This window comes from Amblyomma americanum, chromosome 3 (assembly GCF_052857255.1).
Source record: "Amblyomma americanum isolate KBUSLIRL-KWMA chromosome 3, ASM5285725v1, whole genome shotgun sequence".
Classification (NCBI taxonomy): domain Eukaryota; kingdom Metazoa; phylum Arthropoda; class Arachnida; order Ixodida; family Ixodidae; genus Amblyomma; species Amblyomma americanum.
In genome coordinates, this window is record NC_135499.1 from 80490338 (window position 1) to 80634516 (window position 144179).

The 144179-nt window shown below is 47.1% G+C and overlaps 2 protein-coding genes across 2 annotated transcripts; one reads left to right on the forward strand and one right to left on the reverse strand.

Annotated features, from left to right (window-relative positions):
• Positions 1-20195: 20195 nt before the first annotated feature.
• Positions 20196-21607, reverse strand: LOC144123104 (uncharacterized). Its single transcript, XM_077656010.1, has one exon. It carries the CDS (start codon positions 21605-21607, stop codon positions 20330-20332), a length of 1278 nt encoding a protein of 425 aa, XP_077512136.1. The 3' UTR covers positions 20196-20329.
• A 23105-nt stretch (positions 21608-44712) lies between these two features.
• Positions 44713-111487, forward strand: LOC144123105 (uncharacterized). The gene is made up of 10 exons (XM_077656011.1): positions 44713-44893; positions 52087-52209; positions 56657-56858; positions 68082-68185; positions 71317-71516; positions 77179-77341; positions 83784-84056; positions 92264-92408; positions 93560-93820; positions 111157-111487. Exons 1-10 carry the CDS (start codon positions 44810-44812, stop codon positions 111303-111305), a joined length of 1704 nt encoding a protein of 567 aa, XP_077512137.1. The 5' UTR covers positions 44713-44809; the 3' UTR covers positions 111306-111487.
• Positions 111488-144179: the final 32692 nt, after the last annotated feature.

Consider the following 144179-nt stretch of genomic DNA (forward strand, 5'->3'; position numbering starts at 1 on the left):
ACGAAGATATCATTACGAGATACCGTAGTGAAGCTTTCGCTTCAAAAAATCGCGGGCGATTAGCTTGGGCTTAACCACGAATTATCGTGCGCTAGCACCATCAGTACTGGTTTTGCGTAGTTTGTCATGACTTTCTATGCTTTTGCTTGACCTGAACGGGCTTACTTTCGTTAGTGTATCATATGATGTAAGATTGCGTAATATTTGATCATTTTAAACTGGTACTGCGGTAGAATTGGTCATTCTGTACATTCACAGATCCCTGGGAGTTCTGATTCCGCTCCTGACGATGAGGTGCAGCGGTTAAGCTAAGCACCATTGCCCTGCGATGGCAGGTGCTGCCATCTGTGAGGCTTGTGAGACCCATGTTGTTCTTCAGGAATCTGTCACAACTAATCATTATTCTAACTGCCACGGTGGGCAGCTTGCTCGCAAACCGATAGGCAGGTTGTGATGATGTCACAACGTAACGTGACAAAGGTGGCCCACGTGCTAGAAGCAGTCTTCGGACAGACAGACCTATTTTGCTTTCATTTAGGGGTGTTTAACTTCCCAAAGCGACTGAGGCTACGAGGGACGCCGTAGTGAAGGGCTCCGGAAATTTCAGCCACCTGGGGTTCTTTAACGTGCACTAACATCGCACAGTACACGGGCCTCTAGAATTTCGCCTCCATTGAAATTCGACCGCCGCGGCCGGGATCGAACCCGCGTCTTTCGGGCCAGCAACCGAGCGCCATAACCACTGAGCCACCGCGGCGGCTGTTTGACCTCTTTTCGGTGGAGTGGAAGCGCTAGGGCACTAAAATGGCAACCACAGCAATCGATCATGCCAGACTCTTGAGTTAGTGATTACCTTTATTCAGCCCAAATGCTGCATTTTAGCGACCCGTTTGATTCTGAAGCGGCCTGAACATTGTTTTATTTTAAACAACAGCATAACAACCTGACTGCAGTGGAAAGCTGGCATCGCATTAGGGGAAGACGTCATCATCATCATCAGCCTGACGACGCCTTCTCCAGGGCGAAGGCTTCTCCCATGGGTCCCCTGTTAATTCCGTTCTTTGCAATCTGCGGCCGCCGTATCCCCGCAAACTTCTTGATCTCATACGCTCAGCCAACTTCCTGCCACCCGGTGCTGCACTTGGCTCCTCTTGGAATTCACAGCCTTGCCCTTAAGGAAAAGTGGTTAACTTGCCTTTACATTACGTGCCCTGCCCAAGCCCATTTCTTGCTCTTGATTTTTACTCGGATGTCAGTAAAGAAGCTAAATACACTAAAGAAATAAAAATTTTTACAGCTGGAGGAGACGAATCCCAACGCGTGGCGGCGCCAAAAATTTGTTCCGCTGGCCGCTTCTTCAGACCGCTACGCTATCGCCACAACTTTTTTAAAACATGACAATTTAGGCAGTCTAAATTATTTGCAATGCTTGTAGGAAACGCCACGAAACAAACCGCAAGAGATACAGCGCAACAGAGCTCTGGACGCGAGGTAAGGCTGACCACGTCACCAAGAGGGAGTGCACTGTGGTTTAAAGTCGACCGGTTTATATATTTCCCTAATTTGAACAATCAGTTGGGAGAAATCTGAACATCCTCCCTGTACGAACTGCCAAGCTCTCGTGCTGCGCTTCCAAAGTCATCGTCTTCGTCACGTAGCCGCATTCACGAGAGTTGTTGTTGAAAGTTCCAGTCTTTTACACTGTAGTTTGAAAGCGTGGCCTTCATTATCTTCCATCCGTGCGCGTGGTAGCGTCAACAGACGAGCAGGCAACAAACCGCGCAAAATGCGGGAGATTAGAAGCAGTGACATTCACAAAACCGAGTGCTACTGCAGTGTAATTTGGTAATGGTAATTAAGCTTTCCTTATTCGGAGTCTATTCTGTGCTTAACAATTATTGTAATTGTTGTGGTAAATGCTACTCCATTGTTTCCAAAATATTCTTGGCGTACTTTAGTTTTTGTACACAGACACAGTAATGCGCTGACTCATTTTAGCAATGCATATGAAATGTTATAAGCGCAGGGCGCATGTATGCATGCAGCGCTTGCCAGTAAATGCAGAGTGATATTTTGGAGCTCGACACGCAACAGTCTCGGTTTTTTATGACGTATTAGCCCAAACGTATACACACGTGCACACAACAATGTAACCATCTAGCATGTTGCACAATTGTACTTTGAGGGCATGTCCTATACGTTTATTTCTCAGTAATATCGAAGGAATTTGCTGAATTAAAAAAATGACTCAGGTTTTAAAACGACTGTTAGTGAGGGTGAAGGTGAGGGAGGGCCGACAATGTGAGGGCGAGGGAAGGCCAGGGGATTTTTCGAAGTGAGGGTAAGCGTGAGGGAGGGCAGGATAAATTATCAAATTGAGGGCGAGAGTGAGGAAGGAAAAGCCAAAATGAGAGCATTTCCACAGCTCTCGCTATGAATAATGCGAATCAAGCATTTTTCTGGAAAGGTGGCGGTGAGTGCAAGTGGTGCGAAAGCTACTTTGGTTGCTTTGCGATTTGGCAGGCCAATCTACTCCAGAAAAGGCCTGAAACGGCTTGTCGACAGCTCCAATGAAATTCACCTCATTCGGTGTAATTGAATTTGGATGCTTCGTTGCCAGGTAGATGGTTTTTAGGACACAGCGATAGACCTACAGAGTCACAAGCAGTGGACCTAAAATATTCACTGTGCCAGTGGACCTACAATGTTGAGAGCTACCTAAATTTATCCTCTGATATTCCGACTCTTTAACATGCTTAAAACAACCAGACAAATAGAGGTTGGGTTGATCGTTCTTGTTAATCACAAAGCGAACAAGCCGTGACGATAGAGCAATGTGCCCCCGAATGAAGAACCAGCAGAGGGCAGAATAAAAGAAAGGAGTTTAGAAGTGACCTATTTCACTCAGAAAAAGCCGGAGGCAAATGTTCCTAAATGCCCAACCGCAGGATTGAACGATATTATAATAAAGATAGTTAATGAACTTTATCCAGAGCGGCAAAAAAACGTTGTTAAAACTATTGGAAACAGTCATGTAACAAACAATTCCAGACAGTTGGTTACAGAGTAGAATAAGTTTAGTTTAAAAAGGTAAAGGACATATACATGTTTTTAGCGCAACCACGACAGGGACACAGAGAACAGAAACAAACACGAGCGCTAACTTGCAACTGATTTATTGAGGGAACCACGATGGCATATATAAAACCACTGGCCTGCGCAGGCGCAGCCTATCAAGACACTTGGAAACTGCAAAGAAAAAAGCCATCGTACTAGGCGAGATAGCAAATTGACCTTAGCGGTATAGAAGGTAAATGAAGTGTCACTAACGCAATCTGATCCAGATTTCCTTATAAAAAATGCCTCCAAGGTTTCACGAGCGGTTTTTTGCTTACTTCTGCCTAAGACTGACACGCGACGGAAACGTGGTTCACAAGCCCTGCAAACAATGCAGTGGTCAACAAGATTCGTGCTCTCCCTATTAGCCAGGTCTGCTTTATGCTCCCTGAGTCGGTCGTTAACGCATCGCCCCGTCTGGCCGATGTACACTTTGCCACAAGACAGGGGAATCTTATAAACAACGTTCATGGCGCACTTAACAAAACGTTTCTTGTGGTTCTTTTGACAGCCGCCTTTTTTGTCTTCGCATGTGATGCGGCCGCAAAGTTGAGCGGGTTTCCTGAGTGCTGAAAAAACCACCGGTACGTCAAACCAATTTGTCACCTTTTTTAAGTTGTGGGTTATCTCGTGGATGTAGGGAACCACTTCCGGTTCCTGTTGACTGTTCAGGGGCTTCGTGCGCGCTCCGGGCTTCATTTTCTTCAGCAGCGTTTCCGCCACCGACGCCACTTCCGACCCAGGGTAGCCAGCTGAAAACAGCCTACCCAATTGATGATCGAAACTTGCTTGCATCTCATGAACACACGATCTCCGCAGCGCGGATTCCAGGCAGAGAGTTACAATGCCTCTCTTAACTAATTTAGAATGGGCAGAACTGTATGGTACGAGCTCTTTTTGTGGCCGAGGGGAATACGCCCAGCAAACATGCCCCTCCTTTAGTATTAACCGCTGGTCTATCTATGAACTGAAGAATGCCTTCCTGCGGAAGCTCATAAGTAGAAGTTACTCCTTTTCCCAGAAGTTTAAAATCATCGAGAACAGACATCTGTGTTTGCTCATTTGAAATGGAACATTGTTTAATACAATTAAAACGTCGTCCATATAACGAAAAACTTTATGGACTTTGTCACTGTTAAAATGATTAAAAAGATCGTGTAAAGAGCGATCAATGTATGATAAAAAGATGTTGCACCAAGGTGTGTGTTCATGAGATGCAAGCAAATTTCGATCATCAATTGGGTAGGCTGTTTACAGCTGGCTGCCCTGGGTCGGTCGTGGCGTCGGTGTCGGAAACGCTGCTGAAGAAAATGAAGCCCGGAGAGCGCACGAAGCCCCTGAACAGTCAACAGGAACCGGAAGTGGTTCCCTACATGCACAAGATCACCCACAACTTAAAAAAGGTGGAAAATCGATTTGACGTGCCGGTGATTTTTTCAGCACCCAGGAAACTCGCTCTACTTTGCGGCCGCATCACATGCGAAGACAAAAAAGGGGGCTGTCAAAAGAACCACGAAAAACGTTTTGTTAAGTGCGTCGTGAACGTTGTTTATAAGATGCCCCTGTCTTGTGGCAAAATGTACATCGGCCAGACGGGGCAATGCGTTAACGACCGACTCAGAGAGCATAAAAGAGACCTGGCTAATAGGGAGCGCACAAATCTTGTTGACCACTGCATTGCTTGCAGAGGTTGTGAACCACGTTTCCGTCGCGTCTCAGCCCTAGGCAGAAGTAAGCAAAAAACCGCTCCTGAAACCTTGGAGGCATTATTTATAACGACATATGGATCAGATTGCGTGAGTGACACTTCTGTTGCCTTGTATAACGCTGAGTTCAATTTCCTATCTCGCTTAGTGCTGTGACTTTTTTCTTGGCAGTTTCCAAGTGTCTTGTTAGGCTGCGCCTGCGCAGGCCTGTGGTTTTATATATGCCGTCGTTGTTCCCTCAAAAAATCAGCTGCAAGTTAGTGCTCGTGTTTGTCTCTGTTCTCTGTGTTCCTGTCGTGGCTGCGCTAAAAATATGTATAATTTGTCACAAAACCAACTAGCCCAACATCTAACTCTTTTAAATGACATAAGAAGAACACAAAATCCTTCACACTGATTAGAATATCCTCTGTTACATTAAGTGTGGCAGTGCAGGCGGTGAAATTAAAAATGCTGGCACAGACAGAACGTAATAAGTCACGGGTAGAACATCAAGACGGGTTTGAAGCGGCAGGCGCTTAGATGACGGCCTGTTCGTGCTTATCCAGCTGGTAGAAAAACTAAGGCGGAAAACAAGCCTCCCAATTTAGGCTTCCTCTATATAAGCAGAGCGCACGAGAATGCAAACAGGGAATTCCTGTGAACTATCTCTAAGCTGGAAGGTAAGCTACAAGCAAGTAATATAAATTACGAGGAACGTTCCTAGAGCAGTGGCCACCGGTTTAATGTATGCGGAAAGTATTCCGCTATTAGGTGATAGCCAGTAAGGTTTAAATACTACGGTTAATTCGTGCGGAGTCGAAGTAAGCGCACTTGGCTTCACTGTAAGTGTAATTACCTCTGGTCTGATAATTTTTAATGATTCAGCAGATCAGAGGCTGAAGATTCAAGGCCATGAGACACCCAGAATGGCAGAAAGCAAATATCTCGGTGTATAGATAAATGGAGAACAGATATAAATGGTAAAGCACGAACAGAACTTTAGTGCCGAAGGGCAAAGAAAGGCAGCGGTAATCAACCACAGGACATTGGGGGGGGGGGGGGGGGGGGGGGGAAGGGGTAAAACAAGTATCAAGTACGTGCAAGTATTCTGAAAGGAATAATGGCGCAGGGCTTATTTTTGGGAATGCTGTTTTTTGTCTAAGTGCAAAAGTTCTGTCGCTAAAATAATTCAGTTCGAGCTGTTCGAAGGTCAGCACTGGACCACTACTGCGAAACCACAAATGTGACAGTAAAGAGAGATATGTGCTGGGCATCGTTCGAAGCATGGGAAGCTCAGTATAAAATATTGTACTAATACTGCGTGAGGAAATTTGACGATGATAGGTGGGCAAGGTAGCGTATGCAAATACTTGTGCAAAGAGAGCGTGGACTCGCACGGGTGGAAAAGAAGTAGAAAACTATCCGGTACGTATCCTGCAAAAAAGGGATAGAAGAATAAAGAGCTTTAAACAACAGTTAAAAACACACAACTGGAATTAATCAATGGAAAAGATGCACAGTTGAAGAATATAGAAATTACAAAACGAAATCAGGGAGGAATCGATATATGAGAATTCAAGAGGCAGCGCCCTACATTTTCAAGGTTGACCAAGGTGCTTAGAAAGGCGAGGCTAAAAAAGAAAATTAACCAAGAACATGACACAATTGCAGGTTGAGTAGGTGTCTATATAGAGTTAAATTTTTTATAGAGTATCTATCGTAATGTAAATGCAGGCAGAGTCACATTCCCTGAAGCCCTAAGGTTTAAAGATAACGAAGTTAATGTAATGATATGAGGTAGAAGTTAGCAAAGAGCGCTTAGAATATTGCTAGCTCAGAAGCAGGGTAGAAACGTAAAATTGCGAAATGGGAAGATTGTTGGGCAATTGGTTCATGGTTATAACCAAGGTTAGGCGCGAAAAACGGGACAGTAAGAGAAGAGTCGACACTGTAGGTGCTCTGTCTGCTGCCTTGTGTCTTCCTTGAATAACACGATCTGCCGGGCTGGTTGGTTGCCATCCATATATATCAGCAGCGCGAACATAATCAGGAAGATGCAGATAAGCCACAGCGTTAAACTTCCAACTTTATTTGAAGGAGCTGAAACCCACACTTATATACACACATCAAGAAAATTCCCACCAGGGGGAATTATCAAAGTTACGTGATAGTTAGGGCGCGTGAACGAACTGAGAATTACACATTGTCCAGGACATCAAAAGGTAACAAGAGGAGTAGGATTGCTATAATCCACGCTATGCAATATTTTTTTAATGAAAAGCACAATTGACAGGAGAAAAAAGGAAAAAAATATAAAAACAGGGTTGTGGGCACGCCAACGACGAATGAAAAATGTAAAATATGGAAAAACAAAGTTGAGGGCGCGATTTTGCTAAAAACATGGGAAGGCGAGAAAACGGTAAAAAGATTAGAGACACTAAGGATGAGCGCCGACCATTAACACGGCTAGAACAAAAAAGCCACATCCTAAGTGCGCCTCTGAAATCCAGGTAAAATCATATAAAACAAGAGAGAACACTGATAGAATGGTTTTCGTGATGCCATCGATAGACATGGTTTGGTGGCCTTCCAAAATGAGTGTGGCGTATTTACGGTCTTTATTGAGTTGCTATGCGCTTACCTAAAAGCAATAGTAACTGAGTGGAACCGATCGAGATTCATTAAAAAGCAAGGTACATATATAGGCTCATGCATTGCCCTCATTTTGAGCGTTCTTTTTCTGGCTATGCACGACAGATCTCTGAAGGACAAGCTCGAGAGTTCAAGCGTTCTCAAAATTTTCCACTACGTTCTTGACTTCTTGGTTCTCTTAAATTGCGACGCTGAAGCATTTAAAACATACCAACTCAATTTCTCCACATTTTCTCGAATGCTACGTCACCTCTTGAAGTTACCCATGTATTCCCAGAACAAAATGCTATTTGGTTTCTAAAGTTACTGGCTTTTTTCGGAGAGAACCATGTGTGCTGGTTATTTGAACCAACAGCCGATAATCAAATCCTACACTACGAGTCAGCCCACTTAAAGCGGGTAAAAAGCAACATCGTGGAGTCAACGTTTATGACCGCACGCAAAAAATCTTGTGAACGCCAGCTTCAAGACACTTTTTCAAACCAAGTGTTGAGGTTGACGCAATCAGGGTACCCGCAATCTCTCCTTTCGTCTGTAGCAGAAAAAGTCCTGAATGGTATGAAGCATGAAAGTGAAGCCCCAGGTGATACGCGACAGTGGAATAAAAGGGTGCTGTTCTGTCGCACCTTCGCAAATATCACATAATCTAAAGAAAATTAATAGAAAACCAGGCGTTCACGTAGCTTTTCAGCCCCACTGCACCTGCCAAGCCTGTCTAACAAAGTTAACAACAAGGAAAAGAACAATGGCTGTACAACCAGGCACCGAGACACTTTTGGGCCTTGTGAGGAGGGCGTTGTATATTCTATTTCTTGAACTTGCGGTAAAGCTTACACAGGCCAGACAGGAGGATATTTAAATGTAAGTTTAATGGAACTAAGAAATATGCCGTGAATGTGACAGCAGAAAGGAATCCATCCATCGTTTTAGGAAAACAGACCTCCTGGAGAAACAAAAATCAACTCACGCGCCAAATCGTTGAAGCCGCCTACATTTCATGGCTTAGGGCAGGTTGCGTAAGCACCCCATCTATCTCATTATCCGAAAAACAAATTAGTTTTCTCTCTGGTTTTATCTGATTTTACCTGCATTTTAGAGGCACAGTTCACATGCTGCTTTTTCTTTGTAACCGCGTTAATTGTTGGCGCTCATCCTTCGTGCCGCTAATCCTTTTACCTTTTTCTCGCCATGCCATGTTTTTAGCAAAATCGCGTCCTCAAGTTTGTATTTCCATTCCTGCGTTTTTTTTTGTCATTCGAGTGCCCTCAAACCTGTTTGTCATTTCTTTTCCCAAAGGTCATTCGTGCTTTATATCATGGAAGTCATTGTCTAGAATGGTTTTTAGAAATGTTAGTTCTCTTGTTGTCTTTTGATGTCCAGGACGTATGATTCTCAGTTCGTTCCCGCCCCCGATTGTCACGTAACCTTGATAATCCCCCCCTCCCCCCCCCCTGGCGGGCGTTTCCCTGGTGTATATAACAGTGGGTTTCAGGTTCTTCAAATAAAGTTGGACGTTCAGTGCTCTGTGTTACCTGCATCTTCATCCTGATTGTGTTCCCGCTACTGATACATATGGATGTTGTGTTCCTGTCCCGGTTCTCGCACCGTTTCCTTGCGATAATATTGCGAGTTACGAACCCATTCTATAGTTCCCAGAACACCCCCTCGTTCTCCACCCAAGCCTGATGTCTATCCTTTATAATCTGCATCACCACACTGTAAACCACAGATGTCACTGTTATGAGACGATAGTTACTTACGTCTGCTTTGTCCCCCTTTCTCTTATATATCCTGTTCATTCTACTAAATCGCCATTCATAGGGGACTTTCTCATCCACTATCATTTTGTTCACTACTGTGGTGTCTTGTCTCGCTTCGTCCCCGTCTTTATTCGCGCTGTATCGCATTATGGAAAATTACCAACTAGCCCGATCTGCCACTCTTACTTGTATTAATGTTTGCTTAGATTTTGGTCCTAACTTCTTTATCAAATTACATACACTGTTTACATCTGCCAGCGCGCCCTCATGGCAACAAAAGTTACCCATGAAAGCAGTTATTTGCAAAAGTAAATGTTCTTGTTTTGCTTCATGGCAGTGAGAGTGAAATACACTTTTATGAAAGAATAAAACAATGTTTATTTTATTCACTGCGTGTTCTTATAAAAAAATTAGCATACGGCCCCTTGCCGTGCAAATAGGCCTCCTGTCGTGCAAATAAACTCTTCCGGGGCGGCACCCTACTAGCCATTGGTTGATTCCGCTTTCCGTCACGCGTTGACGTCTCGCCTTGTCGTCATTTTGACGTACCGCTCTACAACTTTAGAGCGAGTTCCGTAATTCGGGCCCTGATATCTTGCGCAGGCTGTCACACCGTCACAGTATCTCGCGCTCGAGTTCGGATCCATAAGTAAGGGAACATCACTGATCAGTGTTCCCTTCTGCGCCGTCGACGTGACGATGAAGCATCGCTGGGTCAGCTGGGCGTTCACACGGTTGTTGTAACCATGCAAACAGCGCTGCCAACCTTGGCATGAACGAGTTACAGAGAACAGGCAACCATGGAGTGCAAACGTCCGCCACGTGCTAAGATACGCTGTTTTGATTGGTCGCCCTCGGTGTCGTCATTCGTAGAGTGAAATGGGAATGGGAAGCTGCGCGAAAATAGAGTTGAGGGCAGCATTTTGTTTGCTTGTATTTTGAAATTTCTTCATTGAATAACTCCAGTTCCTATGCATCGATTTTCGTAATCCTTTTTGAGTCAGCATCTGTGTGACATAAAGAATCCATCTGAAGTGTAACCGGCATCCGTTCAAGCGGTGTTTCGCAGCCCCTTTAAGAGACGCCGCCATATTGAATCGCAACTGGCCTCTCTCAAGTACCGCGAAATGCTCGACTGGTAGCCCAGTGTAGCTCTCGCTGCAAATGGCCGTTCAAGTTAAAGCACTTTGAAGCGCGCCCAGGGCATGAGCGGCGCCGTTACAAAAGCTAGCGCCGCTGATCCCGTGTGATTCAATATGGCGGCGCCGCTGAAGTCTCCACCCCGGCGGCGCTGGCATCGAGGCACCCAACACGATCGCTAGCTGCCCTGGCTCAGTGTGTGCCTGCTTACTTGCCAGTCGGAATTTAACACGACACACCCTTTTTAATGTTTTCTGTGGTAATTCAGAACTGATTAAGCGGTTAACCTGTCACGAACTTTTCATGCAGGTGCACCTTCAACTCTGCCACACGTAGATACCCGGCTTCCTGCAATAATTAAAGCCTCCACATTGTATCGCTTTCGGTGATCAATTTGGGTGTAAACAAAAATAGTTGAGCATCTCTATTTAAGAGTTCAAAATTGACTCTTTGACTTCATTTAACGTTTGTTTTTAGAGTCGCTTTCTGCTCTTTATTGCAGATAATTCGGAACAGCGTTGTTCTACGCTGCCCAGCACTGTATGCATACAGTGCTGGGCATGAATTTCAATATTCATGAAGTTCAATGTAAATATGCCCCTCGCAACACGTTGCGGAATTGTCCTATTCACTTAGCCCGCTTTGGGCTAATTCAGCCTTTGAGCCGACGCGGTGGCTGAGTGGTTATGGAGCTCGGCTGCTGGCCCGAAAGACGCGGGTTCGATCCCGGCCGCAGCGGTCGAATTTCGATGGAGGCGAAATTCTAGAGGCCCGTGCACTGTGCGATGTCAGTGCACATTAAAGAACCCCAGGTGGTCGAAATTTCCGGAGCCCTTGAATACGGCGTCCATCATAGCCTGAGTCGCTTTTTGACGTTGAACCCCTATAAACAATAAACCATAATTCAGCCTTTGCATTTAGGTGTGGCAACAACAGCATTGTTCAGCTTCAGCAGCAAATTGTCTGCTACAACAAATTATTCAGTCATCACACTGCTTTTAGAAAGCGATCTTCTCAAAGAAGATGAAAGGCAGGATTGCAAGGGCTTTAGATAATAGACGTCTGTACAAAGTGTCTTGCATATGCATGACTTCTCTCTGTTAGGAAAATAAAAGAAAAGACTGCCCTTATTTAGTACCACTGAGCAGGACATGCAGAATACAGCTTTGCACGTAGAGTATCGTTGACATGCCCTTCGAAGGGCAAAAAAATCAGAGCAGTTTTGGGTGTCCACCAAAGCCTCTGCCCACGCCTTCGCTGTTCTTGCATCACATATAAACACTATATGCACAGGGCAAGCACAAAGACCAAAACACAAATCACTACGGCTCCATCAAAGTTCCACTCATCATAAATTAAATGAATATAAAGTGCACTTACAAAATGGTAAGCAGGGTGCTAACTAGCATTTGAAAGCATACTGCTGCAGTAGATGCATGTTGCATTTTTTTTCAGCATCGTTGCTTTGTTGCACACTATTCACCACGAAAGGTATACTAGGGGGCATTCATTACAGCCCAGAAACTGGAGTGCTGGGTCTCGAGACTCTGTTCATCACTTTGTATGCATATTTAGGTGCATTCCTTCAAAGGGAAAAGTGCTCTCAGTAAGGTTATTTGTACTTTTTTGCATTAATTGTGGCTAGCGGTGAGGATTACATCTTCACACTGATCGGTATACTGCCGCTCAGCCAAGCATGGCTGTGTGCTCATCTCCCGTTATCCAGGATGCCTAGCTCTAAAGCAAGTTATGTCAGCATGACTTGTCTAATGCAGCTAAAATGCCATTAAAGATGTCGCTGGTAGCAATCAACGCGGCAGCTGATGAGCTGTGAGGTGCTTTCTGCTATATTTTAGGAACACAAAATAACTTCAATGCACGACTGAATGGCTAGAGGATGCTAGCTATTCGCATAATTTAGAACCTACTTAATATTAATGTTTATTTCAGTATATTTTGCAGATATCATTCAATAATTTTTCTTACTTTGGTAAGTCCGTAGCTGCCTTATGGAGTAACTCCTTTCAAATGAATAAAGATCCACAAAACTAGCCTTGTATCAGTGTTCTCTATAAATGCTTGTATAAAGGAAGTCTGTGCAGTGTGTGTGGGGAAGTACTGTGATGTCACTATTTTGTAACTTGATTTTGTTGTCTGTTTCATGCGCTACAGTGCCCTTGTCAATTTTTTTATCTTTGTGGGAATAATTAAGGAAGTTCCAAATACTCTCTTAGTGCCAATGGTACACATTTCAAGTTTGAGGTGGCAATAATTGTCCAGTGCAGTGTGCTCAATTTCAGAAAATATTAGGTTTCCTTTATTATTAATGGTCGCGCAAAATACGTTCTTTGAGCTTTGACACAAAGCATACAAATGATGTATTCCAAGCTGTGCTGTGGACCGACATCAGAGCAAGTAGAATGGAAGTCCATGACTTTCATCCTTTTGGCACAATTTAAGAGCATGGTTGTAACTAGAAAGTGTGAAACGAGTTCCTGAATCAGGATTTTCTGTCAGCCAAATGGAACGTTTCGTTACTGCTCCATGCTTTTGTCTTGATAATCTGGCAGATATTGCTTCATAGCGCATAGAACGCTGCATAGGATAGAATTGAGACATCGTACCAGCGTACAAAAACGCACAGACGAAGGAAGTACACACCACGGATGCCGGGTTATGGCGTGCGTGGAACAATGGCAGAGGGTAATATTTTCAGGTCATTTTCTTTTATGGCCGCTGTATTTGTGTTCTCTGAGTGTCTTCTGGGTTTCTGTGGAGTTTTTGTTTATTTTTGTTTATTTCAGTCGCCCATTTATATCTATGCTATTTTGCAGTCAAAAACCCAACCACCAAAATGGGACTTTCTTGGTTTTGGAGCAAAATGGACATTAAGGCTAATTTGACTCTTACTAGTACGATGGTGACCCCCAAATTTGACACTGGTCATTTCCAAATGTGGGCCACCCTATCCCTCCAATATTCCTGGTTTGTATTCGAACCAAAATCTATGTCCACTAATTTGACTATGGCCAACACGTGTTGATGACGATCCGCCAAATTTAGCCCGGCTCATTTCCAAAAATTTGGCCAGGCCAATCTAGTAATTTTAACTTCGCTGATACGCACCAAAAGCGATGTTCAACCATAGTTGAGCGTTTCCGACACAATGGCAACCTCCAAATTTGGCCCGGGCCATTGCCAAAATGCTATTGCTCGACTGTAGTGTACAACCGTTTTTGAAGCCCCTGCCTACTTTTTTGTGAACCCTGCTTGCTTCTTGTATTTTATTTATTAAAATCAGCACAGGCTACTTGGTTCAGCATAATATAAAATGGGTAGACGTTGAATGCACTGCGTACTTTATGCAATTCTTCACTTCCTGGAAAAGAATGTCATCGTGAGCAGGAGCTTTCTTCTCTTTTTTTTTTTCACGCAGCGTGAGAATATAGTTTTTGGTCTCCTTGTTTTATGTTGAATGAATAATGATAAAAAAATTACACGTTGAGTTTTCAAGCATGCTAGCAAATGTTTCAGAGCCTTTTAAGATGTTAAGACAACCAAGAATCATTGCATCAGACAGGACAAGTACAGCGTTGGTGGCCGCAACACAAAAATACTGAACAAAGAATGGAACAGTAAACAAGAACAAGTGCCGAACTGCCAATAGTATTTTATTTTCGGTGGTTCACAGGCATGTATATGCTGCTGAAGGAAACGATATATTATCGATGCTTGGGTAAAAACGGCAGCTTTTTATCAGACGGCAGTGAACACCGAGCTCATGCAGCCTAGGTAAAACTAGGCTATTGATTCTGATTTAGCAAAACCATATGCGTGACACTGTCCTTTCAGGATCTTCTTCAGGATCGAAACATTCAAGGAAGATCTTGGCTGCTTCGAAATTGCGAAATTATACGCCTTGCATTTTGCTTAGATTTTTGCCTTGCTCTCCCTGCATACTCATAGTCCTCGCATGTTTTATAGAAAGGTATCCAGGCAGTAGAACAAAAAAAGAACTTGATTATGACGACAGAATCCTTCAACACTAAGTCCATTGCAGACATCATGCCACACAGTGGCAGAATTCTCTCATTATTTTTGTGCCTCACTTTGTGCGTTCTCTTTTTTGCGGTTCTAGATGACAAGCGCTGTAGTCGCATCCGTAGGCAGTAACCAAAGCAACGCGTCGTCTCCAAATTCATCATAGGCCGCCGCGATGGCTCAGTGGTGATGGCACCTGCTGCTGACCAGAAGGACGCGGGCTCTATCCCGGCCGCTGCTGTCGAATTGCGATGAAGGCGAAATTCCAGAGGCCCGTGTACTGTGCGATGTCAGCACGTTAAAGAACCCAAGGTGGTCGAGATTTCCAGAGCCTGTGCCTTAACCACGGCGTCCCTCATATAGAATGAGTCTCTTTGGGACGTTAAACCACGATAAACTAAGCTAAATTATTTTTTCGTACCTGACTCGAGATGATTAGAAAAAATTTTATTTTCATATGTACACATGCCAAGGTTACCGGATACATTTGACATTCACAAGTTGACATGACGCTCAGCATGTAAGGCGAGCCAATTAGAGTGCCAAAACATCTTTGAATAACTAACAGGAATTTGTTGTGTGCGATTTAAAGCGGCGTGGCATGATTATTAACAGTGAGTGATACCGGAAAAATCTGACACGGAAAAAAAGGGGGGGGGGAATAAAGAAGAAGACCCTAGCGGCAGTTTGGTCTAAAGACCAGAACAAGACGTTCATTGTTAACAGAAATGAGTGGGCATGACCACTGCCGGAGAAACTCTTCCTCTCCCAAGAAAAAGAGTTCCTCTGACAAGAAACTGATCAGCTCCCTTCTAAGACGGCCAAGTATTGGCCACACAGCTCGGCGTCGAAACCCACCAGCGACCGCGGTGCATCGATTGCGCCATAAACTAAAAAGACCTGCAACAATTAACAGGCGAGCAAAACGGCCGCTGGGGAAGCGGCCGCGGGAGACAAAGCTCGAAATGCCCTGCCCACGGAATCCCGCATGAACGGCGCGCCAAAAGACACGTGCTACCATGCAGGTGACTGTAGCATGGCGATTAGATTCCGGAAGCGGGCAATTCGGACAGGTACTGGAGCGTAAAACGCCCCACCGCTCCAGCCGATCACAAGTAGGCAGCACTGCCCAACCAAGTTTCCACACAAAGTCACGTAGATGGTCTGGGAGAGGCGTCGATGTTATGCGCGCCCATTGAACGCGGCGCATCGGTGAGCGGCGAGCCGCCGGCACAACAGGCAACAACAGCGAGCCCATAATATTCACGACACGGTCTGTAAGGATGTTGACGTCAGGTGCTACTGCGCTTGCATGCCTGAAAAAGGCCACTGCCGTAGTATATATAGCGGTAGGCTTCTCTGATTGAGGACCATGATTAACTGGGGCCGAGGGATCCAAAAAGCGCAAGGAAGGGCCCAAAAAGTACCGCGCCAGGGTTCGCGCCGGAGACGCGTCCCCCAGCAGGATACGCAACATGCACTTCAATGCTAACAGTGAGGACGTGATGGTCAACGTTGGGAAGGCAAAACCACCTCTCTCACGTGGTTGTCCAAGAACAGCACGAGCCACAAGCTCGGTTCCGCCTGACCAAAAAAAAGAAAAAACTGTAGTCTGCACCCGCCTTATGACGCGCAGGGGTGGTTTAACAATGTGGCAAAGGTACCAAAAGGCACCCAGCACGACCGACTGAACCAGGTAGCGCCTCTCAAGCAGAGGAAGGTCAAAGGTCTGTGCCCTCTGCACACGAGCTGTAATACCCTCTACGACCGAAGACCACATACCATCCCATACTCCAGCACAGTCGTAGGTCACTCCTAAAATGCGCATCTGCTCACACCACTGCAAAGGTATTGTACTCGTTATACGTCTCTGAGGTGACCCTACAAAAAAGTAATGACTCTTGGAATAATTAAGAGCAGCCCCCGACAAGGAGGCGTACTCACGAAAAACTTTTAAAACTTCGAGCAGGCTGCGTTCATCAGCTAAGTATAGCGTGATGTCATCTGCATAAGCAGTGACGCGTACACTCTCACTGCCTGGCAATGCCAGACCGCTAATGAGAGAATGGTGATTGACTGCCAAAAGGAAAGGCTCTAATGCTAAGACAAACAAAAGAGGGGAGAGCGGACAACCTTGACGGACGCCGCGGCCAACATCAAATGCGGTACTTTCCCAGCCATCGAGGAACAGAGTGCTTGAAATATCTCTGTACATCTCTTTAATAAGTAGCACTAAAGAAGGTGGGAAACCGAAAGCATCCAGTGTACCGTAAATATACTCATGCTCTAGAAAGTCGAATGCCTTCTCTTGATCTAGAGAAACAAGAAGACCCTGTGCGCGCCGCCGTATAGTATACTCTAGGATATCTCTCGTTACAGAAGATAAACTATGTATTTCACGGCCCGGAATGGAGCAAACCTGGTGGCAGGAAATGAGGGACGGGAGAAGAGCCCGTAAACGGCGGACGAGTAATTTTGCTAATACTTTATAATCTGTATTTAGTAAGGTGATAGGGCGCCAATCTGCCGGACATGTCGAGAAAGAAGACTTTTTAGGGATCAGAACGATGCGGCCTCTTTTAAATGAATTAGGAAGGACATTCCGAGTGAAACAGATTTTTAACACTTCCGTGAAAATGGGGCCTACTATATGCCAGAATTGTAAATAGAACTCCACAGGAAGACCATCTGGCCCAGGCGTTGAGCCTCGTTTCATGGAATCTAACGCCTCCTTGATTTCATCTGTTGTTGGCGGAGCCATAAGGCCATCATGAAGTTCAGCCGCAACCTGCGGCAAGCCTGCAAAAAAAGGGTGTGCGGAAACGTCATCGCGATGAACCAAAAAGTGCGACTGAGCAATATCCCTGAAATGGACGAAAAACGCACTGAAATTCCTGCCAACTGGCTGGGCCACAGCACCGACGGAAGAGGTAAAAGCAGGGGCACCTTGAGCGCACAACAGCTCCTGGCGTGCAAACCGAAGCACCTCTGGATGAGAAGTTGGATTGCGCCGACAACGCCATGCGGCCGCTGTCAGAGAGGATGATCGTAAAAGACGCTGGAGACGCTCTGAAAGTTCCTCTTTCCATGCACACATAAGCGCCGATGGCGACGGGGTGCGCTGAGCTATACGGAGCTTCGCCGTCATAACACGAACCTCAGCTGAGACGCGAGCTCTAAGGGCTCGACCAGAAGCGGCGCAATGGTGACGCCACTGCTCCTTCAGACGATCCCAGTCACCAGGCACGGCCCCAACAACCGAAAACCGCAAGGCCCGCGTTAGTCTTTCTCTCGTGCTGGCATCGTGAAGGATGCGTACATCCAAACGCCATGGTCTGAAAGGAGACACTGCAGCCGCCGGAACCGTGAGCGACAGAAGAAAGGGGCGATGGTCTGATATGTGTACTGGTGAGGATGGCAGCGTAATTACATTAGCAGCACCCACTGTCCTCGAAAGGCCCGTCGGTACGTACGCCCTGTCTAGCCTGCTTGACGACAATCCGCGACGCCAAGTCCACACAAAGACGCCGCCATGCAGGAGCTCATAAGCATCTGTTAACAGAAACTGGTTGACTAGGCGGCGCAACTCGCGCGCATTCCAGCTTGGTCTACCTCTGCCAGGGCCCTGCACATCAGCGACCGTATCGAGCACGCAGTTGAAATCGCCCAACATCACAACGTTTCGTCCTCCAAGAAAATACACATCAAGATTTTTATAAAATGAGTTTACCAAATTAGAATGCGCAGGTGCGTAGATGCAAAGAAGTCTCAGACGAAGTGAGTTAAACGTGCAGTCGAACGCCAGCACGCGTCCAAGCGCATCGTAGGTAACATGATGGTCTCGCAGAAGCATTCGGTTCAGAACAAGAACGCCAACTCCGCTAGAACGCGTGATAGCGTACGAAAAGAAAGCATCGATACCAAACCTACGCTTAAATTCCAACACGTCACTGAGGCGAAAAAAATTAGTTTCTTGCAGGCAGAGGATATCGCAGCCCGATGAACGAGCGAAAGCGACCACCTCGGTCTGCTTCATAACATTGCGAAACCCTTGCACGTTAAGCGTGATGATGTTAAGTGTAGCCATTTTGGTAATGAAAAAAAAACAAAAAACAGCGAGTTGTGATGTCTAAGCAATACAATGCGCGCTACGAACGGCGCCAAACCATCTCACTTTTTCCGTAGAGTCGGACCAGAGGAGGCACGAGGCCTCCTTGCCCGACCAGAAGAGTTGTCCGAGTCCGTAGTCGACGTATGTGGACGCTTTAAGCTGGAGCTCAAAGCGACCATCTCAACATCCGAAGAGAGAGTACTAGAAGTGCTGGCGCTAATCCTCGATGCAGAAGAGGACGGCGACTGCACAGATTCCACGTCAGGAGATGGCCTTGGCTCCTGCCCAGGCGAAATATTTGTGCCGACACTAAACTGCGATGACGAAGGAGATGACGACGGCGGCCTCGGCTCCTGCCCAAGCACGATGATAGTCTCGTCGATGACGAGGTTGACTGAAGAAGCTGAGGACGACAAGCTGCTCTCGTCACCATCGGCCTCAGATACGCTGGCGTTGTCGCTCAAAACCGCAACGCTGGCTGCGGGCTGCCGCGCAGGCTGCGAGAGCGGCCTGTCCCCAGCATCAGAGACCTGCAGGGGCGCAATGGGCTCGGCCTCCGTAGCGGCAGGTACACTTGGAGAGACTGAGGCTGACATAGCAGGCACATTTAATGCCGGCTTGCGAGGTGCATCACTGGACGCATCAGCCGTAGGCACCGCTTCCTCCACCGATACATTCAGAGACGCCGAGGAACCACTCACAAAGCCGTTGGTGTCGGAAACGCCGCGTTCCTTGATGGCTTCATCGGCTGCCTGTGCAGCCGGTGGAGGTGCAGGTCGGGCCGCAGCCTCAGAGTACGAGGGCTTGATCGCGCATGCCACGGTAGCGTGTGGATCACCACAACGTCGACACGGCAGCACACAACCTTGGCCTTGGTGCCCAAAGACGCCGCAGCGGGCGCAGAACGGAGCCGTGCACTGTGCTCTGAAGTGTGATGTCGACCCACAACGTCGACAAACACGCTGCATGCCTTTGTAATCGCATGTCACGCGGTGGCCAGCGACCTTGATGTAGTTAGGCACGGGCGACTCGGGCTTCATTTCAATTCGGACATACCGCGTCCCGGTGGTGACAGTGGGACGCGACCCCATGATGCCGCGACTTATGTGCAGCACCTTGCCATAAGGAGAAAGAGCCTTGGCAAGGGCATCACTTGGTACTCGGGCGGGCAGAAAAAGAACAGTCACCTGAGTCACCTGGGGGCTCAGGGGAACGATGGGGACGCGTTCGTTGCTGATGATGAGGCAAGACGCATCAACGATTGCAGCCATGGCGGCTTCACTCTTTACGGTAACTTGGTAGTTGCGTCCACCGAAGTGCTGGACACATTAAACTTCTTCCAAACGAACTACGGAGGCTGTCGCATCGACGACATCCTCCGGACTAGCCCCCTCAGGGACGACGACATCAAAGGCAAGGGCCTTTGTAGGTGGCTGGCTCACCATGTTGAGGCGCCCGCCAGCCGAAGGGCACCGGAACAAAAGATCACTCTTGGTGGTCGAACACCGGCTACCGACGCAAGCCGGCGGCCGGAACGCACGCAGGAACACAGCAGGCCGAGCAGTCCGAGCAGGCCGAGAAGCGAGTAACTGCTTTCACCGCATAAACAGCGGCGAATAGAGCCATGTACCCTAACAGAGGGTTTTTTCAGAAATGTTTCGGGACATTTCCTATTTCTCATCGGCATATCTGATTATTGTTCGTTCCTTTTTATCGGAAGTCTCGTCTGTAAGTTTTATCCGTGTGGTGTGAGTGTGCAGTTGTGCGTGTTTGAAGTCTTCCAACTCGAGGCTGCTGAGGTCCACCGAAGTGCGAGCCCCTCACTTTGCAGCCACGTGTCTGGAGTAGACTTCGCGTGAAGCAGCGATGGTGTCGCTCACCGCCAGCTTCTTGAAGAGGCGCAAGTAGCGTCTGCTACAGAGCCTCTTCATTACTTTATCGTTGTTGGGGTCCCAAGAGCCGAGCGCTCCAACAACGATTGCCTCGACGCTGACCCGCTGGAACTTTCGCAGCAGGTATTGGCGCACGGGTTCGTACTTGGCGACCTTACTCTCCCGTGCCGCATCGAAGGCGGTTCTGCGATTGTCAAAGGGGCAAGTGACGTCGATGACGATCGCCGACTCCCCTCGCGCCAGAACGAGGTCTGGCCTGAGGTTAGTCGTTCCCACGGGACGGTTCTCGTGGGTGACTGTGAATCGCTTCCCAGCGGCCGCTTTCAGCCGGTTCACGATTTTATTGTGCCGGTCCGTGTAGGCAGCACTCTGACGCATGCAGTGGCAGAGCACGTGGGGTAGGGTTTCCTGGTTGTGCCCGCACGCTCTGCACCGCTGGTCGCTTGCACGTGCCCACGGCCTGGCCCCGTTGAGTGGCAGGAGGTTCAACCTTGCCCTGTGAAGGAAACGCCAGTCACAGAAACGGGTGAAAAGACCTGAACGCATGAAGTGAGAGCTGCTGGGATCGGCGGCGACGCACTCCATCACTTTCCCCTGGTTGGGTTTCTGTTGGAGAGAGTGATTTCGTGCGGCCGTGGCGATCGAGCGCAGCTTCTTCACGACCTTCGTTCGGTGCTTCGGCGCCAGAGTCACGTCGGCGCAGGTGATGTGGGGCCCATCTTCCCGCATTTCCCACGTGACCTCGAGACGCCGGGACGCCTTTCGCGCCTCCGTCCATACGGACTTGAGCTGCGAGGCCCGCGCCCTGAAGTCTCCCTCCGTCTCCCCGCTGAGGTAGGCTGCGACGTCCGCCTCGTTCACTTCTCGGCCCAGTCTCTTGGTGGTGATCTCGGTGACGGCTCGCTTCGCCAGGTCTCGAACCTCTGCGCCTGGAGAGGAAAGGAGTTTAAAAGCGCTGTCGATGCGGCAGATGTCGCTCAGCTCCGCTGCCAGGGGAATTCCCGCCGTGCCCGCTGCTGCGCTGCCGTAGATGTAGTCGTTGCTGGCGTTTGCTGGAAGGTAAAGAGTGCGTTTGATTAGCGGTCGCAGGGCTTCGTCGAGGCGCTCCCACTCTGCCTTCCCCAACAACCCGCACCGCATGGAGAAGTTGAGCGCTGGATATACGAATGTTTTGACAGCGTCCAACCTCTGGCACGGGGCGAGCATCGAGGTCAGCAGGCGGCGGCCTACGCCGATGGCGTCGTCGACGGTTGCGGTGTCCGGGAACACGCTGAATCTGACGGCGCGTCCTAGAAAAGATTGGGATTCAAAGTCGTTGATCGTCGGTATGGCCGTCCCGTTGATTTCGAAGACTGTCGGCCTGGTTCCGACGGGCGTCCGGCCGCTGAGGTGCAGGGTCTTGCATGTCCCGGGGTTGAGTTGAAGTCCCAACCTGGAAGAGAGGGCTGTTACTTTGTCGATCCGGGCTTGAAGTTCTTCCGGGCTGTTGGCCAGCGGGGTCAGGTCGTCGGCGTAGGCCAGGATGTTGTGTTGTCGCTCGTCTCCTTGAACTTCTCGTAGCACTGAATCGATGACCAGGTTGAAGAGTAGTCCGCTGAGTGGGCAGCCTTGGCGAATTCCGGCAGAGATGTCGATGGACTGCGTTGCTCCGTCCTTTGCCACGATGCGGGTGGTGTTGTTGCGGTACAGGTCGGCTACGATGGCGCAGAAGTCGTCTCCGGCGCCGGCTCCTCGCAGGGCGTCGACGATGGCGTTGTGGGCGACGGAGCCGAAGGCGTTGGCGAAGTCCAGGAACGCCACGCAGAACTCCCCACGGCCGGCCCGCGCTGCGTCAAGGCGCTCCTGCAGCACGAAGTTGTGCTCGAACACCCCGTCGTGCGGCAGGAACCCCTTTTGGCAGCGCGAGAGGGTCTCGTGCTCTACGAACCAACGCTGCAGCCTGGACGCTAGGCAGCCGGCGTACAGCTTCGCGATCGTCGAGCCGAGGGCGATGGGGCGCCAGTTGCCGATGTCTTGCTCCTCTCCCTTCTTGTGGATCAGTATCGTCCGGGACTCCTTCCATTCTTGGGGCACTCTCTTAAACTTGATGCAGGTGTTGAATACGGCGGTCAAGAACTTGGCTTTCGGGTCGGTGGCTTTCCAGTGTTGGTAGGTGATGCGGTCGTTCCCGGGGGCGCTGTTCTCACACTTGCGGAGCTTCCTGAGGACTTCTTCTTCTGTGAATGCTTCGAGGGGGAATTCCGCCGGTTCGATGCAGCTGGTCTTGTCTCGCAGGATGGTCGTGTCTACTTCCTTGGGTCCCCACGTGGCCGTGAAATGGTCTTGGATGTCTTGCAGCGGGACCGGGCAGAGCGAAGATTCGCCTTCCACGATCAGGCGTACCGCTCGGTGGCGATTCCTGCGGTAGAGTCTCTGAATCTGTTGAGCGTTTTCGGGGTTGACCGGTTGGCGCGGCTTACCTCCGGCCGGAGCCGTCGGCAGCTTTACCTCCCTCGCAACCTCCGCGATGGCCTCCTGCAAAACGGAAAGGAAGTCATCCCAACCCTTATCAGAAACAGGCTCCCGCAGCGAATGCCGGAGGCGCCTGGCGTGCTCGGCGAGAACTCCGTTGTCCTCGGTCAGGTTTGCCAGGGGGTCGGTGGTTGCTTCGTCCCCGGTGCCGTCGTTGTCGTCGTCAGTCCGTCTTGCCGCAGGGTCGGTGGCTTCCTCGTCTTCGTGGCCGCCGTCTTCCTCTTCTAGTTGCTGCGTCGGGCTCTCCTCTTCGTCTGCGGGAGTTGGGATCGGCGACTCTTCCCGGGCGAGTGCTTCGCTTTGCGTTGAGATGATGACGTCGGGCTCTATCGGTGACGGGGCGATGTCCGTTGCTGGTGCGGGGCTCGGTGGCTCGTCGGCTGCTTCGAAGATACCTAGAGAAAGAGAGTGCGTTAGTAACGGTGACGGTGTTCTTGGTGGAGGCGAGTCTGTGGGCTCCGTTTCCGGGAGGGAGTCTTCAGATGGCGTCGGCGAGCGGCGTGTCCTCGGGCGAGTTGCTGTTGACGGCCCGGGACGGGGCGGCAGAGCCTCGGAAGCCGCTTTCTTGCGGTGCCACATGTGGCGATTGTTCAATCCCTTTTTTGTGGTAAAAGACATTGCACACTCAGAGCACTTGTGGCGATGGTCCACAGGAGCGGTCTCCTCGAACCTCCCTCCAGCGAGGCATCCGTGCAGAGTCGGACGAAGGCCAATATCCTTCTCGCACAAGGTGCAGAAGTATATGACCCGGTCGACGCGCACGCCATGGTCGCTTTCCAGGTGTCGAAGGAGGGACTGCCGCCTGGACGTCCACGTGACCGGGGCATACGCGGTAGGGCATCCCTTCTCGGTGCATCGGAACGTGCGCGCTAGCGGAAAACACACCGTGAGCGTGCTTCCCTCGAGGCGCGGCTGCGATCCGGGTCGACTTGGGCTGGAGGTGGTGCTTGATGCTGGCGATGCCATCCTGTGGAAGCAAGAATGATAGAAGCCGTTCGGGCGTTTAGCTGCAAAGAGGGATGTCCCTCAGAGCGGCGACGCCGGTCCCGAACACGTGGCTTCCTTCCCCCCTAGTAGCAGGCAGTCCCCGGCGGCAGAGTAAGGAGGAGAGAAACAAGGGTGGTGGTTATAGATAGAAAGGGTTAGCAATCAAGCTGAGTGTTAGGCCAAGCTTGTCAGAACGTGCCTGCAGCGAGCGAGAGAGAAAGACGGGCAAATGGCGACACAAATTTGCAGAAAAGTGAGAGCCCCGCAGGCGAGCAAGCCACAAGAGAGAAAAAAAAAGTAGCCTGGGGGCACGCCACGAGAGGAAGAGAACAGAACTAGTGGGAGAGAGACTGCTAAATTACGTGCACACTTCTCGTCGCTACGACGAGCAAAAAGAGAAAACCTTAGAGGTAAAAAATAGAGAGATTTATCGTGCACACTTGCTCATGCAACAATTGGGCATGCAAGATGATCCGGCCAGACAGCAGGAACCGAGTCGCCAGGTGAGGGCCAAAGCTCGAAGAGAACCAACGTGCAGCGGGTCACCAGCAACCAAGTTAGGCCTAAGCCACCAGCAGCGTCTGAAAACAGAATCACAAAAAACACACAAAAACAGTAAAACAGGTCGCAGCACGAAAGACGGAATCGCAAGATGCAGCAAGGCGTGCCCCCAGCACTACACTTTGATCTTAGCCAAAAGGCCGAGAAGCGATGAAGGCGAAATTCCAGAGGCCCGATTACTGTGCGATGTCAGCACGTTAAAGAACCCAAGGTGGTCGAGATTTCCAGAGCCTGTGCCTTAACCACGGCGTCCCTCATATAGAATGAGTCTCTTTGGGACGTGAAACCACGATAAACTAAGCTAAATTAATCTTTTCGTATCTGACTCGAGATACGGAGACCCGGCAACTGTAAGTGGTAGTATCATGAGTTTGACCTCCACTGCTCGTTCGTAGTCTGTGCGCGCGTGCTCTTGCAGTTGCAGTTTACACCCAGCAGCTTTCGATTCGGTGCGGTTACCGATCACACAATTGCTTTTCTGACCCAGCGCAGAGCGATTGCTTCTATAGACACTCGACGTAGCTCGTCGCAATTCAGACCAACACAAAGCTTGCTGCTGCAATGCAGATGCAACGACGTCGCCTGTGACTCTTCCAGTAGCTGTCAACATGCTCGGAATAATCGTCCCATCCGTGTAAAAATTGGCCAAACCCCAACAGCTGCAGCGATTTGTGGCGAGTATGGCGTGCTTTGTGCATGGCCGTGCTCATGTTGCAGCAGAACTCAGAATTTTGTATGCACAATGCAGTCGCAGGCAGTACCATTCAGCATTACTGTTTTGATCACCATCACCTGCCCAACACCATCTACTGTGCCCAGCAGTCAGCAAGCCTCCCAACATCGAAGCCATTATCGCCGCTATGGGTTGCCCTATGCCCAGTACAGTTTGTTCAGTGCCCAACGTACCTCCCAACATTTTCTGCTCCCAGCATCAAATGCTGTCACGTGGACACCATCGTGTCCGACATCCATGGTAAAACAGCGCGGAAAAAACGCAAGGACGGAACAAACACGACGACACAAGCGCTGACTTTCAACTGGTGATTTATTACGCACGTGTGTACATATACTATTCCCGCCAAACACTACAATGAACAAAAAATATTCAAGAAACACTGCGTCATCACTGAACACATTAAATCTACCTTGCTGCAAATGCATGCTCCAAACATGTGATTTCTTGGTTAGCCAATGATAATGAGGGCTTGCTAATGCATGCTGCACCTCCCTTGTCAATATGATATGCCTCTACTAGTTCCCTTACTATCTGATCTTTATGTTTGAAGATGACGGATGTCTGATGAAGCAATGGGGCGCACGTGTGCTTAGGTTGCCTGCAGTGCAGCGCCAAATTCGAACTGGCTGCCCTGTCCAAAGAATTGTAATGCTCCCTCAGCCGTTCGTTAAGACATCGCCCAGTCTGGCCAACATACCACCCACCGCATGAAAGAGGGATCTTGTATACTACACCTTCGACGCACTCATCCCTCCTCTCTGTGTGTGCTGTGGTACAACCACCACCAATCGTCCTTTCTAGTAGGGACTCTCGCTTCCGCTGCACAGCTCGGCAAATGTTGCTTAATTTTCTGCGAGACGAAAATACATCAACTAGAAATATTCGCCCCACTTTCTTCAGACGGTGTGATAATGCATGGACATAAGGGATGACAGCAATCTTCCGGCGATTCGTGACCTCATCTTCCTGAGGAGCACGCTTATGCTCCGATTTGATTTTGGCCAACAGCCTTTCGCATAACCTGCCGATAGTTGCCTCAGGAAAACCAGCGTTCTTAAGCCTAGAAATCTGGCCTTGCACACCTTCCTCAATGATATGGACACACGACTTGTTGAGGGCGGCGCGAACACAAGACAGGGCGATGCCATCCTTTACCAGCTTAGAGTGCCCAGACTGGAAGCTGAGTAGGGGCTTGACGGAACGAGGCGAATACAGCCAGCAAATATGTCCGGGCTCAAGTCTCAGCTCCACATCCAAGAATTGTATCCTACGTTGGTTAACGGTCTCCGTGGTGAAAGCAAGCCCTTGACCATTTCTGACAAATGTGTTCACGACATCTTGCGTGCATCCTTCGTTTTCAACAAAAAGCACACGTGCGCCCCATTGCTTCATCAGACATCCGTCATCTTCAAACATAGAGATCAGATAGTAAGGGAACTAGTAGAGGCATATCGTATTGACAAGGGGGGTGCAGCATGCATTAGCAAGCCCTCATTATCATTGGCTAACCAAGAAATCACGTTTGGAGCATGCATTTGCAGCAAGGTAGATTTAATGTGTTCAGTGATGACGCAGTGTTTCTTGAATATTTTTTGTTCTTTCTAGTGTTTGGCGGGAATAGTATATGTACACACGTGCGTGATAAATCACCAGTTGAAAGTCAGCGCTTGTGTCGTCGTGTTTGTTCCGTCCTTGTGTTTTTTCCGCGCTGTTTTACCATGAATAACAGTAACCAACTTGTCAGCTTTCCGTACTTCTAAATGTCCGACATGCCCGGTAAGCCTCCCAACAGATGTCCGGTATTGCCAGCACGTTCCAGTATGATATTCTTTCTTCCCGCATGCCCGGTACTATCGCCATTTTCATTATGAATGCCAGCATAAATCATCCGGGTTTTTCCAGTAGGGACGACCAACGCGAGGAGAACAGCTGTTTAATGGCGCGCTACAATGTTTTATACAGTCAAGCCGGATGAATACCTGCGGTCGCGTTCCTTTTCCTCTTTGCCGTGGCTTATAATTGAGCACCAGCTTGCACTACGAGTGTGCAACGCAAGTTGAACCAAGTCACTGTAGTCACGCGCTCAATTTACTGTCGCTGTTCTGCATATCAGTGAGTACGAGTGAGCAAATGTCTATCGAAACGAGCGCGAAGTATTGCGTGAGCGAAGGTTTATGCAGCGATGAACAAAGCTTTACCGTTAAGAAGACAGCGGTAAGTGCATGTGCGGCAATTCTGTCTCGAAGTAAATTGCAGGGTTTAATGTCTCCAAGCAGTATGACCTCTTCTTCTTAAGGTCACGATCTACCTTCTGTCCTCTTAGACCTATAGCACCACATCAGTTCTCGCCGCACCGCCTGTGATGGGTTTTCTTATTGATCATCAGCCACGATAGACTAAAAGACGGCAGCATGATGGATATATGAACCGAACAGGGCAGGTAAAGTGGCGGAAAACACGTTTTTCAAGGTAGTTTCTCCAATATCGTGTTTCTGCCAGACAGAGAGACGGTTTATTGATAGGAAAAGCAGAGAGGTTGGCCTGAAAAATAAATATCTGGCCTGCTACTCAGCTCTGGGGGACGGGAAGAGGAGATAAAAGAAGGTCACGACGGGGGACGATGATGATGGGAGGAGGCAGATGAAAAACTAGTTTAAAAAAAAGGCACACTTTCTGACAATACAAACGCGAGACAAGGTCCGTGTCGCTCAAAACGCGTGAGAGCACTCGCGTTGCCTTTACAGTTCTAAAACTATCTGGCCAAGCGCCGAGGATCAAATCCTCAGAGAGGAGCGATGTGTCCATAGGCTTCAGAGCAGATGCGAGTATGAGTCTTTCACGTGCATACGCTGGACACGCCCCTAAAACATGACCTGTAGTCTCTAGCACGCCACATGTGGTACATTCCGGGGAATCCGCTTGTCCTATTAAGTGCAAGTATTTGCGCGTGAATGCCACGTTTCAACGTAGTCTATGGATAACGCATGCAATAGGGCGAGGTATTCCGCGAGGAACTGAAAAGGTCATCGTCGGATCTAGCCGTTTAAGGCGGATGTGGCGGGTGTCTGGCAGGGCCCGGTACCTAGCCGTCGCCCTCCTCATCAATTCCGAAAGGAGACAAGCTGTGTCCACTATAGAGAACGGTACAGCTGTACGCAGGCCACTGCTGAAGGCGCTCCTTGCTTCAGCGTCGGCGGTCTCATTTCCATCGAGTCAGCAGTGTCCGGGGATCCACTGAAACTCTATACGGTGGCCGTTTCCCTGAGCAAATGATACGAGACTAATGATATCAAGAGCCAGAGCTTGGTAGGCTGTGTGGCGTAGGAAGCATCCTAAAATGTGTAGCGCAGGTTTACAGTCGGTCAAAATGCACCACTCCTGAGGCGGTTCTCCGCAGATGTGGCGAATCGATTCCCGAAGGCCCACCAGCTCTGCAGCGGTTGAAGTAGACTTGTGTCCCAAAATGAATCTGCGGGTCGTCTGTTGTGCAGAGATTGCGAAAGCTGCTGTTGATGCATTTGGAGACGCAGATCCATCCGTGTAGACGTGCACACATTTGTGGTATTCTGACCAGATGTAGGCAAGTGCGAGTTGCTTCAGGCCGCTAACCGGCATCGCAGACTTCTTGATTATGCCAAGGACATGCAGGCAGACTGAATGCTGAGCCATTACCCATGGGGGCTGCAAGGAATGATGCGGCAGGGCGGTGTCTGATGGCAATTCGGAGCGATGGAAGCGCAGTGCGCGTGCAAAACTGCTGTCCGGTCGCTCATCAAAAATCTTCTTCAGCGGGTGACAGCGGTGCCCTGTAAGCGCACGTAAATATACACGAAGTGGTTCGTGTGACAGGTAGACCGATATTGGGCACGCACGAGATTCCTCAATCGTGCATTTGTTCGAGGCACAACGTGGTAATCCGAGGGATATCTTGAGCGCCTGTGCTTGGACACTCTCTAATGTCCGCAAGCAGGAAATACTCATGTTAGAGAGTACAGGAAGGCTGTAACGAATGTAGCCAATAAAGAGGGTATAGTAAAGTCGACGCAAGGAGCGCTCCGTTGGGCCCCATTTAATGCCCGCCACAAAGCGAAGCACATGAAAAAAAAGAGTGAGTCTTTTTCTTTAGCATGTTTATATGCCTCGACCATGACAGATCGCGGTCAATGATAATGCCAAAAAATCTGTGGTGAGAGGCGTATGGTATAGTAACCGTGAAGAGTTGCCGGGTAGTGGCAGACAGACTTGCGCCTGAATGCGACCACAGCACATTTTTCAGCTGCCAAGTGCAAACCTTGACGCCGTAGGTACCTTGAAGTAGATGACACGGCACGTTGTAATCTCGCACGCATTTGCGGACGTGTCGAACCCGACGCCCAGATGCAGATATCATCAGCATAGGCACTGATTTTCTGCCAGTTTCTTCGTTCAAGTATGCCTGCGCAGCTGATGTTTGAATTGATTTTGTTGAAGTTAATTTTCCTACCCACGCACCAAGAATCTGCAGCGCAATGAAGCAGCCGTAGCTTAAGGAATAGCATAACAATTTCATTTTAATTCTATTCCATTCGCCTTCCATCCTTGTACCTACAAATGCCGCAATAAACCCTACGCCGATCGTTCCACATGTGTCATTGGTTCAAGCCCGGCGATGGTGAAGGTATAGAGCGACGTTAATTAATGAAAAGAGCAAAACAAAAAAATAAACGGATTTCGATGGAAATGGTTGCGTAGTTATGGCCTTTTCGTCCTTATGGGTCTCGTGCGTTGCTGGTGGCGATGAGAAGGGCGGATGCGTGCATACGTTGGTAAGGCGGCCGGAGTGGGTATATCAACTTTACCCGCGGATAAAGCATTTCCGTGCCCATGCGCTGATATATTTAGGACGCCTCTGGGAAGAATTGGGCCTCGAATAGCGTGCATTTCTAGTGGGCAAGCTTTTCAAAAATGCAAAAAGAAAACTCCATCAGCTAAGCTACTGCTTAACACAACTAGAGTGAACTAGAAGAGTGAACTAGAGTGTACCAAACAAAAGCCTAAAAGTGAGGCAAATGAAGGGTAATTTCCGCTAGGATTACTGCGAAAGTTATCCTTCCCTAGGCGCCTTTTTAGAGGCGTCAGAACCCGCGCGCTGCGTAGCGTACTGGTTAGTGAACTCGCTTCAGATGCAGAAGACCATAGCTCCCCGCTGGACGAAGAATTTGTTTTTATTTTAATTTTAAATCACAGTTTGTTTTCATGCAAACAAGCCATGGCAGCAAAAAAAAAGCCAACCGAAAATGAATTTCGTGCAGCCTCGCCTTGCTGCTGCCGTAATAATAATAATAATTGGTTTTGGGGAAATTCAATGGCGCAGTATCTGTCTCATGTATCGTTGGACACCTGAACCGCGCCGTAAGGTAAGGGATAAAGGAGGGAGTGAAAGAAGAAAGGAACAAAGAGGTGCCGTAGTGGAGGGCTCCGGAATAATTTCGACCACCTGGGGATCTTTAACGTGCACTGACATCGCACAGCACACGGGCGCCTTAGCGTTTTGCCTCCATAAAAACGCAGCCACCATGGTCGGGTTCGAACCCGGGAACTCCGGATCAGTAGTCGAGCGCCCTAACCACTGAGCCACCACTGCTGTCAAAATATATAACTGCCGGAATGTCCGTGCCACGCATCGCCAATTTTGAATGCGCGTTTATAGCACACCCGACGTTATTCTCCAAGCTCCGATCTGTGCTTTTAGGAGATGAGTCAGACAAACTCTCTCTTCAAACAGTGCTGAAAATTGTTTCGCTCAACTTGACGTCTGCAAGCTGAACAAAGCGCGTCACGCAGACGTGCGCTGTCCCTGAACGAATTTTTTTATAATAAAAACAGGCAACAAAGAAAAATAACACCTCACAGCAGTTTCGTAGCGGCCTTATCATCGAGTGTCTTTGGTCTTGACTTAGCAGCAGGTTTGAAGTAACTAGCTTGCTGACTGCTGTTCTTGTATGTGTGGGTATTCTGAAATTCAGCATGACAAGCAAGTGCCAAAAATAGTAGACACCAGAAACTAGCAGCTGCGTTTTTATGGAGGAAAAACGCTAAGGCGCCCGTGTGCTGTGCGATGTCAGTGCACGTTAAAGATCCCCAGGTGGTCGAAAATATTCCGGAGCCCTCCACTACGGCACCTCCTTCTTCCCTTCTTCATTCACTCCCTCCCTTGTCCCGTCCCTTACGGCGCGGTTCGGGTGTCGAACGATAAATGAGACAGATACTGCGCCATTTCCTTTCCCCAAAAATCAATTATTATATTATTTATATTTTATTATTATTATTATTATTATTATTATTATTATTATTATTATTATTATTATTATTATTATTATTATTATTATTATTATTATTATTATTATTATTATTATTATTATGTCAGCGAAGTGAGAGTACTGTTTTCTTTCAGCTTGTGAAAGAGGGAAAGTAAAGCACAACTGGGCACAGCTCAGACTTGGCGGCAGCGCACTGCACATAATGCAGCGAACGTTGCGTTGACAAAGGTCCTACAGCCACCGGTTAGACATATGTCAGCCGGTGGATGCGCGAGCTGCATGAATGCGAAGCATGGACGGCTAGGCCATTGACAAAGTGGGCACACTTCGTTCTAGTAACTGTGGTAGTATGAGTGAACTCAGAAGTGCAATCAAGCCGTCTTACCTAACAGCAGTGCAGCGTATGCAAAAAGGATAGCTTTATTCAAAAACATGGGCGCAGTTATACACTAAAAAGCATGAAAAAAAAATGCAGAAATGAAGACATAAGAGCACCTTCGCACATCAGGCTATAATGAGAGTGTATACATGTGTGCAGTAGAAATGGAACAAAACGCGGCTAAATTAGATATTATTCATTATTTTGAACACGAAAATGTCAATAGGAGGCAAGGAAAAGGCTACTTTAAATCGGCTTGAACCCCGAAAACTCCAAAACTGCACCTTAAGAGGGGGAAGGAACCAAATTGTTGCGTTTCGCATGTTAATTTTCATATACTGGTTTGGTTTGCGAGGGTTTAACGTCGCGAAGCGACTCAGGCTATCAGGACATCATATATTGGCAAATATAGATAACTACGTGGTAATCAACTAGGTACCGGGTAAACAGACCATGGTTGTGGTCACGAAGAAATACAGAAACTGCAATAGCTGTTTGTTCAGTCGCTCGCATTCCGGCTCATCGGGAAGGCTAGTATGGTTAAGAGGCACAGGTTAATAAAACCGCAAAAAAGTCATTGCAGCTCTTTGTACATGTCACGTGAGCACTAAATTTACTTGATTACATATTACTTTGTTACTTGTTTACTTGTTAGTAAATTAAATTTACTAAATTCAAAGCTATTCCGCTTTAATTTTCTCGTTTCAAAAGCTCCAAGAAAGCAGATCACAATCACCTTGCCAGTGACTGTGCCAAGGGTAGGGGAAGTTTGGCGGCCGCCACACCCCAAATTTGCCTACCGTTTCAGGACAAATGTAATTTTAAGAAAAGGGGCACATGTACAACCCTCACCTACCATGTGACACTAGTTTTATGATTATGATGTGGCCTTTATATAAAAAGAAGGGGATCACATGCATTAGTGATATAGCTGTAGCTCTGCGACATAATGAATTTGTTGTCTTGAAACGTTTTAATGAATACCTCTGCCACCAAGAATTCTTTCTTCCTTTCCGGCGACCGACTCCCAATCATGGGGGGGGGGGGGGGGGCTGTTGTTGTGGCCTTTATTGCAATGTTTGTTTTTGTTATTTTGTTCTTGTTTTGCTTTTACGTTTAAAGTTTTCACTGCTTTTGCTTTGAACGCATGACACTGCTTTTGCTACGATTGAGTGACACTGCTATTGCTATATTTTTTGGGTTGTCTTTCTATTATAAGCTAGTACTTAGTGCAATCTTAACATAAGCTAGTGCTTTAAGCGCATTGTGGATAAGCCTTCTGCGTTTTGTTTTTAATCTTGCAATTAGACTTGTTACTGGGTTGTGAGCAATAGAGCGGTGGCACATGGTAAATGAGGGTTATAAATGGGTCCTTTTTCTTCCAATAAGCGGTTGGTTGTGTGAGCATGTGTTGTCTTTTTCTTTCTTGTGTTGTCTTCATTGCGACGCAGTTTTTTCAGTAATGCACCAACTCGCCCCACAGGCCGTCATTCTAATGTGGCAGCGCACGTCTGTGTGACGCACTCTGTGCAGCTCGCAGACGTCAAGCTGAATGAAACAATTCGCAGCACTGTTTGAAGGGCGTTTTAGTCTTACTCATTTGCTAAAAGCACAGATCGGAGTTTTGAGAGTAACATCGGGTGTGCTTGAAACAGCTTGCTTGCGTGCTGTGATCCTAGTCTTGAATGTGTGCTACGAAAGAAATAGATTACGTTGGTTTTTTTCTGTAATTCATGTTCAGATATTCTGGACAAGTGCATGTTTCAGCGGGAAGTGGTTTATGAACGCGATTTTTGGCAGATTATGACATTCCAGCAATAACACTCAACATATCCGCGGTGCCATGCTCGGGGCGGCTGTAATGTTTTTGCTAATATTGAAATGCACCCCATTAGTGTTCTGTGGCAGTCTGAACTACTCCGTGCCAGCGAAGGACAAAGTTTAAAGCTAGATTTTGGTACGCATAAGAATATTAACAGGGTCAGTCGTGATGTCATATCAATCTTCTGAAGCGACTGTCTTGAGAGCCTCCTTTGAAGAACGTTTGCATCTGTCCTTTGAGGCTGGGTTGTAATCTTTTTAAGCAATAAATTTTTCTATTTCACCAGCATAATAAAGTAGTTGCGTTATCGCAAGCAGCTTGCTTTTAAGATTCATCTTTTTCACAAGGCTATGAAAACGTGTAATAAATTGACCGCAAATAGCAAGATCAAAGGATGTCAAGGGGTATAAATTAGAGGGGGCATAAAAATAAAATAAATGACTCTCTCGGCGGAGTGGTACATCAGTTGCTTCTGGCAGTAAGGTGAGGCAGCAGTTGCTGGGTGTGGACGAATGGTGTTCAGCATCTCGATGGTACTGTATTTATAGTACGCCAGCGAACAACCTAGCTTAAAAACGGCGTCAAGGATTCGGGATCACGTGCAAGGCTCACGTGCTTTCCCTTTTGTCCCAAGACGCCTCCCGGAAACTCAACATCGCGAAAGAATTCCTTTTTTTTTGGAATTTTGCTTTACCTTCCGACGAAACCGGTTGTGCAAACCAAAGCATTGTCACTTTCTTTACAGCGGGGAGAGACCTATCCCTGGGGTAAACAGCGTGACGTCAAGGGGGAAAGGCCCGATGAGCAGAATCGTCAAGTTTTTCTTCTAAACTGGCTTTGAACGGGACGAGCACCTGCTACCCATCGATGTCAAAACGCGCATTCCAGCCGCCTGAGTCGAAGCGACAAATTCGGCTACGGGAAAAGCCAAATACCTATGTGTCCCCCTCATTCCCAGCCCATGTTCCTTCAGCTGGTTGCCGACGCCATTTATTATTCGCCATTTTTTTCTACTTTATTGCCGTGCTCCCTGTTTTCCTCTTTTTTTATTTTGGTGCGTCTCTGTCAGGAACTCTGTCACGCGCGTCAGTCCTATACTAGTACTGTCGAATGTGGGCGAGTAATTCTCACTATCCAAGCGGCTTTGCCTCCCCAAATCTCTCGCGGCGCACAGAAGATGGCAGCTGGTCGGCCCGACGATTAAGTATCGCTGTTTAGTTATTGCAGCGATAAACTCATCCCCATGGCATAAAGTGGAGATGTGCTGCTACCGGCGCATTTCGCGAGTGACTTTGGGAATTGGATCCTTTTAAAGACTTTGTATTTATTAACTTCGTTAACTTTCGATGTTTACAGCCTTCATTTTATAGTTCATTAATAGTGTTTTAAATAAACTTTATCACGGACATAATGTCCGCCTTGGCGCACAATCCACCTGCACGGACCACGACGATGCATCTTTTACGGCTTTTAAAAGAAAAATCTGTATAGATTAGAAAAAGAAAGCACGCGCTATTTGCTGCAGCCAACACGATATTAATGAACGTCCGTCACGTCTGCAGCTTGGCAGCGTTCATAACAAGGCACAAAACAAAGATAAAATTCAATATTCAAGCAAGAAATTTTGATAAGAGTATGATACAAGCAAGAACGCGAATTCAGCTTCTCATAACGATATGAAGGGTGAATGCTTACCCATGTATTCTCTCTAGTGAGGCTATATGTTTAGTTATTTTTTTGTTAAAATATTTCAGGAGTGAGATAATAACGAATTCTTCTCACAAGCGAGACACTATCGTAAATCGGATCGCAAACACTCACTGATAGCAGTGCATTGACAAGGAATCACCGTTCGAAGTCTTTACTTTATTGTTATGGTGTCGCCGCCGGCAACTAATACAGCAAACGGTTTCTTCACTTTTGCAGGAGCATAATAGTATGAATGCAAGCATGCAAATACTCAGAGAGTAGTCCTACCATCCTTCCGTTCCGCAACCAAGTGTGCTAACAACTACGCTACTTCCTGCCAACGCATATGTAGTTCTGCTTCTCTAGGACGCTGGAGAGTGCTTGCAGAAGGGCGTCGAATCAGATGGATGCCTCCCAAATGTCCTGCAGTATCTCCAGCCTTTAAGATTCACAAGCAATTGTGTATTTAATTAACATCTTAACCCCACATCAGTGACACAAGCAGCAACACCGCGCTAAAGGCTTTCGCCTCACCGCACTGTAGTTCAACAAAGTGCCCCTGAATTTTTTTTTTCTGGTTATAACGTAATAATTGTTTGCAGCCTGAGACTGTGATGCAGATGTTACATTTGCGCAGGTAAGAAGCGTATTACACTCCACGTATTCTGTATAGCAGCGTTGTGTCCATTTTCGGGAGGTTACGTTGCTGCATGTCCCAATTTTATCCACAGATTCCCTTGTGAAACTATGCTGCAAATGTACAAACTGCATGCAGTGGGAAAGCGAGACAGGCAACCATAGAGAGATATAAAGTCAGAACCCGACGCATGGCGTTGCAGCGCTTCTAATATTGTCGCAACACTGAAGTCAGTGTTGTGAATAACTGTCCGGCCCGATTACGATGTACAAGAGCTGTAGTACACAAAACATGGTGAGGACGGTTAGTTTTTTTTTTTATTTTGCTTCGGTCTAGTCTGGTTTGGTTTATTGGGTTTTAACGTCCCAAAGCGACTCAGGCTATAAGGGACGCCGTAGTGAAGGTCTCCGGAAATTTCGACCACCTGGGGTTCATGAACGTGCACTGACATCGCACATTACAAGGGCCTTTAGAATTTCGCCTCAATCGAAATTCGACCTCCGTGGCCGGGATCGAACCAGCGTCTTTCGGGCCAGCAGCCGAGCACCATAACCACTTAGCCACCGCGGCGACCCTTCGGGCTAGGATAATTTAACAAACAAGCGCAAACAATGGTACATGGATTTGTTTGATAACTACGTAACAGAACCAAGAAACAATCCTACTCATGCTCTGTGCAGTTTGTTGGGAGAGCAGTGGTGGTGGTTTCAATGTACAAGCGGGATTACCCTTACTGTGGTCTGTCGGCAATTGCTCCATCTGAGCCCCTTAATTTAAACAATGTGTTTCTAACCACTGTCCCGCAAAGCCATTGATGGCCGCTCAGTTCATGAACGCTGAGGGTACACGATGAGAGAGACGATGTCCAAGAGAACGTTCAGTCTCCTCAGATTGCACAGGAGTGTCTCACTACGGTCACAAAAAAAACCTGCAGTGCGCCGCTATTCGTGGTTTCACCAGTTGATGTTAGATACGCTAAGTTCTGGACACGAATTCCTGTATTTATTTATTTATATACTTATTTACCCAATACTGCAGACCTCTTGCTTGGGTGCAAGCAGGAAGGGCACTAAGATATAACATACAAGGGCAATAAGTCAGTAATAAAAGCATGCACGACAAATAAAACTGAAGAATATCTCTATGCAGTAACTAAAATACATCATCAAAGGCCTTCAGAAAGTCAACAGCGGATATCACTCTCTCAGGGAGAGCATTGCAGTCAGTAACCTTCTCGGAAAAAAAAAGAAAGAAAATTTATAACCGTTACTTTTCGCGAAATATAGCGCTGAACTATAGTCGTGCTGATGAGGAATTCGACGTGTTTCTGAAAACTGTACATGGCATTACGCCGATAAAAGAGCTGGTTCACTGATCCGCCACAAAGATAGGCGGCAGCAATTACACAACCAAGACGGCATCTTGCAACTAACTCCCCAAATGTTTGTTGAGATTGGCCTTTTGGACGCTTCCATAGCGTTCGCCCAAAAAATTCTTCTACAAGCATCTGACATCCCTGCATTCGGCGTCTTTTTTTTTATTTTTATACATATTAATTTGGCTTCTAATCACGAGCCTAAATCCAGGAGTTCACTAGGGTGGCACTTTGGGCTTTTTGTAATGCAGCGAAAAGATACGGAGCCGGTGAGACATGGCACACTGTATCACTGCGTCCTGCTTCTGCTGGGATGTATCACTTCTCTACCTTACAACTCGTCAAAACGAACCACGCGTTTTCACTCCACACAGCATCCCTATCGAACGGCCTCAACAAGCCCTTCAGCCATCTTGCCTTTTCCGTCCCCTCTTTCTCTTCTAACTGGGCGCCTTTCTCAATATCCTGCTACTGAACATGCGTTCCTCAGGCGCAGCGAAGGCTTCACGCCGCATTGATAGTTTTTTTCTCTCCCACAAAGCCCTACTTGCTCCTTCCTCCTCCTACAGTGTGTAATCCGAACAACGGTTAACCGCCCAACCCAACCCCGCAGCTGTGCGCCCTCCCGTCTGCCTGCGTGCGGCTATGCTAGGCAGGAAAGGGGAAAAGAAAAGAGAAAGAAGGAGTTCAGGGTGAAGGGGCCCGGGGTGGCAGTTTGCCGAACTAGACGGCCATGTCCCTGAAAGCTGGGCTTGGGAACTCATTCTATAGTTCCCCTAACACCCCCTCGTTCTCTACCCAAGCCTGCAGTCTATCCTTTATAATCTGCATCACCACCCTGTAAACCACAGATGTCACTGTTATGGGACGATAGTTACTTCCGTCTGCTTTGTCCCCCTTTCCCTTATATATCTTGTTCATTCTACTATATCGCCATTCATCGAGGACTTTCTCATCCACTATCATTTTGTTCACTACTTGTATTAATGTTTGCTTGGATTTTGGTCATAACTTCTTTATCAAATAACATACACTGTTTACATCTGCCAGCGCGCACTCATGGCAACCAAAGTTACCCACGAGAGCAGTTATTTGCAAAAGTGAATGTTCTTGTTTTGCTTCATGGCAGTGAGAGTGAAATACACTTTTATGAAAGAATAAAACAATGTTTATTTTATTCACTGCGTGTTCTTATAAAAAAATTAGCATACGGCCCCTTGCCGTGCAAATAGGCCTCCTGTCGTACAAATAAACTCTTCCGGGGCGGCACCCTACTAGCCATTGGTTGATTCCGCTTTCCGTCACGCGTTGACGTCTCGCCTTGTCGTCATTTTGACGTAACGCTCTACAACTTTAGAGCGAGTTCCGTAATTCGGGCCCTGATATCTCGCGCAGGCTGTCACACCGTCACAGTATCTCGTGCTCGAGTTCGGATCCATAAGTAAGGGAACATCACTGATCAGTGTTCCCTTCTGCGCCGTCGACGTGACGATGAAGCATCGCTGGGTCAGCTGGGCGTTCACATGGTTGTTGTAACCATGCAAGCAGCGCTGCCAACCTTGGCATGAACGAGTTACAGAGAACAGGCAACCATGGAGTGCAAACTTCCGCCACGTGCTAAGATACGCTGTTTTGATTGGTCGCCCTCGGTGTCGTTATTCGGAGAGTGAAATGGGAATGGGAAGCTGCGCGAAAATAGAGTTGAGGGCAGCATTTTGTTTGCTTGTATTTTGAAATTTCTTCATTGAATAAATCCCGTTCCTATGCATCGATTCTCGTAATTCTTTTTGAGTCAGCATCTGTGTGACATAAAGAATCCATCTGAAGTGTAACCGGCATCCGTTCAAGCGGTGTTTCGCGGCCCCTTTAAGCGACGCCGCCATATTGAATCGCAACTGGCCTCTCTCAAGTACCGCGAAATGCTCGACTGGTAGCCCAGTGTAGCTCTCGCTGCAAATGGCCGTTCAAGTTAAAGCACTTTGAAGCGCGCCCAGGGCATGAGCGGCGCCGTTACAAAAGCTAGCGCCGCTGATCCCGTGTGATTCAATATGGCGGCGCCGCTGAAGTCTCCACCCCGGCGGCGCTGGCATCGAGGCACCCAACACGATCGCTAGCTGCCCTGGCTCAGTGTGTGCCTGCTTACTTGCCAGTCGGAATTTAACACGACACACCCTTTTTAATGTTTTTTGTGGTAATTCAGAACTGATTAAGCGGTTAACCTGTCACGAACTTATCATGCAGGTGCACCTTCAACTCTGGCACACGTAGATACCCGGTTTCCTGTTCCTGCAATAATTAAAGCCTGCACATTGTATCGCTTTCGGTGACCAATTTGGGTGTACACAAAAATAGTTGAGCATCTCTATTTAAGAGTTCAAAATTGACTCTTTGACTTCATTTAACGTTTGTTTTTAGAGTCGCTTTCTGCTCTTTATTGTAGAGAATTCAGAACAGCGTTGTTCTCCGCTGCCCAGCACTGTATGCATACAGTGCTGGGCATGAATTTCAATATTCATGAAGTTCAATGTAAATATGCCCCTCGCAACACGTTGCGGAATTGTCCTATTCACTTAGCCCGCTTTGGGCTAATTCAGCCTTTGAGCCGCCGCGGTGGCTGAGTGGTGATGGAGCTCGGCTGCTGGCCCGAAAGACGCGGGCTCGATCCCGGCCGCAGCGGTCGAATTTCGATGGAGCCGAAATTCTAGAGGCCCGTGTACTGTGCGATGTCAGTGCACATTAAAGAACCCCAGGTGGTCGAAATTTCCGGAGCCCTTCACTACGGCGCCCCTCATAGCCTGAGTCGCTTGGGGACGTTGAACCCCCATAAACAATAATCCATAATTCAGCCTTTGTATTTAGGTGCGGCAACAACAGCATTGTTCGGCTTCAGCAGCAAATTGTCTGCTACAACAAATTATTCAGTCATCACACTGCTTTTAGAAAGCGATCTTCTCAAAGAAGATGAAAGGCAGGACTGCAAGGGCTTTAGAGGATAGACGTCTGTACAAAGTGTCTTGCATATGCATGACTTCTCTCTGTTAGGAAAATAAAAGAAAAGACTGCCCTTATTTAGTACCACTGAGCAGGACATGCAGAATACAGTTTTGCACGTAAAGTATCGTTGACATGCCCTTCGAAGGGCAAAAATATCAGAGCAGTTTTGGGTGTCCACCAAAGCCTCTGCCCACGCCTTCGCTGTTCTTGCATCACATATAAACACTATATGCACAGGGCAAGCACAAAGACCAAACCACAAATCACTACGGCTCCATCAAAGTTCCACTCATCATAAATTAAATGAATATAAACTGCACATACAAAATGGTAAGCAGGGTGCTAACTAGCATTTGAAAGCATACTGCTGCAGTAGATGCATGTTGCATTTTTTTTCAGCATCGTTGCTTTGTTGCACACTATTCACCACGAAAGGTATACTAGGGGGCATTCATTACAGCCCAGAAACTGGAGTGCTGGGTCTCGAGACTCTGTTCATCACTTTGTATGCATATTTAGGTGCATTCCTTCAAAGGGAAAAGTGCTCTCAGTAAGGTTATTTGTACTTTTTTGCATTAATTGTGGCTAGCGGTGAGGATTACATCTTCACACTGATCGGTATACTGCCGCTCAGCCAAGCATGGCTGTGTGCTCATCTCCCGTTAACCAGGATGCCTAGCTCTAAAGCAAGTTATGTCAGCATGACTTGTCTAATGCAGCTAAAATGCCATTAAAGATGTCGCTGGTAGCAATCAACGCGGCAGCTGATGAGCTGTCAGGTGCTTTCTGCTATATTTTAGGAACACGAAATAACTTCAATGCACGACTGAATGGCTAGAGGATGCTAGCTATTCGCATAATTTAGAACCTACTTAATATTGAAGTTTATTTCAGTATATTTTGCAGATATTATTCAATAATTTTTCTCACTTTGGTAAGTCCATAGCTGCCTTATGGAGTAACTCCTTTCAAATGAATAATGATCCACAAAACTAGCCTTGTATCAGTGTTCTCTATAAATGCTTGTATGAAGGAAGTCTGTGCAGTGTGTGTGGGGAAGTACTGTGATGTCACTACTTTGTAACTTGATTTTGTTGTCTGCTTCATGCGCTACAGTGCCCTTGTTAATCTTTTTATCTTTGTGGGAATAATTAAGGAAGTTCCAAATACTCTCTTAGTGCCAATGGTACACATTTCAAGTTTGAGGTGGCAATAATTGTCCAGTGCAGTGTGCTCAATTTCAGAAAATATTAGGTTTCCTTTATTATTAATGGTCGCGCAAAATACGTTCTTTGAGCTTTGACACAAAGTATACAAATGATGTATTCCAAGCTGTGCTGTGGACCGACATCAGAGCAAGTAGAATGGAAGTCCATGACTTTCATCCTTTTGGCACAATTTAAGAGCATGGTTGTAGCTAGAAAGTGTGAAACGAGTTCCTGAATCAGGATTTTCTGTCAGCCAAATGGAACGTTTCGTTACTGCTCCGGGCTTTTGTCTTGATAATCTGGCAGATATTGCTTCATAGCACATAGAACGCTGCATAGGATAGAATTATGAGACATCGTACCAGCGTACAAAAACGCACAGACGAAGGAAGTACACACCACTGACTCCGGGTTATGGCGTGCGTGGAACAATGGCAGAGGGTAATATTTTCAGGTCATTTTCTTTTATGGCCGCTGTATTTCTGTTCTCTGACTGTCTTCTGGGTTTCTGTGGAGTTTTTGTTTATTTTTGTTTATTTCAGTCGCCCATTTATAGCTATGCTATTTTGCAGTCAAAAACCCAACCACCAAAATGGGACTTTCTTGGTTTTGGAGCAAAATGGATATTAAGGCTAATTTGACTCTTACTAGTACGATAGTGACCCCCAAATTTGACACTGGTCATTTCCAAATGTGGGCCACTCTATCCCTCCAAAATTCCTGGTTTGTATTCGGACCAAAATCTATGTCCACTAATTTGACTATGGCCAACACGTGTTGATGGCGATCCGCCAAATTTAGCCCGGCTCATTTCCAAAAATTTGGCCAGGCCAATCTAGGAATTTTAACTTCGCTGATATGCACCAAAAGCGATGTTCAACCATAGTTGAGCGTTTCCGACCCAATGGCAACCTCCAAATTTGGCCCGGGCCATTGCCAAAATGCTATGGCTCGACTGTAGTGTACAACCGTTTTTGAAGCCCCTGCCTACTTTTTTGTGAACCCTGCTTGCTTCTTGTATTTTATTTATTAAAATCAGCACAGGCTACTTGGTTCAGCATAATATAAAAAGGGTAGACGTTGAATGCACTGTGTACTTTATGCAATTCTTCACTTCCTGGAAAAGAAAGTCATCGTGAGCAGAAGCTTTCTTCTCTTTTTTTTTCACGCAGCACGAGAATATAGTTTTTGGTCTCCTTGTTTTATTTTGAATGAATAAAGATAAAAAATTACACGTTGAGTTTTCAAGCATGCTAGCAAATGTTTCAGAGCCTTTTAAGATGTTAAGACAACCAAGAATCATTGCATCAGACAGGACAAGTACAGCGTTGGTGGCCGCAACACAAAAATACTGAACAAAGAATGGAACAGTAAACAAGAACAAGTGCCGAACTCCCAATAGTATTTTATTTTCTGTGGTTCGCAGGCTAGTATATGCTGCTGAAGGAAACGATATATTATCGATGCTTGGGTAAAAACGGCAGCTTTTTTTCAGACGGCAGTGGACACCGAGCTCGTGCAGCCTAGGTCGAACTAGGCGATTGATTCTGATTTAGCAAAACCATATGCGTGACACTGTCCTTTCAGGATCTTCTTCAGGATCGAAACATTCAAGGAAGATCTTGGCTGCTTCGAAATTGCGAAATTATATGCCCTGCATTTGCTTAGATTTTTGCCTTGCTCTCCCTGCATACTCATATTCTTGGCATGTTTTATGGAGAGGTATCCAGGCAGTAGAACAAAAAATGAACTTGATTATGACGACAGAAACCTTCAACACTAAGTTCATTGCAGACATCATGCCACAAAGTGGCAGAATTCTCTCATAATTTTTGTGCCTCACTTTGTGCGTTCTCATTTTTGCGGTTCTAGATGACAAGCGCTGTAGTCGCATCCGTAGGCAGTAACCAAAGCAAGGCGTCGTCTCCAAATTCATCATAGGCCGCCGGGGTGGCTCAGTGGTGATGGCACTCGGCTGCTGACCAGAAAGACGCGGGCTCTATCCCGGCCACTGCTGTCGAATTGCGATGAAGGCGAAATTCCAGAGGCCCGTTTACTGTGCGATGTCAGCACGTTAAAGAACCCAAGGTGGTCGAGATTTCCAGAGCCTGTGCCTTAACCACGGCGTCCCTCATATAGAATGAGTCTCTTTGGGACGTGAAACCACGATAAACTAAGCTAAATAATTTTTTCGTATCTTACTCGAGATACAGAGACACGGCAACTCTAAGTGGTAGTATCATGAGTTTGACCTCCACTGCTCGTTCGTAGTCTGTGCCCGCGTGCTCTTGCATATGCAGCTTACGCCCAGCAGCTTTCGATTCGGTGCGGTTACCGATCACACAATTGCTTTTCTGCCCCAGTGCAGAGCGATTGTTTCTATAGACACTCGACGTAGCTCGTCGCAATTCAGACCAACACAAAGCTTGCTGCTGCAATGCAGATGCAACGACGTCGCCTGTGACTCTTCCAGTAGCTGTCAACATGCTCGGAATAATCGTTCCATCCGTGTAAATGGGCCAAACCCCAACAGCTGCAGCGATTTGTGGCGAGTATGGCGTGCTTTGTGCATGGCCGTGCTTCTGTTGCAGAAGAACTCAGAATTTTGTATGCACAATGCAGTCGCAGGCAGTACCATTCAGCATTACTGTTTTGATCGCCATCACCTGCCCAACGCCATCTACTGTGCCCAGCAGTCAGCAAGCCTCCCAACATCGAAGCCATTATCGCCGCTATGGGTTGCCCCATGCCCAGTACAGTTAGTTCAGTGCCCAACGTACCTCCCAACATTTTCTGCTCCCAGCATCAAATGCTGTCACATGGACACCATCGTGTCCGACATGCCCGTATATCGGACATCGTGTCCCAACAGATGTCCGATATTGCCAGCACGTTCCAGTATGAAATTCTTTCTTCCCGCATGCTCGGTACTATCGCCGTTTCCATTATGAATGCCAGCATAAATCATGCGGGTTTTTCCAGTAGGGACGACCAACGCGAGGAGAACAGCTGTTTAAAGGCGCGCTACAATGTTTTATACAGTCAAGCCGGATGAATACCTGCGGTCGCGTTCCTTTTCCTCTTTGCCGTGGCTTATCAGTGAGCACCTGCTTGCACAACGAGTGTGCAACGCAAGTTGAACCAAGTCACTGTAGTCGCGCGCTCAATTTACTGTCGCTGTTCTGCATATCAGTCAGTACGAGTGAGCAAATGTCTATCGAAATGAGCGCGAAGTATTGCGTCAGCGAAGGTTTATGCAGCGATGAACACAGCTTTACCGTTAAGAAGACAGCGGTAAGTGCATGTGCGGCAATTCTGTCTCGAAGTAAATTGCAGGGTTTAATGTCTCCAAGCAGTATGACCTCTTCTTCTTAAGGTCACGATCTACCTTCTGTCCTCTTAGACCTATAGCACCACATCAGTTCTCGCCGCACCGCCTGTGATGGGTTTTCTTATTGATCGTCAGCCACGATAGTCTAAAAGACGGCAGCATGATGGATATATGAACCGAACAGGGCAGGTAAAGTGGCGGAAAACACGTTTTTCAAGGTAGTTTCTCCAATATCGTGTTTCTGCCAGAGAGAGAGGGGGTTTATTGATAGGAAAAGCAGAGAGGTTGGCCTGAAAAAATAAATATCTGGCCTGCTACTCTGCTCTGGGAAACGGGAAGAGGAGATAAAAGAAGGTCACGATGGGGGACGATGATGATGGGAGGAGGCAGATGAGAAACTACTTTAAAAAAAAAGGCACACTTTCTGACATTAGAAACGCGAGACATGGTCCATGTCGCTCAAAAAGCGTGAGGGCGCTCGCGTTGCCTTTACAGTTCTAAAACTATCTGGCCAAGCGCCGAGGAACAAATCCTCAGAGAGGAGCGATGTGTCCATAGGCTTCAGAGCAGATGCGAGTATGAGTCTTTCACGTGCATACGCTGGACACGCCACTAAAACATGATCTGTAGTCTCTAGCACGCCACATGTGGTACATTCCGGGGAGTCAGCTTGTCCTATTAAGTGCAAGTATTTGCGCGTGAATGGCACGTTTAAACGTAGTCTACGGATAACGCATGCAATAGGGCGAGGTATTCCGCGAGGAACTGAAAAGGTCATCGTCGGATCTAGCCGTTCAAGGCGGATGTGGCGGGTGTCTGTCAGGGCCCAGTACCTAGCCGTTGCCCTCCTCATTAATTCTGAAAGGAGACAAGTTGTGTCCACTATAGAGAACGGTACAGCTGTACGCAGGCCACTGCTGAAGGCGCTCCTTGCTTCAGCGTCGGCGGTCTCAATTCCATCGAGTCCGCAGTGTCCGGGGATCCACTGAAACACTATACGGTGGCCATTTCCCTGAGCAAATGATACGAGACTAATGATATCAAGAGCCAGAGCTTGGTAGGCTGTGCGGCGTAGGAAGCATCCTAAAATGTGTAGCGCAGGTTAACAGTCGGTCAAAATGCACCACTCCTGAGGCGGTTCTCCGCAGATGTGGCGAATCGATTCCCGAAGGCCCACAAGCTCTGCAGCGGTTGAAGTAGACTTGCGTCCCAAAATGAATCTGCGGGTCGTCTGTTGTGCAGGGATTGCGAAAGCTGCTGTTGATGCATTTGGAGACGCAGATCCATCCGTGTAGACGTGCACACATTTGTGGTATTCTGACCAGATGTAGGCAAGTGCGAGTTGCTTCAGTCCGCTAACCGGCATCGCAGACTTCTTGATTATGCTAAGGACATGCAGGCAGACTGAAGGCTGAGCCATTACCCATGGGGGCTGCAAGAAATGATGCGGCAGGGCGGTGTCTGATGGCAATTCGGAGCGATGGAAGCGCAGTGCGCGTGCAAAACTGCTGTCCGGTCGCTCATCAAAAATCTTCGTCAGCGGGTGACAGCGGTGCCGTGTAAGCGCACGTAAATATACACGAAGTGGTTCGTGTGACAGGTAGACCGATATTGGGCACGCACGAGATTCCTCAATCGTGCATTTGTTCGGGGCACAACGTGGTAATCCGAGGGATATCTTGAGCGCCTGTGCTTGGACACTCTCTAATGTCCGCAAGCAGGAAATACTCATGTTAGAGAGTACAGGAAGGCTGTAACGAATGTAGCCAATAAAGAGGGTATAGTAAAGTCGAAGCAAAGAGCACTCCGTTGGGCCCCATTTAATGCCTGCCACAAAGCGAAGCACATGGAAAAAAAGAGTGAGTCTTTTTCTTTAGCATGTTTATATGCCTCGACCATGACAGATCGCGGTCAATGATAATGCCAAAAAATCTGTGGTGAGAGACGTATGGTATTGCAACCTTGAAGAGTTACCGGGTAGTGGCAGACAGACTTGCGCCTGAATGCGACCACAGCACGTTTTTCAGCTGCCAAGTGCAAACCCTGACGCCGTAGGAACCTTGAAGTAGATGACACGGCACGTTGTAATCTCGCACGGCACGCATTTGCGGACGTGTCGAACCCGACGCCCAGATGCAGATATCATCAGCATAGGCACTGATTTTCTGCCAGTTTCTTCGTTCAAGTATGCCTGCGCAGCTGATCTTTGAATTGATTTTGTTGAAGTTAATTTTCCTACTCACGCACCAAGAATCTGCAGCGTAATGAAGCAGCCGTAGCTTAAGGAATAGCATAACAATTTCAATTTAATTCTATTCCACATGCCTTCCTTTCTTGTACCTACAAATGCCGAAATAAACCCTACGCCGAGCGTTCCACCTGTGTCATTGGTTCAAGCCCGGTGATGGTGAAGGTATAGAGCGACGTCAATTAATGAAAAGAGCAAAACAAAAAAATTAACGGATTTCGATGGAAATGGTTGCGTAGTTATGGCCTTTTCGTCCTTATGGGTCTCGTGCGTTGCTGGTGGCGAAGAGAAGGGCGGATGCGTGCACACGTTGGGAAAGCGGCCGGAGTGAGTATATCAACTTTACCCGCGGATAAAGCTTTTCCGTGCCCATGCGCTGATATATTTAGGACGCCTCTGGGAAGAAGTGGGCCTCGAATAGCGTGCATTTCTAGTAGGCAAGCTTTTCAAAAAATGCAAAAAAAACTCCATCAGCTAAGCTACTTCAAAACACAACTAGAGTGAACTAGAAGAGTGAACTAGAGTGTGCCAAACAAAAGCCTAAAAGTGAGGCAAAAGAAGGGTAATTTCTGCTAGGATTACTGCGAACGTTATCCTTCCCTAGGTGCCTTTTTAGAGGCGGCAGAACCCGAGCGCTGCGTAGCGTACTGGTTAGTGAACTCGCTTCAGATGCGGAAGACTAGAGTTCCCCGCTGGACGAAGAGTTTGTTTTATTTTATTTTTAAATCACAGTTTGTTTTCGTGCAAACAAGCCGTGGTAGCAAAAAAAAAAGCGAACCGAAACTGAAGTTCGTGCAGCCTCGCCTTGCTGCTACCGTAATAATAATAATAATTGGTTTTGGGGAAAGGCAATGGAGCAGTATCTGTCTCATATATTGTTGGACACCTGAACCGCGCCGTAAGGTAAGAAATAAAGGAGGGAGTGAAACAAGAATGGAAGAAAGAGGTTCCGTAGTGGAGTGCTCCGGAATAATTTCGACCACCTGGGGATCTTTAACGTGCACTGTCATAGCACAGCACACGGGCGCCTTAGCGTTTTGCCTCCATAAAAACGCAGCCACCATGGTCGGGTTCGAACCCGGGAACTCCGGATCAGTAGTCGAGCGCCCTAACCACTGAGCCACCGCTGCTGTCAAAATATATAACTACAGGAATGTCCGTACCACGCATCGCCAATTTTGAATGTGCGTTTATAGCACACCCGACGTTACTCTCCAAGCTCCGATCTGTGCTTTTAGCAGATGAGTCAGACAAACTCTCTCTTCAAACAGTGCTGGAAATTGTTTCGCTCAACTTGACGTCTGCAAGCTGCACAGAGCACGTCATGCAGACGTGCGCTGTCCCTGAATGAATTTTTTATAATAAAAACAGGCAACAAAGAAAAATAACACCTCACAGCAGTTTCGGAGCGGCCTTATCATCGAGTGACTTTGGTCTTGGCTCAGCCGCAATTTTGAAATAACTAGCTTGCTGACTGCGGTTCTTGTATGTGTGGGTATTCTGAAATTCAGCATGACAAGCAAGTGCCAAAAAGAGTAGAAACCAGAAACTATAAGCGGCGTTTTTATGGAGGAAAACCGCTAAGGCACCCGTGTGCTGTGCGATGTCAGTGCACGTTATAGATCCCCAGGTGGTCGTAATTATTCCGGAGCCCTCCACTACGGTACCTCCTTCTTCCCTTCTTCTTTCACTCCCTCCATTGTCCCTTCTCTTACGGCACGGTTCGGGTGTCCAACGATATATGAGACAGATACTGCGCCATTTCCTTTCCCCCCAAAATCAATTATTATTATTGTTATTATTATTATTATTATTATTATTATTATTATTATTATTATTATTATTATTATTATTATTATTATTATTATTATTATTATTATTATTATTATTATTATTATTATTATTATTATTATTATTATTATTATGTCTGCGAAGTGACAGTACTGTTTTCTTTCAGCTTGTGAAAGAGGGAAAGTAAAGCACAACTGGGCACAGCTCAGACTTGGCGGCAGCGCACTGCACATAATGCAGCGAACGTTGCGTTGACAAAGGTCCTACAGCCACCGGTTAGACATATGTCAGCCGGTGGATGCGCGAGCTGCCTGATTGCGAAGCATGGACGGCTAGGTCATTGACAAAGTGGGCACACTTCGTTCTAGTAACTGTGGTAGTATGAGTGAACTCAGAAGTGCAATCAAGCCGTCTTACCTAACTGCAGTGCAGCGTATGCAAAAAGGATAGCTTTATTCAAAAACATGGGCGCAGTTATACACTAAAAAGCATGAAAAAAAATGCAGAAATGAAGACATAAGAGCAGCTTCGCACATCAGGCTATAATGAGAGTGTATACATGTGTGCAGTAGAAATGGAACAAAACGCGGCTAAAGTAAATATTATTCATTATTTTCAACACGAAAATGTCAATAGCAGGCAAGGAAAAGGCTACTTTAAATCGGCTTGAGCCCCGAAAACTCCAAAACTGCACCTTCAAAGGGGGAAGGGCCCCGCCGTGGTGGCTCAGTGGTTAGGGCGCTCGACTACTGATCCGGAGTTTCCGGGTTCGAACCCGACCGCGGCGGCTGCGTTTTTATGGAGGAAAAACGCTAAGGCGCCCGTGTGCTGTGCGATGTCAGTGCACGTTAAAGATCCCCAGGTGGTCGAAATTATTCCGGAGCCCTCCACTACGGCACCTATTCTTCCTTTCTTTCACTCCCTCCTTTATCCCTTCCCTTAGGGCGCGGTTCAGGTGTCCAAAGATATATGAGACAGATGCTGCGCCATTTCCTCTCCCCAAAAAACCAATTCATATTATTATTATTATTAAAGGGGGAAGGAACAAAATTGTTGCGTTTCGCATGTTAATTCTCATATATTGATTTGGTTTGTGAGGGTTTAACGTCGCGAAGCGACTCAGGCTATCAGGACATCATATATTGGTAAATATAGATAACTACGTGGTAATCAACTAGGTACCGGGTAAACAGAACATGGTTGTGGTCACGAAGAAATACAGAAACTGCAATAGCTGTTTGTTCAGTCGCTCCCATTCCGGCTCATCGGGAAGGCTAGTATGGTTAAGAGGCACAGGTTAATAAAACCGCAAAGAAGTCGTTGCAGCTCTTTGTACATGTCACGTGAGCACTAAATTTACTTGTTTACATGTTACTTTGTTACTTGTTTACATGTTAGTAAATTAAATTTACTAAATTTAAAGCTATTCCGCTTTAATTTTCTCGTTTAAAAAGCTCCAAGAAAGCACACCACAATCACCTTGCCAGTGACGGTGCCAAGGGTAGGGGAAGTTTGGCGGCCGCTACACCCCAAATTTGCCTACCGTTTCAGGACAAATGTAATTGGAAGAAAAGGGGCACAAGTACAACCCTCACCTACCATGTGACGCTAGTTTTATGATTGTGATGTGGCCTTTATATAAAAAGAAGGGGATCACATGCATTTGCGATATAGCTGTAGCTCTGCGACATAATGAATTTGCTATCTTGAAACGTTTTAATGAATACCTCTGCCACCAAGAATTCTTTCTTCCTTTCCGGCGACCGACTCCCAATCATGGGGGGGGGGGGCTGGTGTTGTGGCCTCTATTGTAATGTTGGTTTTTTGTTATTTTGTTTTTTTTTTGCTTTTACGTTTAAGGTTTTGACTGCTTTTGCTTTGAACGCATGACACTGCTTTTGCTACGATTGAGTGACACTGCTATTGCTATATTGTTTGGGTTGTCTTTCTGTTATAAGCTAGTGCTTTGTGCAATCTTAACATAAGCTAGGGCTTTAAGCGCATTGTGGATAAGCCTTCTGCGTTTTGTTTTTAATCTTGCAATTATACTTGTTACTGGGTTGTGAGCAATAGAACGGTGGCACATGGTAAATGAGGGTTATAAATGCGCCCCTTTTCTTCCAATAAGCGGTTGGTAGTGTGAGCATGTGTTGTCTTTTTCTTTCTTGTGTTGTCTCCATTGCGACGCAGTTTTTTCAGTCATGCACCAACTCGCCCCACAGGCCGTCATTCTAATGTGACAGCGCACGTCTGTGTGACGCACTCTGTGCAGCTCGTAGACGTCAAGCTGAATGAAACAATTCGCAGCACTGTTTGAAGGGCGTGTTAGTCTTACTCATTTGCTAAAAGCACAGATCGGAGTTTTGAGAGTAACGTCGGGTGTGCTTGAAACAGCTTGCTTGCGTTCTGTGATCCTAGTCTTGAATGTGTGCTACGAAAGAAATAGATTACGTTGGTTTTTTCTGTAATTCATGTTCAGATATTCTGGACAAGTGCATGTTTCAGCGGGAAGTGGTTTATGAACGCTATTTTTTGCAGATCATGACATTCCAGCATAACACTCAACATATCCGCGGTACCATGCTCGGGGCGGCTGTAATGTTTTTGCTAATTTTGAAATGCACACCATTAGTGTTCCGTGGCAGTCTGAACTACTCCGTGCCAGCGCAGGACAAAGTTTAAAGCTAGATTTTGGTACGCATAAGAAGATTAGGCTATTCCGATTTTTATGTTATAAACAGAATCTTACAATATTCTATTGTTGCCTGGGAGATATGTTTAGAAGCGCACCCTATAGATTTCCAATGGCAGGCTTAAGTAGTTGGTGCCAGCCCAGGACAAACTTTCATATCTAGATTTGTTTGCGCATCGGAAGGGTAGACCATTTTAACCAAGATGTTTATATAAGTGCCCTACAGGATTTCAGAGCTGCCTCAAAATTAAAAACCATACCCAAGATAGCATCGGTCGTGTTGTTGCCCTTTTTCGTTCAGGATCATAAAAACAGCCCATGTGGATTAGGCGATGAATGGTGCATTGCAATCTAGTCTCACAGTAGCTGACCTACCGCCATGTCATTCTAAGGCGTTTCTCACTCTCTTGTCGCCTTCGTTACAGACGAAGGCAAGGATTGAAGAAGGCATCATCCACTCACCCTATCCCGACTGCCAAGTGCCTTCTGTCTCACTGTACGCACTCCTCGCTGGACGGATGCAGAGAAACAGCGATAAGACGGCCATAGTGAGCTCTTCAAATGTGCCTAGCAATCGTGTTTCATATTCATATGCTGTTTTGTCTGATGTTCCTCACTTCATTCTTACGTCATTAGCCTTGAAATTAACTGTCGTGCTTGTACCATTAATTTTCACATAGTCCCCTGAATGCATTTGGCTTGCTTAATTTTTTCATGAATAGGACAAGTTGTCGGGCTAGTTGGTGGTGATCCATTCTTAGTTTTTTCATGTTCGCCCTCACAGGAAATTTAAATTACAGAGTCCCAGGAAAGCAGGTCGCCCGAATATTCCCCACGCAAGTTCTCTGTACGTTGCTTCGAGAGTGAAACCGTACGAACCGTTGAGCTTAGAGTTAAGTATGGTTGACACATTAGGTATACTTAAAACGCCATTAGCAAGAAGGAGCCTGAGATTCTTAGGATCGCACAATCGCTTGTGAAATCTCTTTATACGGCACAGGAGCTAAGTGCTGTTCGGTAGAACCGCGAATCTGAATGGCCTGCACGTATGATGCTTTGTAGGCCGATAATAGAAGCGGAATTAGGTACGAGTGGCGTTGACGCTACTTAGTGTTCATGAAACAGGCGCAATTTACTATCAGGCATGAAACTCAACGCGAACTGACACCAGGGGAATGCTACTGCGCCAGAGCCATCTCAGCTGTCTTTCCTTTAATTGCTGTACACAGGCCTTTAAAGTTCAGGTGTTGAAATTTTGAGCTGATTGCGTCTACTTGCGCCATTCTATTAAAGCTGCTACATGAACATCTTCAATGTGACTACGTCTGCTCCTGGATAAAGGCCTCTCCCAATAGCTCTCCAATTAAGCCTAAACAGTGCCATTTGCGGCCAGCCTCTCACCGAAAACTTATTCTCATCCACCCACCTTGATTTGTGCCGCCCGCTGTTACGCTTTCCTTCTCTTGGTGTCCAATCTGTTACCCTTAACCTCCGCCGGTTATCTTGCCTTCGCAGTACATGCCATGCGCAAGGCTCTTTCTTCCTCTTGATTTCGACTAGGATGTCATTAACCCACATTTCAATGAATTACTGTGCCCTCTTCCTGTCCGTTAACGTTACAAATATGATTTTCTTTTCTAGAACGCGCTGCATAGTCCGAAATTTATGTTGAACTCTTTTCGTTAGCCTTCCCGTTTCTGCCCCATAGGTAAGTACCGGCAAGATGCAGCTGTTATATCTTTTTTCTTCGGGGATATTTTTATACTCTCATTTATTACCTGGTAAAGAAGTGCCCATTGCGCCCCATTTCATTTTTATTCACCTAATTATTTTACTCTCGTGATCCGGGTCAGCAGTCACTACCTGGCCTAAACAGACATATCCCCTTACCATTTCCAGCACCTCGCTACCAATTGTGCGCTGTTTGGTCCTTGCGAGACTGCTGAACATTACTTTCCTTTTCTGCATGTAAATTTTTAGACCCATCGTTCTGTTCTGCCTAAATCATTGATCATGCTTTGGAGCTCATCTCTTGAGTTACATCGCAAGGCAGTGTCATCAGCGAATGAGATTACTTAGGTATTCTCTATTACTGTTATCCACAAATATTCCCAATCCAGACCTCTGAATACCTTGCGAAAGAGGCGGTTAATAGCATTGGCGAGATCGTGCTTCCCTGCATGGCACCCTTTTTTACTAGAATTTTATTGCTCTCTTTATGTAGGACTGTGGTGGCTGTACACCGGTTAAAGATATCTTCCAATATTCTCACATTAGGCTCTTCTACACAGACCTTCTACAGATAATGCGTGCACATGTGCAGGTATTATCGCGAGCTTGTGTGAGTGCCGGGCGTCATCCGCTACAGGAGCTTAAATTATGCTGCGGTGCGAGGAAACCGAGTCTCTTCGTCGCAAGAACTCTAAAAGAAAGCACCGAAGGGCATCGGGAGCTTACAGTGAAGCAGAACCCATCAGCTGAGAAAATTAGCTGTGCTCTTCCCGACGGTGACCACGCATATGCCGACAATACGTTTCGTCGTGAGCGGTGCGACCATGTTGGACTTGGATAAACCTGGGCTCTGCCGTGAAATTCTGACGGCGTGGTCTCTCTCGTGCTGCAGCAGTATAATTAACTGTAACGAACCAGAGCGGCAGCTCTCATCCCGGAACAATCGCTATCAATAGCGGTCAGCTTATTCACTCTGGCACTTCCTGTTCTTCATGTGGAGAACATTAGAGAATGCTAACATCGCAACACAGGAGAGAAGTCAAGAGTAATTTTTTAAATGTTGGGGGCTTTATTTAATTTAAAAAAATAAACTAGCATGAAAGTAATCTTCAAAAAACATTCCAAATCGGCCGTTCTCAACATTAATTGAAACTTTTCACAGAAAAATGCGCACCAATATTGGCAATACAAAATATCGCTCATTTTCGTTTTTAAACACAACGTGCATTTGGACGCAAAAAAGTGCGGTGACGTTGCTCAGACGGCTCTCTAGAAGCCTGCGAGAACCAGATCTCCGTGTAGCGCTGTAGCGTTTTGTAAACCGTGGCACTGTTTTTTAAATCGTCCAAACGCCCTGTATAATCACAATTTGTAGTATTTTTCAGGGTCGGGTTCCTACAAGAAAACTGCAGGAAGCTGCTCCTAATTGTATTTTCGCCTCCTACAGAGCCTGCTCCAGAATCTTCTTGGTTTTTCTCAGTGCTGAAAACGATATCTAGCCAAATGTGATTTGGCTCAGCTGTCAGCCCAGTGCCGCTACACGAGGTCTTTTTTACACCGCGTAGGTTTTCGTATCACTGGAGTCAACTGAATGTCGGGGATTCAAACTAGGGTTTGAAATTCCTTGAAAACATGAACTCGCGTCCCCAGAGTGCGCGCAGCCTTCATGCTATTATGTGGGCAACAAGACTTTACAAGTAGGTAAACGCTGTAAGTCAAAGAATACAATACTGCAAGTGTTTTTTTTCATTTATTTGCCGGCTGTAGCAGCATGACACGACCGCCATGAAGCCAACTTTTATTTTGCTGGCTTTGGCGTTTTCTCTTTAGGCTTCGGAGTCCAAATGCATAGCAGGCGCCATTTCAGCAGAAAAATAGCGGCCCCTCCTTCACCACCATTTATAATCGTATTGCGACCCTGCCATACGACAGTTAATCTCTAAGCCTCATGCAAGCTTTAGAAATATTCGCGAATAAAAGCATAACTCCATCAAGACCAAATGTCATTCGGGGTTTCGAATGTCGGAAAACTCAAATGTCTCAATGCAGCCGTTGAGCACGGACATAAGATGTTGGACAGGGCGGTAATTCAGAGCAACGCGAAACCAGGTAGCACGCTAGCATGCTGCATAACGTTCTTTTTTTAATCAAATTCTAATGTACCATGCAGCGTAAAATCAGACATTTGTTTATTTAATTTATTTTATTATAATTTAGTCATTTATTGTTATTTTCTTTTATTTATTAGAGAAAAATAAATATTCTACAGTGCCTGTAGACAGTGGAACATGTGCTCGTTTAAATCACGTTCCGTTCAGTTTTTCTTTTTTGCACATGAACGCGCATGATCTCGTCCGCTGATGTTGGATGCAAATGTAGAACAAAAGGCAAATATCGAGCAAAAAATAGTCAAAGGCAATTTTTTCCACCAATTTTTCATGACCTCACGGTCGCACTCTTTTCACCTGTTAGCAAAGGGGGCCACACGCTGCCATTCGAAAGACTACCTGACTGACTGGTAAGGACCGCGGGCCGACGCAATTGACTGGAGGTCATACTTTTGCAGGCCATTGACCGCTTCGTCGCTTCGTTCTTGTTATGAACGAGTCTAAACTCTCCAACCTGGACGCCACTTTTGGACTCCTGTGGGCACCTGCCAATGGCAACGGTTCCATACTGCTCATTAGGTTTCGAAACGCATCTCACACGAGCTTGATGGGAGAGGTAGCGCCAGGTGCATGCAACAGTGCAGTTGGCAATATGGCAGTGACCCCACAGTTTGGGATGGTCGAAAGAGCTGTCGCTATAATAAATGGGGCGAGCATTTCAGCAAACGACAGTTCCATTACTTCCTGATTATTTATTTTCTTGTGAAGCATAGTATGCGACAACTGTACCGAAGTTGAATTTCAGCGCGAAAACAGCAAAGTCTGACATAATCTGATCGGTTGAAAAGGGCTTACATGTGAAGATGTGTCAATATAGGCAGATAAGCTGATAGAATGAAGTGGTACGCTAAGCCTCCTGGTACAGTGAACAGACAATTTATTTGAGTTGAACCGGAGGCACACTTTTCAGCAGTTATCCGCAGGCCTATTTTGCTAGAACACAATAGAAAATAAAATCGAATTGGAGCCAATGAACATGGCGCCACGATGTCAGTGATGAAACCGCATGGTTCTGTAGCCTGACGGGTTCTGTACCAGTGCATTCGAACGCAACTAAAGCTGAGAAATGCTGAGATGTGACTCGGTTTGCCGACAGCTGTGCCAGGAGAAGGCAGTGTCTCACGGCGAGCTGCTGCGTCGCTTCCGCTGCATCACAGCCGGCCTGCAGTCTATGGGCCTGGGCAGGGGAGACCGCGTCTACGCTCGCTTCAGCAGCGCCACCGTCGACGGCCTCGCCGCCCTGTGTGGCGTCATGTTCTCGGGAGCCACACTGATCCTCGCCGGAGAATCCAGCGAAGGTGACTGCTCTGCAGCTTCTACGAAACTGAGATCCGCTCGGCGCTCCATGTGGCGAATGCACAGGGACGAGTACAGATATCAATACACTTGTCTGGAGCCTCTGAGAGCGTCTGAGTGGCGGAGTGCGTCAGCTATAGTGCATGAAATACGTTGCCTCTCAAGTAGTGCGGAGTACTCTCGCTTTCAGTTGGGCATCGGACTGGTCGCCCGCTGTTATGCGTTGCACTAGCTGCAGAGACACTCTTTCAACGTCAGAAAGATGCAGCCACGCATCATGCGTGCCGACTGCATCGTGACGTAGCTGCAAAACACTGGAGGAGACACTAAAGCTTCAACTTAAGGGTTTGACGCGATAGCGGTAATGCGTTAAAGTTCGTGTATGCGGAACGGAACATTCACTTTCAGAGAATGGGACATTTACTTTCAGAGATCGCTTGGAGTCGTCATACCCCTCCTGGCCCAGTGGCACAGTAGTTAAGCGACGCGCCACCGCCCTCGAAGGTGGCTGCTTGAAAGACAGCCACCGGCGGGGCTTGTGAGAAGCAGGTGTGTCTTGCCGAGCAACCTATTCCCGAGTAACCTGCCACTGTGATCAGTGTGCTTACATTCAGGCGGGCAGGTTGTGAGGACGTCACAAGGTCACGTCACCTAGGTGGTGCACTTGCCACCTGAACGGCTCACCTAGGTTGCCTTTCCCGGGATTATTCGGTCACGCCAAACACAATGATGGAGACGACACCGAGTTTCTGCTTAGCAGGAACCGTTACGCTATGGCGTTAATAGGCCTTGGCATTGTCTCCCCATGGTAACAAAAAATGGTCGTGTCTCCTCGCTAAGAGTATAGTGTCCGCTCTAAATGCATTGAAGGAGAGCCGTAGTGTATGGAAGTAGTCGTAGTTGGGTACTGGCCGTGTCCTCCGCCTTGTGGACAGTGGGGACAGGACCCCGCTGTCCACAAGGCGGAGGACACGGCGAGTACCCAACCACGAATACTTCCATACACTACGGCTTTCCTGCCCACCAGGTGGACTGGGCGCCGCCGTCCTCTTCTTGCGTTCACAGAGCGGGAAAGTGCGCATATTAGCCCTTCTGGCTTTTGTGGCTTCCGGAACTGTTGTTCTAAACCACTTTGTTAAGAACAGCGCGCTAACCTTCCCTCCCCCTTTCAGTGCTTTAGGTGCCGCAGCATCCAGCCGGTTATCTGTTAATGCGAAAGCATTACAGCTGTGATCACAAAAAAAAAACCCTGCCGATGTCCGAAATGAAATTCGCTCTTTGGCTGAGAGAGGTCACATGATCTTGTACGGTCACCACTTCCTGCCGATCGGGTTGCGAGCAACCTAATTTCTAGAATCGGAATCAAAATTTAGAAAAAAACATGAGCGATTTCGAAACAAAAAGCGAACCAGTTCCCACATGCTAAAAGACATAAGGAAGAATAACACGGAAAAGATCGAGCAGGCTTTAAAGAAGGGCGGTAGGCTAAAATGGGTCAAGAGGTAGTTAGGCATTTTCAAAAATCACTTGTACCCCCAGGACACAAAGAGGGCAGTCATAATAAAATTTTCTATGATTTTTTATTGTTCACTAAAATTTTTTTTGGTTTCATTAGAAGGGAGTAAAGAAACGAAGCTAAGACAGGCAAAAGGTGTTCCCACACCTTACAAACCTGCCCTCCCGGAAAATTACCACTAAACAAGCGTAACTACCAGATAGTATATGTAGTACAACAATGAAACCACAAGTTTTGCATTTACAGAAAAAGATGCAAATAGAACAACAGCCGATGAAAATTAGCAAGATGCGTTGAAACAAACAAAACTTCGACACACATCACAGGATACAAGAACCCAAAAGAGTCAGGGAAAAAGGCGGCCTTTGGTTTTTAAAAAGTAAAATTAGCTACACAGCTTACCTGAAAATTCACGCATCATCAGCGTGCATTTCTTCAGTGTAATTTTATATTGAATCCTTTTCTTTTCGCTGCGATGAGAACTATCTCAAAACATCAATTTTCGCAACATTTGACCAAAGCTACTTTTATCGCTTGGAAGCTAATTTTATTACAGCAACAATTTTCGTCGAATTTGACCCTTTTGGTCAGGAGCCACAAGAAAACCTACGAAACACACACCTAACCTAACAAACACTAGTGGCAGTCTACTGAAACAGAGTTGTAGAATGAACGCAGCGAATTTCTTTTCACAGAACGTTTTTTGCCCAATCGGGCGTAAAGAGCGGTGCAACAAAAAGAAAAACAAAAACAAATAATAACTAAATGACAATATACCATGTTTTGCCTCATTAAAGAAAGCAATAAATGCTGGTCTTAATTATACCAGTGTGACGGCTATAGCCGTGATAGAAGCTGTAGCAGTACTATGCGACATTTATTCAGCCAAGATATACAGGATGAGCGTATTCTGATTAGGAACTCATAAAAAGGGCACCAACCGCAAGGCTTCCTTTCAGGATGTTTAAAAAATACCAATAGAAAAAAACCGCCCGAACTAAAATACTGACCTGAGGCGTTACTGTCACAATCGTATTAACAAACAGAACGACGGCTTGCTATAATGCTGTTTTGTCTTTAAATAACTGCTACGACGTTGAATGATCTTCCACCGAATGTGTGCGAACTTGTCTATACACATTATTGACAAGTAATGTGATAAATTTAAAAAAATGAAAGGAAAGCAAGAAGGGAGAACCAGTAGAAGAAAAAACACAGAAGTTAAAAATCGATGTGCCTCCACCACTCTAAAGTAGCCACCGACCAAAACAAACACTGTCGTTCCCAGTTTGTTCTTCAATTTATAGGTAGCGTCACATTTACGTTTTCCACAGCATGAGCCTTTCCATCGTGATTGTCAGCAGATGGCCGGGCATTTTATTTCTCAGTTGCCCCGATTGTCCTTATGTAATGCAGAAAGAAACTACATCATTGAAGACAAGCAAGCAAGGACTACATAAAAACTAGTTCTGCCATATGCACCATTCAAGCAACGCAGTTCCTCAATGAATGAGCAACCATGTTTTTTTAATGAACCAACCAAAGGAGCACTCGCTAACACCATAGGTCGCTGCCGCATGTGTTGTTATTTATCGTTGGCGGTTATAACTATGATAGCTCCAGCAGCGCTGTACGTTACTCTGATGTGCTGTTTTGTCCTCGTGCTGTTTTTCCCTTGTGCTGTTTTGTTGCTGAGCCGTTTTTTTCCTGTGCTTTTTCGTCGCTGAGTTGTTTTCTGTGCGCTGTTTTGACGCATGCTGTTCTTTCGTGTCCCCTTTATAGCGCTTTGTTTTTCCTCAGAAATATTACGCACTCAGTTTTGCTGACGTTTGAAAGAAGCGCGTTCGTTTAACACGAGCGAGAAATCTTTTCACCGGGAGTTTACCGCCTGTTGTAGAGCTTGAAGGTACACTCCAGTTAAAAACACATTAGTGTCATGGACGTTTATATTTGCGTCAGCTGCATGGGGATTATTGGTTTGGTTTTTTTTATAGGGGGTTTAACGTCCCAAAGCAACTCAGGCTATGAGAGACGCCGTAGTGAAGGGCTCCGGAAATTTCGACTACCTGGGGTTCTTTAACGTGCACTGACATCGCACAGTACAAGGGCCTCTAGAATTTCGCCTCCATTCGGCCGCCGCGGCTGGGATCGAACCCGCGCGTCTTTCGGGCCGGCAGCCGAGTGCCATAACCACTCAGCTACCGCGGCGGCTATGCATGGGGATTATTGAGTATGCCATTTATGTATATTAGAAAAAAAGAGTGGGCCAAAAATGGAGCTCTGCCGCACATCTGTTGCTATATATCTTATGTCGGAGTCCAAGCTTTGGTGTACCTTAGTGTCCTATTGCGAATGTGTGAGATGTTTTCGTGTCGGACGGTTTCAGTGCGTGCGCTTGCACGGCCCGTTGAGCGGGCGTCTATGCGGCAAGGAGGTAGGCCTACAGTCACATTTGCCGCGCTGATTCTCGTATGCCCGCCCCCAGCGGCGATAGAGATAACCGCACGCTATCACGTGGGGTAACCACGTGGGGCTCCGACTCTATTCTCATTTTTACTTTTCATGTCCAAGCTTCAAGGTTACTGCCGGACGCTCCCCTGACTTTTTATGCGAAAGCATTACTAGTCCCACTACTAAAATAGCGGTGTACTCGCGCGCGCGTGTGTGTGTGTGTGTGTGTGTGTGTGTGTGTGTGTGTGTGTGTGTGTGTGTGTGTGTGTGTGTGTGTGTGTGTGTGTGTGTGTGTGTGTGTGTGTGTGTGTGTGTGTGTGTGTGTGTGTGTGTGTGTGTGTGTGTGTGTGTGTGTGTGTGTGTGTGTGTGTGTGTGTGTGTGTGTGTGTGTGTGTGTGTGTGGGTGCGTGCGTGCGTGTGTGTGTGTGTGTGTGTGTGTGTGTGTGTGTGTGTGTGTGTGTGTGTGTGTGTGTGTGTGTGTGTGTGTGTGTGTGTGTGTGTGTGTGTGTGTGTGTGTGTGTGTGTGTGTGTGTGTGTGTGTGTGTGTGTGTGTGTGTGTGTGTGTGTGTGTGTGTGTGTGTGTGTGTGTGTGTGTGTGTGTGTGTGTGTGTGTGTGTGTGTGTGTGTGTGTGTGTGTGTGTGTGTGTGTGTGTGTGTGTGTGTGTGTGTGTGTGTGTGTGTGTGTGACGCACAGAGCGTGCCGAGCCCCGCCTTTTCAGTCAGTCGTATTCGTCTAAGAGCGATTTTAGTTTCGTTGCCTGGTGGCCGCCAGCTTGCTTTGCTGGTGGCACCCAATGTGAGCCAAACCAAAAAGTCCGCACCGGAGCCTCTCGGCGCTATATTGGGCTGTGCGTACTACGTTGGCGCAGCGGCTGCAGCGCTGTTCATGCGAATGGTGCCCGGCAGGGTGGCGTTCTGCGATGTTCCTGAACTGAAAATGAGGCTGGTTTTGTGTAAGGGAGCCATCACATGACATTATTCGAGCAAGATGTCAGTGCTGATTGGCGGAGGCGGCTGCAGCTGAACGGCGGTGCTCCGCTTTCTACCGAGTTGTCTATCTTTTATCATTTCTGGGGCACATATTTCGAGCTATGAAGAGTAACTCTAATTGTAGCTGTGGACACAACCACACAGCGAAGGAACCGCATGCGTAGCTACCTATCCCGCGGACAGGTGTACTGTTGCTCACCGCGGTACATCTCCATCGCGCACTGATCATCGCGCAGTGCGGCCTGTTCTGTGCATATATGTCCGGATGGTGCCGCTCACTACTTAAAATGTACTACCCTGATATCACATAAAAATTGCGTGCAAGGCAGGCTACGTCACCCGTGTATTGCTCACTGTTGTTTATAAGGTTTCTCGTTTCATCACGATGGACGTAAAACCAGACGTCCTGCTTTTTACCTCCTGGGATATGCCATAGCACTAGTATGCTGATTGCCTTGTCCACCATACAGTATTGAATATGCGCTGACGGGAATTCTTGCATCCCGTCTTGATCTAAGTCGGTGATCGCGCTGAGCAGTAACCGTAGAAAGTCTCCCATTAAAGGGCCAACGTGAAAAACGAGCTTTGGTATCATGCTCAACAATTCTGGACAAAAGCATTTTTTAGCGGGAAACCTTTTATGAACACAATTTTTTTATATATTGCAAGATTTCACTATAAAAATCTATATATCCGCAGATAACCCGATGTCAGTCTTACTTTTTCTTGTTAACGTTTTTGCTATCGTCAAAAGAGTTTCCATTTAGTTTTCTATGGAAGTCTTAACTGTTAGATGCGATCAACGGAAACACTTTAAAAAAAATTCCTAGATATCAGAGCAGTGCACCTTTACCTGCAATATTTTCTTAGCAGTGTCATACAAGTTTCTAATTTTCAAAACTTTTCTCTGAGAATTTGGACATGTGGGTGCCGAAGTTAGGTTACGAACGTTTCAGTGTACTGTGGGAACGATCACTTGTGCTGAGATGTTGCCTGGTTTTATTTTCGTGTATACAGAGTTTTTGCTGCAAGCACTGCACGGTTCTTCTGGTTTAATTCCCTTTTTCCAGTTGGCTGATCATACACACATGCTCTGGCAGTCGTCGAATTGGTAGATACCGGTAAGGAGCGGAAAGAAATTTGCAGTGCCCATATTGTGCCCATGTTGCTATGGCATAGTTAGCGTTTTCGGCCCTGTCCACATTGTGTCTTGGTGCGGCACCGCGGTCGTGCCCCTGAAGACCATGAAAAATTTAAGAAGGAAGGAAGCTAAATTTACCATTGCTGCTACGACATGGTCTGAGTAATTTTGTGGTAACGAAAACAATTCGTTAAGCAGTGCGCGACGCGATAAAAGGGTAAAGTTCAAATCCCTGTGCTTGTATTGCAGATTCAACATCGGTACCTGACTTTCTACTGCGCGCCTGCTTTCCACGAAATGGGTTGAATATATTCGAGAGTTCAGAACTAGTACGAAGACTTTCCCGTTTATGCAAAACCTCTATTGGCAATAATTCCAGCTCGGCAGTAACAGAATGTCCCAAAAAAACAGGTCGCAACCGCATTGGCCATGTCGTTACATGCTTCCCGCATGCGTTCTCGGCGAAGCGCTTCTGATTTTTCTGATTATTTTTGCACTCCCCGATCAAGCAGTGCTGTTCGAACGACCTTCTCACCAAGAGCACCATCGTTAAAAAAGCAAATGCTATAACCGGCAAAGGGTTGACGAAAAATGCGCGCGACCCCACTGCTCAACCCGCCGGGGTGGCTCAGTGGGTATGGCGCTCGGCTACAGATCCGGAGTACCCGGTTTCGATCCCGACCGCAGTGGCCACGTTTCGATGAAGGCGAAACGCAAAGACACCAGTGTGCTGTGCAAGGCCAGTTCACAACGGACCGGCGGAAACACATATGGTTGTTGCCGCGCATTGCATGGGGTTAGTATCTTCCTCCTCCTCAGCTTTCCCTCAGTGAAATGGTCCATTTGTTCTATTTCTATTCGCCTTTATACACCCGCCACACGCCGACCTCCATGTGGCGCCAGTTTTCCCGACAGTTGTACTTAAATTCAGAAGCAACCATTTGTCATACAACGTTCGGGGTGGTGTCATACGATTTCTCGTTGCATATATCTTACGTGTGCTGGTGGAGTTGGAGGCTCAATTTGTACAGAGATTGCAAGTTTTCTCAGAGTTTCCATCTAAATTGCGATGCAACCGTTCGTCGCACAGCGTTCCGCGTGGCGTAATACGAGCGTGGAGACCAGCCGGAGCGCTATACGACGTAGTGGTAGAAAGAACTAAATCATATAGAGATATTACACTTAAATAATGCCCCCAAGAACCGTAATGCTTTCGCATTCCGTAACACTTGAGCATTCTGAAGTTTCTTTGCGGAATTTTTTCCTCTTTAGTTCTAACCATTATTTTAAGGCGTTCCACATTGAGCAAAAACGCGACTTTAAGTTTGCTAGTGTGTCTCTGTGTGTGTTTTGGTTTATTGGTTTTATAACGTCCCAAGCGACTCAGATTATGGAGGAACGTCGTAATGAACGGTACCGGATAATTTCGACCGCCAGCGGTTCTCTAATGAGCACTGGCATCGGTCAGTACCCGAGTCTCAACCATTTCGCCTCCATCGAAATGCAACCGCCGCGCCCGGGATCGAACCCGCGTCTTTCGCGTCAGCAGCCGAGCACCATAACCACTGAACCATCCGGCGGCTGTGTGCGTTTGTGTGTACATGCGTGCAGCGTGCGTGCGTGCGCATGCGTGTTTGCCGTCGGCATCCAACCCGGCAGCTGGCGCTGAATTAACGACTGATCACACGGAATAGCGCGAATAGTCTCTTATGAAAAAAGGGCGAAGAGATGCCAGGGTAATGAAACAGGGTATTATGTTTATACAACAAATATAAAGTACTGAGAGGTATTTGGAAAGGATCAATGGCGCCGGGGCTTACTTTCGGGAATGCGGTTTTGTGCCTAAGTGCAGAAGGTTCTGTGCTTAAGGGCCGCAGCCGTTGACCGGAAGCGTGGGGCGTAGACAAGTTCCGTAAGAAACTTCTTGTGCAAATAACAAGAAAATGTTGCAGAACAAACCCAGCAAAATATCGTCCATTGCACAGGCACTATGCAAACAAGAAGCACAGAAGCAGGACGCAAACTATTAAACCAGTATCACGAAGCGGGAAACATCAGGGCGAAAGCTATGCAAGAATGCTACGCGGTAAATATTATGCAAACGATTGAGACGAGAAAGAGCGAGCGACAAGACTAAGAGTTGACTAGAGTAGAAACAGCGGTTTAGCTGCGAGTGGCAAGGTTCGGTTGCAGGGAGCGTCGGGCTGCGAATGCTCATTGCGGGGCTGATGGCGAGTTAGGGACGAGTGAACTTGGGCCACGCGTCTTCGGTGCCGCCGTCACCGCGCTGTACGCGTCAGACTTCCCGCCTAGACTCAGCTCGGCACTCACCGATTTCTCCGGAAAAACTGCTCGGCTCGCGGATTCCGCGCCGCGGCGTTCTCGTGGCAAACGAAAAACAAAAAAACTCCCCAGATGCCGCGCAGAATCGAGGCGCTGCTATCGAAAAGAAAAAAAAAACCCCGAAGAAATGGAGAAGGAACACGAGAGAAAGCCCCGATGCTAACGAGGATCGCGAGCGAAGGTAGCGAAGGATGCCGTGGCATTCAACCCGCTGCTCCCCGTCCCTACAACGTACAAGCGCTCGCGTCCAGGCTACTATACGGGGATGGCGCGGACTGGCCTTGAATGCTCCTCCAGCGTCGCGAGCGGTTAACCGTCCACGCGAAAGGCCGAAGTCATCGCCGCCGCGGCGCGACATGTTTCCGAGGCGCCTTGGCTACCACGAAAGTGAACGCAGGACAGAACAGGCACGGACTTAGTGACGTACTAATAGCGCAAGCTTGGACCATATTGCGCTGATCAGATAGAAAGGACAAGTTTCGCCTCCGTAGCTTGCACTGCATTGCCATAAATTGTTCTCGCACAGTTTTGTGCGCGCCATGCACACTTTTTTGTGACCCGGGACGTCGTTTTGAGCCCCTTCGACGCATTGATACTCCCGGTGTTTTCTACACCGCGCGTATCTTCGTAGCCATGGCCACACTTGTCTCAACAGGATTCATTTTGATGAACCATGCGTTAACTGCTATCAATTCAAAATCAGAACATTCAGCAGCGCACTCTGCCGACCATGTTGTGTACGAGAAACCTTCCAACATTTTTTTCATTACCTCTAGTCGTTTTACATCATCGGGACGAGCGTAGAAAGCTAAATTAGGTAAACGTCAGGCTGCCCTTCGCATGGGAACTGTTTCTTGTACCCTTGTGCATTGTGAATTGGGCGTTACGTACTGCGAATGCCCCTTTAAATATTCTTAGGCACGGGGCTCTCGTACGATTCGCCTGAAAATCTTGTTTTCTTTTGTGCATGCGGCAGAGTGTTGTGTCAATTTGTCTCCCTTCATTGTTGCCCCTCTCATTTTTAATAGCCTAAAATGTAACTAAGAGGAGCCTGACATCTCCAGTGTTGAGTAATGTGTTACCACCACCACCACCCCCTTCTGCTGGTAACGTGACGGCCTCTGGAATGGAAAACAATGTGTAAGCCCGACCGCTGCGCTATAGGAGATAACTTTTCACAAACCCTGCTCGTATGGCCCGCTGAACTTTTCCGTCTACCTGGCGCTGCAATTTGCACCGTGCCTGAGACAGTCGCATGCAGCAGTTGAATAAGCTGTATGGCGATGGCAGCGGTGCGATTTCTAGAGAGGCCTGGCTGGAGGGAATGCATTCGAGCCACGGGGCTGGGTCCCTCTGATATGTTTGGTTGTCTGCATGGGCTCGCATGCCAGCCGTGCCAGTGAAACCCCACAGCCCCGTTGAGGCGTCTCCCTTTTTTTTTCTTAGAACAAACAGCGCATCCTCTTAAGGCAAATTACGTGGGTCTGTACTTGTCAGCTCTAAACACAGCAGGCACGCCGCACGTGTCAGTAATGAGCATATAGTTAGGCAGTGCTCAGTAGTCTTATTTTCATGCCTTTTCTTGTCAACTTGAAGAGTGCGTCACTCATACTCTGGGAGTACGAATTTGTTAACGGAACTGATTCCGCTTGCGGCATGACTTCTGGCTTATTCTTTTGACAGCGATACGCCATTCGATTTAAAATATACTGAAGAGACTCCAAGAAACACCGGGTTGTTTCATAAGTGAACGATTAGGACCCTCAGAAGTGCAGCCACTAGATGGCTACTTTGTGAACAGCAGTGGCTTAGCGGGACATATTAAAGCCAGAGTGTCAGTATTCCTCATAGCAGAAAACAATTGTCCGGCGTCGGCGTTGGCGACCGTTTGAAGCCTCTGAGCCGAAGCGGCTGGAGCAACCGGCTTCTCCGGCAACCTAGGTGGGCCACCTAGGTAGCGTGACCTTATGGCGTCATCACAATCTGCCCACCGGATATTTGAGAAAACCGATCGCCGGGGCCGGTGGCAGTTAAATTATCGATTGGCCGCGAGAGGTAGCTTGTGAAGAGCAACCTGTGTAGCACAAGCACCACTGCAGTGGCAACGCCTGCCATCGCAGGGCAGTGGCGTATCGCTTAGCCGCTGCACCACTAAGCCGGGAGTAGCATGAGGACTCCCAGGGATCTGTGAATATAAATTCCACAATTATCAATTCCTCATATATTGCATTAACCCATTAACCGTACCATGACATACCATTAAGGCGGAGCTTAAATCTCCTCCCTAATTTTTAACCCTTAACACTTTGGTTGGATTGCTCTTGCTGTAACTAAATGTTTTTCTTTTGTTCATTTCCGCACCAAGAGTTAGCTGTGCGCAAATAATTTACGATTACTTTTGGTTGTATGTTGCAAATTCGGTTAGATTCTGATATGGTTCTGAGTAAAAGTGGCTATATATAATATGCGAGAGGATGGGAGGCGAAGCTGGGCTTTCCGGCAATGTACCGTGATGTGAACAGATGATGACGTGAAGAACAAACCGGCATTTGCAAAGATGCCTCCACCGACTATTGCACTCTCTAAAGCTTGCGGTTGCGTCTGTCTTGCAGACTAGCAACACAAGTTAACCCCGAGAGTGAGAAGTAGTTAATAAACATCAGCTAGGCCTACCGTAGCGGCGCTCAAAATTTACGTGGTTAAGCTTTTGGCGTTACATGAGCCGTGCCTCCTAGTTCGACAGTTCAACTCCTCACTCGTTTTTACCGTACTCGCTCGCTGCAGACGAACACCTTGCCAGCATCAAGAGTCTGGATGTCACTCATCTCCTCATCGACTCAAGCAACGCGGACATTTTCATTTCACTACTTCCGCAACTGACACTCAAGGTGATTACAGCTTCTTATTACTGAATATTAGTCCAGTTTGACTATAAAGAACCAGTAGGCTGGCTTTCGCACCAGGGACAGAGCACAAAGAACCGCTCGATGAAAGTCTCGAGTCCCAACGACGAAGTGGTAGGTTTAAAAAAAAAAAGGGCGAAAATGAATGAAGAACATGACGCTCAACCGACATCGGGATGCATAACAGGGATGAAGGTTGAGGAATGTCCCAACGACGAAGTGGTAGGTTTAAAAAAAAAAAGGGCGAAAATGAATGAAGAACATGACGCTCAACCGACATCGGGATGCATAACAGGGATGAAGGTTGAGGAATGTCCCAACGACGAAGTGGTAGGTTTAAAAAAAAAAGGGCGAAAATGAATGAAGAACATGACGCTCAACCGACATCGGGATGCATAACAGGGATGAAGGTTGAGGAATGTCCCAACGACGAAGTGGTAGGTTTAAAAAAAAAGGGCGAAAATGAATGAAGAACATGACGCTCAACCGACATCGGGATGCATAACAGGGATGAAGGTTGAGGAATGTCCCAACGACGAAGTGGTAGGTTTAAAAAAAAAGGGCGAAAATGAATGAAGAACATGACGCTCAACCGACATCGGGATGCATAACAGGGATGAAGGTTGAGGAATGTCCCAATGACGAAGTGGTAGGTTTAAAAAAAAAAGGGCGAAAATGAATGAAGAACATGACGCTCAACCGACATCGGGATGCATAACAGGGATGAAGGTTGAGGAATGTCCCAACGACGAAGTGGTAGGTTTAAAAAAAAAGGGCGAAAATGAATGAAGAACATGACGCTCAACCGACATCGGGATGCATAACAGGGATGAAGGTTGAGGAATGTCCCAACGACGAAGTGGTAGGTTTAAAAAAAAAAGGGCGAAAATGAATGAAGAACATGACGCTCAACCGACATCGGGATGCATAACAGGGATGAAGGTTGAGGAATGTCCCAACGACGAAGTGGTAGGTTTAAAAAAAAAAGGGGCGAAAATGAATGAAGAACATGACGCTCAACCGACATCGGGATGCATAACAGGGATGAAGGTTGAGGAATTTTTAAAGCAGAAAAAGTTCTAAATGGTCCAAGCTGCAAACCATGCAGTAATAGAAAGCACATGTCCGATATAAAAAGCTGATATAGCGAAGGCATTCTCAAAATCAGCACGGCAGTTAACATTCCCTTTGTGGTCCTTAGTTGGGTCCTTCCAGATAATGTGACTCGGCTAAAGAGGTCCGCTGTCCGGCGGGAGCCCGACAAGTTTTCCGTGGTTGACGCGCGCATTTTGGTTTGTTTCTTTTGCCATGCAAGATCACCATTTCTTTAGCAATTATTAAACTATATATTTTTGTGCCTGTATTTCTTAAATTGGAGGGTAGTACATAAGTTTTTTCGAGCTGTGACATGTGCGAGCGTTCTGCGATTCTGTTTACACGCCGCTGACAACAGAGTGTGGCCGCGTTCTCGCCGAATGCATTCTACGGCAAACATTGCCCAGCTTTCAGCAAAAGTGACGACGGTTTCAGTGAGGAGCACAACTACGTGATTCCATCATGTGATGAAGACAAGGGTTCAACTGAATTAAGTGGCGGCAGCGACGACGACGACTAGGCTGGAGACGGTTGTTCTTGTGACACGCGAGCATGAAATATTGGAGGAAGCTGTTTTTCTGGCTTCTCGACGTTTCTATCGTAAAGAGCTTCATTTTTATGAGAATGCAGCACCTCAGGCAGGTTCCAAAGGAGCCGCGACACATTCTATCGAATGCACTAAAGTATATTTCAAAACAGTCTGGCATTTTCCACGTCTTGTCGTTCGGAAAAGGTTAGAGGCGCAACACCAGAGGCTTCACTCGGGCAATCAAAGTTAGCGCAAGCTCAGTGCTACATTGTGCAACATGAGTGAACCTTTTTCTGCATGTAAAATAACTGTACATACGTCAGCGCTACTTAGGTTATGTTATCAAAAATTATTCTACATAAATTCAAAAAAGAAGCAGTACTCGCCGCTTTGCCATTACCACGTCTTACTACGAAGCGTACTCAAAGCTTGAGGGACGCAAAATACACGGCACGAGGCTTAAAACAATTGGCGGTGGCTTAGCTCAGCTGTGCCAGGATATACGTAGCGAGAGATGCAGTTCACCCCTGGTCGAATCGCGTGGTCAGTTATACCACGACCCTTTACATCCTCTTCTTCAGTTGTTGATGATGGTGTTGCCATTGCTTCATCTTGATTTTCTTGCGAAAGAACCATGCGAGCTGCTATGCGCCGCTTGTTACACTCCACCTCTTGGCTTCTCCACTTCGAAAGACGTTCTTGTCTTTGCTCAGGTGTCTGCGCTGCTCGTTTGGCCTTCTGATACTCATTCTTTCTCTCCATAGCATCCAAGCGCCAGGCGACGACTTCAGGGTTCAAATAATTGATCTCCTCCTGGCGATAGCGCTGCAGAGCGGCGGCTGGAGTCTCCTTTTCGTCACCCGTACGAAGCGATTGTGATACGCCAAGTCGTATCACCTCAGTACTTATAAACACTGTCGCACATACGCAGTTTATCCACACGACCCCACACGCGGCCGCGGCGGCGGCCGAGCTCTGACGTCATGCGGCGCGCACCTGCTGCCCTTCTCCGGTTGCCGCGCATGCGCAATCATTCACGGCGCCAGCGCCGTAGTAGGGCCGGCTCGGCTCCTCGCGCGGCGGCCGCGCCGAATTCTTACGTCATACGCCGCGCACCTGCTGCTCCTCTCTGGTTTCGCCCATGAGCACTATCGGCCTCACAGGCTCACGGCGAAATGCTCGACTGGGTAGCGTAGAGTAGCTCTCGCTACCAAAAGCGACTCATGACTGTGGCCACTGAGAATGTACAGCGACGTACGCATACTCCGAAATCCGTAAGCACCTTGTCTGGTCGTCTTTCATTCTTATTCAGCTTGTTTACCTAAGGTGAGTTTTTGGTAAGAGGATTGTTTTTCGTATCTGACACCGCCAATCCGCGGTTTTAGCTCGAAACAGCGATTCCCTTTTAAATGTCATCTTCGAATAGCGACTGCGTCTTTGTTTTGGGGTTCAATAATATGTTCAATCTCTTCCCTCGCCCCGTCTACGACAGGGCAAGCTGTCTGTGGACGACACGCCGGGCTTCACACGCTTGTCGCCCTTTCAGTGGGAGGCGAACGAGGCGGCATTTGACGACGACCGCGGCAGCGAAGACGATGTGATGATGATCGCCTACAGCAGCGGCACGTCGGGCTTACCCAAGAACATTGAGCTTCAGCGAAGGTATCTCATCTACTACGTCGTTGCTACCGAGTGAGTACGGCTGACAAACTATCCCTGTCGTATTGGCTGGCCGCGTTAGTGTGTGCATGCGCTGGTATGTACAGATGCATGCACACATCGTTGCGCCTGTCGATGCAACGGAAAAGGTGCTTGATTCCACAACACTATTGCTAGAAACGCTCTACGTGAGTCTTACCCACAATTTTTCCATAAGGGCGTGCACTCGTTTGTATGTAGGCCGATGCTGGAAACCATCTTCAGCAAAAGCGACGGCCATTGGACATTAGCAGAAGTGATCACCCCCTCCCCTAAACAGTATTAAAACATTTTATTATAGTGTAGCATACATTTCAGTTTCCACACCCAAACGTATTGCGGCACAGTCACGTGCACCTCGTTGACAAAACTTTATCTGACCATGGTTGCTGCTTCATTCAATAATAATAATAATTCGTTTTTGGGGGAAAGGAAATGGCGCAGTATCTGTCTCATATATCGTTGGACACCTGAACCGCGCCGTAAGGGAAGGGATAAAGGACAGAGTGAAACAAGAAAGGAAGAACGAGGTGCCGTGGTGGAGGGCTCCGGAATAATTTCGACTACCTGGAGATCTTTAACGTGCACTTACATCGCACAGCACACGGGCGTCTTAGCGTTTTTCCTTCATAAAAACGCAGCCGCCGCGGTCGGGTTCGAACCCGGTAGCACCGGATCAGTAGTCGAGCGCCCTAACCACTGAGCCACCCCGGCGGGTCTGCTTCATTCAAGAAATGTGGTTTATGGTTTATAGGGGTTTAACGTCCCAAAGCAACTCAGGCTGTGATGGACGCCGTAGTGAAGGACTGCGGAAATTTCGACCACCTGGTGTTCTTTAACATGCACTGACATCGCACAGCACACGGGCCTCTAGAATTTTGCCTCCATCGAAATTCGACTTCCGCGGCCGGGACATTCAAGAAATGTAGAACACAGCGATGCCATCTAGCGACAACAGCTAAAAGCACTTTTTTTTAGGTGAAAGATCTCATGAGGCTAAAAAGGGGCTGTCGATAAGCTTAAGTAGCTCGTGGAAGTTGTTCTCTTCCAGAAACCTGAGCACGCTCCTTCTCTTAGTGTTGTTCAATAGCCACACGGAAATTTACTTTCTGGTAGCCGTAAGTCCAGCTTCAAAAATAATCGTCTTCTTGAGTTCTGCGTTCCAGGGCACATCCACAAAAGTTGGCGATGTTGCACTTCAGCGGTCGGCGTGGAACATTTGGGGCATATGCTGGGCACTGCATCTTCTTGAGAGTCCCATCGGCACGTCACCTACGGGGTAAAGGCTGCCCGCGCGCTTATTCTTCTACGGAATACTTCCCCCATTCTCGTTGTGTTATGAGGGAGGGGTTAAGTGCACGGAGGAGTTAGGTCACGAGTACTTCTCCTTACAGAGGACCAGATGGGAAGAGCGTAGTGGGGATCAAAAGGGCGTCTAGTGGGGGAGGCCTTTTTTATTAGGGGCTTGGCGTGTAAGGGCGTCTGCTTTCCTCTGGTAAACATTCTGGGTATCTTCTTGTGGCCGATGTATCCGGATGCGTTTATTTTCATATTGGGAGCATGTATCCCCTGAGTGGTACCTAGTGTCTTCGTCACTTATTGCCCATGGAAGGAGTCGATTGCTTTTCATCGAACGGCGCAGTGGAGAAATCATAAATTTGATAAAACGTGAGGAAAAGTGTTGAAAAGAAAAACACTGCATTTAACGCATACCAGTGATATTTCGCCGAATTGTAGTAACATGGGAAGGTTTCACCTACTAATGGCAGGGTATCACCGCGAGATGAGACATTATGCGATTTTAACGCGACAGCGTTAACGGCCCCGTTACCCAGAAAACCCGGCATTGGTGTTGTTGGCGTTGTAAGCGAAAAATCACGAGCATGACTCAGGCAGGTGGTGCCCAGAGAACAACCTAAAAGGCAGGTGGGACACTTAGACCACGTTACCTTGCGGCGTCATCACAACATGTCCACTGAATAGTCAAAAAATTGCCCAACGTAGCAGGTGGCAGTTAAACTAATGACTGCTCGCTCGGGAAGAGCAACCTGGGCCGCACAAGGCACACAGCTGCTACCGCAGGGCAGGATCCCATCGCTTAACCGCTGCACCACTTAGCCAGGAGGGGTAGAGGACTCCCAGGGATCTATGAGAAGAGAGAGAAAGAAATTTAATGAAAGGAAAGGTGAGAGAGGTCGGCCTGCGGTAAGGTGTCCCAGGCATTCGACTCCACTCTGGAGAAGGTGGAAAGAAAAGTAAAAGAGAGTGAGGGTACGGATGTAGGATGATGATGTCATAATAGAATCAATTGCTTGGAGTGGTCTGAGTTTGGGGAGACTCCGCACACACTGGGTGGCACTGAATTCGCGTGATGAAATCTGCACATGGAGCGCATGTCTTCCGCATGCAGCATGTGCTTTGCACAAACGCTGACGCGCACACACGCACCGCGCATGGTTGCAGAAAAGGGCTCTGCGCGCTCTCACATTACAACCTGTGCGCATTTCTTTTTGTATAAATAATTTGTGTATATTACCTCGCCTTTTATCCTCTCTCCCGGTCCCTCACCTCTTTCATTTCATTTCTCCATCCTGCCTGCCATCCTTTACTTCCGCTGCCCCAGCTCAAGTGCTTCAGTATCGATGGCAGATGCCGGGGCTAGCAAAAATCTTCTCCTTCCTTTTTTATAATTACTTATAAAACCACCACCTCTACTCCTACTCTCACGTCCCGGCACAGACGGGTTTGGACTCATAGCGCTCACTGTACACCGTGTAGGCGCGCACAGCGCAGCACACGAAAGTATGAGAGACTGGAATGGAGGCCTATTTCAGAAAAAAAAAACCTGAGAACAGCCGTCATTGCACATCTGCCGTCAGTTAGGTTCGACCTGGCCCCTAGGGTACTTTCCTCGGAGAGAGGACGTCCGTCGAACTCTCTGAGAGTATTTTCAAAGGCTCTCCTGACATCAGTGTAGCATGGGCAGGCGCAAATAATGTGATTGATCCTCTGTGGATGGCGGCAGTTGAAGCAGTTCCGGCTAGCTTCAACTCCAGTCTTGTAAAGGTAGCTTTTAGTGCATGCTACACCAAGCCGCAAACGATGAGAATGAGACTTAGAGACTTCTTGAGAGTCTTGAAAATGAGACTTCTTGAGAATGAGACTTAGGTGGAAGCTCGATCAGTATGAGCCAGCTTAGCTTCCGCTTCATTTCCGGCTGTACTGCAATGGCTGGGCATCCACTGAATGCGCGATCGTGTGGCCGCGCTGAAACGCCTCAGCTAGCAAAAGTACAATTTGTACGATTAGCTGCTCCCATTTACGTGGTCTCATGTTTGTTTTTATGATCTCCAATGCGGGTCTTGAGTACCAGAATATAGTCCAGTGGTTTGCGGTCTGCCGACCAATGTAGCAGATGGCCTCTCGTATTCCTGCCAGTTCGGTGGCTTTGGATGATGCTCTGTGCATGAGCCTGAAGCAGTGGCTGCAGGCGCTGCCAGGCACAACAACCGCTTCTGCTGGAGATGTGTTCATTACTGATCGCTCAGCAAAAGCATGTTCTGAGCCACCATACGTGGAGTAGATATATAACGCCAATTGTTTCAGCCTTGCGACTTTACGTGCGACTTTTTTGGTATTCCTCGGATAGTGACACGCACGCTGGCATTTGGATTTATCCATAATGGCGCCTCCGCACTCTTGTGGGGCATGCAGTTTGTAGGCATCAAAATACGCTGCGTCCTGATGCCTTTCGAATAGGCTGCTTCTGGACGCATACTTCTAATATTTGCCAGGGGGTGGTGGTACTGCCTAGTCAAGTGTCACAAATGCGCCTTTAGTGGTTCCCGTTCGAAACAAATACGGGCTGAGCAAGTGCGAGCCTCATGAAATGTGCCCCATGTTGAAGCCTTGCATGGTAATCCAAAGCACACCCTTAAAGCACGAACCTGAGCGCTTCCCAGTTTCCGAAAGATCAGGCGCATTGTATCTCAGATAACCGACCACCAGCGCCTGTACAGGCGAAGTAAAGATCGTTCAGACGAACCCCATGATTTACCAGCTACAAAGCCTATAATGCTTGTAAAACTGTTCAGTTTTTTTTTCTGACCGGGACAGGTCGTGGTCTATAGTGACACCTAAGAATTTATAGTGTCTGACATATGGAATGGCCTGATCGTCAACTGTAACAGGGTACCACGCCATAAACTTTCGCGTAAAAGCTAACATGACGCTTTTAGTTGGCTGTAGCTCAAACCAATTAAGATGCAAGTACGTAGACACAACGGACACCGAATGCTGCATCCTTGCTTCCACTTGGGGACGCGTCGCACTTGATGCCCATATGCAGATGTCATCTGCGTACGCAGATACAGAAATTGTGTTGGGTAGGTCTTTGAATAGGTCCATTAGCACGAGATTTATTAACGTTTAACTAAGCACTCGTCCCTGAGGGTCACCACGCGCGACAAGATGATCTATCCCGTAACCTTTAGCAGTCACCATGAAGACTACGCGGTTCCTCATATATCTTAAGAAAACGAAGCAGAAAACACATACGACAGGACGAATGCTGTCGAAGCATGACGAAGCATTCGACGAAGCATTTTTCTGTCGTATGTGTGTGTCTTTTTCGTCCTCGTTTTTTCGTGCTTCTTCGTTTTCTCAAGGTGAATCAATACCAAGTGGCCCAAACTTGGGTGCTTTTGCATAGTATTTCCCCATATACTTTGCAATCCATTGATGTAGGTGTCCGCCAATTACGAATTTCTCGAGGGCATCTAAGGTTGCATCCCGCTGAACATTATCGAATGCGCCCTCGATATCAAGGAAGAGAGTCAAGCTGTGGCGACGTTTCTCGTGTTCTACCGTCGACACCAGACCAATTACACAGCCGATAGCGAAGGCGCCTTTGCGGAATCCTGTCACTGCGTCTGGGTATAGGCCGCACTTTTCTAGAAACCATTATTCGAGACGTGTTAATATCATGCGTTTCATTGTTTTTCCAATGCAGCTTGCGTGAGCTACAGGTCTGTAGGATTTCATGTCACGTGGCGACTTTCCTGGTCTGAGTAGAACTACAATGCGGCTGCTTTTTCATTGATGTGGAACACTGGCAGTGATCCGAGCGTGATTAAACCAGCTTAAGTGGGCTTCTTCTGCTTTCGGACATAGGTGATGAAGCGCACTGTAGGTGATTGCCTCCGGGTCACGAGGAAGAAGAATGCAAGCACAAAGCGTTGCTATGAGTTCGCGCAGCGTGAATGGAAGGTCTAGACGATGATCCACAGTAGGAGGAGCACACCGTTGCTGCGGGACTTTAGTTAAACGTTTTCGAGCGTTGTTCAGGCTTTGCAAGCGGCTGCACATTTGTGGATGCGTGTAGTAGATATAAAATCTTCTGAAGAATTTACAGTTGTTGCTATTCATGAAAATATTATTAATACTAATCATGATCAGTACCAACTGCCTGGGTGTGACACAAGCACAATAAAAATTTTTTTCTACACAAGCACGAACGAAATTGAGAGAGTTAATGCCTAAAATGCCTCTAACATTTTGACCCTTTGTTTAGCTCGCATGAGAAAACCGGTACAAATAAGAAAAGCAGTTTTTCTGTTCGACCGTCGACCAGATTTGCTGATTTGTGTTTATAAAGGGCTTGTGAACCGCTGCCGTCTGAGGAGATCTGCATCATTGGCCCAAGCATCACCTTCGCTGTATTGATGTACCACCTGAAAGGACTATACAGTGGTGCCGCATTCGTCATGATGGGACAACAGGGCGCAAGCGATCTTTTGGATTCCATGCTGAGACACAAGGTGCGCAAAAGCTATTTTCTTTCAAATTTTCTTTCTTTCAGACACTTTCAAATTAGCCTTCGTGTTATCCACACTATAGTCGTTGTAATGATTTCGGAATCAAGATTTGCTGAGCCTTAACATAAACACGCTTTTCTGGAAGCCGAGGCACACTATATGAAAGAAAGGAATCGAAATAACTACTAGGCAGGTAAAGCATTAGATTGCTCAAATTATTGGCGCTTAATGCAGTTTCTCGCGATATGTGTTAGCGAAAACACCACCCCTCCACTATTGGTGGAAAGGAGGAGGGAATAAGTTCCTAAGCACACAATACAGCGAACAAAAAACAGACATTGGCACGTAACATTTCTGATGGGTTGCTATTCACGGATGCATTAGGCATACTGTCCCTTTGCCTCGGATATGTTGTTAGTCCCGTGACGAGGGCTAACCTTACAAGAACGAGTGGTTGCTTGCAAATGGTGAAGAGTGACGCAACGGCAATAACATCGGAATATCAATTAGTAAATCGCCGTGGCGATGTTTTTGACTTGTGTCAAGATCTAAGAAAGGGTTGCTAAATATATGGCTTGCAATTAACCATTGTGGAAATACATATGAAGGAAGCCAGAGGTGGCCGAAAGCAAGGAAAACATAGGGGAATTTTTTCTTGTAGTGTTGATCAGTGTGAAATTAGCAAGGTAATAATTTTATGCTTAAAACTAATTGATTAGTAAGTCGCAGAAAACTACCACATGCCGCCGGTTGGATCCGAACCCACGACCTTTGTATGCCGCATACGGTGCGGTACCATCTGAACTTTGGCAGCGGCTGTTTATTACCTGTGCCCCACTTGTCGCGAGCGCTCCCAGACATCATTAGAGCGTGTGGCGGTAGCGGCCTCTGTCTCAAAGGAGACGTCCTCCACTCAGCGTGGAAAGCTCAGCCAGAAACCAGCTACCAAATGACAAGGGGTCTGGGTGGTCGTTTGGTGCCTAGCTTTCGCAGGTCGCAAGCCACAGAACTGGTTGGAGTCAAATGTTCACACACAAAAAAATACTTTATACAGCAAAGTGACGATACAGAGCAAGTTAAATCACTCGTAACAACACATTCAAAGTGATTACAAAACGATGCGACACATGCGAAGAAACTCCAGAGAGGCTACAATACAAGAAACGTCTTGCACCTAAAGTGCACTAAAACACGAAAGAGAGAAAAACAAAACACAGCAAAATTTTTTCACCGAACACTGCGGCCCTCCAACGACCGGAGCTTCCCGATGGGCCGTTCCGCATACTTTCTCTTGCTCGTTTGCATGTCTGTGGCATGACGACAGGCGTGTTTCCCGGGAGCCGCCGGGCACGTTTCTTCCGAAGCTTGACCTAGGCCGCCGGCTGACAGAAAGCGCTCAATGTCCTTTCTGTACAGGACGCGCAACGTCTGTTCGTTTATTCGCGCCAAGGCAGGCGCGAACATACACAGTATCAGCAGTACAATTGCTCTCTCACCCTCTAGCCGGGAGCGCATCGCCATTGCTCAGGCGTGGAGAGTGGCTTCCTGAGAATGCGACTCTCTTTCGGACTCTGCGCTGCCGCGAGCGAGTGAAGTGGAGAGGGCCTCACTCAACACACACAGTGTTACGCACTCTCCATCAGAAACATGGGTTTGTTTGTCCATGGTTCTAGAATCATCGACGGCACCCACGGGCGTGGTTCCCTTCGCGCCATGCCAGCTTTCCGAATGTGCGCCAAATATTGTGCGGCTGTTGAACCTTGTGTTTTCGGGGGTATTTATGGGTCGTGTAACAACCTTGAGTGTGTACACGAGAGCAACCTATACAAGATTGGACAGCCACCAGTATAGCTAAGTTGGGTGGGCATCGTTAACGATATACGGAGGTCTTGGATGCGCATCACATTCGCGGTATGTGGTGTTTTTTTATCCAACGTTTTATTCCGTGAGTTCACAAAAATAGATTCATTAAGCTGTTCATTTCTCATTGGTCAGCAAAACAAACAAACAGCATTCCCCTATGCTTTCCTTGGTTCGGGTGACTTTGGCTTCCTTAGTACGCATGTCGTAACGAGCCCTTCATTTCCCTACTCTTGTCAGTTCGTCGTGAACGTTTAACAGGCAAAAAGAGCAATGGCTAAAGTTTTATGACTTAGAATACGTCGAAGTTGTTGAAGTGGTGCCACTAGACTCAGCAAAGCCATTTAACAAAAGTGCACTTTGTCCAAGTCAACTTAAGGGGCGTTGGTTGGCGTCCTTTTCGCGTTCGGTATCGCGAAACATGTTTCTGACTCGGAAATTTTTGAATATGGCAGCACTTTCGATGTTCACGGCCTTGAATGTGGCCACTTAACCTTGCGCCCTAAAAGCAATGATTAAAAAGAAATCAATTAGAGAAGTTTAGCATATCGGAGCACTTTAAATACTAATATATTAGGTAAACAATGTCCACTTTGGCATACAGTCCACATGCGTACTCAACACCGAAGTATCGTCCACGCCTCTTAAAAAGGAACTATACTTAAAACGGAAGGAAAGGAGTAATTTAAAGCGCCTAGTAGATGCAGTTTTGACGCTGAAAGTGAAAGAGTTAACATTCTCGTTTCAAAAGTACGTGCGCATGTACATGCCTTCGGTTAATAATACTTACGGAAGAAAACTCGTCTTTCCGCTTTCATAGCGATCTTTTCTTAAAAAAAAATAAAAACAACGCAAGAATTATGAAACATTAGCATGCCACCGGTCAGCACAGACATGGTGCATTACGCAAGTTGGGCGAGTGTAATAATCTCCAAAATCGTTTCCTCGTACAGGCAGGGATGAAATGTGGTCTTCATTACTCACGCAATCACGCGGACCAATAAGCTTATAAAGAGGTTACAAGGGCAGGTTTAAACCTTTTGTGCAGCCTCCAGTTTTTTTACATTTGTTTATCAGTGCGGGTACATTAGTTTGCATAACGTGCAAATTGATCATGACTTGTGTTTAGACAAAAATTGAAGACTTTTGCTCCTGACGTGGCACACTAATGATTTCACTGGTTGTTGTACATACGAAACTCTGCTGTCGCATTTTGTTCGGATCGACAATGATTTTAATGCCGTTTTAGTGATCATGCTAACGTAGTATGAGTAAGAGGAGTGAATGAATCTGGTGGCTCTGTTTTGTAAAGGTTGTCAGTCGTTTGTTAAATATGCGTAAATAGGTTTCCAGATCGCCGATGCGTATTATAATTTAGTTCTGATGAGTGAAATGCATGCTTGTAGGCTAACATGTTGAGGGGCATCCGGCAGGTGATATTTCAAGAAACTAAGAGTATTATTAGCCAATGATGTCACGTTAGTCACATACAAATCCCAGGGAAAATTATTAGCAATGGGGATACCTAAGTACTTGTATGACTGAACGAAGTCAACTCCGGAGTTAGAAAACGTTTATTGGAAAACAAAAGGATTTCGACGCCAGTGAAAAGAATTATACTTACATTTGTTAATGTTCATTGCCATCAGCCGCTGCAAACACCAGTTTTGCACATGATTTATGTCATCCGATAGGGATTCTTGGTCAGAAGAGTTAGTGACTGGGCGATAAATAATGTGGTCATCAGCAAACAAGCGGGTATGACAAGATACGTGCTGGGGAAAGCCGTTAATATAAATAAGCAATAACAAATGACTGAATATGAAGCTCAGCGGCATGGGGGAGGTGACTAGAAGCGGGCTGAAGTGTTAGTTATTAATGAAGACAGACTGAGAGCGATGCGTGAAGAATTCTTTAATCCAAGCGATGGTGCGTGGATGCAGGTTCAGCTAGGAAAGTTTAAGAAGCAAGTGTTTATGAGGTAGTTTGTCGAATGCTTTAGCGAAGTTCAGGAATATGGCGTCAGTTTGTAGATTAATATCAAGGTTGGCTGAATGTCATGAAGAAAAATGGCTAGTTTAGTTTAGCACGAAAAGCACTTGAACAATCCATGCCGTGACGAGTGGAAGAAGTTATTAAATCCTAAGATTTGCATGATTTGGCTGAAAATAACGTCTTCCATGATTTTTCAGGGTACAATTGTTGATGAAATTAGGCGATAGTAAAGAGGTAAATTAGTAATGCCTGTTTTGTAGACGGGAACGATCTTTCCCATTTTCCAGTCACCTGGCATGGTTCCTTCAGAGAGGGAACGTGAAAAAAGTGAATAAAAAATAATAGAGCAAAGTAGCTTAGTGTTCTTCAAACTTTTTGAGTTGATAGCATATATGCCGGTTGCGGATTAAATTTTTATGTCATCAATTATGCACGAAATTCCGCTACTGCTAAACGTTATGGGTTCCGTGGCTGTGGTAAAAACAAAAACCAATGTAGAAAGCGCACTTGAGATTTGTTCGTGAAAACGAATGAAAAAGGAGCGGTAAATGCGCTTGCAATTCGGAGTCTGTCATTGGAACACTCAGATTATTATTGACGGTGAAAGCGCGCGTTTTCTTTGGGTTTATCAGTTACCGGAAATTCTTGGGGCTACCGAATATCATTTTTGGCAGGTCTACTGCCTAGAAGGAGTGCTTAGCATTTACAGTCGCTGCCAAGTATGCATGCTCAGCTTCGTGGTATTTTTTTCCACGCGTTTGGGCTTCATTTTCTCTTAACTGTGCGATATGCGCGTTTTTTTCGCATTTTCGAGCATTTAAAGTGTTTTGGTAAACCAGGGCTTCTAGATGCAGTTCCTAAAACTGCATGTTGGGTCGTATTTAGTGCTTATTTTGTCTATTTAATGTATGAAGAGTGTCCAGCTTTCATTTGCACTTCTGGTATGAGGGACAGTTTCAAACACTGACAAGACGTTAGTTCATTGCCGATTGAGTAGTACGTTCGCTTGCCGTAGAGCCGAATAGTTTTTTGGGAAGTTCTTTTTCAGGCAGGTGTGAAGTCGAAAGGGGTGGGAATTACTTTATGGTCGCTGATTTCTGGGAGGTATGCAAGGGTTTGTAAGGTGTTCGGATGACCGGTCAGTATGAGGTCCACAGTGTTAGCTGCTTCTCCCGTGACACTTGTCGGTTCAGCTACTAGCTGGCTCAAATCAAAGTAAAGAAAAATATAAGCGAATTTTCTCGGGCCTTCCTGACTGGCCATGGCCTGAGGTTGTAGGCTCCAGTCGATATTCGGGTAGTTGAAATCCACAAATACGAGGATATGTGCCTTAGGGTTCTTTGAAACCAGTTTATTTAGCATGTTGCGAAGGCAGCGAAGAAGGGAATACTGCGAGGTGGCTTATAACATAAACCAATTATTAATGTCAGTAGTAAAGTACGAATTATCACCTAAACAATTTATAAGTTCGACGTGTTATAGTAATTGACGCATAGTGAGCATAGTAGCTGACGAGTCGTTTCGGTTGCAGTGGTTTGGATAGCCTCTAGGAGTTGCGCAATGTAGACCGACTTTCGCAGTGTGTTTCTAAAGCGCTGAGATGTTTGGTCAAATCAGCAATATTTTGTTCCATTAAAGCAGTTACCTATTCAGCTCCTGCACTTCATTAACTAATTTGGACCGGCCAGAAGATATATTTTTAGTTCATCGAGAATAACGCCTAGCTTAACGGGACCAGCGTTGCTCTGAGTGTCACTACAAAGGAGTGAGTATCAAGGGCCCGAACAACATGACAACGTGGAGGTAACACTGAGGGCTCAGGAGCTTTGCCAAAAAGCTACTGGTTTTCTTTAAAAAGAACTGTAATGACCACCAGCCAGTGTGACAAAAGCAAGTGTATTAGAAAATGCATTGTGGCACAGCCACCCGGTCCATGAGTCCCGGGGATGGTCGATGCTAACTTGCAGTTAGCACGTTGAATGTAGTCGCTGACGATGTGGCGTACCAATCGGGACGGACGATGCAGTTGTTTCGAGCCGTTATTGAGAGAAAGGGGGTGTTTCTGCCTGCATTCTAGACTGTACCTCTGTAACCCGCGCCGCGCAAGGGCCAATGCTCTATCGCGGTCGTCCAGAGAACGCATAAGATGCCAGGGAGCATGACGCAGATGATGAAAGGTGACAATACCTGCATGGCGAAGACGAGTGGATTAGACGACTTTGTTGTGGCAAAGCCACCGAGCCCACCTAAATTCTCCTTCAGAGCAATAATAAAATTGCGGTAAACGCCGACATTACTGTCATAGCAACTGATTTTGTGCCGATGGTGGGCGGCGCAAAAGTGGCACTTTTCATCCGTGGTTTTGTTCAGCATGAATGCACCCGATCTTCAATGGGGTACCGGCCGCGGCGGTCGAATTTCGATGAAGGCGAAATTCTAGAGGCCCGTGTACTGTGCGATGTCAGTGTGCCTAAAAGAACCCCAGGGGGTCGAAATTTCTGGAGACCTTCACTACGGCGTCATTCATAGCCTGATTCGCTTTGAGACGTTAAACCTCCATAAACCATAAAACTTCAATGGTGTGGCGCAGGTGACGTGGTTCGCCAGTCCGCAGTTTCGCGTGTTGTCCATCGCGCGGCAAGTCGAGAAGCGCGGCTGCGGCCCGCCCCCGTCGCTAAGGAGCGTGGTGCTCTTTGGTGCTCCCGTGACCGTGACCGCCGCCCGGGAGATCACGGCCACGCTGCGACCCCTGGTGTTCCGCAACGCCTACGGAACCACCGAGACTGGCTTCGTGGCTGTGCCGCCTCGAGGAGAGTGCGCCTACGACAACGTCGGGTTTCCAGTGCCCGGTACCAGGATCAAGGTGAGTGTGCGCTTTCACGGAGAAGCATGCAAGGAAAAGGATGGCAGGAGCTTGAACTTTCATCACAGGAGTGAATTATAGCCTTTGTTCTGGTGACGAGCGTTCTGACGACAAAGCTTGTGATGTCTTCTTTTCGAACATATGCAGCAATTCTGGACAACACTTTTCAACGGGAAAGATTATGTGACCGAAATTTTTTCACATATCGAAAAATTCGACTATCACAATTAATATATCAGCACATATCCTGTAGACAAGCATGCAGTTTTTGCTATTAACGGTTATACTACCGTCTATAACGATCCTTGTTAGTTTTCTAAGGTAGCCTTAAAGGGACACTGAGGAGAACCCTATCAAAATTTTTTTGTTAGCAATATCTGATAGTTCGGCATTTCATGGCTTTGTTGACGCTTGTCCGGGAGAGAAAGATGCATTTATTTCAAAGAAATTTGGATTCGAAGTTGAAACATTTTTCCCCGCCGCTCTGATTCAAACTCGAGAGCTCTTATGACGACACGGAGAACTCTCATGACGACACAGAACGGAGTGACGTGAAACGTGACGTAAACGGAGACTCCGTGTTTCTGGCGGCTAGCGGTGCGGTCTAGAAGCTGCCGAAATGAAAGCTACCGCCGCCGCACGTTGAAGTCATCTATCGGGGGTCGCCACCGTCGCTTCGTTTACGTTTGCACCGGCGTCTTGCCAGCGTTACGATGGATCCCGTTCCCGAACCCGACGACGTAGTTCTCGCAAAAACTCTGGCCTGCATTTCAGCGACCTCCGCCCCACAGAGCGTGCGATGCTTTTGAGGCAGCACGGTTAGGTTAGGCGCCGGCGGGTGGTTTCCCCCTTCCTCAGACAGCAGCCGTTGCAAACTAAATATCATAACCCCAGTGCGGGGTGTCGCGACGGGTGCGTGGCGCCCATCGGAGGCTGGCCGGCGCTTTGGGGCCAACGGATTGTGATTCCTTGAACGGAGTGGTTGCACGGCGCAGCACGCAGCGTCGAGGTCACCTACGGTTGCATGGGCCAAGTTATTTATTTATTTTTTGCCACAAAAAACAAATGGGTGCTCGAGAGCGGTCGCATTTAAAGTCGGCGGCTTGAAACCAAAACCGGCGCACGACGCTTCAACGGCTTCCGCTTGATCCAACGGGTCCACTGGATCTGGCTCTCTCACCAACTTGCATGTACCTTCAGATAAGTACTGTGAATGGATTAAAATAGCCGAGCTCGATAAGAACAGCTCCGCGGAACTGCCGCAGCTATTGAATATAACGCGCACCTCGCCGCCGAGCCGAATCAGTCTGGCCGGGCCGGCGGCGGCTGGCGCACTCGGCGCGAAATAGATACATGCTCCAATCTCCCCGCCAATTCGGTTAGAGTGCGCCGAAGCCGCCGAACGCGTCGGCGGTCAAGCGCAGTTGGAGTATAGAGGGTCTCGCTTTGACCGACGTGACTTCGCCGTGCAGGGTGCGCGCGCGCCTCGCCGCAGCATAAACGCTGCCTTAACAGAGCCTGCGCTTAACCGCTAACCAACGTATTCAGCGGCGGCATCCATGGGAGCCACTGAAACCCCCCGCCCCCTCACTAAATAAAAGAAAAGAAGTCCGGTGCCGAGGTTCGGAATCGAACCAGGGCCTTCGGCGTTTGAGGCGGAAACGCAACCGCTCCGCTACGACGGCTCAAGTTACAGTGCAGCCTTGTACGATCACCGACCATCGTGCCATCATAGCTTTTCATCGACCGTGACGATCATCTGACAAGCCTTAACAGGCTCCTTCAAAGGTTAACTAGCACTTGAAACGGCACTTGGAGTTCCTCTGCTGTTCGGCACTTGTAAATCGAAGCGCGTCAAAAACAAAACCACGGGGCACGCAAAGCTCATAGACGCGAAGCGCCATAACAAACCGAAACTCTCCTGGCCGCCTGTGGCGCCGCCAAGCATCCGTTTTCTTTGCTTCCAACATTCAGGTTGTCTTTTGCCTGCCTTCCTTGTGTCATAAAAGTGCACTATTGGTTTTAAAACAAAACTTACTTCAATATTGATCTGCGCAACCTACCTTTGTCGGCCTCAGAGATTCGCGAAACCAAGAAGGATAGAAAATTCCTCCAAGGTGGCGTCTCTTGACCTATGGCGTCACAACGCTTGTACTTGCGAGATTGGCATGTGGTGGCGATACATGTATCTTGGTTCTCGCTTTTTTCTACCTTACACGAGCTTTGTTTTCAGTAAGAGCGGCGCTTTTGATCAGGAGCTGGTATTCTATCGATACAAGCCAACTTCAATTTCCCCTCAGTGTCCCTTTAACTGCTCGATGTGAGCGAAGATAAATCTTTAAAAGAATGATTTTGCCACGCGTAGAAAGAATGGACCATTACCTTTAATATTTCCATAACAGTATATTAAAATACTCCAAGATTCAAACTTTTTGTCCGAGAATATTGAACATGATGATGTTCAATGGAGCAAAGCTTCCACCTGGATCAAAAGTTTCCTCGGTACGCTACTTCTCTCTCAATCAAAATCTCTTGCCCATTCCTTTGCATTGAAAGCCCTGCTAGTGCTGGCTGCAAATCTGATGAAACATCACAACACGAAATTTGTGCTAACCTGCATTGAGCACCGAGAGCTAGTCGCCATGCTTTATGCCAGGAATTATCTGCTGCTGTTGGAGATGAGTTTGTCTGTGGCCGGAGTGATCCGCGGTTCTGAAAGGAGGCCAAGCAGTTTTTGGTCTCTTCAGGGCATCGCGCCCACGAGATAGGCCATGACTTTATCGCGCGCAAATTTCTTACTTGGCTAATTCACTCTCTTCATTTTCCAACTCATCTCTACCCGTCGGTGCGGTTCATCGGCTAGCGCTATAAGCTGCTCAGCACGATGACGCAGGCTTAAATACGGGCTCCATTTCGATGTTACTGAAATGCATAAGACACCCATGCTCGGTTTACAAAAAACTTATGTAGTCGAAAATAACTTGAAGCCCTCCATTACGGCGCCTCCTTTTTCCTTCCTTCTTTCACTGCCTCCATCATGCCTTCTATCAAGGTACGGTTCAAGTGCCTATCGGGGATTAAAACATTACTTGGTTTGGTTTTATAGGGGTTTTATGGCGGAAAATCTTCAAGCGCCGACCAATCGTTAAAAAGACGACGTTTCGGCCCCGGCTACGGGGGCCTTGTTCACAAAAGGGGTTTTAACGTCCCCACGTAACTCAGGCTATGAGAGACGCCGTAGTGAAGGGCTCCGGAAAGTTCGACCACCTGAGGTTCTTTAACGTGCACTGACATCGCACAGTACACGGGCCTCTAGAATTTCGCCTCCATCGAAATTCGATCACCGCGGCCGGGATCGAACCCGCGTCTTTTGGGCCGGCAGCCGAGCGCCATAACCACTCAGCCAGCGCGGCGGCCCAAAATAGTACTGCGATTCAAATTTCCTAACTTTCAATGATTGCTATTAACGCAGTTCTTTTTCGCTTGTTCGCATCATGTGTTCCAGTTTCTTTCTCCCGAAGCGGTGTAGCAGACCAATGCTTTCTTTGGGTTAACCTCCTGGCATTCTCTTTACACCCTCTCTCTTGTGTCGAAGAGTGACAGGAGAGAGCTCAAACGGATCTTTGTTGCCTCTACGGTGAAAACTGGTTGGAAGGGCAAAAATAAAAATTAGAGACAAGACAGACAACTGCTTCGAGAAAAGTCTTGAAGAACTATGGAAGAATTGAACAGCGCCGTTGCTTCTTTGCTGGGTCGTGTCGTCGTAGTCTTCTGCCCAGCGCATGGCGTCGTCATTCTTGAGGCGTATTCGTCGTTTCGCCAGAGAGCTACTTTACCTCAAAATTTTTCAGCCGCTCCGTAACTGCGGCTCGGCGCAAGGCGTAAGTTATACGTCGATGTCGACCTGTACGGTTTCACATCTAATCCTCTCAGCGTATGAAGTCTGCTTTCTCGGTGTTTCTGTCCGGGGCGTGATCGGGGCACGCCAGAACAGAAACCACGAACTCTCCACCGCATACGGGCGTGTTCCAAGGAAGTGTCCGGGGTCAACACAGTGACAGCAGTGGAAGTGGTTCTGTGTGGTCCTTCAGGTGTCACATTATGGCAGCTTGTGTGTCGGTTATAAGTGGGGTGTTCCTGATATTGATGCTTTTCGGGTGTTAAATAACGGTCTAATCGACGGCTGACCATATGCCTCGAGTAAGGCGACGCTGCGGCGTGAGTCACAGTCTGGGGCTCTACGGTATGGTTGTAGCTTGAGGGGCGACGAAACTCTGCTGGGCTTCACGAACTTTTACACCAAAGTTGTGTCAATTGCATACTTGTCACCTCCACTAGACGTCATACGCGGAACGGAAATCCGGAAGGCAGAAGGACGAGAGAAGGCTTCCAAAAGAGACGATTTCAGGGGATAAATTTTGGTCGCGAACAGAGCACAACTGAGCGGCTGTGGTAACCGCAAGTACAGCCAACGTGAGACGAGACCAGCATAGCTGCCGCTCTTAGTGGCGCTGTTAGACATCGATTCAAATATCTTTCGAGATCAAGGCGCTCAAAACACCGAAAAAATCTCCAACATCGTATAACGTGCCACGTGTAATCACAACAGTTCCGAAGCACTCTGGTCGCGTCTCGGGGAACAAACTAGTTATAGACGACGGAAGCCAATAGTCACCGATGCCAAGGAGCATAGGGGATGTTTTCTTCTTTGATTTGTGAATGTCATCAGTGGGATATTAATAGGGTAATTATTTAAATATGATTGATGACAAAAAACAACCACAGGCCGCTGGTGGAATCCGAACTTAATACCTCCGAATTTCTCGAGCGGTTATCTACCATCTCATCCACTGCGACTGCTGCCAAATAGGCTGAATTTTGCGTCCGGTGCTCTGCCAACTGAGCTGCGGCGACGGCTGTCTGATTGGCTGCATAAACAGAAGCTTAGGCGGCCGTCGCCTTAGCTGAGTGGGTAGAGCACCGGGCGCGAGATTCGGAGGTAGTGGGTTGGGATCCCACCCGCGCCATACGGTTGTTTTTCTTCCGCTTTCCAATCAATTATCTTTAAATAATTACGCTACGAATCTCCCATTGATGTACACCCCAAATTTAAGGAATAAACACATCCCCTATGCTCCTTGGCTTCTGTGATAGTTGGCTTCCACCATGTATGTCATAACGAGCTCCACTTTTCCCTTCCCTTGTTTTCTCAAACTGATTGCAAGCGTAGTGTATTGTTTGACCGCGAACCGTCCACTAACAAATCATGCCTGATGTGGTTCTCAGGTCACTGGCCATGGTCATAAACAAATGACATCTCGGGAGATCTAGGGCTTCCTTGCTCGCACTGAAGCGACTGAACGTAACGATTCGGGTTTTGTAGCACCTGGCGTTTTTAGTCATTTTGCATAAACGGATGCAAGGTGCCACCGTTCCTGTTTGGAGTGTTAGGCGTCGTCGGGATGGGAAGTGACTGGATGGTTAGGGAGGATGAAACATTTTTTTTTTTCGTTGAGAGTACCTTGCCTTCGTCTTAGGTATTCTCCTGGCTACTTTCATTTGCATGCTCGGCGATTGCATTCGTGTTACTTTCTCATTTCACACGTCATTGTGGTGTTCTTAAAGCGCATCGTGAAGTCTTTGGTTTCGCTTATGTACTACCACGAGCAGAGGATTACGGGACGCCAGTGTGCGGGAAAATAATTATTTAGGGGCTGTCATGTAATGAAGTCACCTGATATGAGTCAAGATGGGAGGGAACGCGCATTTTCTCCCCACAGGTGATCATACCGCTTGTCTGTGTCCCAATTTAGAGCTGCAATAAACTTTTTTGAGAACACGCATCCCGTAATACATTGATCACGATAGTACAATGATAAAAAATCCGCGCAAAGCAACTGCATCGTGTTCCGGCGGCGATAACGGAACTGAATAAAATAAAAAGACAGCGTCGCACCCATCTGCGCAGTTTTTGTAGACAGAGAAGTGCGTCTGGCATTTATAGGAACGGGATTCCAGGCGCGTGATCTTTGTAGCAGATTGTTTTTCCTAATTACTTTGCAAGGTGTCTTTTTCGAGACTTCGGTTTCATCACTTCGCACGTTCTCCTGCGCAATCATTAAACAGAAACTTATAGTGTAGTTGACTTTTGTCTCCAGCTTGCCCCATAATCATTGCTGCATGAGTCATATCGACAATGATTTCCCAGACAGCAACCACTGATTTCGTTTTGAGACGCAATTAATGCTGTCTGTGAAATCATTGTCGATATGACTCATGCAGCATTTCCCGATAGAAGACAGCGCATAATTATCACTCGCTTTGAAGCCAGTGTTTGGACGCGAAGAAACCTCCGTCTTCTGGCGGAAGTTTCAACATAATGACCTGGCGCTGTGTGGGCAATCCCGCTCTAGTTCCTGCTTGAAAACAGCTGCACGACTTTCTACATGTGCAGCAGGCCGAAGCAATGCCTCACGGTTAGTGCTCGAATGAAAAAAAAAAGAGTTGATGTTCACGTGGAGTTTGGTGTGATCATGGCGTATACTTTGTCTTGTAAAGCTCTTTTGCAGGCAGACAAAAGGGAATCCGTTTATCAGCAAAATGAAACCCCTTAGTCAATTTTGTGATTCATGCTGAACCCGTCGCAATTTGATTTTTTTTATTTGCAGTGGCTGAACCCTAAACTTAGTTAACAGAGGGTTAGGTCTGTGGTTATCATTGGTTTTGGCGTTACTCGCAATTGCCTAATGAACGCTACAATTTCGGGTCGCTGTCACAATGAATCCCCACTTGACCTTAGCTTTCCAGCGGTATATGACTCGATTCTATAGCGTCAAGTTTGGATTTAATTGCGGTTGACTCATTAACGATAAGGCGGGTTGCTAGCTAGCACAGTGAATTTAGACTTGACCTAAGCTTTCCAACGGCATATGACTATATGCTATAGCACTAAGTTTTAATTTATATGTAATTGCAATCAGCAATTCATTCGGACCCGTAATTAGTCGGCATCACTGCATAATTAACAAATGGTTCAAGCTCATAATCCAAACTAAAGGTTGATAATGTGACATGTACTATGTTCAGAAACATAGCTAGACCGTAGCGAAATCGACTTAGTCCTGTTTTGACATTGGCTGATCTTGAAGGTCAAAGTACCGGCATCAGGCATTTATCGAAGTTGTAGACCGGTGAGTAGAAATAACTATCTGAAACATATGCGCATACTTTAGGTTGGTGGGATGTGAACACGATTTGTATTGATTTTCTCAGCAAAAGTGCGGTAAAGTTTTACCGAAATTAGTTTCAATATATATCTTTGCAGAGGTAATTGAAAGTGGCGAAAATGCCCATTGTGGCGAAATCGCGAGGAACCAAGAATTAGCACTTCATCCGCGAAAATGTAACGGTTCAAGCACTTGGTTCGGACTCGGGTGATCTTCTCGGACTCGAGTGATCCGAGAAGTGTAAACATTTTTTTCTCCAACTAATTTTTTCATCTTTCTTCTCTACATACCATTTATCTCACAATGAGATAAAAGGAGCTGAACGTTTGCTGGCAGAGCTATATTCAATCCCGGTTTCCATTTCTCATCGTCCTCCCAGTTGTACTAAACATTTTTTTTTTTTTCAGAAAGCACCGACAAGCGCGCCGCGGTGGCTCAGTGGTTATGGCGCTCGGCTGCTGACCCGAAAGACGCGGGTTCGATCCCGGCCGCGGAGGCTGACTTTCGATGGACGCGAAATTCCATAGGCCTGTGCGCTGTGCGATGTCAGTGCATGTTAAAGAACCCCAGGTGGTCGAAATTTCCGGAGCCCTTCACTACGGCGTCTCTCATAGCCTGAATCGCTTTGGGACGTAGAACGCCCGTAAACCAAACCAAATCAAACCAGAAAGCACCGACTACTGGGACTACACCGATATCACAATCTGTATGCAAGTTCGATGCAGGTAAAATTATATGACGTCTGCACGGTTTGCATGACAATTTGCGATAGTGGGCGTTTTAGAGCTATTCGGCACATCAATCTGTGCTCAAGCGCTCTTATTTGAATCTATGTACCTTTTATTTATTATTGACAAAATTACGTGCTGCTGATTTTCTTATGCTTCGCGAATCTTGGCCTATCTCATTGGAGGGGCGTGATTCCTATGCCTGGAGAACAACAGGACGGCTGTTCATTTGTGGGGCATAAAACTTTTCCAGGTAATTGACATGCAGTCCGGTAGAGTACTGGGGCCCATGAAGGAGGGCGAGGTATTGCTGCATTCTCCTGCAGTCATGAAAGGCTACTACAACATGCCTGCTGAAACTGAACTTGCATTGGACGCTCAAGGCTGGTTCCATACAGGTAAGCATAGTCGAAACAAAAGATTTTAGCGCCACGTCTCCGCTACTCACGCCTGTTGGCTGTAGTGTATTTTAACGATTGCCCCTAAATTTTGGCATTGCGTAACTGAACGAATACCTGCCGTTTTTACACCAATGAAGAACAATGCATCGCCAAATAATAGCGACTTTAACGGCGTCTGTAACGTCATTTGGGTGCCTTCTGCATAATGGATAGGCAGCGCGGCCACCCCGTCAACCTGGCAGCTGGCAGTTAATGGTTGATCGCGAGAGGTTGGTCACCAAATGAGCGCTGCTGCCTATGTATTCCCCCCAGACTGGCTCACGACAGGTTCCATCACGCGACATCACGCGATTGTCACGTGACTCTTCTACCGCCTCCTACCGGCGAATCTAAAGCTAAAAGGTCAAGTGGCGTGACACTATGGTGGAATACGTATGGTAAGACTTATAGCCACACTTGACCTCTGGCTCACTTGGAGGACAACCAGAAACGCACGGCGAAATCGACTTTAGCTAGCCCCAGTGAGGTTTTCGGTTTAAAACAGAAGCGCGGAGGTTTGGAAGCAACGTGACATATGTTACGAAAACGCATATTTTTGTGAATCTGCAGAGTTCTTGCAATAAATATTTACTTAGGAGCTTTTAGGAGCCAATTCTTGGCTTCCGTGTCTGCCTAGACGTGTCTGCCGTGTCTGCCTAGGCGTCTGCCTAGACGTCGGCGTAGCCGGCTATCTAAGTAGCAGAATGAAACGCCACCTGGAAGGTGGCTGCCAAACAAAGATCCCGGAGGATGGCTAGCAGCGTACCACGCTAACTGCCAGGCGTCAAGAACTGCGCTCACATTTCACATTAGCGGGTATCGTAATCTTCTGTAATTTTTAAAATACAAGTGCACTACATTTTGATAAAATAGTCAACTCAAAATATGCCTAAATACAATTCAATCCAAATCACTGGAGGCTGGAAAGATACAGATCTCATTAGGTGCTCAGGCTATACAGACTGTGTTGTGGTTTGTATACATGGTATATAAGTATAGACCAGAAATAGTTTGAAGAACAACGACCCTTTCGCTTTATAAATCACATATGTCCCTAGGAGCTTCTAGGTGTTACGCACGTTCGTGCTGAAAACGTGTGCAATGCGTAGGCGACGTCGGCATGTACGACGAGAACGGGCGGCTCTACATGGTCGACCGGATCAAGTGCCTCCTGGTTTGCTTCAGCTGGAAAGTGAGCTCCTGCCAGCTTGAGGACTGCCTCCTGAAACACCCAGACGTTGCCGAGGCGGCTGTATTTGGCGTGGCGAACGAAGAAGCGGGTGATCTGCCCGCTGCTGTTGTCGTGCTCCGTCCAGGCCACGAAAATCGTGGCGAGGAGTTGGCCGAAGAACTCATGGCGCACGTAGCTGGTGAGTTGTTGTCTCGGCGCGCCGTCGAATGCAGACATCCGGATGTCAGTGAATTTCCCGAAGTAAAGAGCAACCGAGAAAAAATAAACAGGAGGTGGAAAGTAGGGAAGTTAACCTGAAGGGTGTTCAGGTTTGCAGCGAAGCCGTAGAGAGAGAGAGCATCCGCCCCGCGTGGAGGAGTACGCCTTGTGAATCCTGCTGCCGCGCAATTGTCTAGCGATTAAAAAAAGAACAGTGTGCCGATGGAATTGACAACGAGGCCTAAGATACGACCGGATCCCGGTGACTAGAGGCGACAATCGCGCTCTCCCACCAGAGCAGGATTTAGCCATCCTTGTATAGTTACTGGCCACCACATCGTATATCAGTATGCCACCCAGAAAAAAAAAGTCAGAACCATGCCAAACATACGACGAATTATTTGGTTGTTTTGTAGTAAGGACGGACATTTTGCTGTTTTCTTGCATGTAGTAAAGGATGTAGTTTTTTCTTTACTACTTTTCTCTGCTACGTGGTGCTTTTCTGCAGTAACTAAAAAAAATCTTTTTACTCGCAACATTTTTGTTGTTAGTGTGAGTTCCCTGTCAAAAAAATAAAGAAAACTGTTGTGGCCACCGAAAATGTTCTGTGGTTTTCCACCGGGCAATCCCTTTCGAACCTAAGTATTAGATGTGGCTAAACCTTTGACAAAGCGGAGTGTGCTAGGAGTCTCTGGCTCCAGACAGGCCGCCATTGAAAATTGAACCTGCTGTTGTTGCCCATGTCGAGTAGAAGGTTCGGACCAGGAACGAGGCTGCCAGAAACTTAATTGCGAGAGGCATTGGGTGCTGAAGAAAATTAAGCTTATTTTACATAGTTACAGCAGTTCTACAAACCAGACGACAGCCGGCGATCCGGCCGGTTAAAGCATGCGGTCCACTGTCCCATCTTCTCTAGCGGAGGAATGTAGCTACTTCACTAGCCTCCGATAAGGTGGTCACTCGTGAAGTTTTGAGGAGCCGCCCACAGCAGGAGATGTGGCCGGTGCCCTCTTGCACCCCTTGCACGCGTCCCTTACGCAACACTGTCACGGATCTCCCCGGAGAACACTCGGACCGAAAGAATGGACTAGTAGACAGGTGTACCCACACAGACGCACATTTAATATACCCTACGTGACACAAACACTAGCACACAAACCTCACTAACATAAATTAACACAAAACACAAAGACAATCCAAACACACGACCCGGGAACACTACTACAAGCGTCTACTGCTAGAGTTCTACAGTTAGCATGTGCCATTAAAGGCTTTCGCATTAATACGATGTTCTTCCCGCCTCCGCTGCCAGGCGTCGGCACCACGCCCTCGAGTGGAAGACGACATTATGAGCTCACGGATTCCGGGTGCTCTGGCGCGCATTTCTCGTTAGACAATCTCAACAGCTCTTCACAGAGAAGACACCACGAAGTCCTTGTAAACCAGCGCAACGGCTCGAAGCCAAACAGAAAGGGACGAAACACAGCGCATGTTGTACCACGAAGTCGTCGCAGCTGATCGTTGCACCTCGATCAATGGTAGTATCCGAGACCATCTTGTCTACATGTCAGCCAGAATGGCTTCTGCAGCTTCCAATGATCATCGAAAGGGAGCGTGAGTGATCAGATCTGCACCAAACCCATACCTATAGCTTGGCAGCACGCGCCCAGCCTAAAAGAAATACCAGTTGTTAGGATATAAGATGCTAAAAGGTTACAAAAGTAGCACACTACGCCACCCTGGCTTCCAAAGCGCATGTGTGGGTATCTAGCATGCCCAATGTACTTGAGCCGAGTTTATGTAAATAGAATCCTCCCATAAGGATCCTGTTCTGCAGAAAATCCGGCTTCGTTGTCATCTTGATAGTCGTCGATGTTGTGAGCGAAAAATGGGTCGCGGTAGGATGGAGACATACTCCTAGGTGGCAGATGGTCCACCCAAGTCGCGTGACCTTTTGATATCATCGCAAGCTGCCGACAGGATTCTGAGGAAACTGCCAATCATCGCAGGTGGCAGTTCAAATAATGATTGGTCGCGAAAGGTTTCTCGGGAACAGCAAGCTGGGTCTCACAGGCACCACCGATAGCGCCCCCTGCCATTGCAGGCAGTGGCGCATCGCTTAACTACTGCAGAACTGCGCAAAGGGCTGTATGAGGACTACCGGCAATACGTGATCTATGCCGAATATATGGGCATTAACCCATTAAAACAACTGTGCCATATGCTCACAGCGGAGCTTAACTGCGCCGTCCAGTTTTTCTTATGCCCGGTATGCCTGTTCTCAGGCTGCCAGCTTTCGGTTTACGAATAATACATCGTGCTCTTCTCCTTGCATAGAGAGAGATAGGGGGGGGGGGGGGGGGAGGGAGAGAAAAAACGTTTAATGCACAAAATGGTTGGGTGGGTCCTCATTCCAGGAGCCCACTGGCTTTTTCCGCCGCTCTTGCCTGGCTCACCAGCAAAATCTGGTCTTCCGGATGTGAGCTGAACAGCGCCGCCTCCCAGTCATCAGCTGTTGGGTTATTGATTATTGGTATAGATGCATTTTTCTGGCATGCCCATACCATTTGCCATAAGTTGGACACTTTACTGCAGAAGGCGCAATATGGATTGTATAAATTTGGAAGCATATAGCTCAATTTGACGAGGTTTATGTAAGTATTAATTGTTTTTCCTTAGGATGACCCCTTGCTCTCTGTTTAGAATTTTATGCGGATGGTCGTATACTTTCTTCATAAATCTCAAATGTTAGACTAATCCCCTATAGCTTAGAGGCGGCTCTCAATTGTTATGCTCCTGCGAATGTTGGGGGGCCAGGGGTAATTGCTCACGGGCAGCGGTGAGAGCGCCTTCCTTTCCGGCATCCTAAAAGAGAGCTAGAGTGCATATGACTATGAATTTAAAGTCAATATCCTCTTTAGTTCTGAGTATTCTGTTTACGTGTTTACCAATCCTTCCTCTGGTATAGCTACGTTATGCAGTCTGGGAGTCTGTAATTACACGCGACACCTTCTGGAAAACCATCGCTAAAGCAATCGCCGCATTCTCCGCCTAGGCGATTCCCTTGCGCCGAATTGATGCCCCATTAACTAATTTCTCTTGCGCGTCCATGCGCGCAGTGGTTGATATCCCGTTTACCAGTCTGGCGCGTCCACGTAAATAGTCTCCTCCATCCCTCCTCATGTTCTCCTCATGGCTTCGCCTTAGTCCTTCTTCTTTTCTTCGCAATTCGGGGTGCATATTTGTGGGAATTCGCTGCACATCCTGCTTCTAAGTTAGTCTTCCAAGTCCTCTCTGTCCTTCGTAGACCAAACGCATGGGAGCCTTAATCTATCCAGTGCATTCCTTCCTGTCCGGCTTCCTGATAGCCGTATCCTCTGCAATATCGAATGGCCTTCAAAAATTTTGTCTGCAGCCTTGTGAATGCCCATCACTAGCAGTTTTTCTTTTCCTGCGTTGACCGGGTTACCAAGTGTTTTTATATACTTTGCGTATTATGACGTCCAACTTGCTCTCACTTTTATTACATTTCAGGTAAGGTGCTGTGCAAGCGATCTGCCCTCTATAAAAGACTATTAACATTATGGCTTCCATTCGTTAATGCCCATGCTTGTGGTTTGATACCTTTCTAATCATTCTCTCCACTTGCTCAGTTGCTGCCTGCAATCGTGTTGTTGCCATTGCGTTGTTGCCATTGCGTTCTTGCTCTTATTGTCTATTCAGTGACCTGTGGTACCTTTTGAATTTGACACCCCCCAGCAGAGAATATAACAGGGTCGCAGTCTCCTTTCTTCCTAAATATCAGTAACTCCGATTTGTTGGGTGTGCATTGGAGTCCACAACTCTTAGCGTATTATTGCGCGATATCCACCGCATATTGTAATCTTTTCTGGATGCTCCCAGTTGATCCTCCAGAGGTCCAAACCGTAAGATCGTCAGCATACAGCGGGCATATGAAACCACGTATGCTTTACAGCCAACTCGGTAGTCCTAATAAGGAAATGTTGAAAAACAAAGGGGACTGGACTGCTCCCTGCGGTGTGCCCCTACTTCCCAGTCTCAAGTGCCCTGGATATAATTATACGGCCTTACATCAAAATTGCAGTCCTGTAAATTTTTTGAGTATGATATGTTTGACATCAAAGGCGCCTTCGAGGCCTATGGCTAGAATTGCCCTGCTCTGACAGCCTCTAGGATTGTAGATGCTTTCCTCTTTTATTATGTCTTAGTAACAGAGCACTGATCTCAAGCCACTGCCACGTCGACTACCTCCGCGGTAGACTCGGCCGGTCGTTTTTAAAGCTATATCGGTTTTTATAATTTCGAGAATGCGATTAACTTTGGCGCTGTGGCTCGACAAAATTTGGCTTTTCGACTTGTTACGTGCACTGGAGAGGTTGCCTTGCCTGCATGCTTTCGAAAGTGCATTCATTTTCGCACGATTCAGAGAAATTTTGTCGAGCCACAGCGGCGAGAGTAATAGCGTTTTCGAAATTCTAAAAACTGATAGAGCTGTTACTAACGGCTGGCTACAGATCTCTCATTGAATCTGGGCGCCTAACTCTTATAGTTAAAAATTTAATTCTTAAAAATAGTTAACCAGCTTACTACTTAAGCCGACTCACCGGTTTTCTGGTGTCCGCGAACTCTGGTGATACTATATATGCCGCAAACTCCTTTTTTTTCATCCCAGAAAGGCATTTTTGAATAAATTGGAATGTGTTCGCTGAAACACCCGCTATATTGGTGGTTTCACGCTAAACCACCACATTTACAGGCATCAGACACGCCACTTGAGCAGTAGGATGTACAGCTGACCAGCGCCACTTCAGAGAGCCAACGAGGGTTCTTACAACTGGTGCGCTTGTCGGCCAAGGCCGTTGTGGTCTTGGAGTGCGCGCACTCAAACCACCAGCACAGTCAACGCCTTCTTTTGGTCATCAAACCTTTTCCGTCCTCCTTCCATGCCCCTATCGCTGTAATTGCAGTGAAGGGCGAAAGGGCGGTCACAGTCTGGAGCTCTCAACACTTATTAACGACCTCCTTAGAGCGGCAAAGGAGCTTTCTTTAGACTTATCCCAAACACACGAACTGCTCTGTCTTTCTTAAATTATCCGCCGCAGGACTAGAAATCTCTGAGAAGTTCGCAATGAAGCTGTGGTAGTAGGCATTTACTGAAAAGAGCGCCTGTATGTCTGTTTTCTTAATAACCGGAGGCACTCCTGAATTGCATATAACTTTGCTATGAGCGGACATCGGGACCTACCCCCTATGACGAGTCCCAGGTATTCCACCTCCGCTTTACCAAGCCGGCAGTCTTCTGTCATTGCATTTAGGCGTTCTTCATGCAAGCACGTCAGAAGTTCGAGAAATTCGAGTTACTAAATTTTCCAGCTTTTGAACAAAAGCGGCTATGTCCGTGAGAAACTAAAGAGCAAAATCCTGCTTCGTTTAAGGATGCGATCAGTGAGGCGTAGGGAAAAAAAGGAGCCTTTTTAACGCCCTGGATATTCGCGAGCGGCCGAAAGGTCACCATTGGCGCGATCTCTCGATGTCCTTGAAGCAAGCCAGGCAATTATATTCCTGGAGAAGAATAGCCTTAGGCTTCTTTCTGCCACTTTGCCGTGATCAGCCACGGCCGTGGCATACGTTTAGGATGCCTGCCCACTACTTCCGTGCAACTACCAGTAGGTAAAAGTGGCTGGTGGCTGTTCAGTTAATGCTTAGCTGAGAGAGGTCACTTGGGAAGAGCAACCTCGGTCTCCAATCCCCCACTGGTGCCAGCGCCTGCCATCGTAAGGCAGTCTTTTAACTTCTGCACCCCTGCGCCAGGAGCGGTATGAGGGCTTCGAGGTATCTATGAATGCAAACAACGACCAAAACTTCTGCAGTACACGTGAAAGATATGAGCGCGCAAAAATGACAACACGGACGAGTAAGGGAACAGGACGAGCGCTGCACTTTCAACAGGATTTATTCAAGGAAGAGCGTTTATATAGCCCCTGCCCTTATCCTGTTCCCTTACTCGTCCGTATTGCCATTTTTGCGCTCTCATGTCTTTCACGAATACGCACCAGCAATCCCAGTTGCAAGTACTTCTAACTGCAGTACAAGTCTAAAATTATGCATTATATCAATCAAACAAACATGCACTATATAGTATATCAACCAAAATAACCAAGTTCAAATCAAGCACAGCATAAAAAGTCAACAAAAATCATGCTAAACTATAGGGCTAACCACGCTAGTGCATGAAAATTCGTGATTAGCTCCAAACTGAACCGCCCGTGGCTTTTTGCCGTGCACTCCTCTATCTTGCAAATGAAATATTTGAGGATTCCATTCTACGGTTGCTCAGCTGCAATAGTGCCTCGATTTACGTTTGCCAGAGATAATCCAAGCGTGGCGGTGCTGAAGTTCCGACAGCTTCAGCTGGCTCTTCTTGCGACTTGGTGCTAGGTGCTTCCCTCGCATGCTCCGCTCTGACGGTGTCCTGATGCTGTCCATATCAGATATGCGGTTCGACCCCACCGTGAGCTGTAGGAATAGAACTTCCCCTCTTCGCTTCTCATCTGCGACAGTCTCGCGACCCTTAGCGCGAGTGAGCGTTTGGACGACCCGGTCACCGGCACTAACGCCATTTTCCTGTAGGATCTTCTCCGACCGACTAGAAGAAAAATATGGCAATTGCTCCGGTAGATTTCGAGATAGCACGGAATCGGTGCTGAGTGACAAAGTGACCTTCGACCTCATAAACCGTGCGATCTGCATATACGAGCTGTGTTCTTCTGTCACCTACTTTATCCATGCACATTCCCCTTAAAGTTGTCTGCATGGGTTTACCTGAATGAGGTGGATTGCGTGTGCAGTGGCCGCGGAATCTCTCAAGACGGCTCAAGATTTGCCGTTAACCTGCTTGTCACGTAGATATGGCTTCACAGGCGCAGGTTCTCATCCTAACCATTAGTATCCACAAATGAAAAAAAAAAGAGTTCTTTTGCAACTGCTAATGAAGTGTCAGGGCTTCTTCAGCGGTAACACACCACCAAATTCTGGCTTCAAAGGCATCAGCCTTTTTTTGTCTTCTGCTTTGGAACCGTTTTATATTTCCATTGCGCCGCGGTCCTCCTACCTGTAGGGTGCAGACTTGCAGGTTGTCGAAATGTCCTCTTGGAAATGTTGTTGGCATAGAGCTTAACCAGAGGCGTCTGTTCTCGGATTGCACACACATACAGACCTCTTCAGTCCTCTCAGCGGCATGTTCTACATTTTTTTCACCTGCCCGGTCGTGCACGAACACAGTCACATAATTGTTAAAGGCATATCATTTCAAGTGTCTTGCCATGACTCCCAAATGCCTCGTGTAAGTTTAACCATTCCGAGAGGTCAAATATGTGGTTATAAGCAAATCTTGGAGTTAATGACTAGGGAACTCTGTTGTCTGCTTAAATCGGCGGCGGACAGGTGGTATTTCTTCAAAAACGCTGCTTTTACCTTTGTGTAATGTTCATTCTATTTCTTTTTATGTACTGTGTCTCTTCCTCCTTCCAGTCTTTCTTTGTTGCTTTACGCAACTTCTTCCGTTCTACGGGACCTCCAATCCCCTCCGTTTTCCTTCTCTACTCTAGTCATCTCTACTCTGACTACTCTATGCTTAGATCTACTGTTATCGCCTTGCATCCTCCCCAGGCCCTTCGAATGCGAAGCAATGTAACCCATGTAAGGCAGCAAAACATTCGGCCCATTTCCTTTCCAGTGCAATCACTTTCTAACGCGGCAGCGTTAAGAAGCTCGTGTCGCAGAAAAGCCGGCGTCATCGGCGGCGTTGGCCGTGGGCGAAAAATGGCGCATCTCGGTGGGCACGTAAACCGCGCTGTAAGGGAAGGGATTTTCCTTCTCTTAAGGCGCGGTACGGGTGTCCAGCGAGAATTGTGAGACAGGCGTCATTTTCTTTCCTTAAAACCAATTTTCATTTCATTTTCCTTCCTTTACGGCCCGGTTCGGGTGTCCACCGTGATATGTGAGACAGGCGTACTTTGCTTAAATAGTCCAACGGGCCACGCATCGCGCCGAACGGTCGGTGGCGTTCCGTGCACTCCTTGGGAACGCTGCAACACGCTGTCGCGTCTCACTCTTAAAGACGAAGCTTAAGCATCCTCCAAATTTTCTTTTTCTCTTAAAGCTCTCTTCAGCGAGGCCTGCGCAGAAACTCTTGTTTTCACGTTGTTTTTCACGCGTATGGGCTCTGTGTAATTAACGTGTCCTACGCGGAAGCACAACCCCCCCCCCCCCCCCCATGCGGGATTGTGGTGTTGGGGAAAAGCGATGGCTGCGTTGGAGGAGTGCTCACTGGGCATTTTAAAGTGGGGCGGTTCTCGTTTTCAGCAAGAAAATTTTGAGAATATACCAGCGGAACGACGGCACTATTAGGCATATTTGCTGCGCCAAAGTGACCACAAGTGCCAGTTGGTTTGAAACGAGTGCATTGGCGGCTTCGAAAAAGTAACGGATGGGGCTACAGTGTGCATTCGCGTAGTTTGCATAGTCTATTCTTCTCTGTCGACCACCAGCACAGCGCATACTGAGTCTTAGATGAAAACAGCCCCATTTGGTGGGTCCTTGCGTGGGAATGCGTTCTCTGTTTTGCATGGTATGCGCTTTATTGAGCTTATGGGGCATCTTTCTCTTGGGGGAATGTATGGTTCGGATAATTACGCCTTGTTCGTGCCACTTTCGGGTGTCAAATATTATTTTTTCGATTAGTTTACGTCGAAGGCTGGTCTTAAATGCATGCTACGAAAACCGAGGAGCGTGTTATTGCTTATAGCTATAGGTTAGCTTTAAACTCTGTTGAAATGTCCAATGTCAGTAAATAATATACAAAAAGGCGCACAGGAAAGAGAGGGAACTGGCGAGGAGCAATGACACCAGGTAACTTCATTGCCGCTGCAAAACCACAATCTGATAAAAAATAACAAAAAAGGCCGCCACCGTCTGGAAGACGTTGAAGTAACGAGCGTTAGCTGTTTGGTTTGCTAGATGAAGAAAGCGAAGAACGCGCCGCTGGTCTCGAGAAACGGAATGCAATACTCTTTGAAACGGGGTGGATTGCCACCATGCTCGGCTACGCGTGCACCCACGCCGCCTAGCGAAACTATCGCCGCTTAGCGCCATCCGTAAGAGCAGTTACGATGCACGTCTACCCATTGCCGAGTTGCACCCCCTCAACATACGTCCCACACGGAATTTGCTTCGTTTGGGGGGTCAAGGTGGGCCTAGAATTCTGCTTGCGGTGCGATATGGTAACGCTTAAATTATAATGGCATGTATACAGTGCTTGCCTATTATTTAATTGCGGTTTTATTTCTACACCACAACCCATGGGGTTTTATTTTCCTACCAAGCTCGGTAGACAACTGTCCCCGGATGGGTGCCCGTTGTTGTCGGAGCATATATAGCGGAATGAATGTATACATGTATAGCGATCATGTAACGGGACAGTTTTCCTACCCAGTTTAGGATATGTTCTGGTGAGGGGGGGAATGGGATGAGAGGGACAACCAATTGCAATTGCCCCCACCTTGAATTCAAGAAACCGAAACTATGCCGCCATTTTGTCTCCTGACGTCAGACTCGCATAGTTCCACCTCTATCCACCATATTGGACCATAACGTCATCATTGGCATGCGGAAGGTGGTTGTTTCTGCAATTGTATTGTAGATGGCGCTACGAGTGTCAATGCGCGTAGCTCTGTTTTCCAGTAGTAGCCACAGATAGCGCATTGATCGATGGTGGTAAGAGACCTCACTAACTCTCGAAACGTAATGAGTAGCTGCTGCCGCAGATCGCGCTGCGACCAAGAGTTCTAGCAAACCCCACGAAATCTCGAAGCGTGATGAGTAAGAGCTAACTCACCGAAAAACAGCGCGCTTACACGGGACACGAGAAAGGAGACACGCACACACACAGCGCTGACTTACAACTGCAGGTTTTATTGCATTGCTCACAATAAATACTAGAAAGGAAAAAACAAAAACAGTGGAAAGCGAGGAAGAATTCCATGTCGTCATAGTTATTCAAGATATTGAATAACTATGACGACATGATGCGACAGAAGGAATTCTTCCTCGCCTTCCACTGTTTTTGTTTTTCCTTTCTAGTATTTATTGTGAGCAATGCAATAAAACCTGCTGTTGTAAGTCAGCGCTGTGTGTGTCCGTGTCTCCTTTCTCGTGCCCCGTGTAAGCGCGCTGTTTTTCGGTGAGATCATGTACAAACTGGCCCGGCAACTGTCCTTAATAAGAGCTAACGCTCTTAAAAGCACGTGGCCGTCATTACTTCAAACTATTATTAATATGCCAAGATGGCTGCCGATAGCTGTGGGCCGATAGGATTTTACTAGCCGTCATAGGGGGGATAGATAAGGTGTATTGCATAACAGAGCGTTAGACTTTCGGCACCATACATTCGAAAAGCGTGTTTTATACTGTGTATTTCCAACCACATGTCACACAAGTAGGGCTGTCGGCAATGCCAGTACAGAATGAGTACAGGTATGTGAAAGTAACTCCGAGCCATAGATGGCAAAGCAAAATTGTTACACGTCCGGTGGGCCGAGAAATTAATGCGACGGGTTTAAAGCTACAGGAACGCCTGTACCTTGGTAGATGCGCGGGTTTTGCCACTGGCATCGAGGGCGACATGAGCTCTGTCATCAGCTGCAGTTTAAAAGAGTGGTCACCTCCGCGGCTTATGTGTAGGCCATTAGGTTGAAGTGCAGATAGCGCCTGTGTAGACCTTGTTACAGCATTTCTACGAGTGCTATTTGACAGTAATATCAAAGAGAGCGCTCTTACACACGCAATACGACGCCAACGCGTCAAGGAAACTGCGACTCCGAACATGTGTTCAATACTCGGCACTTCACTTGAAATAGAGTGACGACTGAATAGGCTTAGAAAAAGGTTTAGGCCTCGTCGCTACTTTTGCCTGGGGCATTCATATAGTCAGTCGGCTGGCCTTTGTATAGAGAGATTAGAACCAAGGGCACTCGGCCACTGCCAGGACAAAAAGTTGACGCGTTACTTCTCTCCTTGAGCTTAGTTCCTGGATTTCAATAATATCTTTTTTTGCTGACACGTTTCTACAGCATGTGTAGCCATCCTGCCGAGGAGCAGAGGAAAGAAACCTATTTTTCATCAGTTTCCGGGAAATTTGTGTCTCTTATTCACGTACTGACGCAAGACCACAAAAATAAGCGCTACTAATTGGCTTCCGCCCTCACAGTTTGTTTATTAACTGTAATGAGAGCTGCGAAAAAATAAAAATGCCCATTGAAGCCAGTAATGCTGTGTTAAACAGCACAACGGCTTATACCAACCCTCGTTTGCACACAGACAGGCCTATGTGCATTCTGAATTAAATATTCTCTAAGTGCCTTCCAACGACAAGAATAGCGCTTTCCATATCAACTTTGATCTGCAAAACGATCGCTCGTCAATGCATATTCATCAGTGCCTACAGTTCAGTTGATGCTATAAATGCCCTTCTGGGTCTCGCTTCCCACGGGATGTCAGAATTTAAGGAGGCACTTTAAACAACTTACGTGCAGTATTGCGAAAGCATATGGATGGATGGATGGATGGATGGATGGATGGATGGATGGATGGATGGATGGATGGATGGATGGATGGATGGATGGATGGATGGATGGATGGATGGATGGATGGATGGATGGATGGACGGACGGACGGACGGACGGACGGACGGACGGACGGACGGACGGACGGACGGACGGACGGACGGACGGACGGACGGACGGACGGGTGGATGGATGGATGGATGGATGGATGGATGGATGGATGGATGGATGGATGGATGGATGGATGGATGGATGGATGGATGGATGGATGGATGGATGGATGGATGGATGGATGGATGGATGGATGGATGGATGGATGAGGCTGAACCTTTTAAATCGGGCGGTGGTTCAAAGCACCCAGCCATGACTTGTGAAATTTTACTCTTGTCCTGATTTTCACCACCAATGAGATAACCTTCTTTTGGTTAATTCTACCCGCTTAAAATCTACTTGTTCTCACTCCCCTTAAACCCCAATGCTTTGAGTAAATCAGACCCGCTGCTTTACACTGCAGGGTGAAGCCCTTTACAGAAAAGTATCAAGTGTTCATTTTTTCAGGAGGACACAGGGGCGCAACAAAAACACACGGACATAGAAGTAGACAGGGACGAGTGCTTACTATCAACAGGCTTTATTTGACGTAGACCGTTAATATACTTTCGCCTACCCAAGCGCCACTGTGCGAATCACAAGCACGTGGGAAACAGAAAACACCAAAAGAAATCGAAAGGTAGGCGATTACAGAAATCTATCTAAGAAAACCGTTTCAGATCGGCGAAGCATTACAGACGAATCACTGATGCAGTTATCTCCTTTCCTCCTGATGTAATAGGCTTCCACCAGTTCCCGTTCAATCTGATCGCGGCTTCTCAACAATACTCTACAGTCCGATAATCGGGGAAAACAGGCGACCTTAGTCTTCTTAGTGCATTCTTGGCAATGGTCCGGGAGATGGGAGCCTGTTTTCTTTAAAGAATTTTTTTGCTCCAGAAGGCGCTGGTTGAGGCAGCGTCCAGTTTGCCCAACGTAAACCTTCCCGCAAGTGAGCGGGAACTCATACACAACTCCTTTTTTGCAGGTTACGTGGGGCTTACGGTGTTTTACGCCACACTCTTGCCGTTTTTCTTTTCTTCTTATGCGTGCGCACAGACCGGACAACTTTCGCGGAGCAGAAAAAACAACTTCTACTCCGTACTTCTTGGCCACCTTCTTGATGTTGTGGGAAGTTCTGTGTACGTATGGTACCACCTCCGGCCTTGAACACTTCGTTGGGTCTTTCGCGTTGCTCTGCTTGCTGCCCTTCAATTTTTTGACCAAGGACTGCGTCACAGCAAGAATGAGGGAATCAGGGAAGCCTGCCTTTTCAGCCTTGAGACCAGTGACAAGAAGCCAGCGTACACAGCGTGGTAACAGGACTTCGTTAGTGCCGATGAAAGACATTGTAAAGCGATAGCCCTTTTGACCGTCTTAGAATAATTAGAATGAAATGGTAGCAAATCTTTCTTTGCGCGCGGACAATACCGCCAGCAAACGTGTGAAGGGTTAAATGTTAAGGTGATATCTAAAAACTGCAGTTGGTTATCACTGCTTGGCTTTTCATGGGTAAAGGTGAGTCCCATGCCTTTCCTACCAAACGTGTCTAAAACATCAGCTACGGCCTCGTCAACACTAAAATCACTTTCCTTCAACAGAACCAGGTAGTCATCTACATATCTGAAGACATGAGCTATACGGTCTGAGTCAAAAGTTTCACTCAAAGAGCGGTCAACTTGCGATAAAAAAATAGTAGAAAGAACCGGGGCTACGCAACAGCCTATGCAAATACCTTGCTTTTGAAGATAGGTACGATCATTAAATTCAAAAAAAGTGGCATTCAGGTAAAGCTCTAGTAATGACATGAAGTTGTCCACGTCCAAAGAAATATTTGCTACCATTTCATTCTAATCATTCTAAGACGGTCAAAAGGGCTATCGCTTTACAATGTCTTTCATCGGCACTAACGAAGTCCTGTTACCACGCTGTGTACGCTGGCTTCTTGTCACAGGTCTCAAGGCTGGAAAAGGCAGGCTTCCCTGATTCCCTCATTCTTGCTGTGACGCAGTCCTTGGTCAAAAAATTGAAGGGCAGCAAGCAGAGCAACGCGAAAGACCCAACGAAGTGTTCAAGGCCGGAGGTGGTACCATACGTACACAGAACTTCCCACAACATTAAGAAGGTGGCCAAGAAGTACGGAGTAGAAGTTGTTTTTTCTGCTCCGCGAAAGTTGTCCGGTCTGTGCGCACGCATAAGAAGAAAAGAAAAACGGCAAGAGTGTGGCGTAAAACACCGTAAGCCCCACGTAACCTGCAAAAAAAAGGAGTTGTGTATCAGTTCCCGCTCACTTGCGGGAAGGTTTACGTTGGGCAAACTGGACGCTGCCTCAACCAGCGCCTTCTGGAGCACAAAAATTCTTTAAAGAAAACAGGCTCCCATCTCCCGGACCATTGCCAAGAATGCACTAAGAAGACTAAGGTCGCCTGTTTTCCCCGATTATCGGACTGTAGAGTATTGTTGAGAAACCGCGATCAGATTGAACGGGAACTGGTGGAAGCCTATTACACAGGAGAAAAGGAGATAACTGCATCAGTGATTCGTCTGTAATGCTTCGCCGATCTGAAACGGTTTTCTTAGATAGATTTCTGTAATCGCCTACCTTTCGATTTCTTTTGGTGTTTTCTGTTTCCCACGTGCTTGTGATTCGCACAATGGCGCTTGGGTAGGCGAAAGTATATTAACGGTCTACGTCAAATAAAGCCTGTTGATAGTAAGCGCTCGTCCCTGTCTACTTCTATGTCCGTGTGTTTATGTTGCGCCCCTGTGTCCTCCTGAAAAGATATGAACCAACACGCCCAAATACAAGTACTTCTGTGTATCAAGTGTTCAGCCGTTTCCTCCTCTCCAGCAACTCACAACGTGTCTATCTCGTGGTACCTGACTCCATATGTCTTAGTCCGCAAAACTCCCGTCCTGGCCTCAAACAACAAAAAGCTTCCCCTACAATTATCATAGATATTATCTTTGGCTATTTCCTGCTTAAAGATCCTATATGTTCCCAATGCAGATTTCTTCAGCATCCCTTTTTTCCACAGAGTTCTTTCTATTTCTTTAACCTTTTTCTTGACCGATAATTGCTGATTTTCCCCCCCACTGCTGTCCAGATATTTGCTTGTGAATTTTCTTGTTCGCTTTCTCAATTTCGTGTCAACATTGCTTACGTACAGTTATCTGAAAAAAATTGTTTTCATTAAGGCGCCATCGACTGGGCTAGCGTCGTACATTGAAAGGGGGGGGGGGGGGGGCTTCAGTGGGTGCCCCTTGATGACTCTATGACACGCCAAGCAAGAGGTTAATTTACTGAAACGTACGTTTATACTCGATTGTTTCCAACATCTATATTTAAAATGCTAATAATTACTCATGTACACTTCTAAGACAGCTCTGCATTCACTAGACGCGCTTTAATTTAGTTCAAACGCCGGACACTTCACTAATTCGACGTTCGTCTTCACCAAATTCAAAACAGTGGAGCCTACAGGGATTCACAGATAATCGCCATGAGCCGACAAACCCAGGCTTCGATGGGTAGGGACCTGTCAATGTTCGCTGCGGCTCAAGTCTGCAACGTTTTTTTTTTTTGCAAAACTTGCCTATGTGCTACAGGTTCTCCACTGTGCGAGGAAGAAAGTGCAGCTGATGCACATAATATTTGCCACCTCGGTATGTCGTTCCCAATGGGAACTCATGCGTCGCGACAACCCTTGTATTTCGCTAGAGTCAGGTCGAATAGGCCTTGTTCACTTATTCGTGCATCCGCTTCTTTCGCGTTTTTTTTGTTCTTCAAATCTTCACACCAGCCTTTGTTAGTAGCTGTGCTTATTAGGAATCTCAGTACTCATTTGCATTTCTTATTCGCACCGGCTGGACACACTCGTGAGGGGCCTTTATGGGGATTCCTTAAGAAAGTTGCGGACACTCTCAATTTCCTCACTGTGCGCTTTTATTTAGGCTAGCTGTATAGCCTCTCCAGAAGGCAGATGACTCGGGCAGTTGCACAGTATTTATTTCCTGGACCATTGTATCGGTAACCTTTTCTGGAGTTCCTTGGCTTCAGTGTTTTAAAACGTGTTAGGTGAATGTCCATTTCTTCGGCTGCCAGAGCATTCTTTAAACTGCACACATCTACGCTGCCTGTGAAGGCATGGCTCAATGCTAAGGAGATGCTTGTGCCACGGACGGTGAATTGCCGCCTGTGCAATAGACTGGAGACAATTGATCATTGTTTTATTCCTTGCCTTGATGTTTTGTTTGTCTGGACGTATTACAACGAACAATTAAGAAGGACAGACATCACACCCTACAGTATCAGTTTTTTGCCTGCGGCGAAAAACTGTGTTGTGTCATGTCATCTATTTATGTTGCTGGGACTATTTAGGCTCTGGAATAGCCGCATGGTAACCGTCACGCCACATCACCACGGTCGCCGAAATCTTTGGTTGGTGAGCAGTGCGCTTTGGTGCGGGGAGTATATGCTGTCCTGGAAGAGCCGCCTAGCTGGCTCCCCTATCGGATACATGTGTGCGCCTCCCAGACTTTTGATTTTTTGGAAAGTGGGGTCGTGCAGCGGTGCGGTGGCCTGGTGTTTTGTGGCGTAAGCATGCTTAGATTTTTCTTTTTGGCACTATTTCCATGAAATAAAGAAAAAAGAGAGCCACCGTGGCCCCCTGGAATCGCCCCCGTCTCGCGCACCGTAGGGCTGGGTTCGATTCCCGCCTAGACCAAAAATTTGTCGTCTTATTTTTCTTCATTGACAGTTCGTGCCTTTATGAATTGGATTGTGGATTATCGTATGGTCTGTTGGATTATGGATTGGCTTTTTGGAGCGCTGTGGATTGAATTGCGGATTGGCTACAAATTGGTGAATGCGTTACCAATCAATTCCACGCGACTCATGATCTCTAAAATGATTTTCCCTTAATATCAGTTGTTACGAAGATACGCAGCACCTGCCATGGAATAGAGCTGTGGTGTAGGAAATCAAAGAATGTTTATAAGAGCGTTTGTCTGGTTTCCAGCTTTGAGATCAGCTGCATATCCTAGACGACGGAAGAAATTTTAGGCAGTCTTCGCATGCCTGCCGGACACTTCCTCGACAAAGCACCACTGCGTTGTCTTCTGGTTTTCTTCGAACGATCTGGATGATTTATTAAGAACGCCAATACTCGAAGAGAAATATAACTTCATGAAATTTATAGTGATCAAGTGAGGTCTTTGGAAATATTTCTTGATGTACTCCACGCGGACAAACCGATAACCATTTATGTTACTCAACTGTGGTGTGGTCGTGCTTACATACAGAGCTTCGCTGCCCAGATAATCGATTTAGGCATACTTAAGGCTACAGCTAGTTGCGCTTGCGAATAGCAGCAGTTAGAGGCTCCTTAAGAAAAGCCAGTGGACAATGTGTTGCGCGCTGACATCAGAGGCCGTGGAGGCCGATTGCAAGTCTAGTGCGCCAGGATGGAGTTTGAGTCGGGAATTTAAGAGCCTGATATACGTTTAGTGCTACTGGAATGCTTGTGCGTATAAAACTTCGAGTATTCATCTGTCGCTCTGCCTTTTTCGCTTCTACTCACAGCTCGGCATTCCTGGTATCGGCATCATTGTGCTGGAGTCTACGTCACGAACGCCATCCCCACAACAGAGACGGGAAAAATACGACGGCGCGACCTGGCTCAGATGCTCCCATCGCTGCAGAGACTCGACCGCACGATTTCAACAGCATGATATCAATCGGGAGAGCAAGCAACATTTCACGGTCAGATATCACAGTGTAGCCAAAAACCCAACGTAAATAAAAGTGGGGGAAGTGACTAAATTGAAAGGCGAGGGCCAGTGGTGGTGGTGGTTATTACATTTGATTGTGCATAAAATGTTTCAGAGAGAAACATACCCTGTATTAAAGGGACCTGGAGCAGTAATCTTGTGATGCTTGTTTGTTTCTTCAAATCATTCGCCACAATTTTCGTGACGCCTATGCATCACAACAGCCAGCTTACATCTGCTGCAGGCCGTTATCTCACCAATATAAAGTTATCTCATCAAATTAAGTATAGAGATTTTACAGAGGCAGTTGTGTAAATTAGATAAGGGACTTCCTCCCAGTAAACGGCGCCGAGGCGCCTTTGAGATAGGGGGTATATGTAGCTAGCGAAAATTGAATCGTGCACCTACCGTGAGTATGTTACCTAGATTGGACGGGTAACGGCCGCCCTCGCGATGTTGCGCCTATGGGTGTGTGTCCGAGGCAGACGTTGTCAATACCCACACCTATACCTTGACCCTGTAAGCATAGATGATTATGCTTACTTAAGTTGCTGAAATATTTTTGTCATCATCATCATCATCAGCCTAACTACATGCTCTGCAGGGCGATGACCTCTCCCAGTTAGCCTATAGTCAACCCGGCCCTGTGCAGCTGCAGCCGCCCGTCCCCCCACTTGACTTTGACGCCTTGAGCTACGCTTTTCTTGTCATCGAATCCACTGCTTTACTTTAAAGGGACCCTGAGGAGAAATGGAAGTTTGCTTGTATCGATAGAATACCAGCTGCTGATCACAAAAATGCCACTCTTACTGAAAGCAAAGGTTTTGTAATGCAGAAAAGAGCCAGAACCAATATACAGGTATCGCCGCCCCTGGCCAATCTCGCAAGTGCAAGCGCGATGACGTCATAGGACAAGAGACGCCATCGACTCCACCATGGCGGAAGTTTCCTTCCTCAATATACCACGGATCTCTGAGGTTCATAAAGGAAGGTTGCGTGGTTGAAAATTGCAGTAAGTTTTGCTTTGAAACCAATAGTCCACTTTTATCACACAAGGAAGACAGACAAAAGACAACCTGAATGTTGGAAGCAAAGAAAACCGATGCTTGGTGGCGCCACAGGCAGCCAGGAGAGTTTCGGGTTTTTATGGCGCTTCGCGTCTATGAGCTTTGCGTGCCCAGTGGTTTTGTTTTTGACGCGGCTCAATATACAAGCGCCGAACAGGAGAGGAACTCCCAGTGGCATGCAACTTCAAGTGCTAGTTAACCTTCGAAGGAGCCTGTTAAGGCTGGTTAGAAGGTCGCCACTGTCGATCAAAAACTATGATGGCATGATGGTCGGTGATCGTACAAGGCAGTTAGCACTATAAAGAGCACTTGTGTCTTTGTACGCTCGCCCGGCAAAAAGTTCGCGGTTGTGCCAGTCAACTTCGAACTACTTAAAGGAAATCGTTTATTAAGGACGGGAGACAAGATACAAGGCAGTTAAGAAAAAGAGATTTGGAACCTGCCTAGGCCATGACTACGCGCTCCTCCAACTCGTTTGTTTGCGGCTCCATTCAATAGATTCGGCAGGGAGCGGAGCTATTCTATTCGAGCTCTCGGCTAATTTAATCCATTCACTGCATACATCTCTAGTTACATGCAGGTGAGTGCGAGAGCTAGATCCAGTGGACTCCGTACCTCTGGAAACGCGCAGGGCGCACGGTTTCGTGTACACTGCTTTACTGTTAAGCGCGGAGCCCGTTGAAGCATCGTGTGTCAGCCCTACTTTCAAGCCGCCAACTTTAAACGCGTGTGCCCTTGAGCACCCATCCGTTTTTTGCAGCAAAAAATACTGGCCCTTGAAACCGTGGGAAACCTCCTCGACGTCGCCTGGTGCAGCATGCAACGGCGCCGTTCAAGGAATCACAATCCCTTGGCCTCGGACAGCATCTGATGCGCGCGACGCACCGACCTTGTCCTCGCCCCTCGCGACTCCCCGCACAAGGGTTACATTTAAATAGCAACGGCTGTTCACGGCGAAAGGGGGGAAACGACCCCCCGGCGCATAGCCTAATCCTGCTCCCCGGGCAAAGCTATGCATCGGCAACAATTTGTTGCCTTGTACCGCAGCTTACCCTGCGCCGGAGCGGTGTGCGCTACTTCGTGCCTCCGTGTGCGCCGCGATCACAGCCAGCGTATGTGGACGTATTGCGTGGTTGGTTTTATCAACACCTCAGCGCCGTATTAGCAACGCAGATGGAGGCTGCTGCACAACAAAAGATCGGGCAATGCTACGTCGTACGTTGTCCTAACAGCCGTGTCGAATCACTGCAGGGCAGTAGCAGAGCCGGCGGTGTGGTGTACCATAAAGTGCCGAGAGATGAGCCACGGCGGAACAACTTGGTTGCGTGCTATGCCGGTACGAAAGGTGAAAGGCAGTATCGCTCTATGCGCACATGTGTTTGCTGCATCTTCGTCCCGAAGACTACATAATAGATCCATTCTGAGTGCGTCTTTCGGGACTCCATGGAAGCGCCGCAAACTATCTCAAGGCGTGGTTCCATGAATACTTCCGGCAACAAGTGGACAACGGCCCTCGCTACAGCATGACGACAGTAGTTCTGTCAGTATTCCATTATTACGCGCAAAATTAAAATAATGAGCGTCAAAACGCCAGCACTCCGATGACTTATCAGCTAGTCTTCCTCTAGCTGCTATGTACAGAGTCGATCACACTTGTAAAGAGCACTCGGGCGATGTGCTGCGGAGCAAATGAAGTGAAATCTTTTCGCAACTCCTTTGCTAGCGTAAAGGCGCTGATGCCCGTGCGGTTCACGTGTCTATTTGGCTGCTCTCCAGCACAACCATTATCAGAGAAAGTCAATACCTGCTTTGGTATGTCGCCTTACTTCCCCCGGATCGCACCTCTCGAGCGCTCTAGACAAGTGTTATCGACTCTGTACAGACAAGCCCACTTATAACTTACGGTCACAGGGCTCGCATTCGTTGTATCCGAAGTTCATAGTAAATGGGATTCCTCGATCACAGCGAAAATGCAAAGTCAGGCAAAGGTGGCGTTTATATTTTTAAAATATCCATTACGCACTTCTGCTTCTTAAAGGAAAGGAAAATTTTTTCAACATGGTAATGACACTTAAAGCCTCAGGACATTTTTTTTTTGCTTTTGTAGCATACTCCTGATCACTCTTCATTTTAATGCGAACAGCAACTGAGACCTGGCAGTAACAAGCGATGGCACACCCATGTGGCATATAAAGACAACAAAAGCCAGGCACAGTGCCACATTTGTCACCCCATAGAAGACAGCGCCAACATTTGGCAAGTCGCTGGATTTGCATATTATACTCATGTGTAGTTTGTGGTTGCGTGAAAATGTGCATATGAAGCAACCAACGCTGGTTCAAAGCCTTTAATAGCACTACCAGAAGTCTTCACCCTGTAAAAAATGCACAATACCACTGTGTAATTCAAAGTAAAGGTGAGCATTTGGTTAAGAGTCGTTTTAATTGGCACTGGTTTCAAAGCAAGACATCAGCATTCACGACTCGTTCACGAGATTTCTTAGGTCCCACATGGTAGAACTAGTCAGGCTCTAGTTTCCGCAGACTGTGAAAAAAAAGCATGTGAAGTCAATTACTGAGAGACCAATGCATTAGCCTAATACAGGGTATGCAGAGGACCTACAAATCAAGGTCATCGAGCTGTGTTCTTTGTATCCCAGTTTCCGAGATGCCATAGAACACACTGAACAGAGAGTTGGGCCAGAGTATGCAAAAAATGTGTAATCCAGGCCATCCAAGGCAGACCTGGTGGAAGCCCACAAAGCACGCTTTGCAAAGCCATCAATTGGGTCCTGCAATAAAATAGCTGTGGGAAAAAGAATTGGAAAGCCCGCAACTTATCTTCAGTACATCGTGCCATGAAACGGTGCAAGTATATGCCTATTCAAATAATTTGCGTATCTCTCTGCCATAAATCATTCCACGAAAAATTAAGCATATTAAATACCACTCATTCACCTTGTGCATTGGTCGAAATTTTTGTTTTTGCTCTCCTTTGCCTTTTTTGGCTTTTTCTATGACAATCTGTGGCAACCTCTTTTGGTTGCTATTGTATAGTAATGTAAGTAATGTCTCTTATTTGGAATTCATATTTTTTTTATTTATATCCTATAAGCTTGTCTTGCAATTTTTTGTTTAGTATTGACATGTAATTCCCTTGCTCTGTGCCCTAACGGCCCCATATAATAAGTGTCAAAACCCACCCTTTATCCTTCTTTTGCTGAGATAACAAACACCGCTCGGGTTTCGTCATCAACTACCCAGTGAACATCTTGGAAGCAACAGAAAGCAAGCTGTCTAAAATTTTTAAGAGTTTTATTTTGTTAGCATTCCTTAATGTACCTTTTATTTTAATGAATGTTAGCCTCTATGCGTATTCATATGCTATCTTGCTTATTCTTTCAAAAGTGAAGTATAAGGCAAATCAGCATTTCATACCTCGCCACAAAATCGGTAACTTGGCAATGACCTGATGCACTGCAGAGAGTCTTGTTTGAAACATCTTTGTTGTGCCCATTAGTCTTACTAGCTGCACATCTTGCAACAACTAATTTTTAAAACTAATCCGTTGGCCAACTGGCAAGCTGTTAAATGAAGGCTGTACCTCTACCAGGAAAGGACACATGTAACAGTGGACATGCACAGCACCACTTGAAGCTGGTTTATTTGACGAGAAGTGCTATGTAAATAACACAGGGGCTGTATGTTAGCCTTGGCATGATGTTATACCGAAGTGTGCTGACTACTTCCATAACCTGATAGCAGCAACAAGCACACAGCCTTTAGTCCCTGGAAAGCGGTTTTCCTATATTTGATAAACCAGGCACTGTGTAAATAAGCAAATTTCAGGAAACATGAACAAAACAATAAACATAATAAAGAGGGTCAAAATTTAACAAAGCACATCTGAACTTGCCCTTCACACTCCTGTGAGCTATGCTTTGCTGGAGAGCGATTTCTTGCCAGAACTAAGAATATAAGAGCCAGAGAACTGACTGAAGCGCTCTACATCAGAAGGAAAGGTAGCTCTCGCATCAATGAAATTTCTATAACATTGTAGAAGGCCGACAAATCATTCCTTTTTACATCGCACTTGAATGAAATTAGATTCAGGACACCCTTAGACTCCAATTACTCAAATGATCAGGCAGGCTTTCATAAAGGCTACTCAACAATACACCTTGTTCACACTATCAATTAAGTCATAGAGAAATGCGCAGAATGTAACCAAGCACTAATGTTGCCTTCATAGCTTACGAGAAAGCATTTGACTGAGTATAAACCTCAGCAGTCATGTAGGCATTACGGAATCGGGCTTCCGATGTGCCTTTAGTAAAAATACTGTAAGATATCTAAAGCAACTGCACAGCTACCATAGACCTTCATAAAATCAGCAACAAAATTCCCATAAGGAAGGGTGGCAGGCAGGAACACATGATCTCGCCAATGCTATTCACCACCTTTTTTACAAAAGGCAATCAGAGGTACCAATTGGGAACAGTTGGGAATAACAGTTAATAAAGAATACCTTAGTAATCTGCGATTTGCTAATGACATTGCCTTGCTAAGTTAACTGCAAACCATGACGAATGAGTTAGACAGGCAGAATAAAAGGGTGGTTCTAAAAATTAACATGCAGAAAACCAAAATAATGTTCAACATTAGTTTCCTACTCCTGCTCCTGCGTGGTGCGCATTGGCGGGGGGCGGGGGGCATGTGGCCTACCATTGTCGCCACTGCCGTGTTTGCACGCCTCGGTTCCGCGATACCACTATCCTGAACAAGTTCGGGTCTAAACTAAGCAGAGAAGTGTACGAGGCCTACTGTATCAGGAAGGAATACGGCTCCTGTGTCAGCAAAACATCGGTAAACCTGTCTGATAAAGAGTATTCATATCTAGATTGCACAATGTCCCGTACACGCCTGCGCACAATTGTTACGTGATGATAGTTTGTCATGTTAGAATGTGATTACGATGACTGTATAAATGTGACGCACTGTTGTAATTAACCAGTTGAAATTCTGCGCTCTGTCCTGTTAGTTTCTTCCTCATCCCTTGTCTTTTTTGCGTGGTTTCAAGATGCATTCTACTAATAGTCGCCAACTAGCCCGTCTCTCTCTATTATATCTATTAAAATGAGGACAAAGCAGCAAGCAATGGAAAGGTAAATGATAGGTGTAACGTTAAGGGACACGAAGAGAGCAGAGTGGGTCAGAGAAGAAACACGGGTTAATGAGATTCTAGTAAAAATCAAGAAGAAATAGGCTAGGGCATGGCAAGTAATGCGAAGAGATGATAATAGTTGGTGCTCAAAAGTAACGGACTGAATACCAAGAGACGGCAAGTACCACCACAAAGTTAGGAGTGTGGATGAGTTTAAGAGGTTTGCGGGGTGTTAGATGCGGGCCCCTGTTTCGCCTGTGCCGTCTCTCGCCAAGATCGGTGTCGCTGGGTTCCGGATCGGGAGACTGCTGTAGTGGGGGTGACGAAGAGATGAGAGGGTCTTCGAGGTGAAGAAGAGACTGAAGGGTTTATTTACATTTATACAAAGATTGAAAGAGTGAATCGGGAGCTGGCTGATCACACGCCAGATCGGTGCTTAAATAGGGTCCGCTGTCCCCAGGTCCCTAGTTGGGGAATCTAGTTCATTAAAAATGCGTCGAATCACTGTGATGTAGATCACGTGTCCAGTCTTCCGGGTCCGCCCCCAGCCACACACTCTTGCCACTTCTGGCAGATTAGGGTCCGCGCTGTCCAGGCTTCAGTGAAGAATAGCCCGAAGGGGGTCCCATGGCCGCGTCGAAGGTCAGTCACCTGCACTTCAAAGCGGTAGCGTGGGAGCGAAAGGATCCCACCGCAGTTCGCAGAAGCTTTCACGTAGAGCGTGGGAAAGCACAGTCTAAGACGAAGTTGTTTTCGAAGCACGAGGATTCCGGAGACGTTGGCTTAGTCAAACCCGGCCGCATTTGCCACGGCTCATTTGCAGTCCCGCCGCTCGCCGGCTCCCCCGTCGTCCCCTCCTGGAGAAACATGTCCCGGGTGGGTCCGGCGTTGAGAACAAAAGACAGGTTCACCAAAGCCGTTCTCAGACAGCGGAGGGCCGTTTCACCCCGTAAACAGCAGAGGGGGGGGGGGGGGGGGGGGAAGGACCCTTGTAGACGCCACCACCTGCACTCGTAGCGCTGCAACCACATCGACGGCCCTTTGAAGCCTCGGTAGATTGATGATTCCCAGTGGCTTGAATATTCTTGGCATGTTGGCGTCTCCAAACGTAACAGCTCCTCCGCGGCCAGGACAATCTCGATCGGCCAGTGGTCACAATCACTCGTCGAGGAGAGATGACTTGAGTTGTAGCGTGGGAGGCCCTTCTTCATCTTGTCTGCAAGCACAGAGTAGAGTCCTAAACCTCGGACAACGGAGGCATTAGTCGAAATCAGCCACTCAACATGGCGCCACTCCCCAGGCAGTGCACGAAATTCACCCGAGAGCCGCCAGGCTGTTATGCAATACTACTGCATTGTCAATGTAAACGTAAGCACAAAATTTTGTAGCTGACAGCATTAATCTCGGCTACTAAGAACAGCTTCCATGTCTGCCAAATTCGCTGCCAAAGACCGATTCGCCGAACACGGCTTGAAGAGAGGTGGCAAATTCGGAAGCAAAAGAAAAAGGATAATAGGACACCACGCAAAAACAAAGCTAACTAGTACCTAAAAAAATACGAAAAGGCACCAAATTGCCACCGAACGGATACCTCAATTATGGGAATAACCTGCTCAATCCGTCGGCATTTCCATGACATTTGCCCCTTTTGTATCGCACAGAAAAGTTATATTGCTGGAGGGCTAGACTCCATCGTAGCAAGCGGCCATTCTTGGGCGACATTTGACGCAGCCATGTAAGCCTACAATGATCTCTCTCGAAAGTAAATTTCGCCCCGTAAACATAACAGGCTAGCTTCTGTGCGGCCCAAACCAGACAAGCGCATTCCTTTTCCGAAGCGCTGTAGGCTTCTTCCCTTACGGTTAACTTCCTGCTGGCATAAAGGATAGGGTGCTCCTCATTGTCGTCTCCGACTTGGCTTAATACGACCCCCATACCCCGGTCGCTGGCGTCACACTGGACCACGAATTCCTTGCTGTAGTCCGGCGCGCGTAACACGGGCCGCGAAACCAGCACGCTCTTCAAGCTCTGAAACGAAATTTCTTTTGCTACGTCCCAGATAACGCTATTCGGCTTTTCTTTTCGAAGCGCATCGGTCAAAGGACTTGCTAGCTGTGAATAGTTGGGTATGTACCTTTGGTAGTATCCCACAAGACCGAGAAATGAACGTACATCCGTCTTAGTTCGGGGCTGCGGGAATTCAGCGATAGGGGCTATCTTGAAATCTGACGGCCTCCTCGTCCCTCTACCGACAACATGACCAAGATAGGTAACATGTGAGCAGCCAAAACTACATTTTTCGGCCTTAATGGTTAGCCCAGCGTCCCTCAAACTCGTCAGTACCCTCCTGAGATGGGAAACATGGTCTTCCCAAGAGTTAGAAAAAATGGTCACATCGTCAAGGTAAGGCAGCGCGAAATCCTGCATGTCCTTGAGGATGATGTTCATTAGCTTTTAAAAGCTAAAAGGTGCATTCTTTAGCCGAAAACTGAGCACCAAAGGTCGGAATTCCCCCATGGGAGAAATAAATGCTGCATACCGACTCGCGCTTTCCGAGAGGGGGACTTGCCAGTACCCTCTCACTAGGTCAAGGGTGGAGATGTACTGTGCCGTGCTAACTGTCTCGATCCTTTCTTCGATGTTCGGTATTGGCTACAGCTGGTCCTTTGTTATGGTATTCAGCTTCCTGTAGTCCACGCAAGGTCGCGGATCTTTGCCTGGTGCCTCCACGAGTATCAGCAGGGAGGTGTAGTCGCTATCAGCTGGCTCTATCACGCCGAGTTCCAGCATGTGCTTTATCTCCGCCTCAATTATCTCTTTCTGCCTTGGAGAAACTCTGTAGGCTTTCGATCTTACTGGATCGGTCGAAGTTAGCTCTATCTCATGCGTGATGAGATTTGTCTTCCCCGGCCGGTCGCTAAAACTCTCCCGGAATTCGCACAGCAGTGGCCTCAATTCCTGCAGTTGCTTTGGTTCTAGATCCATGGTGCTCGCGAATCGGGACACGATTTCCTCTATGCTGTTGGTAGCATTTTCTTTCATGCTGCCTTTCCACTCAGGGTTTTCGGTTAGCAGCTCTTCGGGGATATTTACTGCCATGCTTACAACCCCGCTTCTTTCTACATAGGGCTTCATTAAATTGCAGTGATAGATCTTTATCTGCTGTCCTCTCCCTGGCATTTTCAAAGTGTAGTTGGTTTCTGAAATCTGATCCAAAACTTCCACTGGCCCGTCCCAGTGAACTTCCATCTTATTTTTGCGTGCGGACCTGAGAATAAGCACACGATCCTCCATCTTGAAGGTTCTCAGTCTAGCATTCTTGTCGTAGTACTTCTTCGCCGTGTCCTGAGCCGTTTTGAGATTCCGATCCACCAGTTCTCGTGTGGCACTCAGGCGGTTTAGTAACTGCAACACATACTCCGCTACTGACTGACTCTCTCCTGTCCCCTCCCACATTTCTCTAAGCATCCTAAGCTGGGAACGAAGAGCCCTTCCGTACACTAGTTCTGCAGGAGTGAAGCCCGTCGCTTCGTGCGGTACTGTTCTCAGGGCGAACAGCGTCGCCGGGAGGCAACTTTCCCAATCGTATTTGTGCTCATAGCAGGAAGCACGTAGCACTCTTTTGAGCACCGAGTGCCACTTCTCGACGCTGTTCGATTGAGGGTGGTAAACGGAGCTATGAATCAACCTCACCCCACACCTCTGTAAGAACGTAGTTGTGAGTGCGCTCGTGAAAACTGTCCCCTGATCAGCCTGAATTTTTGCCGGAAAGCCAATTCGAGCGAAAACGGACAGGAGACCGTCCACTATCTCTGCCGAGCTAAGCTCCTTTAGCGGCACCGCCTCCGGGAACTTGGTAGCAGGGCATATCATAGTGAGCACGTACTTATAGCCTGACTTAGTTCTGGGTAGTGGCCCGACGGTGTGAATGACCAGACGTCGAAAAGGCTCCGAGATAAGCGGCACCAGCTTTAGCGGGGCCTTCCATCTTTCTCCTGGTTTTCCGGTGCGCTGACACGCGTCGCATGACTGCACGTGGCGTTCAGCATCTCGGAAACATCCCGGCCAGTAGTATTCCCCAAGCAGCCTTTCCTTCGTTTTGTTCAACCCTAAGTGCCCTGACCAACTGTTTCCGTGACAGAGGCCTAAAAGGTCAGAGCTGTACTTTTCAGGCACGACCAGCTGATCAAGCGTCTTCCCCTTTTTGTCCCTGTAATGGCGAAACAGCAATCCGCCTTTGTGGTGCAATGTCGCGTTACGCATAGCAATACCCTCCTTGGCTATGAAGTGTAACTTTGACAAGCTAGGGTCTCTTTCCTGTTCTGTGATTAAGGAGTCTCTGTCAACGCGCAACAAGGGATCCATGCACAGTGAGGTGGGTAATAACATGGAGTCTGGACTGCACGCTTCTTGTAGGCTGGCATCGATTGGGCTACCTTCGGTAACAGGTTCCTGCTGCTGTTCATGTGCTCGAGCTGCATTTTCTTTGCTTGGTTCCGCAATCTCGGGAATTCCCTCCCTCTCACCAGTTGCCTCTGATTCCTGGCTGTACCTAAGCTTGGAAGCAAGCTCGCGTGATTTGGACCTAGTCAGGGCTTTCACTGTCCCATCAGCCAGCTTCTGACCTCGATCGCAAAGCAGCTGATTTGACTTATTGGAGAATAGATACGGGCACTGCAATGAAACAGCCGACGAGACGGCGGCTTCTGTCACTAGCTCGCCGAACGGACCGGAAATCACCACCCTTGCCATAGGCAGGCACACACTCTGATTTTCTAGTACCTGTCTTATCTATGCTACTTCCCCAGTAGTCTTCCTCATTGACATATGAGGGGTGAACAATGTCCATTGTTGCCCCGCTGTCCCGAAGGACCCTGCACAATTTTCCATTTACTTGGAGTTCGTGAATATATGGACGCAGAAGTTCCAAATTCTCATCACCTTCGTTGGCATATGAGAAAGCTAATCGCGTCTTTGTACACCTTCCTGCAATATGTCCAGTTTCCTAACAGTTGAAACAACGGAACGGCTTCCTGGCCTCGAACTCCTTCGTCAATGCTTTCTGAGCTTCGGCCTGCTTGGCACGATCCTCAGTTTTTTCTGGGGCCTGTTTAGTGCCCTCAACTGTCTCGCGATTCCTAAATTGCGATCGATTTTTGGGAATGAAACGCTTCCTTAAACCGAACGCTTTCTTTTCAGACTCGCTTGACTCGGAACTCAGCTTTCTCCGTGTTGCATATTAGTCCGCTAGTTCTGCAGCTTTCTCCACTGTGCCCACATTTTCTCTGTCTTGCACCCATAACTTAACGGCCTCAGGGATACTGTTATAGAACTGCTCGAGGCCTACACATTCGAAAGCCTTATCTTTGGTGTCATATGCCTCCGCGCCCTTCAACCACTCTGTAAGGTTGGCCTTCAAACTGAATGCGAATTCTGCAAAGCTCTCGCTACTTTTCTTGCTGGCACCTCTGACCCGCTGTCGGAATTCTTCCACCGAAAGCCGGTACTTTCTTAGCAAACTCGCTTTCACCTTCTCGTAATCATCGGCATCTTTCGCATTAAGCCTCGCGACTATAGTGGCCGCCTCACAGGGGAACACCATTAGTAGCCTTTGTGGCCATGTCTCCTTAACGTAACCCCGTTTCTCACACGTCCTCTCGAAATTCATGAGGTAATAACCAAGATCCTCGCCAATCTTATACGGCTGTATCAATCTGTCCATCTGAAACGATTCGGCCTGACTCGCTCTCTCTAGGGTCGTGCTTCTCGAGCTCTCATATTCCAGTTTTTTTTGTTCATTCGTAAGCTGCAACCTTCTGAGCTCCCGTTCTTCTTGCTCGGCCGCTAGCCGTTGCTCCTCAATATTTTTTTGCTCATTTTCCTTTTTCTTTCGCTCCGCTTTGATGAGTTCCCACGTATTGCTAACTGTTTCTTCCTCGGCGGATTCTAAGAGCAATGTGCAAATGTCTGACTTTTTCATCTCCTCTACCTCTACACCCAACTCTTCGCACAGTGCCACCAAATCTGCCCTTAGCAACTTCATAAAAACCATGTTTGCTGTTTTGAGCCTTGACTTTGCTGAACAACTGTGGACGTGAGCTACACACACTCGTCTCACTGATCAACTTCCTACGATTCCCAGCAGCTCAAAGGTTTAACCCAAACAATTGAAGCCTGGCGAATCTCAAGCAAAGTTCAAGCACTCACCCACGGGAGCAACACCACGCCGCATGGTCGATCCAGCCGCTGCCAACCAGTTGTTAGATGCGGGGCTTCTCTCCCGTAGCAGGCCACCGGTGTTGGGGGATTGCGCTTCGATCCCACCGCTGCCACCAGTTGTTAGATGCGGGCCCCTGGTTCGCCTGTGCCGTCTCTCGCCAAGGTCGGTGTCGCTGGGTTCCGGATCGGGAGACTGCTGTAGTGGGGGTGACGAAGAGATGAGAGGGTCTTCGAGGTGAAGAAGAGACTGAAGGGTTTATTTACATTTATACAAAGATTGAAAGAGTGAATCGGGCGCTGGCTGATCACACGCCAGATCGGTGCTTAAATAGGGTCCGCTGTCCCCAGGTCCCTAGTTGGGGAATCTAGTTCATTAAAAATGCGTCGAATCACTGTGATGTAGATCACGTGTGCAGTCTTCCGGGTCCGCCCCCAGCCACACACTCTTGCCACTTCTGGCAGATTAGGGTCCGCGCTGTCCAGGCTTCAGTGATGAATAGACCGAAGGGGGTCCCATGGCCGCGTCGAAGGTCAGTCACCTGCACTTCACAGCGGTAGCGTGGGAGCGAAAGGATCCCACCGCAGTTCGCAGAAGCTTTCACGTAGAGCGTGGGAAAGCACAGTCTAAGACGAAGTTGTTTTCGAAGCACGAGGATTCCGGAGACGTTGGCTTAGTCAAACCCGGCCGCATTTGCCACGGCTCATTTGCAGTCCCGCCGCTCGCCGGCTCCCCCGTCGTCCCCTCCGGGAGAAAAATGTCCCGGGTGGATCTGGCGTTGAGAACAAAAGACAGGTTCACGAAAGCCGTTCTCAGACAGCGGAGGGCCGTTTCACCCCGTAAACAGCAGGGGGGAGGGGGGGGAAGGATCCTTGTAGACGCCACCACCTGCACTTGTAGCGCTGCAACCACATCGACGGCCCTTTGAAGTCTCGGTACATTCATGATTCCCAGTGGCTTGAATATTCTTGGCATGTTGGCGTCTCCAAACGCAACAGGGGATAGGGTGGCCGCAGCTGGCACAGGCCAGAAATAATTGTAGAATTATAGCAGAGGCCTTTGTCCAGGAGTGGACGCAGTCAGGCTGATGATGATGATGATGATGAACTCAAGCATGACTATGTTCTTTGAGCAAATTACGACTGAGGATGCACATGCACGCGTTTTCTGTGAAATAAAGCAACTGTGAGTGGTGCTCTGTCCCGTTGTTCTTCATTGTGGAATGTGTAGTTGCTTTGTTGGCTTTAAATATTGACAATGAACAGCTATGAACCTGCCCAATAAGAAGCTCTCTTGAGATGTAAGAACCACGTTCTCAGCTCTTACCTTTAGGAGAACGGAATCTAGCGCACACGACAAGACCCTCAAAAATCGGCTGTACTTGCCTGCTAATATTCAGCGTACCGAAACCCTGTCGGTGTGTCTGCTGGGAATGATCCCCTTATCTTCGCAACAAAAGAGGCTGCCAACATGAAGCGGTGTTTTTTTCCCAGGCAACGCCAGATCCACGAAACAAACTGCCGGTATGCTGTGTACCGGCACCTTCTAAGAATAAGAACAACACCACTGAGTTAATCATTCACTTTGGTGACAATTCACACGTGCATGTATGTTGGATGACACCCAAGGATGAATAAGGTCACATAGTGTTATAAAGTCAGAACATGCTACAAGACTAATTCATACACAAAGCAGTGCACCGGAAATTTACTTTTTCACAGTGTGTGTAGCATGAAACGTTTACGCATAAGAAAATAACTGCACTATGATCGATCGTAAATTAAGAACATTCGGGGATGAACGCCCTGTAATGCTAGTTGTACCATACGCGCAGCCTAATGCAGCATCAAATGAGAACAGAACTTGACTTGTGGCTATCGTGCTGATAGTTTCCCGCATTGCGCGTAGCTCGTAGTAAGCAACGCGGAGCATGGCGATGTTGAGGCATAGAAGTCTGAATTCCGGGTGCTCTATGAGGCAGCCCTCCGGCTGACGATGTTGTCTGTCTCACGGTGGCACACACACTCGAGTACCTCAAACTTCGACAGATCTTGGCACTCTACTCAACTGCACCTGAAAGAACCGCGACGTTACGGTGCAAAAAGAAAAAAAATGATGACTGGGTACGCTTATCTGCAGCAGCAATGCAAATTTCACTCGGGAGCCTGTAGCGTTCAGCCGGTAAATGAACAAGAGGATCTCCTCATCACGGTAGCCGACATAGCTGCTGCCAGCTTTTAAGCGTTGCTTTCGTGCACCTTGCGGTCATCTGCATCGGAGAAGGAAGAGGAAAACGCATTTGGCTAGATAGTTTTGCACGAGCCTCCATATTAGCAAACGCACCGCTCGGCGCGTTAGTAAACGTAGCAAGACGCTGGACAGCACTACGATCTACGGGGAGTAATAATACAGAATTCACATATGTCCGCAAGTACCAGTCTCAGCTCATCAGTCGTGACGGTGGCTCGCCGATGACTTCTCGCGCACATGCTGCCGACAGTGCCGGCTCCTCGGCGCTTGAACCTTGATATCCGGCCGCACCAGCCGCTTCAGCCGCACGCTCTGTGGGGCTGAGGTCGCTGAAATGCAGGCCGGAGTTTTTGCGAGAACTATGTCGTCGGGTTCGGGAATGGGATCCATCGTAACGCTGGCAAGGCACCGGTGGAAACGTAAACGAAGCGGCAGTAGCGGCCCCCGATAGATGCCTTCAACGTTCGGCCGGCGATAACTTTCATTTAGGCTGCTGCTCGACCGCACCGGTAGCTCTACAGAAATCACGGAGTCTGCGCTTCCGTCACGTTTCACGTCACTCCGTCCTATGACGTCATAAGGCGGCCTTAACTTTGAATCGCAACGATGGGAAGAATTTTTTCAAATTTGAATCCAAATTTCTCTTAAATAAATGCATCTTTCGCTCTCTGACAAGTGGAAAAAAAGCCATGAAATGCTGAGCTATGAGATTTCGCTAAAAAAAATTGCTAGAGTTCTCCCCACTGTCTTCGGTTCGGGGTCTTCGGTTATCTGGCCTTACATTACATGTGCTGCCCATGCCCATCTTAGAGGGAAGCTCTGAGGCGCCCGTACTGCATTTCGCGTCTTAGTCGGCAGAACACGCCACCTGTCAGGTGGCGTGTTTGCAAGTAGCAGTAGAGCAAGACTACACCGGCCAGGGCGATGGCGGAGGATTGAAGAACCGGAAAGTGGCTGTCTCGAGGAGATCTCGGAAGGTCGCGAGCAACGTAAGAACCCACCCGCCAGCGGTGGGAGGTGACGTGTGACGAATTGTGCTCAAATTTCGCATTACCAACTATCGTAATCGTCTGTCAAATCATCAACTAGGAATTATGTTCTGTGATCCATTTTTCTCACTTCGTTTGAGAGTAAAATTCAGTAAGCTGTTCTCAAGAACGCTCTCTGTTAGGGCCAGGGTAAATGAAATCACAGTACACTGCACTGATGACCGACTTCAATGCGAAGGTGGGAAAGAAGGAGGCGGCGACCAGGCGGTAGGCGACTATGGGATAGGTTTCAGGAACAGCAAGGGAAATTTATTAGTAGACTTCGCAGATAGAAATAATTTACGGATCATGAATACCTTCGTCCGCAAATGAGAAAACAGGAAATGAGCCTGGAAGAGACCCAATAGTGAGACTAAAAATGAACAAGACTTTATACTATGCGCCCAAATTGGCATTGTGCAGGATGTTGAGGTCGTCGGAAAGGTGCGGTGTAGCGACCACAGAATGTTGAGATCTCGAATCAGCTTAGACTTGAAGAGGGCGCCGGAGAAACTAGTGAAGCGGAAGCCCATTAACGAGTTAGCGGTAAGAGGGAAAGTATAAAAGTTCATGATATCGCTGCAGAACAGATATTACCATTTAAATGAGGAATGCGATCTTAATGTTAAAACAATAACCGAATATTTCACTCCTATCATTACGAAGGGTGCCGTATAAGTAGGTGGTAGGATGGTTAGACAGGATCTCAGGAGACGAAAGATCTGATTGAGAAACCCCAAAGCATGAGGGCGTCTGGGCGTAGAGACAAAATAGAATTAGAAGAGCTATCGAAGTTCATAAGTAGGCGCAAGGTAGCCGATATAAGGAAGATTAATATGGAGAGAATGTAGGTTCTAAAGAACGGAGGTAGCCCGATGTATGTGTAAGAGACAAACAGGGCAATGCCATTAGCAATGTGGATAAGATAGTTAAAGTAGCCGAAGAGTTCTTCACAAATCTGTACAGTATTCAATGTAATCAGAACGTTAATAAGAGAGGCAGTAGCGAACAGTAATGCGCCATCTCGTCTGTAATGAAAGAGGAAGTAAAGAAAGCCGTAGGGAGCAATGCAAAGAGGAAAAGCAGCTGGTGAGGATCAGGTAGCAGTAGATGTGTTGAAGGACGGAGGGGAGATTGTGCTAGAAAAAGTAGCCACCCTGTATACGCAATGCCTTACGACCTCCACCGTGCCAGAAGCTTGGAATAACGCTAACATTATTTTAGTTCATAAGAAAAGAGAAGCCAAGTACTTGAGAAAGTACAGGCTGGTCAGCTTACTGTACGTTGGCCAAAAGCAATTTACTAAGCCAATCGCTAATAGAGTCAGGGCAACCTTAGGCTTTAATCAACCAAATGAACAGGCAAATTTCGTAAATGATATTCCGCAATAGATCATATTCACGCTATCAGTCAGGTGATAGAGAAATGCGCAGAATATAACCAACTACTATATATAGCATTTAATGATTACGAGAGAGCATTGGACTGAGTAGAAAGCTCAGTGGTCATGCAGGTTTTGCGTAATCAGGGTGTAGACGAGCCATAAGGAAAAATACTGGAAGATGCCTGTAGCAACGGCACAGCTACCATAGTCCTCCATAAAGTCAGCAAAAAAATTCTAATAAGGAAGGGCGTCAGGCAGGGAGACACCATCTTGCCAATGCTATTTACCGCTGTGTACCGGAGGTATTCCTAGGCCTGAATTGGGAACAGTTGGGGAAAAAGTTAGAGTACCTGAATAATCTGCTCTTCGTTGATGACATTGCCTTGCTGAGTCACATAGCATTCCTCGTTGCCTATAGATTATATTTTTTAGTTAAGTTGGAGGCTAGCTTGCTACAGCGGTTCGGACCAATCACTTATGCACTTTCAGTTGCATGCTTTAAGGGGCGGTTGAGGTGTCCACCGAGATGTCGAGATCTGAGAGGTACTCCATCCTTTCCTTCCCTAAAAAATCTTTTCTTTCCTCAAAACACGTGACTAGCATTCCTCCACGTAAGCAGACTAATGCACCTGCGCTTCAGCTTACTGCGCATGCGTGTGACGTCATTGATTGGCGCCACCATCGTTCGAGAGAAGCGCTCCCGAGGCAATCTTGCCAGACGCCTCCTGAACGCCGATCTGGAAGGAATGCGCTCAACCCCTCTCCTGTGTCTCCAGCAGCCAAGCGTGGGCGCGCACTTATGAACGACAGTGACACAAGCAGCAACACCGCGCTAAAAGCTTTCGGCTCGCCGCACTTTAGGTCAACAAAGTATCCCCTGAAGTTTTGGTCGCACGAGGTTCCTCTGAAAGAGCAACCTGGATCGCACAAGACCCACTGGTGGCAGCCAGTGCCATCCCAAGCCAGTGGAACAACGCTTAAGTGCTGCACCACTGTGTCAGGAGCGGTATGAGAACGCCTGTGGATCTATGAGTGTGCAGTATAGAAAGACCAAACCTACACGTATGGGCACTGGTCAAATAGCTTCCGAGTCATACACTTAAGGCGGAGCGCGGGCCGCGGTACGGTGGTGACTGCCTTCATGAAGTTAGCGCGCAGATCAAAAGCTGTGCGGCTGTGTGGCGGTGGCGGCTACGTAGATTCATGCAGCAGAACTGCCAGCTGCGCAGCATCGGGTTACGTCATGCCGCGCGGCGACTGCGTTCACAAAGGGAGAGGAGCAAATATTCACTGCCGTGGGCGCTCGCAGCCAAAGCAGCGTGCCGGTGTCTTTGGACCCACGGATTAGAGGATTCCGCTGGTGCTGTAACGGCAGCCTTTTGTTCCTGTTCGCCTTAGTACTTTTTCTTAGGCAAGGGCGCATCCTCTTCGAGGGCGCAACGAGCCACTACAGCTTGTGTCGTGCACTCTGACTGAATTGGGCTGTTCCACTGCTATAACGATGGGTGCCTTTTGTCACGCCTCCTACTGGGATCAATCTATGACACGCAGAGTTCCACTGCTTGCGGCTGAAACGACTATCCGTTTATCAGCACTAATTAGTGTAAGGTAAGATCCACAGCACTTCTCTCGACGCAGTGGTTTTCTGTATCCAGGTGTGTGCAGAAGAGAGGAGTACACTAACCGTAGTTATTTAACTGCAACCCACCCGGAGCCGGTATTCTCTTTCATTGCCTGCCCGACAAAACTATGAGCTACTTGGCCCTGTTTGAGAATTACACATGCTCGGCTGAAGCTCGGTAACGGCGAAAAAATCAAGCGCGCTTTTCGGTAACGAAAGAAGTCGTGATTGGACCTCTCAAGTGACCACTAACCAGAGAGGAGGAGCCCAACGAAGGAAACCTTCAGCGTTCATCCGCTGGCCGCCGCCGATACGAAGCGACCCGGGCAATGTTCCTTCAACACATACTTTATGCCACCCGACTGCGGCACGCCCGCAAAACAATACAGATACACGAGGCGAGGCTCGCAGACATGCGCGTAATTAGGAGACGCCGTATAATGCAGGTGTCAATGCCTGCTATTAGGAGCATTTCACTCAAGAAGGGTTTGAAGTGTCGTGCAGTGTGTAAAGATATATGCTGCGGTTCCCGTTAGACATCACAGGTGCAAAAGAAGAAAATGGAGTTGATATTTATGCTCCGCGTTAAAAATATGACGCGATAGCGTTGTGGGTTAATTCCCAAAAACCGCAGGAGCTCATTCTGTACGTTACATTCATAAAACCCTGGCACTCCTAATACTCCTCCTGGCTCAGTCGTTCAGCAGTTTAGTGATGCGCGCATGACCTGCGTGGGCAGGTGCTCCCAGCGGTCGGCCTTGTGCTGCTCAGGTTGCTCTCCCCTAGGAATCAAGCTTTAATTTAACTGCTACCTCTCATGGTGAGCAGTTTTCCCACTATCCAGTGGGCAGGTCGTGATGACGCCGCAAGGTCATGTGACCTAGATGGCCCACCTGCCTCCTGGGTTGCTTTCTGATGTCCACTTTCCAGAGCCATGCCCGTGATTCTTCACTCTCTTACTTCGTGGAGAACCAGCGTAGTGGTTCCCGCAAAGTCTGCAATTAATTTTGCAGAAAAAGACATCACGGTACAGGTCCTTGAACCTGAAGGCCGTCACTGATGGTAACATTTAGTATCTTTAATCTGCTCCAGAAATGTCCCTTCGCTGCGATGGCGGCGAAAGGTGGTGCCGATTTTCGGCTGTGCATATCACGTGCCAACCAAATTGGGAGTTGCGTTTCAGTGCGAGAGCACTGCTTCGTGAGGTTAGAGTGAACTAGAAGAGTGTGTCAAACGCCTATGCCACCTGTGTATCAAAATTGAGGCAAAAAGAAGGGTAATTTCCGCTAGGATCACTGCGAGTGTTATCCTTCCCTAGGTGCTTTTTTTACAGGCTGCAGAACCCGTGCACTGCGTAGCGTAGTGGTTGGTCAACTCGCTTCACATGCGGAAGACCAGGGTTCGATACCGCCTGAACGAATAATTCGTTTTTTTCCCGTTTTTATTCCATTTTAAATCACAGTTTGTTTCAGTGCAAACAAGCCTGGTACAAAAAAAAAACAACTGAAACCGTAACTGAGGTTTGTGAAGCATCGTCTCGCTGCTGCCGTGGATTTCACTTTGTCAAAATATAACGGCCGGAATCTCAGTGCCACGCAACGCCGACTTTGAATGCGCGTTTAGAGTACACCCGACGTTACTCTCCAAGCTTCGATCTGTGCTTTTAGCAGACGAGTCAGACAAACACGCCCTTGAAACAGTGCTGGGAATTGTTTCATGCAGTTGGCGTCTGCCAGCTGCACAGACTGCGTCACGCAGAAGTACGCTGTCACCTAATGACGGCCAGCTGTGGGGCGCGAGTTGATGCATGACTGAGAAATCTGCGGCGCACTGAACACAACCCAAGGAGGAAAAATACAAGACATGCTCACACTACCAACTGTTTATTGGAAGAAAAGGGGAGCATTTATAACCCTCATTCAACACGTGACACCGCTCTATCGCTCACAAACCAGTAACAAGTGATATGCAAATTTCAAGATTAAAACCAAAACGCAGAAGGCTAATCTACAATGCGCTTAAAGCCCTAGCTTATGTAAAGATTGCACAAAGCACTAGGTTATGATAGAAAGATAAACCAAACAAAATCTTCCATCAATCGTAGCGTCCATCAATCGTAGCAAAAGCAGTGTCATGCATTCGACGCAAAAGTAGTGAAAACCTTAAACGTGAAAGCAGATCAAAATAAAATAATAAAGAACAATAATTAAAGCCACAATAACATCCCCACCCAGGTTTGGGAGTCGGACGCCGGAAAGGAAGAGGCTGATGGAGCAATGAAGCAGCTTGGCAAACCGAAATGCGGGGGAGCAAAAGAAAAATAAATTAGAGGAAAAAGAGAGAATAGGGGTGAGATTAGAGAAATCGCGAAAGGAAGGGGGGAAGGAATGCGGAAGCCAAGGGTTCCTGAGAAATTACAGCAAGAGCTTCAGGGCATAAGGAAAAAGTAGATCAACAAAGCAAACAAAGAGAGCAAACAAAAAAGGAGACTGAAGGGGAAAAGTTCGGGTTGAGGAGGAGGGACAGGGTGAAAGAGAGGATAAAGCGGCGATATAAAGCACTGAGAAAACACCTTACCACGTGCAAGATATTTTTAAATAATTACGCCAGTACTGGAATGCACGAAAGAGATTGTAAGTTTCCTTCGGATATGTTGCCCCTGCTCGGTTTGAAACTTGTGCAGTGCGGATACCTCTCTGTGTTTTCTATCTCTGGCAAATTTCAAGCCATTTTTTGCACGTTATATAGAACACATTTTTCTCAGCTGCCGAGCATAAAGAAGAATGTAAATGGTAGGTGCACATGTACAACCCTCACTTACCATGTGACACCGCTTTTATGAATATGATATGGACTTTATGATTAAAAAGAAGGGGATCACATGCATTAGTGACAGCTGTAGCTTTGCGACGCAATGAATTTGCTATCTTGAAACGTTTTTGAAGACCTCTGCCGCCAAAATTCTCTCTTCCTTTCCGGCGCCCGACTCCCAAACCTGAATGGGGCTGTTGTTGTGGCTTTTATTATTATTATTGTTTTATTATTTTATTTTGATTTGATTTTACGTTCAAAGTTTTCAGTGCTTTTGCGTCGAATGCATGACACTGCTTTTGCTAAGATTGAGTGACACTGCCATTGCTAAGATTTTGTTTGGTTTATCTTTCTATGAGAAAAGAAGCGCGAAAACAAGACGACGGACGAAGACAGAACACACAGCACGAGCGCTAACTTCCGCTACTTTGCGTGATCTGTGTGTGAGCGAACCTTCTATATTCTTACCGAAACGCGAATTTAGATTCCTAGGTTTGCAATAACCTTTATCTTCTTATGCCGTTTTTCCTTTGAATTTTTTCCTTAGATTTTTTCCTTAGATCGGAGCTTAACCTGAGACTAATATCGTCGCCAGATGTGCCGACGACCCAGCAGAGCAAACCCATGAGTCAACCAATCTAAACGCACTCTTTCGCACGTCTGCTCGACCTAACTACGTTCAAACTCAGAACTTTTTCTGATTGTTTGGGCGTACAGTTGGAAGTTAATTCATCTACATTCAAGAAATGCCTCAAAAGTATGATGTCCTTGAGTATTGTAAGCTTTTCGCTAGAGAAAAAAAACTAACAGAAAAGCAGTACAAGCGGTTGAAACTAATAACAAATAAGCTAGGGGCGATATTTTTGTTTGGTCTATAACTATCTGGGACACGAGTGCTACTGTTTAAACTGGCGCCACCGAGTAAGCAGCGAAGAAATAAAGCTTACCGGTGTACATCCAAGAAAAATGTGACGAGAAAAGAATCGGAGACAGAGAACGTGGCTTGGGGTGTGACAGTAGCTTTACAATCCAACGACGCAAAAGAGATTTCAAGCCGCCTTAGGGAAGCTCCGCCTATTGTGTCCCCTCCTTTAAGTCGCAATTCACCAGTCTGGGACATACACGCGTAACGCAACTAAGGCGATTTCCGCAGCTGCAGGCTGCCCTCGCAAGTCTACAACTGCATGCAAGCTTCCACAGCGTGTACGAGGGCGCGGGTATAATTGGCTGCGACGAACGTTCAGCGCTGAGCAAGTGAAATCGGCTTGTGAAATGTGATTTCTGCCGATCTTGGCATCTTAAATATTGTTGAGTGGAATAAATTTTGTTTGCATGCTTCGATTTAAAAAGTTCTTTTCGCACTGACATCTGGGTAGGAAGAAGAATCCTTTGAACCGGGTACTGCAATTTCCCCTAGCAACTTGTGGAATGGGTCTTTTTCCAGTAATATATTGCTCATGCTCAAAGCCTCACCGACACCGTTTTTGAAAGGCATGCTCTGCAAAACAGCTGACAAGTTCGCTGAATGTGCGCTCTTCCGAGAACGATGCTTCTTCCATGAACGACGCGACGGACTGCCGGACAATAATTAAGTGCAGTGTTAGCACCTCCTATGTCCACGCGGTCTGAAGACGCACCAGGTTCAAGCAAGAACACGTTGTTTGGTTGTCAAGCATCCAGGCGAATATTCCAAAGTGTACATATGACCTACTCCGAGAAATAAAACAGCTTTAGTGCACCGTGCTCCGTAGTCGTTCTGGCCTCGGACACCCGCCAGAGCACCTTTCATCGCCGCTAACCGCTAACCACTGCTAACCGATCATAACTAGCCGGCTGTTAGTTATGCCTTTCTATGCTGCGGGTCCCCCCCCCCCCCCCCCCCCCAAGAATTTCTTATAGCGTTAGCTACTCTAAGGAAGGTCCTCGCTTCGATCAATTCCTTTCGCAAAATGTTTACCAACAATCCCCAGGCCTAAAAACATTCGATAAAACCCACGTAGTACTGCGCGCCTTGCGGCTCTCAATGGAAGCAATGTTTTGTTTACTAGCATCGTCCTTGCATCGCCGACGCTTGACACTCTGCTCTCCAATTATCCCGTCCACTTCTAAATTTGTGCGAGTCTCATGCAACTGTCGAAGTATTAATTTTTCGTCGTGAGATGCACAAACAAAAAACAAATTTTCGGCCATTTTCGAGCACTTCAGAACCGCGACCCCTTTTAAGTACTTGTTGGCTGGTAGTTTTGACCATACGAGAAATAAGTATTTAATTTCCACTTTTTGTAATGCTTGCCATTATGGCATAAAAGATATGTGAGCAGAAGCCTGGTGTCTCTCGGTAGACATCACGATACTGCACGTCAATTCTTGCGCAGCTATCTCTGCGTTTCCAATCGACAATTTTCAAAAATTACGATTCAGCTTCACAAGAGCGAATAAAGACCATAAAAATTGTTCTTAAGGTCTAGATATCGTGTCAGTATCCTCCGCGCGTGCTAAGTGGTGCACCACGTTAAAGTCGGCCACCGACATCATGTGTTCGTTTAATGGCAACGTGAAAAAAAAAACAGAGACATGAAACGTGCCCATTCCAACGCAGCCTCCCCCTACCATTCTTTCTCTGTCTTTGGTTAACGTGCTCCCTCTTCGTCCTTTTGTAATGGATCGTTTCCAAAGGAAGCCCAGGCTAAAAGGGCATAGTGAGTGCTTTTATTCCCTTCTTACCCCGCGTTTACGGCTACGGCAGTGACTACGGCGTTCGCCAACGGACCCTAAGGTGATGGAATGGATTCCTGGGCGCGAAGGGCTCATTTCGATAGAGGCGAAATGCAAAAACGCCCCTGTGCTGTGCGAAATCAGAGCAGGTTAAAAAACCGCAAGTGGCCCAATAAATCTGAAGCTGCTAATTACGGCGTCAGCGACATGCCAGCTGTAATTTCCGGAAGTTAAGCCGAACATATCACAACATTCTACTTCGGTTGCATGCCGTAACAGAGCTGAAGCACCTTTTCTGCGCTGAGCACAAAAACGATGCCCCTAACCTGAACTAACGTAACGCATGTCACGAGCATGCACCACACATTGCCGTGACCTTGATTGGCACTCATGGGTCCAAGCACACGCGAAAACGTGCTACATTTTGTTTCCGACTCTACCCCTGCCGGCGCGGAGCGCTTCAGCGCTGAGGTCGAGAGATCGTCACGGAGGCTGACCACGACGCGGAGCAAGACACATCGGCGCATGCCGAACCAGCCCCAGGGGCGGCCTGCGCCCGCTTGTGGCGCACGTGCACGCCTTAATAACGTGCAGCAGCACAGAAGCCAGAAGCAGACGGCAGGCAAAGCGTGACAGCAATTCGCGAAGCTCCCCACGGACGACAAAAGGCTCGTGACTGATCCCGGCGTGACTACAGTGAGCGTTGCACGGCATTCCGGGCGGCGTAGGGCTAAACGGAGGAACCTGATCCTCATGTCACGTGGTTTTTAATGACGTCATTTCAAAATGGCGTTTATCTCGGTACTTTTCTGGGTACTTTTTGTCGCAAAATTAGGTAAAAATGGCGCTGAAAACTTTTGAAACGTCCCTAGCCACAGTTCCTAGGTCGCTGGCGTCTCCATGGTTGCCACGGTGACCATCGCTGCCATCGCCACGGTGGTTTGTTTACATGGTTGTTTAGCGCGCGGTGCATTGACGTGTGAAAGAAGTGGTGTCGTCAAAGGCATGGAAGGTTAGCGCAAAGGCGAGTGATATTGACCGCGCTAACGTCCGGACTTGTGCCCTAGTGCTGTCTTTATTATGTAACCTTGCAGTGCGACCGGTTCCAGCTAGTGGTATGATATGGGAAGCTCGTAAAGACTACATTTTGCAAGGCGGTGCCTGCATTGAATGAGTGTGTCGAGAATTATGGTTTCCTTGTGTTCCGCGTAACTGATTCTGACCTGTACGTACTGATACGGCAACCTCGCATGCATAATGTCATCTCTATGCCCTGTGCGATGTCTGTATTCTGTCATCCCATTTGTCAGTTGTGGTATTTACCATGTTCCTATAGTCCTGCATATGTGCCCACCGGCGGCAAGCTATGTGCAAAAAAGGCACTTGTGTACCGAAGGAAGGCGGACAAGAAGTACTGCACTAGCCTGTGAAAGGACATATCTTCCGTCTTACATGTTTGATATGCCTGCAAAGTCTAACCACCAACTAGCCAAGCTGTAATGGATTACTTCGCATTGAGGCCCATGTTGCGCAAAGCACACGGTAGGCCACAGCTGCTTTGCACGACGCCGCAGCGTTTCCCGCGGAGAGACCTCACGCAACGCGACGCATCGTGCCACATATGAGCTGTGGTCCCTACGCCGCTTTCTTCACTGATAGGCTTTTAGCGAATTTTGTAGTATGGTCACACCACCTAACCTTGTAATATCTGTGAAAGCTGTTGGTGAAGTGTTTTTATAACCTATAAGTAGAACTTGTGAAAGTAACATGGTTCTTGGTGTATTTTTTCTAACGTTCAGCATTGGAATGAAGCCAGACAAGGCTAAAACTTGTTTTGCTGGCTCTGTCATTTCTGTAGTGGTTTGTGATAATGTGGGAGGCATGACAGGCTTTCAGCATCTGCGTAGCCAGAGTCAGCACAATGTGGCCTTAGGGTTCGCTTGGAAACGTTGGGTTTTTGCATGGTAAGTAAAACATAATACAGAGAGAAAAGTAAACTCTCTGAATGAGCAGTCTCTTGCACCTTCTGTGTGTAACATTTTCTGAGCTTAAATTCCTAGACACCATGAATGCATTCCAAATTTCACAGCTGTTGTTTCTGCTGCTGCAGTTAGTAAAAACGCAGACTGATAGGCTAGTTAGTATGGCATAATAAGGATAAAACAGCACACCTGTACAAGGGCGAGACTGTGTCTTGTCTTATCTTCCTTTGTCCTTGTGGAGGTGCGCCGTTTTAGCCTTATTAGTAAAAGTATGCTGTACATATGGACGTTGGATGCCATGCATGCTGTAATCTGTTGCATGAACTTTGTGCTAGCATTTGTAGCTAGAAGGGTTTCTTTCTGACGTTAGCGCTGTATAAGTGAATATAATTTATGCACGTACGTGAACAACATGCTGGCTTGGCCTTATGTAGGTCAATGGATCATTACGAAGTGCATGAGGTGTCACATTATTTGCATGCCTGGTATTACAGCATGTTGCCACTTTTGAGGGGAAAATCTGTTTTTTTTTTTGAATGGGTACTCAGAAGTGACTAGGCAAGCTACCTTTAACTTCAAATGAGCTTGCACCTTAGATGGCAGCTCTATGGGGCAATGGACGCTAAAAAAAAGAGTAGCCATGATCTTTTAATATAAAGTGAAGAACCAGCATAAACCAATATCAACACATCATACATGTGACATGCTTCTGTGCATATAGTGAAGAGCTTAAAAATGCATGAAAATGTAAGCATGGCTTGTCTACTTATATTTGGTTATTCCTTGTATAAGGAAGCATGTTGACAAATTTTTCTATGGTTTAAGGCAAACGTCTAGACTGGAGTGCAATTTCAATAAGGAAACTGTTACAATTGGCCACATATGAGTATGAAGTCTTCAACTTGGAAGGTCTGAAAAAACTGTGTGCCTTTCCTTTCTATCTGCATTCTATTTTTACTTCCTCACTTGACATGCTGCTGAATGGATGGATCTGCTGGTTTCTGAATTACTGGTTCTGTAACATGCACAGTCAGAACATATGCACACCACAAGTATGAGGCAACATGGTTAAAAGTGCAATGAGAAAAGAGCTTATCGATACATTTTTGAAGGTAGACAGCTCAGTTTGCTGATATGTTTAGGTGCGTTTTATATTGTTAAGGCCCAGTAGGTATTAAAGGAGCAGAGGCACCAAAATTTTAGTTGTTTTCTTTCAGTTAGAATGATTCGCAGTAGCTTGGAAAACCTAGACAACTGCATGGATTGCTCCAACAAGAGACAGTATATTTATAACTGTATTTTTCTCTCACACTGTTTAGCTTAAACAACCGAACGATGACTATGAAGTCAGCGGTGCGTTCAGGTCACGTGAGGCATGCAAAGACTGCAGTATTGTCAAAACTTTGTTCGTTGTTATTTATATCAACTCGTACACAAACCTGCGAAGAGTTGGAATGACATAAAGTGAACTGGCAACGATTATATCTCAATTTTTTGCATGCCTCACGGGACCTGATCTGACGAAAAATTAAAAGGCTCAAGTGTGTAGCAAACCAAGAGCAATGGAAACCAAGGGGGGCTTTGGGCAATTGTAATAATTTAAATGAAGTGGGGAAATTGCCTTTTGTTAATTTTTACATTGCAGGTATAGTAAAAGTACACTATGCCGCCACCGTCGTGCCGCCACAGTGGCTGAATGGTTAGGGTGCCTGACGACTGAGCCCAAGGACACGGGCTCAATCCCAATTGCGGCAGCCGTGTTTCAGTGGAGGTGAAATGCAAGGCGCCTGTGTACTGAGTGATATCAGTGCACGATAAAGAGCCCCATGTGGTCAAAACTAATCCGTAACCCTGCACTATGGTATCCCTTATAACCCTGTTGCCTTGGGGCATTAAACCCCATATTCCATACCATACCATAACTTTGGTGTGTGTTCTGTGTGCTTGACCATTTAAGCTGCAGTAATTGCTAGCACTCTTGAATTTTGACGCCATCAGATGTGCGTACACGTGCTCTCACCTCTCTTCTCACCAGATCGGCACCCATCAGGACCCTCTTTCTTCTCCTCCTCCCCTTCCTGAGTGCAGAGAAGCAGGCCACATATCAATCTTTCTGGCCGACCTCTTTGCCCTCGTTTCATTAAATTTACCTATCTTAAATTTTCATGAGTATTTGTGTGTGCAAATGCACAATATGTGGTGTTGACGAGGTGCATATCAACTATTACATATGCATGCCACCCATGCTATGATTGGCATGCATGTGTGCATTCATGCCTGTCATGTAAATAAATGTAAGTAGCACAGGCTCCATACAGTGGCCAGAGAGCGCTGCGGAGTAGCACTGCTTTCAGCACTACCGTGGCAGGTATGACGATACTGGGAAGGCGAACACGCTGGCTGCACTACTTGCTCTCAAGTCCTTGCTGCGTTTTGTACATGACCGCCGGCCGTGTTCTTGCTGCATCATGCGCTGTGCTTTCCAATGTCGCAAGTGGCCTTTTCTGGTTTTATGCCTATTAAAGGCTTTTAACAATGCGTTGTTCCCACCGCTCTGAAGGGCTTAATTCAGTTGCGCTTTATTTTATTGCGGAAATTCACGCTTTGGCATCAGTGGAATGTAGGACTCCAATGAGTAGTGCATACCATGGTTGTTAAGGGACGATTATGGTGTATGAAACATGTCAGATACCTATCATCTCTTGAAGGTCTCTTGGTTGCATAGACTCGGCTAACTGTAGTAATTGGCATGCGTTCAAATTGCACTTTTTTGCATATTTTCACGAGGTGGTTAGTGTAGATGCTTGTTGACTAATTCGACACAAATTTGCAGCCATCGCTCTGAATATAAAATAAGATGAAATAAAGCGACAACAGCTAATTTGCACTATGGCGCGGTATGCGTAAGCCGCGCAACACAGGCAAACACTAAAGTTTATAGGACATACAGATTTAAAAAAAGCCCAATTGCTTGGCACTCGATCTAAGCATGCAGCCACAAACTGGAACATGTTCGTTACAATTCCCTGCACGAACTGCACAGTGCACCCCTCCTCCAGCAGGCGAGGAAATCCAGCTTTTTCGTGATTTCGATATTCAGAAAACTTGTGGGCGTCAGTACGTGCTATTGGCAGCAAAGGTTACAGGACGCAAGTTCTCGGATTTAAAAAGAAGTTGTAGCGCTACCTCTTACCCAGTCGCTAGGTAGTATTACCAGTGGAAGGAACGCCCCGTCATGCATTCGTACATTTCAGGTGATATGCTTGCGTGCTGAAATAATCCCACAGTGCTGAAATAATCCCACCCCCTCCTCGCATTACGTTAGCTTCTGATTCCGACAGCACGTACGTGTTTGATATGATCACAAACATCAAAGAAACTAAAGCACGGTGAGAAGCCACACAAACGCCGAAAGTGCGGTTAGATGCCCACAATTAGAAAGTAGCTCTAGCGCTATCAAAATTCTAAATGCATGTTGCAGGAGTTGTAACGTGTATGCAATTTGAAAATGTAGCTTTAAATGCGCGGGAGTATGACTGACGTTGAACTTGACAGAGGTTGTTGACTTGACTCTCCGTACTGCTACAGTCCACCTCTCGGTCGTGCAGCCTACCAGAAAACTTGCACATTTTGATGCCAAGCTTCCTGCCCGGCTGTAATAATTCTAAACGCAGCATAACCGGCAGTAGTGTATTTTGCTTCCTGAAATTTCTTAGGTCGTTTCCGCTAGTACTCGCAATAGTTGCAGTGCCGTGAAAGCATCTGAGAGAGTGCTGCAGCACACGGCGCTTCCGCTCCCCCGCCCCACAGTTTTGTGAAAGCTGCGCTAGTTGGCGCAGGGCTCGTGACCAAACTTGACTGTACGGAGCCTATAAGTAGTGAACTAGGCGTGGTGTCAAAATGTGTGTAAAGCAAAAAATTCTCGTGTTTACATGTGCTGATGAGTCATTTTCATTGTAATGGCAAGCATGATTATGTTGAAGATTGCAGCAATATATCAGCACACTATGATTTTGAATGGTCAAATCTTTTGACTTGCATCTGTTGCAGTGTAAAGTACACATTACTGCCAATTAACGTGATGAGTGTGAGTGGTTTTATTGTACACTGTTGGGAGTGAGGCTTCCAGTCCATCCGAAGTGCTCTGATGAAAAGTACCTTTTATAATGGTACTTGTGGTTGCTTCATGTCATTGAAACTAAACTCGAATAACAAATAATGTGATTTTGAGCCGTATAAGTGAAAATTATGTGACCGCTTTGTTCATGACACTACATTTGGTTTGGTTCTATCCGCTACAATGATAGAAGACTGTGCTGCTTTGAAACAGCAAAGAGACATGCACTGAAGCCTTGGATGCGCAGCAAGAGACAAAGCGTGCATATTGTTGACCATGCAATGTTGACCCTTTTGTGTCGTACGTTTCCAGCTCCTATTACAGTTTTTTTTGCTTAATTTTCTTATGGGCCGATTTAGAAATCTGCTAAACATGGTCGCACGTCTCAGCTTTAGTCTAACCAGGCAGCTTTGGAGAAAGCGCACATATTTATAATGTTTTGGTTTTATTTTCGTGAATGACACTGCTGTATCAATTTTATTGGCGCTTCCTTTCAATGAGTGTGTTGATTATCGACAGCTGCATAAGTGACTATCTTATTTATAATGTAAATTCTAACTCGTTTTTTTTTCTAGTTTATTCTCAATATAGGCTATTTTTATTTGCGCCTCTTTGAGGAAGATCGCGATGATGATGATGGTAGCGCTCTTAAAGCGCCCCCTACAGTCAGTGAGCTAAGAAGAAAAAAAACAACATGGCGGTTGTTTACGTGCTTCGAATCGCGGTCGGCGGTCGTTGCGAGTGAAGAATTCGCCGGCGTCGCGTCTTTGTGGCCTGTGTAGATATTTAAATTTGCCCCTTTGTTTGTGACCAGCAGACCGCCCGTAGAATGCGTGTTTACCTCCCGTGCGCCCCTAAAGGTGAGTGAACAGGATGCAAGCGCGTGCCGTCCAGTATTGGCGTCCCAGATCTGGGTGTTTCAAGCTCATTGCGGAAAAGATCTGTACATATAGCTCTTGTTATAATCATCACGATGCAGTGTGTAGGCTGTGATACGTCATCGCCGTGACTATCTCATGGAGCAAGGGTTGGAGAACGTTGCAGCATGTCTTTTCTAGCCCGCCCTCTAACAGTCCAAGGCACTGATCTGGACACCAAATGGCGACAGTACCGATTGACGACTGTTGTGGGCGCTTGTGTGCGAAATTGCATTGATCTGCCAGATCGCAGAGTGAAGCAATTGTCGGCAGAACAATCGCAAGGCTTACCCGACTGTAGCTTGCAACAACCTCAGCGGTCCCAATGCTTGGGACAGAGCGAAGAAATAAAGCTGCACAGTGCGAACGCTGGATTATCGAAAACCGTGCTTACGTCTCGTATAGTAGCTATTGGAATTGAGTATTCTGGAATGCACTGGCAATGCGTACTTCTGCTCTTGGGGCCGAGTGACCCGTCTTCCTTCATGGCGCAGGCAGAGTGTACTGAACGCGTGTGCACACGCTGAGCGGCGCATCTGAAAAAGTGAAAAGTGTTTCCATGTTCACTGCACGCTTTCATCGACGTAGGAGTTCTAAGGTAATCCTGTGAGTTCACGTTCTGTTGGTATACAGTCATATTTGGTTTGTGCAATCAGTGACTGCCCACATACTGTTGAAAAGCGAGATTTTTATTGTCTGCCAAAGATGATGTGGTGGCATGTATAAATTAATATAGCATAGTAACAATGTGACACTGAACACTTTTGTTAAGATGTAATAGCAAGTAATTTCGATGTTTGTGTAAGCCAGTGTGTTTGCCTTCATTGCTAAAGAGACTGAAGCAAGTGTTTGGGTGTTTATGAGTGGGGACAGAACTGGTGTATCAAGTAGGTGATAGACAGGTGCCCAGACCATGCATACTCTGATGCTATGTACAAGTGTCGCATTTTGTCAGACTTCAGCTGCGAGTGATTCTTCGTGTCCTGCATCTTTTTGTTCAATGTAAAGAAAGTAGGTAATAACAAAGCAGAGTAGCTCAGAATGGAATAGGCTTGGGCAGGTTGGTAATTCATTGTAACACAGTGAGCATAGCACGGGAAGAACGAGAGGGGACAAGCACTATTCTTGTCCTGTTTCCTCTTCGTCCTGCGTTCTTTCCGCGCTATGCTTACTGCGTTACAGAGCAGCTCAGTGCGGCCAGACTTCACGGGATACCAAGGAGGACACATTAGAGTTGGGTCATAGAGATGATAGGTTACGTCATTCTAATGAAAAGGGGCTGCTTTTGCTGAGGATGAAGCTTTTATAGGCTATAATAGGCCAAAAGGTGAAATGGAAGTGTCATCATCCTGGCCGTTTTTACAAGCAACCTGTGCCAAGTTTTTGAGCGCAGTGCACCAAAGCCAGACAACATTGCTATTCACTTTCTAACAGTAATCACGGAGCCCTTCTCTATGTTTATATCACGAGTTTGAATCGAGTGCTCGGAAAAATTTGTAAATCTGATTTTATTTTTGGTGAATGCAGCAAACATCAACATAACCAGAAGACCAGACGTTAGAT

Bases quoted from the DNA above. Each gene is read 5' to 3' on its own strand.
- LOC144123104 (XM_077656010.1), bottom strand. From the start codon at position 21,607: ATGCTCGCCCCGTGCCAGAGGTTGGACGCTGTCAAAACATTCGTATAT.
- LOC144123105 (XM_077656011.1), top strand. From the start codon at position 44,810: ATGTCTATCGAAATGAGCGCGAAGTATTGCGTCAGCGAAGGTTTATGC. The intron at 56,859-68,081 runs GTGACTGCTCTG...CGCTCGCTGCAG, and splicing joins CGCCGGAGAATCCAGCGAAG to ACGAACACCTTGCCAGCATC. The intron at 93,821-111,156 runs GTGAGTTGTTGT...TTCTACTCACAG, and splicing joins ACTCATGGCGCACGTAGCTG to CTCGGCATTCCTGGTATCGG.